A 124,264-nucleotide genomic window follows, 5' to 3' on the forward strand; every position below is an offset into this window, starting at 1 on the left:
TGTGTTGAGAGCTCATAAACCTGCACCCCGATGTTAGTGCTCCAGCCCAGAGTTAGGGTACAGTTCTTCACGTGATGTTCACCTCCCAGACCATATGCTCACCTTGGATCCAAGTTAGGTGCACAGTCCTGTCATACAGACCACTATAGGTGGTTCTGACTCGTAAGTGACCCGTGATTATTCGCATAGTCTTCACGTGATGGTAGCACTTAAGCGTATTTATTTACACCCAATCCTGTCGTACAGACCACTTTAGGTGGTTCCGACTCGTGTGCAGTATATTTGTTGGGATGTGGATTTAAGCCATGTAGGTCACGTTAGGTGACTCCGGCTAGATGGATGAGCTCTAGATTCAACCGTACAGGTCACGTTAGGTGACTCCGGCTGACATATCATTTGCATTGATTTATATCACTTGTCTTACATATTTTCATGCTGAGATATTTGACATGCATATTTTGTGAATTTTGCTATTCTGGGCATGGTTGTGGTATAGATATGTATTCTATTTTCTGGGAAATTATACAGATTTTACGGCGAGGGGTTACTATCTTTGATAATTGAAATGGTTTTGAAAATCTTTGTTTTTGCCCACTCACACTTTCTATTTTGCGCCCCTCCAGGTTCTAGTTACGAGCGCTTTTGATGGCTTGCGAGGAATGCACGGAAGCTCTAACAGATTATCACCATTGTAGGATTACCTTTGGTGTTGTATAATTAGTATTCGTCATGCTGGACTGCACTTAGGCTATTTATGCTCTGGTTGTGAATTCACACTTTCTTTTGTCTTGCACCTCATCTTATCTAGTGCTCTAGTTAGTTGGGTTTTTATTTATTCGCATTTCTTATATTAATATTGTTTCTGCACTGTGCACATGGCTACATCACCTTTACGTGACGGCCAGCATGTCCTGATTTAGGTCGGGGTGTGTCAAATTTCCTTTAATATTTTGGTCAATTATATTATGGGATAAAAGTTCGAGTGACTACGAGATCGTAAGACTTTACATAATGTTTTTTTTTTTTTTGAAACTCATATAAATTTATAGTGATTTTTAAGAGGAATAACGGTATCAAGCATGTGATTTAATAAAACATTGCCGAAGAAGGACACATAGAAGAGCGCAACTTAATTGGACAATAACTACAAGAACAAGTGGTGTAATTTGATTAGACATCAATTGAAAAAACAACTAAAAAATGGTGAAAGTTAAGAAATCATGTGGGTGGGAATGAGTGAGGAACTCTCTCTTTTTCTTCCTGATCTCCTCCTAGTTTTCGAATTATACAATAAAACTTTGATTTCCCTGGTTTCAAATAAAAAAAAAATGGTCAAGTCTGTATTCTCTGATTTCAAAAATAGAAATAAAACTTTAATTTCGAATTATAAAATCGGATTGAAAAAATAAATATGGCGCGCGCATCTGAGTAGCAGGGACAACATCCTTCATTCAAGCATATTTTCAAACACTTTTCCATGTAAGTTTAGAGAGGCGGATTCCTCAAATTTCCTAGGAATTTCAGATGATCAAAGGCCCCTCTTTGCTCTAGTGAAGATTCACCCATGCTCACATAGCAGACCACTTGGTGATACAACTCCTCGAGCACATCGAAACACAATGCAATCACGACGAGGTGTTTTGAAGTAGGACATGAGCGCATGAAGCTCTCTCTCCCAAGGTGTCCCAACAAGCAGCTACTCAACTAGCAATCAGGCAGCGTGCACTCCGCCTTGGCCCCTACGAAACCATTTTCAGCTTCTGCTTACTAACAACTTTATTCTCTTATTTTTTTTAAGTTTGTTTGTCAGAGGGATAATTTAATACAATCTGAATGGCATGGAGTGACATTTGAAATTGAGTGCGAGAAGAAAACACATTGTTGTATCTAACTTGTTAAGTTATCTTCCTATTTGACCAAAACTTCAAATTTCTTTATAAAAAAAAATAATGATTTAAAGAGTAGAATTGTTTAAAGAAATTATGATATTAAAGCCAAATTACCCCCCAAAATTTCCCCCTAAATCCACTCCAACCCAAGGGGAAAATTTGAGCTAAATGCTAAATGCTAAACCAAGGCCAAATTCCCCCCAAAATTTAGCCCAGAAATCGGAGTGGACTCCATCCAATATTTATCGGAATTTAAATTTTTTTAGATTAAAATGTTTATAAAATTAATTTACGATAGTCTACATATTAATTTTTTTTTTTAAATTTAATTTAACAAAAAAAAAAGCCTAAGTTCATTCTTTAATAATACCGAGCTAAAATTTTAGGCTAGAACGGTTGGAGCAGAAAAGTTGTTTCTGAGCTAAAAGCTAAATTTTTCGGATTAAAATATTTGGCTTTTAGCCCAACCATTGAAGATGGTTTTAGAAAGGTGCATCGTGCATGTGAAGAAGAAATCATCAATCAACAAATTTATTGACAAAATAGTCAACATGAAGACAAAATCAATAAGAGAGGAGATGAGACCACATTCAGGAAAAGGTCAAATGCATGAAAGGTAGTGAGGTGTAAAGGTCTAAAGGCATCTCTTTCTTTGTCTGCAATAAATTTGACAAAGGCCTGTAAAGTGATCAAAAACGATGTTCGCCTCCCGAATCCATACAATACAATTTATTGCCACTAAAAGCAACAACCACTCCAACAAAATCCACCTTTACAAATTTAATATTTTTGACTTGATAAAGCTCTTTGAAACCTAGTCAGTCGGATACCCGATTTGGTCTTTGTTCATAGTATTGACAGAGCCAGTTCTGGAAGATCACATGAAATAACTGTAATCCACGTGAATACAAACAATATACGCATGATTAGTTATGTGATATAATGGATTAATTAGACTGATTTACGTGGAACCAAGTATATTTTGTGGCTGAGCCACCTTGTAAGTGTGGGCGGGTCACGCCCCGATCCCGACATATGTCCAGTATCGACGTGCGACAGTGACTGTAAGAGGGTGCAAAGTAATACAAATAATATACACAATGGCATACTAAAACTGAAATTAACAACATTTACAAGGTGGCAGGATCTCAGTCACAAAATACAACTGTACAACAAAGCTAACGCCTATATGCTCCCAAAAGAAAGTCGCAAAGAAATACGAGGAAAGGTACAAAGGTAACCTAATCGCTCCAATTGATGAAATTTGACTGCTACCCCAATCCTTGTATCTACTCAGACCTATGTCCTATACAATCACCCATACACCGTGGGAATGGTGCACTGGGCAAAGCAACAACCCGGATAAGCTGTGAAGCTCATGCGAGTGATAATAATCCGACATATGTGATAATCATAAAACCAGTCCATCGATCATAGTTTATTAACGACAAATATAAATCAATTCTTTATAAAAACATAATCAAAATAAAAAAATAAACCACTGAAAATTCCAAAGGAATCACACAGACATCCATCGACCTTTCTAATCAACCACAAAGGTTCTCAGGCATATCAGTCATAAATGCACTGAAAACTAGGATTAAAGTGACTTAGTTTGGCTGGAGCCTACATCTTCTAAGCTTTCACATTTTAGACTGAATCTGAAGAATCAACGAACCAACTAAATAAAGGTTGCGATTTTGGACCACTCAATGAAATCCAACAAAAAACGTGTTCCAAACCACTCAACGAAATCTGAACGTAGACAGATAGAGCAAGGAAATGGACGACTCAATGGAACCCCAACAGAACCCGGTTCCAGAACACTCAATGGAACCGACCAGAATCCAAGGAACTCAGTTTCAAACGGCTAAACAAAATGAGACTTGACAATTTTGCCTCAACAACTCCCTATGCCAATGGCTTAATGATCCTTTACTAGCCCTCATGTTTCTCAAACAATTCAAATATGTATAACAAATCACAATTCACAAACATTTCGAATATGCAAGTCAAATCACATGTCATAAAATACATCGATGACATAATTTAAAATAACTATTTAATAAAAAAAACACATTTATAAATTCATGATGTTTCCACCAAGGATACTAACAGGGGAATTCTCAAGGTAATAACCATTACCACAAATATTAAAATCACTCACCTGGATTTCGCATAGAGAACGAGGCGTCTACGTACGTTTGTCGCCTATAATGAATCACAAGTCCCATCTCAGAATTCTAGCACATAATTTTACGTTGTACACGTCCTCTAGGACATTCTAGATGGATTCGGGATGCGTTGACAAAAAATTGAATGTCTGTCAACCGTCAACGGTAGGGTCAATAACCCTACGTAACTCGATCTGAAAGATACTAAAATTTCAATATGGTTCTGATAAGCTTATATTTATATATATTTTATATCAAATTCACTTGTCTTTTCTTAGTTAGTTCCTTATATTTTTGAGTTATTTACTTTGTTTTTGTGTTTTGTAGGATTTGTCAAGTAAAGAAAAGAAAAATAACACAAGTGGAATTTTAAGTAATAAATTCGTCAAAACTGCCTGTGCAGGTCAGCTGACTTTGGAAGCAAGTTGCGGACAGCTCAGAATGAATTAGGAATGAGCCTTATATGCTTGGAAAGCTATGGATATCTATTTTCTGGAGCATTTCGCAGATTGTTAATATCATGTTTCTAGAAAAAGTTATGGCCGTTCTAACACTGAAAGGTTCCCAAGAGACTGAGCAGTTTGTAACTGACAAGAAAGCATTGAAAGCAATAAATCTCATAAAACTAACAGCAAAACTGATGCAGCCAAGAACAAGCCAGCTAACACTTATTCAAATATCAGAGGAAATGAAAAATTAAGTGAGAGTAATGGACATAAAGGCTGCCCAAAGAGTTACAATTGTTTTAGCATTTCCTCTCACTTATTGTCATCACTAAATGGCTGTTAGTGGGGTGAGTTATGGAGAAAAAAACTGTAGCAGCAGAAAAGAAGAAAAGACTACAGGTTGCAGCAACAAAAAGGGAGAAAAAGTGTGGAAAAAAGAGAGAAAAAAAAGAAGGAAAGCAAGGAAAAAAGGCAAGGCTGCTGCGTTGGGGAATGAAGGAAAGGAAGGAGGAAATCTTGGCATTCTCTTCTCTCGGTTTTATCTTCTCAAACTTATGTCTTTCTTTTGGTTTAATTTGAGAATTATGTGTAACTAATTTTTAGTTGTTAGGGGCTGTTTTGCCCTAATATGATTGCAAGTTTATTATGACATTTCGTTTGAATTACTTTTACGAATGAATGAAAATTGGTTCACTACTTGTCTCATTGATGAATTCTTTATGTGTTTTCTACGGATGCATACTTAGTAAGCATATCTAGGATTCTAATGCTATGAATATGTGTGTGTCTGCCCTTGTCGAATGAGGACCTACATATGTTTTAGAGTAGTACTTGTTAATTGTGATTAACATGTGAACCAATTTCTAGGATTAGTAAGACAATGCTAGTACTTACGATGCCTTGTGATGACTCAAACTCTTTTCGTTCTTAATGATTTCTACTTGTTAAATCTATGAACACACCATTCGAGATTGCATGTTAGGGACTAAGTTAACTTGAAAACGTCATTCTCTTAACATACTACATAAGAAAGAGTAATAGGTTGAGTTCTAACATTGAGCCAACTTGAGCATCTTCATCCAAAAATGAAAGGAATTTGAATGAAACATAACATGTTTGCATGATTATTTGGTGGTGGATAGCAATTCCCCTAACTCGTTTTTCTTAAGTTGTGAACTACTTAAAAATCTGTCTCTGTCTTGTTTTTGTTCGATTTAATTTAAATATCAAATCAACTCCAAAAATTCCAAAAATTTGAGTGAGTATAGCTCTGTGTGTCTAGTATATGCATATAAAATTTCGTAGACTTTAGATAAGTGTAAGTCGGTCTAGTAATTATTTTTCGGTGGCTGGTCAGTAGGGACAACAACCCAGTTTTTGTGACATTCTAAGTAGTTAGATAAAACAATCTTCTACGGAAAAGACCCTTATTTTCATGTGCTACAATTGATAAATCTTATTTTTAATAAGGAAAATTAATAGGACATTTGTGTGCTACTTTGTGGTGTGCTTTTAATCTTATCAGGTTCGAAAACAACATATTAAAATTTCATGTTGATCCGACAGTTGGGTCTCCACCAATCGCAAATTTAAGTGGCGGTCCACCATGAAACTATGTTAAAATGGCTGAATTTCGCTAAACGACTGCCAAAAATAGAATCAGAGCATCAAAATTAGCCTAGGACAACATTTTGAATTTTTCGTCCCTAGACCACTGCCGTGCTCCGGCCACATACCGTAGTGCGCCACTGCATACGCTGCCATGTACCCCCACGCATAGTTGGGATTCAGTGGGAATATTCTATCCTCAAAAAGAATATTTCGTTAAAACAAATGGAATATTAAGGAATATAACTTGACACCGTTCGAGAATATTCCAGAGGCTACAAAATATTCACTTTCCCCTTTCTTTCTCCAGTCGCAGGCGCCATCCACCGTCTACCGTCCGTCGCCGTCCAAGTCGCCAGTTTCTGCAGATTTTTGTCGAATATCTGAGTTGATTTCAAATGCTCATAACTTCTTCGATTCTTAACCAAATTCGTCGATCTTTAAATGAAAATGAAGCTAAAAGAGAGTAGAACATTTCTATGCCTGTTGGAATAAAAGAAAAAAAAAGTCAGCCGAAGATCTCCTGAATCTCATCGGAAAAGTACAGCTCCAAAACATGTTCTTGAAATTACGTCTGTGCACTAAATTTCACAAAACCAACGTCGACATCACGTTTCCAGGGACGAGATGAAGGTTTTGATGGTGTTTGAAACTCGTTAGGAAATTAGGGTGGGATGGCAAAAATCATATTTTCAAAAAAGAAGATCTGAAAAAATATATATATATATATATATCTGGCCAGAAAAATGAAGTGTAAATGTAAATAACAATTAACGATTAAATGTAAATCTAGAGTTATGGATACGGTGTCGAATTTGGGAGTTAACCCCTTCACCTTTTATATTTATTTTTTTTACATTTTTCACACTTGTACATTAATTTTTATTAATTTTGCACTTAATTCATGAGAGTTTGGAGGGTTTTACAAATCCAAACGACGATAGAACCATCGTCCAACTGTAAATGATGCAATCACAAGCGTTTATATATATTTTTTTTTCACTTTTTTCACACATGTACATTAATTATTATGAAATTTTATTTATTTTGAACTCCTCATGAAAACATTGTTCGCAAGGGTTTGGAAGGTTTTAAAAATCATAATGACGATGTACCCATCGCCAAAGCGTAGAGGATGCGATATTAAACGTTTGCATATTTTTCACATTTTACACACTTGTAAATTTATTACTATGATTTTTTTTTTATGTGCTTTGGTATTTTGTAGGAAAAATTAAATTACGTTAAAAATTCATATGTACCCATCGCCAAAGCGTAGAGGATGCGATATTAAACGTTTGCATATTTTTCACATTTTACACACTTGTAAATTTATTACTATGATTTTTTTTTTATGTGCTTTGGTATTTTGTAGGAAAAATTAAATTACGTTAAAAATTCATAATGAGCAGTCAAAGTTGACCACCCTTAACCTTTGAGAGTTTGACACATCCCGGCCCCGGCGAGACCACTTCCTAGGCCCGACTCCACCATAGCACAATATTGTCCGCTTTGGGCCCCCAGCACACCCTCACGGTTTTGTTTCTGGGAACTCACACGAGAACTTCCCAGTGGGTCACCCATCATGGGAACGCTCTCGCGCTCTACTCGCTTAACTTCAGAGTTCCAATGGAAGCTGAAGCTAGTAAGCTCCCAAAAGGTCTCGTGCTAGGTAGGGATGAGAATATACATATAAGGATCACTCCCCTGGGTGATGTGGGATGTCACAGAGTTGTTGACCAAATGTAAGTATTTAATCTCACTTATGTGACATTAAACCGTATGACTAATGTCCTAAGGTTTTTTAGTAGTTTAAAAACACAAAACTAACCTTTTTCTTAATGGTTTGAAATGGTTGATTTGTTTTGATAAAAAAAAAAAAATGGTTGATCTGTAACTATTGTAGACCTGTTAAGAACTCGTTATTAAGGGGTGACCAGATAACGACCCCATTAGTTAACGTGTTGGCTTGAAACTCATTATTTTTGTGTTGTTTCATATCGGTTAACGAGTCATGCAAGAAATTGTCAAGTCTAATCCCCATACAATTTATGTTACTTTTTTTTCTCCTTACTTCTGAAACTACTTATCGAAAGAACTTTTTTTGTCAACAAAAAATGTGAAAAGACGATTTAATCCTCTATATTCTATAAAAATATTTGAAACAAAAAATGATGAGCATTAAAGTAATTTCACAAAAAAAAATTATTGTTATTTCTCTTCCCTCACCACTCACACGTGTCGTTTGTGGGACACTGCTATTATATTGTTAACACAAGATTAATTACTTGAACCGTTTCATACATGGCCTAATGGAAACTATTAAGCCATCTCCACCGAAAGGGCTAAATATAGCTCCGTCTAGAATTATAGCTCTGCAAAAAGTTATTATTAAATCAACAGTGTCAACCATAATCATATATATTATCTCCAACTAAATGGGCTAAACATAGCCCCTAAATAATTTATTAGTTTTAAGTTTATACTTTAAATTTATTAGTTAATTTAATTAAACTACATTTGGATGCTTTCAAATCTAACCTTTGAATTTGAATCAATTATTACAACTAAGGAACTTAACCCAAAAAAAAAAAAAGGCTAAGAAAGGGGCTACATTTGGCCAGCCTGATGCCCCTTTGGCCAAATAATGGTTTGGTAGGCTCCATAGAATTGTAGCCAGCCATCAATTGGTGATGAGTTTTTTGGCAAATCAGGCCATTTTTTGGCTTTTAGACCTTTATCCCTCCCCATTGGAGATGGCCTTAGACATGGGTAGAAAGAGCCAGAAGTAGGCTTTTTCACCTTTTCATTTATTTGCATTAATTTTGTTTAAATCAGCAAATTATTTGTTTTGGTTGAATGTGTATTTTTTTTTTTTATAATTGTATAGCATGATTTATTATTGAGTTTGATGTAGATTTAAATGTTATGAATATTACACATGTTGTAGCATATTAATATTAAACCTGAAATCATCGAGTATTGATCAACTAGGAAGCGTTGATAATCTTCTGAAGGGCCCCTGCTTCAATACCCTTGATGAGGCGCTAGAATCAACCTCACAACAAGTGATAGCTACACATGTGGCTATTTCCATGACTAATGAGAGATTTCCCTCTAACTTGGACGCAAATTACAATGCGACAAGTGGCAACACCATATTAAATGCATTCAATCCTACATTAGCCAAGTCAAAGAATCTCTTTCAACTTTGCCTCATCCATTCAAAAGGTTATTCACATTTACTATTCAATACTATATTATCACTAAACTCGTCCATGTGTAACTTTAACATACTTTTCTAACTTAAACATCATAGGCTCTTAGGCCAATACCACACCGGTGCCTCTCGTTACTTACTCTACCTTCCTCGCAAGTCACTTTGTCTGCCTACCTTTGACCGAAGCCCCCTCTCTAAATTACTCACATCACTCTTTACGTTGACTCAAAATTCATTCGAATTTGTGCATCAACAACATCATTTGGTCCTCTATTCATATTCCAAGAGAAATATCATAAAAGAAAAAAAAAAAAAAAAACATGCACAAAGGTAAGTATGCACAATTTTTATTTTTCTATCTATAAAGAAATTATCAGCATCGTCTGACACTAGCAATTTTCATCCAAAGTGGTGTTGGCCCGTTGGATCCTTTATGGGCCACTTGTCCACTTCTAGCCAACTTATGATTTGAAGTAAGCCCATTGAGCTTGGGCCCTGTGGACCGACAACTTCCGAGGAGGAAATGTTGAATCTTCTGGATCTATGTTTAATTAGTGCTCATTTAGAAGTGGTTTTAAAATAATACTAGTGATAGCGTTGCTGTCACATCCCAGCTTGGGCCTCCACCATATCCCGGGCCCGCTCCACCACTGTAGCACAATATTGTCCGTTTTGGGCCCCAACTATGCCCTCACGGTTTTGTTTCTGGGAACTCACACGAGAAATTCCCAATAGGTCACCCATCATGGGATTGCTCTCGCGCGCTACTCGTTTAACTTCGGAGTTCCGATGGAACCCGAAGCAAGTGAGCTCCCAAAAGGCCTCGTGCTAGGTAAAGATGAGAATATACATATAAGGCTTACAAGATCCATTCCCCTGGGCGATGTGGGATGTTACATATAGCTTCCCCCAACTGATCTATATCGGGGTAACTAGGCTTAGCTGAGCGACGCAGTTCTTTACGAGGTGGCATAGTTCTGACAGAAGACAACAAAACAATTAAAACACTCACAAATAATGCAAGACTGCCAAAATTAGGCTCTGATAGCCCGAGCCCCCACCACATCTAGGGCTCAACTCCGCCTAGCATGATATTGTTCGCTTTGGGCCCCGACCAAGTCCTCACGGTTTTGTTTTTGGGAACTCACACGAGAACTTCCCAGTGGGTCACCCATCATGGGATTGCACTAGCGCACTACTCGTTTAACTTCGGAGTTCCGATGGAACCCAAAGCCAGTAAGCTCCCAAAAGACCTTGTGCTAGGTAGAGATGGGAATATACATATAAGGCTTACAGGATTCACTCCCCTAGGCGATGTGGGATATTACAATCCACCCCCTTTAGGGGCCCGACGTCCTCGTCAGCACACATCCGGCCAGGGATTGGCTATGATACCAAATTGTCACATCCCGGCTCGGGCCCCCACGATATCCCAGACTCAACTCTGCCGTAGCACGATATTGTCTGCTTTGGACCCCGACCACACCCTCACGGTTTTGTTTTTGGGAACTCACACGAGAACTTCCCAGTGGGTCACCTATCATGGGATTGCTCTCGCGCGCTACTCACTTAACTTCGGAGTTCGGATAGAACCCGAAGCCAATGAGCTCCCAAAAGGCCTCGTGCTAGGTAGAGATGAGAATATACATATAAGGCTTACATGATCCACTCCCCTGGACAATGTGGGATGTTACAGTTGCCCCCGCATACCGCGTGTTTCCTGCAAGAACTAAATATTTGGTGTTTCTTCTCAAAACCACTTTTTGGAACCTAAAATTAATTTCACCAAAAGCACTTTCGGTTATTTTAAAAGCACTTCCAACCGGCTCTTATGTTTTAGGGATGAAGTATTAGCTTTAGACTCTATTTAGTAACTCGGCTTTATATATTATACTCATTTGTAATTATCCACAAATGTAGCAATCAATTATGTGATTACATTAAATTGACCACTGATGATTATCAATGCACATCCCTATAACATTTTTTGTTGCTTTCTTTTCTTTGTCATTCTCCTTACTTCATAACCTTAAATTAATCTGATGGTAGATTAATCAATATCCTTATATATCCCTGTTACATCCTAACAAAATAATAATCTCAATTACAAATAAAAGAAAAAAGGGTGTACACTGAAACCGTTCCACCTTTTTTCCCTTACCCTTCTCTCTCTCTCCCTCCCCCCCTTTCATCCCTTTTCTCCCTCATTTTCCCTTCCAGTTTGAACTTTTTGCAGTAGCAGCAATGCAAATGGAATTTGTGTTTACAATGGGAGTTTATTTAGAAATTATTAATTGTAGATTTTATAGAAAAAGAATTTGAAACAGAACTTGTAGCCCATAATGATCCAGGGAAAGCACTTAACCTTCAATTCGTTTCTAAAGAGGAGCATCTAGATGTTGAAGAGTTTGAAAAAAAATGATGGAAGAACGATACATGAGTGGTGTTCGACCCCTAAATTCCCCATGGGCCTTGCGGGCATGCCAGGAATTTAATCGAACAAGAAACTGGTGGGTGTGGGCGTGCCACTACTAGATGTCGCTAGTACACGAGATCTAAATGATTGAGATTGCGCCTGAGTTCGACTTCTAATCAAGAGATTGCGCCATTGAGTAGGAGTGACTCAAATCAAGGTTCTTTCTTTGCCTTAAAGATAAGGACTTTACTTATGTGGAGAAATATAACAACATGTAAATGATAAGGTTGATGGAAGTGTGAATGACAGAGGAAAGTACATGATTGGTATTGTAGATTGCTTGTAAATTAAATAACTGGAAATGAGTTGTACAAAAATGTAATTATTTAAAGTACAAAATATTATAAGTACAAAAGGATGCCAAATACAAGGTTCGAGCTTGTTCCTGACTGATCGGGCAAGTTGCTCTAGTTTTGTGGCAATTTCTGGTGGTTTGGGGAATGGTTTTGAAGGTTGTAAATAAAAATACAAAGGAGATCGATACTACCGAGTGAGCATTAGAGCTAAAAACAAGGAAAGTAAAGGGTGCTTGGCTAAAAGTAAATGTTTACAAGGAAATTGAGGAGCTGATTTGAGTAGAGTTGCTTGATTGATTGGTTGAGTGTCCATAATCCTTGTGCCTTTGCTTCTTTATATAGAGATCTGAGATAGCCCCTCTGTTTAGAACATTGAACTTGCATGATAGAACTCCATTGCCATCTTGCATATGAAATAATATTAAAAGAGGCCAACTCACATTTCCACCACATGTTTCCACCATATGCAATAAATTAATAATTAAAAGAAGAAAGCTGGCTTCTTTCACCACATGTCTTCTAGCCAAATGCCCGTATGTTGCCTTCCAATCCACTTGCAATAGGAAAGCATGCAATTATCTTGATTAAATAAAGCTCTTGGCACATCTCCACCACCCAAACAAAAGGGAAAAATAATATTTTAATGTCAAACCATCTCACTAGATGTAGCCAAATATCTTCCAAGTTAGCCCCCTTGCACAATAATCCTCCAAATGCCATATTTTGACCTTAGGCCCAAAGAAGTAAAAATGTGCACATTTTAGGTGCAAACAAGTGGTTCTAGCTATGTAACCTATGCTAAGGATAATTATGAGAACAAAAGGTCAATTGACGGAAATGTTCTACCTACTATTAAGGATCCAATCATCTGGAAAGTGAAATGCATGTATGACATTGAATGTTATGTTATATATTTTCTTTGGGTAGAAAATTTAGATGGAGAGGGAAGGCAAGAGAAGGGATGGATGGGAGAGAGATGGTATGGGAAGAAGGCGAAACCGTTTCATGTGCAAATGTTTTTTCTTTTATTTTAATCGACATTATTATTTTATTAGGGTGTAGCAATGATAATATATGGTTATTAATTAATTCACCATCAGATTAATCTAAGGGTTTTAAATGAAAGAATACCTCACAGGTCCTCAAAATGAGGTCCTTAGGTGAGCATTAATCCAGATTAAAACTGCACTTGATATAGATAATTGCTCTCATAAGGTCCTTATTTTGAGGATCTGTGAGGTCATTTTTATATGAACACTCATATTAGTCTTATGGAAGATTATGTTATCAATTTAAATAATTATTGTTGTACCTAGTCGGGTATGGGTGTGCTAGGCGGATGCCTCAACAAATCTAGGCGCCCTTTCTTAATTTTCAAATGACTAGACATTAATCGGAGCGGTGGCCAGCCACCTATCGCCTAGGCGGGACTTAGACGAGAATTTTTAGAACAGTGATATACACACACACACACAACCCATTCGGGCAAACTATAAAACAGACATTGAGAGAAAAAAAGAAAGAAGGAGAAAGAGGGAGAGAAGCAAACAGCCAAGAGAGAGATAGAAAGAGAAAAAGAATGGGAGAAGGGAAAAAGAGATAGAGGGAAGAAAATTTACATTGGGCAAATGCAAGAAAAGCCTAGTCAAGCATTCAGGCAAATTGTAAAAACATTTTTCTACACTCACCATCCAACCTCCGTGGTTTAATCTGTTTTGAGAACCCAAATCCAAACGTGGCTTCACTTTTCTACCTCTCACCCATTAAAAATGGTGGCTGACAGGTCATCGACAATTAATGGCAGAAAAATCAGAATATCTTGTTGCAGTTGTTGATGGTTTTCTAATTTCAACTTTTGGGTTCGGGCTAAATACATCCATTCAGACAGAAGGAAAATGCAAGAAAGGTAAAAGACCTTTGGGCGACTGCCTAGATTTTTGTGTTTTCTATTATTATTATTATTATAAATTTTTACACAGCCCATTTGGGCAACACAACATATGCCCAAGTCAGGCAAGAAATAAAGCAAGATAGAGGGGGAAAGGAAGAAAGATGGAGAAAGGAAAGGGAGAGATAGAGGAAGAAAAAGAACAAAAATTAAAAAAAAAAAAAAATTAAAAGAAGCAAACTGAATAGCCTGGTTGGGCATTTAAGACCATCTCCAACCGAAGGACGGTGAGCCCTCTGGCTCTCCAAAAAATTAATATTTTAATGAACAGTGCATGACCATATTTCTTACCATCTCCAACCGAGGGCCCAAGGGCCATAAAGCTCATTTTAGCCCTGTCACAAAAAAGGATCTCCAACCGTGGGCCAAATGGCTAAACATAATTTATTATTTAAAAACTACAAATTAAATTTAAAAACTACAACAACTTAAATTTATAGGGAAAAAATGAGAATTTTTAACTATTTTTTTTTTAAATTTTGGCCGAAAAAAATTCAAATTCAAATCCAACGGTTAGGTGACGTCAGCTATAGGATGATACATTTCCGCGCCACAAACAAATACCTACAACAGAAGCTTGTTGCACATCTTTGGGCCAAAACAAGCATGGAGTAGGCATTTAAGTTTTATGTTGTTAAATGTTTTTAAAAATGTTGTTTAAGTTTCATGTTGTTAAATGTTATTTTTTATGTTGTTTAATATTATTTAATGTTGTTTCATATTGTTTAATGTTGTTTCATTTACTTAATTTAATTTAATGTTGTTTAATGACTTAGGAAGTTATAGGAAAAAAAAAATAGAATTTAAAAAAAAATTAAAATTTTTGTAAAAACAAAAATGTAAAAAAATTGGCTAGTTGACATCAACTAGCTAGCCTTTGCAATTTGAATTGTGGCCCGGCCTGGGGCCGGCTGGCTGGTTCATTTGGGCTGGCCGGTTGGCCTTTTGTCCCTTTTTTGTCCAGTGGGGCCCACAAGCCCTTTGGCCTGGCTCTTTGTTGGAGACGATTTTTAGGTTATTTTCGGCCCTCTGGCCCTTTGGACCATTCGGTTGGAGATGGTCTAACACAAAAAGCCCCATCAGGCAACTAGAAAAAACAACCTGGTTTTTTTTTTTTTTTTTTTTTTTTTGAATGACTTTTTTTAAATCAAAAAGCAAGCAAAAGAAAGCCCACTCAAGCAAAAAGGCAAAAAGAGAAAGAAAAAGAAAAAAGAGAGAAAGAAGAAAGGAGAAAGGAGAAAAATCAAGGAAAAGAAAGAGGGAGCACTTCGGGCAAACGAGGAAACAACAATAAAAGCCCTATTCGGGCACACTGGGTGAAGACCCTTGATTGTCCAGATTTTATTTCTCTTAACACTTAAGCCTTTTTCTCTTTTTAAAGTTGAGTGCAGAAAAATCAAATCCAACATTTAAATTAGCCATACCATACCAGGTAGCTTGGGAGTTGTAGGAGGAGGCCATTCATGTGTCACCCCAAGCCCTGTCATTTTTGAAGTCTCGGCATGGACGACATACTTGTGTTGGCGGGGGAGAGTGTAAGAGCTCTCTTCTTCTTCGGGCTTCACATGAGATGCAAGTTTAAGCCCCCCGAGTGTTGGTGTTTTGCCTTTACTAGCCATAAGCTCCATTTTAGCTGTTATCGGTTTCGACAAGTTGGTTTGTTCTCCTACAACCAAATCCATTTTCATGGATGTTTCATTGATTAGGGCCATTTTTTGGCTTTCATCAATGTGTATGCTTTGTTCTTCCTTGATTGTAGTAGGATGAGTTTGTTTTGTATAGGGGATTTGACACATTTGATCTATCAACTTTCTCATAGTTTCTCCGAAAGTTGTGTAGCTTTCCATCATCCTTTCAAAACACTTGGTCACCTCTTCATTGTATTTGATGCCTACCACATGGAGTTTAGACAATTTCTCCTCTAATTTGCCCACATCCTTATTGTAAAGCTCTTCATCCGGATGTTCATTAGTTGGCATCTCATATATTGGCTCTATGTACTCATTGGTAGCACTTTGATACTCAAAGTCATTTGTTGACCTATCGTAGTTTTCATGAGTCATCAAAAGAATAATAACTTTCACCATGACCATAAGTTAGCCAATCTTCAGGATTATTATTGTATAGTTGGTAATCATTAGTTGGCCAACAATCATATTCCATAGGACTTGAGTACTCTCCACCCATGTACCCATAAGTTGGCAGCTCATAGGTTAGCTTGATGTGATTTTTGTCATAGCCATAGTTTGGGCAATTTTCAACACTGTCATCCTTTTCATACTCTGGAATGTAGTGGTCGAAAGCATGTTGAGAAAAACAATGAACATAAGGATTTTTCATGATCTAACTCCATATAAGTGTCCCACTGGGCGTGTCAATTTGTTCGCCCCCAAAATTTTCCATGGGCTTCACGAGCAAGATGGGAATTTACTCAAACAAAAAACTGGTGGGTATGGGCGTGCCACTACTAGATGCCGTTAGTAGACGGGATCTAAATGATTAAGATTGCGCCTGAGTTTGACTTCTAATCAAGAGATTGCACCATTGAGTGGGAATGGCTCAAATCAAGGTTATTTCTTTGCCTTAAAGATAAGGACTTTACTTATGTGGAGAAATATAACAACATCTAAATGACAAGGTTGATGGAAGTGTGAATGACAGAGGAAAGTAAATGACTGGTATTGTAGATTGCTTGTAAATTAAATGACTGGAAATAAGTTGTACAGAAATGTAATTATTTAAAGTATAAAGCATTATAAGTACAAAGGGATGCCACATACAAGGTTTGAGCTTGTTCCAGACGGATTGGGCAAGTAGAGCTAAAAAGGTTGTAAATAAAAATGCAAAGGAGATCAATACCGAGTGAGCAGTAGAGCTAAAAACAAGGAAAGTAAAGGGTGCTTGGCTAAAAGTATATGTCTACAAGGAAATTGAGGAGCTGATTTAAGTAGAGTTGCTTAATTGATTGGTTGAGTGTCCATAATCCTTGTGCCTCTGCTTCTTTATATAGAGATCTGAGATGACCCCTTTGTTGAGAACATTGAACTTGCCCAATAGAACTCCACTACCAGCGTGCATATGAAATAATATTAAAAGAGGCCAACTCACATTTCCACCACATGCAATAGATTAATAATTAAAAGAAGCAAGCTAGCTTCTTTCACCACATGTCCTCTACCCAAATGCCCGCATGTTGCCTTCCAATCCACTTGCAATGGGAACGCATGTAGTTGTCTTGATTAAATAAAGCTCTTGGCACACCTCCACCACCGGGAAAAGCAATATCTTAATGTCAAATCATCCCTCTTGATGTAGCCAATTATCTTCCAGGTTTGCCCTCTTGCACAATAATCCTCCAAATGCCATATTTTGACTTTAGGCCCAAATAAGTAAAATTGTGCACATTTTAGGTGCAAACAAGTGGTTCTAGCTATGTAACCTCTGCTAAGGATAATTATGAGAACAAAACGTCGATTGACAGAAATGTTCTGCCTACTGTTAAGGATCCAATCATCAGGAAAGTGAAATGCATGTATGACATTGAATGGCATGTTATATATTTTCTCTGGGTAGAAAATTTAGATGGAGAGGGAGGCGAGAGAAGGGATATAGGGGAGAGAGACGGTATGAGAAGAAGGCGAAACCGTTTCACGCGCAAATGTTGTTTCTTTTATTTTTAATCGATATTATTATTTTATTAGGGTGTAGCAAAGATAATATATGGTTATTAATTAATTCACCATCAAATTAATCTAAGGGTTTTAAATGAAAGAGGACCTCATAAGTTCTCAAAATGAGGTCCTTAGGTGAGCATTAATCCAGATTAAAACTGCACTTGATACAGATAATTGCTCTCATAAGGTCCTCATTTTGAGGATCTGTGAGGTCATTTTCATATGAACATTCGTATTAGTCTTATGGAAGATTAAGTTATCGATTTAAATAATTATTATTGCACCTAAACACAATAATTCTGCGAATTCATTGAAATAAAAAAAATTCAAAATTCGGTATGGAAAAAAAGTTCATGTGTTCAAGAAGAAGGGAATCCTTAATGATCGAGACCCCACAATCTCAAATTTTTGGTGCTTTGTAATTAACTAGGTTTGAATATTATTGATAAGAGATAGGATGAAATTGAATGTTTAAAGTTATTAGAGTTTTATACAATTGGATTTTGCAAATATAAGGGATTCGATATGACGTGAAACCTTCTTCTCTCTTCTTATATTTTTGTTTTATCAATTAGTATTTTGTTTCTATGTAACAAGAATTATTTAAATCTATTGTAAAATTAGTATTAAGCTCATATAAGAAAGACCTCACAAATCTTAAGACGATGACTTTAGATAGGCTTGGCAATTTCTGACACGACTTGTTAACCTGACACGAAACGACAAGAAATGAACAGGTTACCGGGTCAACATGATAACGAATCAGTTCATTATCAGGTAACCCGATACACTATAAGCAAAATATTAATTTAATAATTTTATACCACTAAAATACTATAATAATCATATATATAATTATAATATATATATATATATATATATATTAAACTAAATTTAGAAAATTTGGAAAAGGAGGTAATATATTTTTATATGATATAGTACTATTGTTTTGTTTATTTTCATAATTATTTTGGTAAACTTCTCATAATTTGAATGGTTTATAATGTTTGGTTTTTCTATACTTAGTTTATACATAAGAGAGTTCTGATGTGGATAACCTTACTGAAAACATCATTAGCATAACTCTTGAAGGCAATAAATCAAGCCAAAGTTCCAATACAATTTCCCCATAATGATCGATGAAAATTGAAGGAATTTATAAAAGAAATAACATGCAAGCTTTGAATTTCATTGGTAAGGTTTTAACTTCTAAGATAGGCTTCGCTACCTTGAAAGAAAAACTCATTCATTTTGCATATCCTTGCACATTTGATATTTTGTGGTAGACTAGTAGTGTGTTCGTGCTATTTTATTAGGCTCTTATTTTGGAGTGTAAATGTAGTACTTAACGACAAATATGTTTTTATGTTTTGAAGTAATATTTGCGTGGCAATGTGGTATGTGCAAATTTAAGGAAAAAAAAGTGTTTTTCTTAAAGGGTCATACTGAGTTAGGTCATTTTACCTGTTGGGTAAAGTGATCCGACCTGTTAAGGACTCGTTAAGATAAATGGTGTGACACGACACTGACCGATAAGATAACATGTGTTACACGAAAATAATACGAAACACGACAAACACGACCCGTTTGCCAAGCCTAACTTTAGAAGAGCAACTTTGTTAAGTCTGACATGAATTTAAAAAAAAAAAAAAGAAAAAAAAAAAAGGGACACTTTGAATGTCGTCCCTAACTACCAATGTTCTTTGACTGAAACCTTTGTGTTTTTTGGTTTTTTTATCGAAGTTCCTGACATTAATGTAATAATGTATTTCTATATAAGTTATTATATTTTTATATTAAAAAGGAAATTTGTAGTTATTTATATTAATGAAATTTAAATAAACCTAAAATTTATGGGATTAAAAATATTAAAGATGAATTATACTCTCTAATATATTGTGTGTGTATGTGTGTGTGTGTGTACACACGGGTACGTTCATAAAAATTAACCAAAAAATTATTGTACCAAAACATGAGTACGTTATTCAAAGACATAAAAAAAAAAATAATAATAAAAAATAAAAAAAAAGATATGAGACTTAATAACATTATTAAATTCCTTCTATTAAACTAGACATTGATACATTCTCAATTTAACGAAATAGAATGTATCTATATAAGTTTAAAAAATGGATATGAGAAAAGATTGAATGAATTTTATATAAAAAATGGGTGCATTTTATATTAAAAAAAAAGGGTACATTTTCATATAACAAATTGGTATATTTAAGAATGAGTACATATTTCTATTAATTAATAAAACACTCATTGTTAACCAAATCCCTATAAAATTATCAGTTTAACCATCTAATTAAAACATAACATGAATAAAAAATATGGGGTAGAAATGTAATTTCACACAACCAAATTTTGTTTTTTTTTTCTTTCAAAGCCTCACCTACATGTAATCTTAACATATCTTTAATTAAAAAATTAAAAAAAATAAAACAACAAAAAAAAAACTTCCAACTCCTACGTTCTCTATGACTCTATTACTCTCTCCTTATATTTCAAAAACAAAAATAAAAAATTTTGTCACACACTTTGTATATGCCCATATGCATATAAGATGAAAAAACTCTAAATCAGTTACTAATTTTTATTATAAAAATTATGTAACTTACATATAATTCATTAATATATTAATGCTAGAAACTTTGATCAAAATTTAAAAAAATATAAGGTCATATTCATTTTATTTATTTATTTTTTTTTTAAATTGAAAAAAAAAGGGAGAGAGACTCTTGGGCTCAGGTTCTTCTTCTTCTTCAGTTACACAAGGAAACCCTACCAAAGCTTTGCGTTTTATGCTTTATACTGGTTCTGGGTTGGTACAATTGCAGTGCCCTTTTGCTTGATTGTTTCGTAGCAAATCATGACGTCTCTGTCTCTTCCTCACTCGCTTCCTCGCTCGCCGCCGCTCCTCCATTCAAACCAACCAAGAATTCTCGCTCCCTCATTCAATCGATTCCCTCTCTTTCGATGCTCCGCCAATCTCAGAAACTCCAAAAATCACAAAAATTCCAGAGCCCCTGGTCGCTTCACTGCCCCTCGCCTCCCAGGTTTTTACTGATTCCATTTACTGTTGACTGACTCAAGTAAGAAATTTTTAGAAATTTGTTTACCTGTTTTGCTCTATGTTGAATTGTGAGTCTGAAATGATGCGTCCGGGACAGGAAATATGTTCCTTGGTGTTGTATGAATTGGATTTCCAAGTTTGAAATGCATGACTGTTAACTTTTTTAAATTTCTTAATTTTTCAAGCTTTAGTGAATTGGGTAGTGAAGGGTCTTCAAAACCATGCATAGTGGCTATAAGAAAGGCAGTCGCAGCGGTTGAAATTTCTACTTCTAGCGGGTTGAAGAGAGCGGATGAGTTGGTTTGTTGAAAGTGGCCGTATTCGGGAAAAGATAACCTTCACATCCTGTCTGCATTGCTGCATACTGACGCTTGAATACAGACAAAACATGCTAGTTGACTTATGTGTGTTCTTAAAGCAGTTATAATGGAATCACAACTTCAGGAATTGAGCACTTCTGGAGAAAAGAATAGGCGTTAGGAGTGCTTATATTAAAAACAATTCTGATCATAAGTGTTTCTCTTAGAAGCATGTCAGAATTTACTGCACATCCAGGCGATTCCAGGAAATACACTTGAAAGTGATTTGTGAAAACGCACTTTTGACTGTTACAAACACAGTCAAAAGTGCTTGTAGCCCTTCTGGAACACTACTATTCTTACCCTACATTGTGTATCTATAAGACTATAATAATGATAGCTCTTGAGGGTGGGAAAAACAAAAAAGCTAGCTTTTAAGGATGTTGTTTTATTTTTCTTCTAAAGTGCTATTGTATCTTACTGATTCTATGATGCCATATTTCCTATGGTCTCTCGGTTGTGCAAGTTTTCAATTTAGTTGTACTGACATGGGTTATTTTTATGATACCATTGCAGCAAAGTTAGAAGTGGAACATTTTGCGAGCATTTCTTCTTCGAGTACCCAAGAAACATCTTCAATTGGTGTCAACCCACAAATCTCAGTACCTCCCCCTCCCTCAAATGTGTAAGGATTTGTTTTCTTCACTTTCTCAGTTATTAATTTATTTTATAACTAATCATGTATTTTATGAGCTTTTTGGGCTGTTTCTTCTTTCGTCCATGTGCCCAAACGTTCATGACCATTTCATCTTTACACCTGTTTACCTTTTATGTTCTAGAGGGTCGCCTCTGTTTTGGATTGGAGTTGGTGTTGGGCTTTCAGCACTATTTTCATGGGTGAGAACATGGATTATTGCATGCTTTTTGCTTGATAAAATGAACTTTTATTAGACCATTTCACCTTTGCTGCGTGTTTGACAAGTTATATTTAATGACAGGTAGCTACGAGATTAAAGGTGCGTCTTTTCATTCTATAATTTATGGGTCTTATTTTTTTTTCTTTTTCAATTACTGGATTTTAATATCGCAGGGTGTGTATAAAAAGACAATATTTGAGTTGAGTGCCCTTAACATGTTTAATATTTGTGAAAGAACTTTTTTCAAATTGCCATCCTCAAATGTGTATGCGAATACATATGTTAAAAAGGATAAGTGTTTGTTTATTGTCTGACACAAAATCTAGCCTCACACTCTTTTGATATGTGAGTTTTGTTTTAATTTTAACTTGTCTTCAATATTCTTTCAGAATTATGCAATGCAACAAGCTTTTAAGACGTTGATGGGTCAAATGAATCCACAAGATAGCCAGTTCAACAATGCTGGATTTTCTCCGGGGTCACCTTTTCCGTTTCCATCAGCTCCAGGATCAGGGCCTTTTGGCTCACCTTTTCCACCTACTTCCCAACATTCGACAGTAGATGTATCTGCAACCAGAGTAGATGCAGCACCATCCGCAACAGCAGTACCAGCCTCATCAGCCACACAAGCCACACCTACCACGCCGACCACATCGGCCACACCTACCTCAGCAGCACCTACCTCAGCAGCACCAGCCTCATCAGCCACGCCGACCACATCGGCCACCCCCGCCACTGATGTCAAAAGTGACTCAGAACTAAATAAAAAGTCAAGATTTGGTAAGCCCATACGATACTCTCATTTATATTGCACAGAGAATTTATATGGTTCAATTTTCTCAATCTGAAATTTATTTTTAATCTACAAAGAAAATTGTCTCTGACCTAGAATATTTTATGTTATTAATAATCCTTATGGCCTTCAATGCATGTATCTTGTTTTTCCGTTGCTTCTTTTTCTTTAACTTTATCTTGGGATCCTAATACATGATCTAAATTCCCTTTTCAATTTTCCAATATATTGGTTATGGTAAATTTAAGTTGCTCAAATAGCCATGAAAGTAAAACAGGGAATTCACTTCTATAGTGGCTGGGACTTTATAATTTTTTTTCTAAATATATGTGGGCACTCTAAAGTATCATTTATTGATGGCTGCAAGAACGAGTGAAGATCTGTGTGGGCTATCTATATCTGAGGTATCATGTAATATACTGATTTTTGTTAGACATCTTGTTAGGAACGTTGAAATCTTTTGTTTTGGGCAATACATTAAATCATTCCTGAGGAATTATCGTACTTATAAAGATATATGCCTGGGGCCCTTTACCACAGTGGTGGAAAGGTTGTTGTGCTCTTGCATTACGGCGTGAGTTCGAATCCCGTCGGCTCTTAATCTAGCATTTAATCTAACTAAATCTATCGTTTGACCAAAAAAACAAAGTAGTCAAATTTGGAAAGAAAGGTAAGTTGCTAATGGTATGGGCAACACAACACTTGGTCCATCTGTTAAAGGCTCGGTTTTCATTGTTGGGGCTCTTGTAGTGGACGTTTGGATCACTGAACTGCATTGCATGGTGGCCCAGTGGGATCCCCTTTTGATTCTCCTCACAAGGGATTCCTATTGAGTCCGATCCCTATCCCTATTAATAAAGGAATTCAATCTATATATTCTCCTCACAAGCGATCATTATAATAAGGGGACTACATATATATGTATATATATTAATTTATGTGTAAAAAAAGATACATAGATAACTTAGATGAATAGTTATATTTCTTCTACCAATCTAAGGCGTGCAAGGCTTATCATTGTAATATGTTAGTAGTTGTGTTATTTTTCGTTTGTATGAATCCATGCTATGATGGTTCTCTCACACAGCTTGGAGTAATAAATGGAGGCCATTTGATTCTAACGGAGCTGATCTGATTTCAAGGCAGATTGCTGTTTATGGTTGGTTTAATGTCAAAAAGTATGATTGACAAACTATCAAGGCTAAATATGTGATTGCCGTGATGTTTGAACTCTCAAAATCTTTTTGAAAATGATCTTGTGGGCTTGAATTGCAACGGAAGCCTTAGATCTGTCAGAGGCAGTTACCTGCATACAGCTGTGGGGGCTGGTCATATGACCTATCTTATATTGACACGTAGGAATATTGTCAATACCTTAATCGTTTACTGTAGTGAATGGATTGAAAATTTCTATAACAAATGAAGGCCATCAATTCTTCGTCTGATTTTTTACAAGATACTCTTGTTTGGACATTGAAATATTTTCTTATGAAGGTTTCTTGTTAGATATTCTAAATTTATGTTCTACTCACAGCTTTTGTAGATGTTACTCCAGAAGAAACAGAGCAAAAGAGTCCTTTCGAAAGTGGCTTAAAAGATGTTTCTGAAGCAAGTTCATCTAAGGGTACCCAGAATGATGTGGAAGTGAGTATCTACTGTCACTGTTCCTCAAGATGTTGTGTTTTTAGTTAATCTTCAAATTTAACTATTTCCAAACTCCATGAAGGTTTCTCAAAATGGAGCTACTTTTAAGCAGGGGGCAGGTTCTTTCACCGGTTCCCAATCTACTGGTATGTAAGGAGTCATGTGAGACTTTTGCAGTCTCTAAGGATTCCAGCGAATGCTTTGCTTTAGATTTAATATCAAATATTTTTGGTAGCTTAGTTGTGACAAAAGCCATCTTTATCTAAAGACTTTTGAACTGCTTATGCTAAATTTCGCCTGCTCCACTTGGGATAATGGTTCTAGAGTTCTAGTTATGTAAAGATTCGTGCATGGATCTGATCAAGGATTGGGCTGGCCTGCCCTAAAAGCAAGGCCCAACCCTGGGAAATTAGGGCAGCCCCTTAAAAAAGAAAAGACCTAGAATGAGGCACTACTTTTATACATTTAATTGACTTATGTTGACACCAAAACTTGTTGTATATGGATAAATTGAAAAATAAATTGCTAATAAATCACCTCTCTCCGAAACTACTGCTTGAAAATGTGCCATTTGAATTAATTAGTCGCATAGGTCTGTTAAGGTAGTGCTTACTTAAATAGTTTATGCCAGCTGAGAGGATTACACGACTATGCTGTAAATGGATATGAAATAATCCTGATTGCATTACTGTGTAATCCTAATCAGTATGTCTTTAAGTGGCTATGATTTTCATTTTTGGAATCTAATCAGACAGTTTAAGTATGTTTTTATTTATTAATGGATAGGAAAAGAAAATCCTGCAATATCAGTGGAAGCCTTGGAGAAAATGTTGGAAGATCCCACAGTGCAGAAGATGGTTTATCCGTAATATACCTTCTTATCTTGTGTGCTTACTAGTTGTGTAAAATGATTTTGTTCTAGTGTCTTATCATGGTTGAATCTAGCTAATTAGCTACATATCACTTGCATACCTTTGTGAATTTCTGGAATGTCAATGGTATTTTGATTGGGTTGGAATAAGATTTTATCAAATTCTCAGCGTATGCAATTTAAATCCAGCTTGAACTGTTTACTTTTGGGGTATTAAATTCATTTGGACAAGGATAATTTTTCAAGCTTGTTAAAGGTAACCTCGTCATTTGGATGAGGATAACTTATTGACTATTTCAAGCTGAAAGTGTTTGGTCTGTTGTTCAGGAATACCAATTTTCAGTCAAAAATTTGACATTTTATAGGAAGATGGTTATCCTTTGGCAAATCCCTCACCTTGTTTAGTTCCATTATCAAATATCTTGTTCATTCCTTTCATTCATTTATTGGAATGTTTATGTGATTATAAAAGTTGATCTCAGAGTTTCCTTCTAAGTCTATATCATATGTTGTAATAAGCTTCCAGTTGTCGTACTCTTTGTTTAACATTTTTTAATTTTATTCTGTCTCATGAATGTGACTTAACATCAACTTACTCCTCTAGAGGAACTATAACATGTTTTTCTTGCTATTGGAATGAAGATTAATTTTATTTATACCCTTGTAGCTATTTACCAGAGGAGATGAGGAATCCTACCACTTTCAAATGTAAGTCCATCTTTCAGTAACACAGCTTTTCCTTAAGATCCTGGGTTATCAGTTATAGCCTTGATATGGCTTATAACCATAAATAATGTTTTCAATTTGATAGTTATTTGTTCACACCTGATAAGGCTAATTGCGGTCATCCGCCTGTTTGAAGCAATGTCTATGTTGCTCTTTGTCATAGCTGATCTTACTGCATAATATCTGGTTTTTTTTCATATTACGTAGAACCTTTTCCTTATTTTTATTTTTTAATACTCTTTTTTGTTGTGACCATGTGTTCTTTCATGGTGGAGGGTTGTTTTCTCCATTCCATTTCGTTTTTTGTTGGCCTAGAGTTCATTTTGTGTCTCTTAATCTGTAGCTTTTGATCATTAGTCTTATTCTGATGGTCATCATTTGATAGGGATGCTACAAAATCCAGAGTATCGCCAACAGCTAGAGGACATGCTGTAAGTTCTTTTTCTTGGCTCTATCTACGTTTGATATTGCTGGTAGCTTTTTATTCTTGTGTTTGTACTTAGATTCTGAGCATTTTTGCTTCATAAATTGATGTGGCAAAACAATATTTTTGGTCTCTGAAGTTTGACCCAAATTTTGATTTTCTTCTCATTTTCTCAATCCCGGCATTTTGTTAAAAAGGTGGATTAATGTTTTCTCTAACAGAATACAAAATTTATGGAACAAAATCGTTCTCCCATCTGCTACAGCTGTACTAACTTGCCTGAAATAAAGTCATAAGTCATCTAATTAAAGCCATAGGTTGCATGTGCATTGCCTGTTCTGACATCCTGTAATACTTTAAGTTCTCATGAAGCAGAAACTGAATCAAGTCGGCATTCCTGTAACAAACTTTGACCATAGTTGACATACCATTGCTTCAATATAAAAAAACCTGATTTAGTCAGTGATCTCAATTGCATGTATATCTGAACGACCATGCTTGTTAGTTGGTCATGTTAAAGGATGTATTGTTCATCAGAATTTTGAACCCTTGTGTCTGTGGAATTAATACTTGAGAAATAGTGTCCACTAAACTTTACGACAAACATTTTGTTACCAGAGAAGGCTGGAGCAGTGTGATGCTTATGCTAAACAAGATTTTCTAATCTTTATCCAATTTAATTTCTCTTATCTTTTTTATGCTTGATGTTTGTTTTAGAAATAATATGGGCGGAAGCAGTGAATGGGACAATCGTATGATGGATTCGTTGAAAAATTTTGATCTTAGCAGTCCTGAGGTTAAGCAGCAGTTTGGTAAGTGTGAAGTACCAAGTCTTGTTGGATTTCAGTCTTTTCTGATTAAATTCCAATTGCTCTAGCGAATGGCATTCATTTACAATTTTTATCTTCCGGCTACTTCATTTTCCTGATTAAATTTGATAATTCCATAAATCTGGAAGTTAGATCAGTTCCATCATGGCAGAAGGATGTGCTAGTGACTAGGTTGATTGGATAATTTTAGTATAGACCAAGTTTAAGATTGAGTAATTTACATCATTCTTGATCTTTTATTGTTTGTTCCATTATTATTATTTTATTTTTCCGTTTGAAACGTTCTCAGTTGTCAATTGTGTATGCTTTATTTGGCTTTCGATTGTTGTAAAACTTATTTGTTCGTTTTTCAAGCTGTTCTTCACTTTCAACACTATTCTTTCCTTGATAAGTTGATATTTATAAAATTCAAAACAATTTCCTTCTCATTTAACAAGAAACTATCTGGCTAAAAAAAACATGAAGGTAGACTTTTTTTTCTCCCATGGTGTGGGGAGTCTAGGTATAAAAGCTCAAGGAGAATAGATAAATTCATGCGGCATGTATTTTCTTTAATTCTTCTCTGTTTATATTTTGCAGACCAAATTGGGCTTTCACCTGAGGAAGTAATTTCAAAAATAATGGCCAATCCTGAAGTTGCTATGGCATTTCAAAACCCAAGAGTTCAAGCAGCAATCATGGATGTATGTATTTCCAATGTACTTGGATTTGATTTAGAATGTCTCTTTTCACCCCACATTTCTGTTTACCCACGTACTTTGTTCTTTTGTAAAACTATGTTCAAGAACGATGTTTAACGACAATACTGTTTTTTGCAAAATATGAAGATAAAAGATAATAGAATTATAGTGTTACTGGCCGCTGGTAGCCTCACTCTGGGGAAGGTCAGTCCGACTGGCCTCCCACTATGGGGTGGAGTCCTAACCGGTATCATGGTCAAAGTTAAGAAATAGACATTATGGGAATGATAAGGGTGGGAAGAGTAAATTAATACTTCTAAAGTTGGTAGAGGTGGAGAAACCTGGTGGGTGGGCAACTGGGAATGATGGGAGATAATAGCATCACTCTTATATGACACATACCGATTCTCTTAAATTTTATGTTTCTTTTGCAGTGTTCACAGAACCCACTGAGCATTGCAAAATATCAAAACGATAATGAGGTACGTTAGAACTTTTTTTACTTTCAATAATGATTTCTGATTTGCCTAATTATGTGGTTTCTAGTTGTGTTTATTTATTACCTTTTTAACGTATAATTTATCCTATCGGTAACTCACTATATGATTATTATTGAGTTTTTCCTTCTCTTCTTCAAAATGATTGTTTTAACACTCTAATTCATCTGTTTCTTATTTAGCTGGCATGAGAGTAACAATAAATTACTTTATTGTATTGGAGATGATGGCTACTGCTTGTAAAGTTCTGATTTGTATTCTTGCTTCGTTCTCATAACTTTAACTGGATAATATCTATCTAATGGAATGTAATTAAGAGCTTTTGGATAACTCGTGGAAGTACTTTATTAAGGCCTTTATTTAGATGAATAAATTCCTTCCAAGAGACATCAACGAGCACATACTGTTGGTTAATTTGTGAGATCCAAATTCAATAGGCAATATTTCAGTAACTCATATAAAACATTAGCAAAACCCGCCAAAGTATGCATACAGTGACCTAACAGCTGACGCAGAACAGTACAATTACTTAATATTACAATGGGATATTTTGACTTGGATCAAGCGATATTATTGGTTTGTATCTGTTTTTGTTGAGGATCGTTGGAAATGGTTTTCTCCCAGCATGCCTCAAGTTTAATTAAGTTTGATTGATCTTGTTTTGGGATACACAATGTACTTGAAGGGGCATTATGTGGCTTTACCAGGTTGGGATGTGGCATTGATTGCTGTTATGAGTATATTACGTATTTAATATAATATGACAGTTTGCTGTGTTCTGTTGTCTCAGGTTATGGATGTTTTCAATAAGATATCAGAACTCTTCCCTGGGGTGTCTGGTTCGCCTTAATTTCTGTTCATGGATGCTAGTTTCTCGAGTTAAACATGCTCACTAAGTAAGGGAATTAGAGCTTTACCAGTCCTGCGAAACTGAACATGCTTGTCGTTCTCATGCCCATGCATAGCGCGATAGGCTCAATTTGCTGCCCTGTTTGGAGATGAGTTGACACCCTTGTAGCGTATTGGACGAACTAAAAGCTTCATGTCCCATAATGTGAAAACGAAATGTATATTGGTGTCCGAGACCATCTGTCTAGCAGACTTTTTGTAATGTTGGTATTGGTAGCTTTGTTCAGAACTTTATGTAGGGAACTGTGACCAATTCGGAATAGAAAATGGTAGGTTTTACAAGGTTTATGACTGTACAACATGTGATGTTATGTTTAAGGATAATATTCCAATGGATTCTATTGGCTGTACATAGGAAAATTTGAATAAAATATGCATTCGTCTTATGCAAGTGATATCGAGGTAGAGAGAATCGAACGCATGACCTCGGTTGCTAAAATGAAAAGTCTCCTTCCATGAAAGGGCTTTTGGCAAGGTTGATCTTTCGAGGTTGGCATGGAGAATAGACAGTTTCGATTATCAAGCAATGTTGTAATTTAGATCAGGAAAAAAAAAAAAAATGAAAGGTAGAAAAAGAAGATTCGAATGAGAAGGTTGTTAGCATTCTTATATTGTATTTTGTTTGATTTCCAATATAATTTTGTCGAGTTGCTGGAACTCTGGAAATAACGGAATTCATCATGTTAAAATCTTAGCCATCCAAGTATCATAAACATATATCAACCTTGAACAAGGCTTCATGAATAAGAAAAATGTAGTCCATTCATAAATTCCAACAAGCTTTCATCAACACAACTCAACCTAAGTTAACAATACGACTCCAATTCAACCGATATTATCTAGACTAATAAAGAGATGATGGACTTAATCTCACAATAAGTTAACAAAAATTTAGTTTAAATTTACTTTTGTTGAGAATCATAAGTTCATAACACTTCTGACTGCTTACAAGTGATACGTAGTACCCTGGGCCTACACCTACCCTGTGTCGGTTTAAGTAAAAACCCTGCACTCTCCATCCGTCGGCCTCTCTCTCTCTCTGGAATTCTCTCCCGCCTCTCTCTCTCAACGTCGTAACCACCGGAATCCGCCATTCACAGCCACCAGAATCCTCCCATTCCTCTCAACCTCTCATCTGAACTCATCCTCTTCTTCTTCCACTGAAAGTTTGTATCGAAGCTCGAACTCAAACCCATCGCTCGCTGCTCTCACTTCCTGTCGCCGCTGTTGGACTTGGTCCGTCCGATCACTGAGGCAATCTTCAGACTTCATGGCTATTTTTCTTCTACTTTCCGTGATTCTTAAAATTTTAGGAACAAGATTTTGCCGGAATATCTTGCAACTGACTATGTGCCATTACTGTAAATTTTGCTGAAATATCTTAAAATTTTAGGAACAAGCATGGAAATTTTGATTCAATAATTGTACCCTTAGCCTTTTGTTAATCTGGATTATCATTTTTGTTGAATTAATCGTCTGTTCGAATTCTTTCTGCCCATATTCGGAGATTCTCGTTGCAATCCAATGCCTGTTGGATTGTCTTCTATTACATTTAGATGCAATTTCGATATTCTTATAACTGCTATTCTCATTTTTCCTTTGTTATTTCGCGAATAAATATTTTCATTCTCTTGTTTTGTTTCGATATTGATGACTGCTTTTTGCTTTTTTCAGGATCAACCTGCTAGAAATGAGGATATAATTCAATGAGACCAGACCGTACTTAAAGTTTCGGTATACGGTCAGTCTATTTAAGGTCCAAGTTTTCAGTTTCCGGTTCATCTTTATGGCCTACAAACTGTTTGGTACTGGTTCTTGGTTTGGGACCTAACCCAGTCAAACTGGAATGAACTTTTAATCGGTAGACAGGCCCTTTCAACCCCCAAGCATCCCTCATCCTTTTGAATTCTAAGTTCATTCTTCAATGGCTATAACTATAGTTTCAAATATGCAAACCCAACGGCTAATTTTGAGAAACGTAGCTCCCAGAACCCTCACAACCTTCACAAAACCAACTAAGTACTCACTCTTTCACTCTCATAGACCTCATTCTTTTGCTTATTGTCCGTCAAATGACCTGGAACTTGGTCTTAAAAGTATGCAATCCCAAGAACTCTGTAGTAGTACAAGCCAAGAACCGTTTTCGTCAGCGTCTCTATCAGATTCTCTTTTGGTGGAAAAGATTTTATTAGGTTTGAAGCAAGGCACCCTCACTTCCTTGCGCGGTTTTCAGTTAAACCCATTTCTTATTGCTGAAGTTCTTTCTCGCTGCCGCGAAAATTTGCAACTGGGTCTGAAGTTTGTTGATTTGATTCTGTTAAATAGCCCTAATTTTAAACATTCATCAGAGTCTTTGAGTGCAATGATTCACATGTTGGTGCGTGGTCGAAGGGTGTCAGATGCACAACCTCTGATTCTTAGAATGGTTAGAAAGAGTGGCATTTCGCGTGTTGGAGTGGCAGACTCTTTGGTTTCAACTTATAGCAGTTGCGGCTCAAGTTCTTTGGTCTTTGATCTGTTTGTTAGAACGTATGTGCAGGCTAAGAAGTTGAGAGAAGGATTTGAGGCGTTTCAGGTGTTTAGAAGAAAAGGATTTTGTGTTTCGATAAATGCTTGCAATAGTCTTCTTGGTGGGCTTGTGAAGGTCGGGTGGATTGATTTGGCATGGGTGGTATATGGGGAAGTTGTTAGCAGTGGGGTTCAGTTAAACGTTTATACACTAAATATAATGGTTAATGCCTTATGCAAAGCTCACAAAATTGAGAGCGTTAAATTCTTCTTATCAGATATGGAAGAGAAGGGGGTGTTTTCAGATATTGTGACGTATAATACACTAATCAATGCATATTGTCGCGAAGGGCTTCTAGAAGAAGCTTTTCAGTTAAAAAACTCTATGTCTTCTAAGGGGTTGAAACCTGAGCTTTTCACGTACAATGCTATCATGAATGGTTTGTGTAAAGTAGGAAATTATGCAAGAGCAAAGGAAATGTTGTATGAAATGTTGCAAGGTGGATTGAATCCTGATACTACTACTTATAATACAATGCTTTTTGAGAGCTGTAGAAAAGGTGATTTTTTAGAGGCTGAGGAAATTTTCCATGAAATGTCACAGAGAGGTGTTGTTCCTGATATAGTTAGTTTCAGTTCACTTATTGGGGTTTTTTCGAGGAACAAAAATATTGATCGTGCGTTGCTATATTTTAGAGATATGAAAAGGGCAGGCTTGGTTCCAGATAATGTGATCTACACTATTCTTATAGATGGATATTCTAGAAAGGGAATGATGTTAGAGGCTTTGAAGCTGCGTGATGAAATGCTTGAGCAAGGTTGCACTATTGATGTGGTAACGTTCAATACAATTTTAAATGGACTGTGTCGAGAGAAAATGCTTTCTGATGCAGATGAGCTTTTCAATGAAATGTTGGAAAGGGGTGTCATTCCTGATTTTTATACTTTCACAACGCTCATTCATGGCTATTGCAAGCACGGGAATATGACTAAATCTCTCAATCTGTTTGATGCAATGACTAATGGAAATATTAAGCCTGATATTGTCACATACAACACATTGTTTGATGGCTTCTGCAAACTAGGTGAAATGGATAAAGCTAAGGAGTTATGGGATGACATGGTTTCAAGAAGGATATTACCCAATCACATTTCATATGGCATCCTAATCAATGGATTTTGTAGCATGGGGAACGTGCATGAGGCGTTTAGGTTGTGGGACCAGATGATTGAAGAAGGCATCAAACCCACTCTAGTTACTTGTAACACTGTCATTAAAGGTTATTGCCGCTCTGGTGGCACAACAAAGGCGGATGAGTTCTTAGGCAAAATGATTTCAAAAGGAGTTGTTCCTGACAGTATTACTTACAACACTTTGATTAACGGATATGTAAAAGAAGAGAATCTGAACAAAGCATTTTCCTCAGTTCAGGAGATGGAAAAGCAAGGGATACTGTCGGATCAGTTTACATACAATATAATTCTAAATGGGTTCTGTAGGCAAGGTAGAATGCACGAAGCCGAGCTAGTATTGCGGAAGATGATTGAGAGAGGTGTAAAACCTGATAGATCCACTTATACGTCATTGATAAATGGACATGTGACCCAGGACAATTTGAAGGAGGCATTTCGGTTCCATGATGAGATGCTTCAAAGGGGATTTGTGCCAGATGATGAATTCTAGTTTGCTCTTCCAGCTGAAGGTTGGATATTCTCTTAAATCTCATTGCGCTCTTCATTTTAATTAGCTACCTCCAAAATGTTGTGACCTAATGATCTTATGTTTATATTTTACATACAGGGACTTGAATTCATTACTTTACATACCTTGTCTTGTATTTTGTTATTATAATGTGAGATTACAATTTCTTAAATAATGCATATACAGATCTATTCTGTCATACACCATATTGAATGTAGTGAGATGATGCTTACTCATCTTATATTTGTTTTCATCATCTTTTAAATAGCCATTATAGGATTTTTATGCTTTTCTACGTTTAGTACTTCAGCTGCAGTTACATGAGGGAATTTATTTATGAGAGGATTTCACTTTTGGATGGGATTTATAGTGAATATATCCTGTGAGTCATCATCATATATTACTTTGTCGTAAATCAATAGGAAATAATCAAAATTGAAATACCAAGCAATTCTAGTCACTATGATTTGAAGTTCCTATCGATTAATTATGTATCCTACTCTCCTGCTTTAACCTCATTGAATATAGCTATGAATCTATGACTGATTCATAACTATGTTTTGTTTTTTTTTTTTACTTCTCAATTTTACATTTTTGGAGTTTGTTCAGACAGTTTTTAATGTTTTTATTAATTAATTAATGAACAGGAAAAGAAAATTACTTAGTATCAGTGGCAGATTTGGATAATTAATATCAACATACTTCTTTCGAAGAACTTAATCACATGTTTTTCATGCTATTATAAAGAAGATTAATTCTATTCGTTTCCTTGTAGATATTTACTTGAGGAGATGAAGAAACCTTCTTCCTTCAAATGTAAGTCCATCTTTCCGTAGTACGTACAGTGATGGCTAGAAGACATATTGTAAGTTCCTTTTCTTCTTCTGCTGTATTTACATTAGCTGTTGTTGGAGCTTTCTGTTCTCACTTATTTAGTTAAAAATTGTGAGCATTTTGTGCTTTTTAGTTCGCAAAGCATAAATATCGTTGGTCTCTGAAGTTCGAAAATTTGATTTGTTGTCATCAATTAGGCTTGGTCCAGTCGTCTTTCACTTCCCCTTGGTGAAAAGTTCGAAGTGGAGGGAAAATTTCCCATCACCATAAAAGAAAGAAAAAGTAGAGCAAAAGTGTCCCCTTATCTGCTACAGCTGCAATTGCTTTATGAAAGGTGCCAACTTGGCCCGTAATAGAGTTAATTGCTTATAATCAAGTGTAGTTGGAAGCAAAATATAGCCTTCAATCTTTAGATTTCGTGGAAATGAAAAGGGCGGAAAGTCATGAATTTACATCTGTAGCATGTTATATTCTTCATCCTATCTTTTAGTGTCTATAGTGAATTTTCGAACTTCAGCAGGTAGTATATGTGACTCTTGCATGTACCCAGAATTACATTTGCTTTACTCATATACAGGCATTTTGATATGAACTGTTTATTTAAACCCAAATTAACTACTTAAACTACCTTTACAAACCAAATCCAATATGTAAATTTATCTTTACACCCAATTTAAAATATGTGGAGATTGAGGAGTGACTGTTATCTATGAATGGCAAAGGTCATACTAGCTCACGGGGTCTAGTCCTTTTTTCAGGGCATACCCTTTTTTTGGTTGTCTAGGACAACTCTATTCTCATTGGCAAGAATTTCAATCACAAGATTTTGTGATGAAGAAACAAGTAACTAAATGTTTAATTCTGTTGTCTTTAAAATTTCTTCAATTGCACTAGAAGCTTTCTTGGAATTCTTTGCCTCCTTGTAATACTTGTCAGTCATTACAGCTATTCTAAGGCATTAAATACTTTCTTCACGGTGGACATTTGTACCTCCACTACTCATCTCAAAATACTTGCAGTACATTTCTTCTAAATCCATATGTTGGTATTTGACAGTTTACTAACTCAATACCAAAATATGTGGGTGATAAGTTTACAAACTCTATCACACCTCTTTCACTTTGCACTCTCAAATAAAATTGGACAAAGAAAGAAATAGAGAAAGGAGGGAAGCAACAAGCTTTGGCAAAACACTTGGACTTTGATATATGAAAAGGTTTACAAATTGTTGGAATAAGAAAGCTTACAAGCTTCTTCACAATTGGAAGTGGGATTTGGATGGGATGATTTACAATGCTTGAGAACTTGGGTATTTATAGCAAACCAAATGATTAAACTAAGATTATTTATTACCACACAAAACACATTAATTGCACCTAATAATTTTATTCAACCATACCTAACATTGCCTAACTTTCAATGCCTAACTTTGACATTGATTTTCAACAATAGCAACCTGTTTTGATTTGAATTTCCAACACACCTCCTCAAATCAAAACGCCTTCATTCCTAGCATTTCACGCAGTAGCCGGAATGTTTCAATTGGCAATGGCTTTGTGAAGATGTCTGCCACTTGTTCCTTGGTGTGACAGTAGACAAGTTCAATTGTCTTTTGCTTCACATGGTCCCTTAGAAAATGGAACCTGGTATCAATGTGCTTGCTCCTTCCATGTTGAACAGGATTCTTTGCAAGTTTGATTGCAGACACGTTATCTACGTGAATCACAGTCGATTCCACTTGTGGATGACACACTGACTTCAACAGATTTCTTAACCAAATTGCCTCACACACGGTTGAGGCTACAACAACATACTCGGTTTCACATGATGACAAAGCAACAATTGATTGCTTCTTTGAAGTCCATGAGAAAGCTGTTGATCCTAGAAAAAACACATAGCCAGTTGTGTTTTTCCTTTCATCTTGGTCATCTCCCCAATCACTATCTGAATAACCAAATAATTTTGCATCTTCACCAAAATTATAAAATAGACCATAGTTTAGAGTACCTCTTATGTACCTCAAAATTCTCTTGGCGGCCAGCCAATGAGACTCCCTTGGTGTTTCCATGTATCGACTCACGAGTCCAACACCATAAACTATATCAGGTCTTGTGATTGTAAGGTACCTTAGGCTTCCAACGAGGCTTTTGTACACTGTTGAGTTTACAAACTCACCCTCTCCTCCTTTGGACAGCTTTAATCCAGTTACGACTGGAGTATTGACAGTGTTGCACTTGTCCATATTGAACTTCTTCAATATGTCTCTCATGTACCTTTGTTGTGAGATGTAGATACCATCACTTTCTTGCTTCACTTCTATGCCAAGAAAGTATGACATTAATCCATTGTCAGTCATCTCGAATTCACTGAACATGGATTGCTTGAACTCATGGAACATTGCCTCATTGTTTCCTGTAAACAATAAATCATCTACATAGAGACAAATAATTAAGAACTCCCCTTTTTCACCATTCTTCATGTAAACTGAATGCTCGTATGGACATTTCTGAAATCCATTTTGGTGAAGGTAGTTGTCGATCCTTGAGTTCCAAGCTCGTGGTGCTTGCTTGAGGCCGTACAAAGCCTTCTTCAAACGATACACCTTATCTTCTTCTCCTTGTACTTGGAAGTCTTCCGGTTGTTCCACGTACACTTCTTCCTCAAGTACTCCATTAAGGAAGGCTGACTTGACATCTAGTTGATAAATTTTCCATTTATGATGTGCGGCAAGAGAGATTAGCAATCTTACCGTGTCAAGTCTCGCAACTGGAGCATAGACTTCATCATAGTCCACTCCATACTTCTGTTTGTAGCCCTTTGCTACAAGCCTTGATTTGTATCGATCCACACTCCCATCTGCAGTGCGTTTGATCTTGTAAACCCACTTGACACCAATAGCCTTCTGATTTGGTGGGAGCTTTGTCAGCTCCCAAGTGTCATTCTTCTCGATGGCATGGATCTCTTCTTCCATGGCTTTCTTCCAACAATCTTCTTCCACAGCTTCATTGAATGAGAAAGGCTCGTGGTCTGCATACAAGCAGAAAAGGTTGGTTTCTTCTTCTTCTTCTTGTCCATAAATCTCTGTGAGACTCCTTAACCTCACTGGAGTTGAGGAGCTGCTTTCCTCACTAGATGTAGGACCACTCCTTGCAATTCTGTGCACTGGAGTTGTGATTGTTTGAGCAGGCTGTTGCTCAATCGGTGGTACAACTTCTGGTTCTTCAAAATCAGTGGAGACGATCTTCTCTTTACTGACTTCTTTGTTGTTCCACGTCCATGTCTCTTCCTCACTGAAGATGACATCTCTACTAACCACTAGTTTGCCAGTTAGTGGGTTGTAGAGCTTGTATGCCTTGGACTCTTCACTATAGCCCACAAACACACTTATCACCTCTATCATCAAGTTTCCTCCTCTTGGCTTCTGGAACATGAGCATATGCAACACACCCAAAAATTCTTAGGTGTGTAACATTCGGCTTGTATCCACTCCAAGCCTCTTGTGGTGTCATCCTCTTGACACTCTTTGTTGGACATCGATTCAACAAATAAATCGAACAAGCTACAGCTTCTGCCCATAACTCTTTTGGCAAATTCTTCTCCTTAAGCATGGACCTTGTCATGTCAAGGATGGTTCGATTCTTTCTTTCGGCTATCCCATTTTGCTGTGGGGTATAGGCAGCAGTAAGTTGATGCCTAATTCCTTGCTCCTTGCAGTATGCTTGGAAAGCATTGGAGGTGTACTCTCCACCTCTATCTGATCTCACAGCCACAAGCTTGTGGTTACTTTCTGCCTCTGTGAGTGCCTTGAACTCCTTGAAAATTTTTAGGGCAGCTAACTTCTCCTTGAGAAAATAGACCCAAGTCTTTCTACTGAAATCATCAATGAAGGTAATAAAATACCTATTACCTCCATAAGACATGGGATCCAATGGACCACATATATCTGTGTGCACAAACTGCAGTGGTGCCTTTGCTCTCCATGTATCACCAACAGGGAACGATAGTCGTGCTTGCTTGCCAAGCACACAACCTTCACATACTTGGCGTGTGGCTTCAATCTGGGGTAGACCACGAACCATTCCTCCACTTGACAGCAACTTTAGGCCATTGAAATTAAGATGGCCAAATCGAAGATGCCATTTCCATGACTCATCTTCCATTACACCGATGTTGCAGCTTCCAATCTTTGTGTTCAAATTCAACGGAAACATCCGGTTCTTTGACATTCGAACACGTGCAATAAGCTTTCTCCTTACATTCCTGAGAGTGAGAAGCATGTTCTCCATATGTATAATGTACCCTTTCTGGAGCAGTTGACCAATGCTCAGAATGTTGCTCTTCATACCTGGTATGTAGTAGGTATCGGAGATGTATTCTTCTCTTCCATCCTTCTGGATGATCTTGATTTTCCCTTTGCCTTCAACTGGCAACTTTGAGGAGTCACCAAGACTTACAGATCCATAGGCCCCTTCTTTGAGTTCGACAAAAAACTCCTTCTTTCCACACATGTGATTGCTTGCACCAGAGTCCAAATACCAAACATCTTGTTGGCTACTGGAATCATGGTGTGCTAGTAAGACTGTAAGTTCTTTATCAGTATTTCCACTTGATTCTGCCATGTTGACATGCTCACCATTTTTATGTGAACATTCATTGGCATAATGTCCATATTGCTTACAGTTGTGACACTGGATATGCGCCTTTCCTCGAGTAGATCTCCACTCCTGAGACTGACCTTGATTTTGTGCATAGCCTCGACCTCTTCCTCGGGCTCGTCCTCGGCTACGGTTGGATGAGCTCCCACGACGTGAGTTCCACTGCCCACGACCTTTATTTGGTTTGTCAATATTCAACTTTGACTCCAAAGCTTGCTCTAGCGTTGTGGGGCTTGCATTCTTCTGAATGCGTTGCTCGTGAACTAGGAGGGATCCTAGTAGCTCTTCTGCGCTCATCACCTCCAAATCCTTGGATTCCTCAATGGCAGTCACCACATGCTCAAACTTAGATGTGAGTGACCGGAGTATCTTCTCCACAACTCGTACTTCATCGAGTCTCTCGCAATTTCTCCTCATCTGATTTACTATCACAATGAGCCTTGAGTGATAGTCGGAGATGCTCTCTCCTTCATTCATATGAGCAGTTTCAAAATCTGCTCGAAGTGATTGTAACCTCACTTTCTTGACTCGATCTACTCCTTTGTAGATTGTACTGAGTGTATCCCATACTTGCTTGCTCGTTTTTGCTTCTGCAACCTTCTCGAACGTTGAATCTTCCAAACCCTGGTATAGAAGATACAGCGCCTTTTGGTCCTTCTTTCGTAAGTCCTTGAGAGTGTTCCTTTGATCCGCAGTATATAAGGCTTCTTGCTCGGCAGTGGGTACAACATACCCACTACTGACAACTTCCCATAGCTCCTGTGATCCAAACAATGCTTTGAATTGGATGCACCATCTTTCATAATTTTCTTTCTTCAATGTGGGAACTTGGAGTTGCACTAAGTTGGACGCCATAACTGCGGCACCTGCCAGAATGGTATTCTGGCTCTGATATCAATTGTTGGTATTTGACAGTTTACTAACTCAATACCAAAATATGTGGGTGATAAGTTTACAAACTCTATCACACCTCTTTCACTTTGCACTCTCAAATAAAATTGGACAAAGAAAGAAATAGAGAAAGCAGGGAAGCAACAAGCTTTGGCAAAACACTTGGACTTTGATATATGAAAAGGTTTACAAATTGTTGGAATAAGAAAGCTTACAAGCTTCTTCACAATTGGAAGTGGGATTTGGATGGGATCATTTACAATGCTTGAGAACTTGGGTATTTATAGCAAACCAAATAATTAAACTAAGATTATTTATTACCACACAAAACACATTAATTGCACCTAATAATTTTATTCAACCATACCTAACATTGCCTAACTTTCAATGCCTAACTTTGACATTGATTTTCAACAATAGCAACCTGTTTTGATTTGAATTTCCAACAGTATCTTCTATACCAGGGTTTGGAAGATTCAACGTTCGAGAAGGTTGCAGAAGCAAAAACGAGCAAGCAAGTATGGGATACACTCAGTACAATCTACAAAGGAGTAGATCGAGTCAAGAAAGTGAGGTTACAATCACTTCGAGCAGATTTTGAAACTGCTCATATGAATGAAGGGGAGAGCATCTCCGACTATCACTCAAGGCTCATTGTGATAGTAAATCAGATGAGGAGAAATGGCGAGAGACTCGATGAAGTACGAGTTGTGGAGAAGATACTCCGGTCACTCACATCTAAGTTTGAGCATGTGGTGACTGCCATTGAGGAATCCAAGGATTTGGAGGTGATGAGCGCAGAAGAGCTACTAGGATCCCTCCTAGTTCACGAGCAACGCATTCAGAAGAATGCAAGCCCCACAACGCTAGAGCAAGCTTTGGAGTCAAAGTTGAATATTGACAAACCAAATAAAGGTCGTGGGCAATGGAACTCACGTCGTGGGAGCTCATCCAACCGTAGCCGAGGACGAGCCCGAGGAAGAGGTCGAGGCTATGCACAAAATCAAGGTCAGTCTCAGGAGTGGAGATCTACTCGAGGAAAGGCGCATATCCAGTGTCACAACTGTAAGCAATATGGACATTATGCCAATGAATGTTCACATAAAAATGGTGAGCATGTCAACATGGCAGAATCAAGTGGAAATACTGATGAAGAACTTACAGTCTTACTAGCACACCATGATTCCAGTAGCCAACAAGATGTTTGGTATTTGGACTCTGGTGCAAGCAATCACATGTGTGGAAAGAAGGAGTTTTTTGCCGAACTCAAAGAAGGGACCTATGGAACTGTAAGTCTTGGTGACTCCTCAAAATTGCCAGTTGAAGGCAAAGGGAAGATCAAGATCATCCAGAAGGATGGAAAAGAAGAATACATCTCCGATACCTACTACATACCAGGTATGAAGAGCAACATTCTGAGCATTGGTCAACTGCTCCAGAAAGGGTACATTATACATATGGAGAACATGCTTCTCACTCTCAGGAATGCAAGGAGAAAGCTTATTGCACGTGTTCGAATGTCAAAGAACCGGATGTTTCCGTTGAATTTGAACACAAAGATTGGAAGCTGCAACATCGGTGTAATGGAAGATGAGTCATGGAAATGGCATCTTCGATTTGGCCATCTTAATTTCAATGGCCTAAAGTTGCTGTCAAGTGGAGGAATGGTTCGTGGTCTACCCCAGATTGAAGCCACACGCCAAGTATGTAAAGGTTGTGTGCTTGGCAAGCAAGCACGACTATCGTTCCCTGTTGGTGATACATGGAGAGCAAAGGCACCACTGCAGTTGGTGCACACAGATATATGTGGTCCATTGGATCCCATGTCTTATGGAGGTAATAGGTATTTTATTACCTTCATTGATGATTTCAGTAGAAAGACTTGGGTCTATTTTCTCAAGGAGAAGTCAGCTGCCCTAAAAATTTTCAAGGAGTTCAAGGCACTCACAGAGGCAGAAAGTAACCACAAGCTTGTGGCTGTGAGATCAGATAGAGGTGGAGAGTACACCTCCAATGCTTTCCAAGCATACTGCAAGGAGCAAGGAATTAGGCATCAACTTACTGCTGCCTATACCCCACAGCAAAATGGGATAGCCGAAAGAAAGAATCGAATCATCCTTGACATGACAAGGTTCATGCTTAAGGAGAAGAATTTGCCAAAAGAGTTATGGGCAGAAGCTGTAGCTTGTTCGATTTATTTGTTGAATCGATGTCCAACAAAGAATGTCAAGAGGATGACACCACAAGAGGCTTGGAGTGGATACAAGCCGAATGTTACACACCTAAGAATTTTTGGGTGTGTTGCATATGCTCAAGTTCCAGAAGCCAAGAGGAGGAAACTTGATGATAGAGGTGAGTAGTGTGTGTTTGTGGGCTATAGTGAAGAGTCCAAGGCATACAAGCTCTACAACCCACTAACTGGCAAACTAGTGGTTAGTAGAGATGTCATCTTTAGTGAGGAAGAGACATGGACGTGGAACAACAAAGAAGTCAGTAAAGAGAAGATCGTCTCCACTGATTTTGAAGAACCAGAAGTTGTACCACCGATTGAGCAACAGCCGGCTCAAACAATCACAACAACTCCAGTGCACAGAATTGCAAGGAGTGGTCCTACATCTAGTGAGGAAAGCAGCTCCTCAACTCCAGTGAGGTTAAGGAATCTCACAGAGATTTATGGACAAGAAGAAGAAACCAACCTTTTCTGCTTGTATGCAGACCACGAGCCTTTCTCATTCAATGAAGTTGTGGAAGAAGATTGTTGGAAGAAAGCCATGGAAGAAGAGATCCATGCCATCGAGAAGAATGACACTTGGGAGCTGACAAAGCTCCCACCAAATCAGAAGGCTATTGGTGTCAAGTGGGTTTACAAGATCAAACGCACTGCAGATGGGAGTGTGGATCGATACAAATCAAGACTTGTAGCAAAGGGCTACAAACAGAAGTATGGAGTGGACTATGATGAAGTCTATGCTCCAGTTGCGAGACTTGACACGGTAAGATTGCTAATCTCTCTTGCCGCACATCATAAATGGAAAATTTATCAACTAGATGTCAAGTCAGCCTTCCTTAATGGAGTACTTGAGGAAGAAGTGTACGTGGAACAACCGGAAGGCTTCCAAGTACAAGGAGAAGAAGATAAGGTGTATCGTTTGAAGAAGGCTTTGTACGGCCTCAAGCAAGCACCACGAGCTTGGAACTCAAGGATCGACAACTACCTTCACCAAAATGGATTTCAGAAATGTTCATACGAGCATTCAGTTTACATGAAGAATGGTGAAAAAGGGGAGTTCTTAATTATTTGTCTCTATGTAGATGATTTATTGTTTACAGGAAACAATGAGGCAATGTTCCATGAGTTCAAGCAATCCATGTTCAGTGAATTCGAGATAACTGACAATGGATTAATGTCATACTTTCTTGGCATAGAAGTGAAGCAAGAAAGTGATGGTATCTACATCTCTCAACAAAGGTACATGAGAGACATATTGAAGAAGTTCAATATGGACAAGTGCAACACTGTCAATACCCCAGTCGCAACTGGATTGAAGCTGTCCAAAGGAGGAGAGGGTGAGTTTGTAAACTCAACAGTGTACAAAAGCCTCGTTGGAAGCCTAAGGTACCTTACAATCACAAGACCTGATATAGTTTATGGTGTTGGACTCGTGAGTCGATACATGGAAACACCAAGGGAGTCTCATTGGCTGGCCGCCAAGAGAATTTTGAGGTACATAAGAGGTACTCTAAACTATGGTCTATTTTATAATTTTGGTGAAGATGCAAAATTATTTGGTTATTCAGATAATGATTGGGGAGGTGACCAAGATGAAAGGAAAAGCACAACTGGCTATGTGTTTTTTCTAGGATCAACAGCTTTCTCATGGACTTCAAAGAAGCAATCAATTGTTGCTTTGTCATCATGTGAAGCCGAGTATGTTGCTGTAGCCTCAACCGTGTATGAGGCAATTTGGTTAAGAAATCTGTTGAAGTCAGTGTGTCATCCACAAGTGGAATCGACTGTGATTCACGTAGATAACGTGTCTGCAATCAAACTTGCAAAGAATCCTGTTCAACATGGAAGGAGCAAGCACATTGATACCAGGTTCCATTTTCTAAGGGACCATGTGAAGCAAAAGACAATTGAACTTGTCTACTGTCACACCAAGGAACAAGTGGCAGACATCTTCACAAAGCCATTGCCAATTGAAACATTCCGGCTACTGCGTGAAATGCTAGGAATGAAGGCGTTTTGATTTGAGGAGGTGTGTTGGAAATTCAAATCAAAACAGGTTGCTATTGTTGAAAATCAATGTCAAAGTTAGGCAATGTTAGGTATGGTTGAATAAAATTATTAGGTGCAATTAATGTGTTTTGTGTGGTAATAAATAATCTTAGTTTAATTATTTGGTTTGCTATAAATACCCAAGTTCTCAAGCATTGTAAATCATCCCATCCAAATCCCACTTCCAATTGTGAAGAAGCTTGTAAGCTTTCTTATTCCAACAATTTGTAAACCTTTTCATATATCAAAGTCCAAGTGTTTTGCCAAAGCTTGTTGCTTCCCTCCTTTCTCTATTTCTTTCTTTGTCCAATTTTATTTGAGAGTGCAAAGTGAAAGAGGTGTGATAGAGTTTGTAAACTTATCACCCACATATTTTGGTATTGAGCTAGAGCAAAAGTGTCCCCTTATCTGCTACAGCTGCAATTGCTTTATGAAAGGTGCCAACTTGGCCCGTAATAGAGTTAATTGCTTATAATCAAGTGTAGTTGGAAGCAAAATATAGCCTTCAATCTTTAGATTTCGTGGAAATGAAAAGGGCGGAAAGTCATGAATTTACATCTGTAGCATGTTATATTCTTCATCCTATCTTTTAGTGTCTATAGTGAATTTTCGAACTTCAGCAGGTAGTATATGTGACTCTTGCATGTACCCAGAATTACATTTGCTTTACTCATATACAGGCATTTTGATATGAATTGTTTATTTAAACCCAAATTAACTACTTAAACTACCTTTACAAACCAAATCCAATATGTAAATTTATCTTTACACCCAATTTAAAATATGTGGAGATTGAGGAGTGACTGTTATCTATGAATGGCAAAGGTCATACTAGCTCACGGGGTCTAGTCCTTTTTTCAGGGCATACCCTTTTTTTGGTTGTCTAGGACAACTCTATTCTCATTGGCAAGAATTTCAATCACAAGATTTTGTGATGAAGAAACAAGTAACTAAATGTTTAATTCTGTTGTCTTTAAAATTTCTTCAATTGCACTAGAAGCTTTCTTGGAATTCTTTGCCTCCTTGTAATACTTGTCAGTCATTACAGCTATTCTAAGGCATTAAATACTTTCTTCACGGTGGACATTTGTACCTCCACTACTCATCTCAAAATACTTGCAGTACATTTCTTCTAAATCCATAAAGAGTCCTTTTGTGCTTCTGAAAGAAACTTTTTCAAGCGTTTGACGAGCCCATTGCTCTCCAGGAATGGAGGCACAAAGTGGAGGGTTTGATTATTGGATATGGGTTTATAGATAAATTTGGTTTTAGTTTTAATAAAATCCTGTCTCTAACGGTAATTGTACAATAGGACAGAAAAGACGATTCACATATATGGTTTAAGTTGGGTGTAGACTGTAGAGTGAGATGACATGGGTTCAAATAAAATTGGTTGCAGGGTTTACATGATTTTCCTAGATCAATATTCGCTTTCTGCGATTTCAGTTTCTTTTTTATGCTCTCCTTTTGTGTCATAAACAGTATGAATGGCTTTCCCACAGATTCCAGGAATGGAGCCAGATTCAGTCCAGTGAGATCAGAGAGTTGAAGCAGGTTGGATGACCACTCTAGCATATTCGAGAACCTCTGTTGCAGGGAAGACTGGAGAGGCTGGACTCACTGCCCAGTGCTGTAAGGTTATAATTCGTGAACTCCAACCTCATCTCGCTCTTTTGGATGACTAACGAGCCATCTCAAAAAAACAGAGACTAATTACACTGAGTGATGATTTTTGAGGAATACCAAAAGCAAAAGAAAAATTGCACATCTGAAAAATAAGGTGTGACTGGCCTGCCGAAGCCAGTACGAATGTGCCCTCATCAGTCATCAGTCATCACAGTGTGCTGCAAAAATGGCACCCTGCAATAATTTGGGAGGAAAGGCCGGGGGGTGCCATCTACAGGCTTTTGTAATGTTGGTATCGGCAGCTGTTTTCGGAATTTGATGTGACGGGTTGTGAAAAATTCCAAGTAATATCGATCGGTTTTACAAATCCATTGAGAACAAAAATTGTGAATCTTCAAGTTTTCTACTATTTATTTTCATCAAATCTCTTGTAAATTAGAGCAATGCTCAAAAAAATCCATTATATATGATCACTCTTATTATTATTATTCTTTGGCATCAGGTACATTGGCAAATAAATATGGAAAACAAAATCCATGGCAATTCTTTACCCGGTACCGCAATCGGTTGCCTTGAAGGATAATGTCCTTTCTTGCAGGTCAAATCCTACCAAGAAGTTCATTTGTGCCACATTCCCATAGGTCCCCACATCGTTGGTCGGGGAAAATGCAAGACACACAACATCTTCCCTAACCCTAACGAAAGTGTTGACGGATTTTAACTTCACGTCTGCACCACGGAAATGGACTGTAACAATGGGAGCGTCGATTTCCGGTTTAGTCTTGTAACAGAGCAGTAGAATGCCGGTTGGATCTCTCGTCACCTCCAGATGAATTGCCTTTCTAATTGCCGATTCGAAACTTTCATAAAGCTGTGTAGGCAAAGCTGTTATAGTAGTCCCGGAGTCTATGATCATGTTGCCCTTAAAACTTTGAGGACTGGAAACTTCAAGCTTAATATAGTCGTCTCCGACGCTGATGCCTTGAAGCTCAAGGTAGTAATAGGTTTGCGAACCGTTCGACAGGACAGGAGTTGAGACCACATCACGGCCTGAAACTTTACCACCAAAGTACATCTTGCTTGGGATTTCACTTTGACTACTTTGCTTGGAGTGCAAGTTTGAACGAAATTGTAGTTCGTAACTCGGCACCAAGCAGTAGGAGAAAGATTTCCTACCAACCACTTTTCCGATTTGGGATATAAGCGACACAGCTCCGCTTCCAAGTCCGACTATGCCTGTCTCAGTCCCGCTGAAGATTCCTCCGTTGTGGTGTCCACATCCAAATATGGTGTTGGGGATTGATACGGCGGCCTTGCCTGCAGTTCTGGAAGCCAATGTAACAGTGTCCACGGACAGATTTCCAGAGGTGTAGGAATTGTCCCCATACGTATAATTGTAATAGCAAAACTTATCGTTTGAGCAAGTGCCTTCACTTAGCAAATGGCATTGTTTGGACAAACAAGAAAGGGGCTCATATGTTGAAGAAGAATTGGGATCAAAGATGGGGATTTTTTGCTTGAAACAATCCTTACACGGCTTGCATTGCGTCCATGTAAGATCGCTGCCGGTGTCCACAATGCCAATCAAAGTTTTGGGCGGTGTCCCAATCGATATGTTCACCAAATACTCTCCTGCAACATAGATTAAATGGGCTTCCCCTGTAGGACTCGTAGCGCGTAGTCCTGAACCTTTTCTGCCGAAATGGTTGGTCACACGGTAATGCGAGCGTTGCAAGGCATTGCTTAAGCGTTGCCAATGAGACTCCGCCGGATTGTACAACGGAGATGATGGCGAATCGCGGTGGATCAGTTCGAGGCTGAAGCCGATTCCGTGGTGATGGTCATCATCTTCTGTGAGCGAGAGAAATGGGAGGAAAATAATGGCAAATGCAATGGTGAAAAGTGAGTGAATAGCTTCCATGAGAAAGATGAAGACAACACTTTGAACATATAACAAAAGAGTCTCTGCAATGGTATTTTATATAATTAGTGGCGGAACCAGAATGATTCTTTTCCAAATGAGAGTCTCAAAAGACTAAAAATATCAGAGCACATCTGGTAGGATTTGGTTATTAATTAAATCATGGTTGGACCTGAGAGATTCAAAACTGTTTCTAGAAAGTGGAATGGTTTGACTATATTTTCTATTGAGTAAGTTTGACAAAGCATCAAATTTAATGCTTTGTGGGAATTATTATTTGGATTTATAGTTTGTTTCCTCTTTTGTCTAATTCCTCGGTTTGAGTTATTTCTACCAGAAATTATGGGGTGGTATTTTATTGAATTTCACAAATAATTAGAGGTTGTTAATTAGGTACATAAGTTTTAGTGGTCAAGAAATTGATCTAGAGTAAATTTGCACAATAAAACAAACTATAATAAACCCTTATACAGCTACCAGAAACATTGTCATGCCCCTACAAAACGTCATCAATACAAATTTAGTACAAAAACAAGATAAACGCAACAAACTTAAAACACGATAGACACATCACGTTTGAGTTTTAAACGTACGTGCAAATGACGTACGTGCTGGTGTCCCCTTCTATTTGTTGGCACAAAATTCCAACAAACCTTCTTTCTTTGCACAAAAGATAAGATCCAGCAAACCTTCTAGTTTCTTGGTTGGTCTGTCTCAAGGACAGCTCAATTGACATATATATATATATATATATATATATATATATATATATGTTCTAAGTTAATTGCGCTTTGGAAAAGGTTTTTCTTTGTCGAAATGTTTTAAGTTAAACGATAGCAGTGTTAGAAAAATATAAACTTAATAAAAGGACATTATGTATTGGATTCTCGTGCTAAAACAAGGTCAACTTAGCTAATCTAATATAGCCATTATATTGATGGATCTGTGGCATGACAAGCACGAGAAGCAGCTAAGAAATACAACCAAAGGAACTACAGAGAGTACTTGTGGCTGTCGGGTCGAAACGTTTGGTTCAAACCAACGAAAGGAACTACGAAGAGCATTGGTCAACCGCTGTGATTGAGTTAGAGATCAAGGTTGTAGAAGGAAGATTTTGGTGATTGAGTTCAATACTAAGACCAAATATAAAAAATATAATAAATAAAAAATAATAATAAAAACAAAAACAAACAAAAAAAAAACAAAACAAAACAAGACAAAAAACAAGAGATATACGCAAAACAAATCATGAATTTTATTAGGCTTTAGGGTTTGGGGTTTAGTGATTAAGCCATTTTTACTGAAATCCTCAGCTGATGAATTGAACCAAAAAACGAATGATCGGATTAATGAGTAATGGTAAAAGTCAATGCTTTCGTAAAAAGTGCAACTGTGTAAGTTTCTTGTAGGCAAGATTTTTAAATTTTAATACTATTTGCAAATGATGAAGATTTAATTAGTTGATTAGAAACCCTAAAAACGTCTCTAATCAAATAAATCCTTATCATTAACTGGAAAATAAAATAGTTCTAGTGAAACTGCAGTTAGCTAATCTTCAACTTTTGAATTTAAATGAAAATGGTGAGTTAGCGAAGAGAATTAAAAATGGAAAGTAGAATATGAAAAAACAAATTATTATTCGATTAATTATTTATCACAAACCAATAACAATGAGAAGCCTAAAGTACATTAAATAGAAAATCACCAAATATAAAACACAGATTACAAGCAATAGGGACTTTTACTGCTGCTTGGTGCAGTCAGTTGGCTTGAAGGAAACAGTCCCCTCCTTAGTATCATATCCGACCAAGAAGTTCATCTGTGACAGGTTCCCAAAGATTGAAACACTTGGAGAAGAACCGAAAGCAAAGCACACAGCCTCCTCACTGACCCTAATAAAGGTGTTAGTCGGAGGCAACTTCAAATCGCCACCGCTGAAATGGACAGTGATGGTTGGTGGATTGAAATCATCAGAACTGGATTCACTAATCTTGTAGCAAAGATTCAAAGGAACGCCGGGGAGTCGCACATGTTCCAAACTACCAACGGCTTTATCAACTTCTGCTTCCAAATCCGAGTACACCGATGGTGGAAGTAAGGTCAATGTGGTGCCAGAATCGATAATAATGTTGCCTTCACCTGAGGAGAAAGCTGATGACGAAGAAGGAATTCTTGTGTTACCCACACTTATACCTTCCAAGGTCAAGAAGTAGAAGGTTTTAGGATCTTGGCCCTGGACTATAGGAGTGGACACAACTCCAGCGCCTGTAACGACAGCGTTACTACCAAAATTTAACTTGCTTGTGGTTTCGGAACCCAATGGGACCAAGCAATGGGAGAATTTTCCACCAATAGAAGAACCCAATTGGGTAATTAGGGACTCTGAGCCACCTCCAAGGCCTACTATGCCGGACGCGCTACCTCTACCAGCGGTAAATTTATTGTCAAACCCACATCCAATTAGGGTTTCTGGGAATGCTATATTTCTGCCAGTGGTAGATTCTAGGGTTAGGGTTTCTCTGGCAAAATCTCCATAGCTGTATGATTGGTCTCCATAGGTGACTTCGTATTGGCAGTTACTAGAACTCTCACTAGAGCAAGTACCATTTAGAGAGTTACATTGGCTTGAAGAGCAAGAAAGGGCTTTGTAGGTTGAGGATTTTTTGGGTTCAAAAAGAGGATCTTTTTGTTTGTAACAACTTACGCAAGGGTTGCATTGGGTCCAAATTAGATCACTACCTGTGTCAACAATTCCTTTGATTGGAAAAGGCGGTGTTCCGATAGATAACTCCAAGAGGTACTCGCCATTGTCGCTGATGATAGTGGCCTCAGCTTGGTTAAGACTAGCCTGCTGAGAGAGTGAAGAAGCTGTTGGGTTAAAGTGATTGATTCGGTTAATGGAACGCCGAAAGGCGTTGCGCAGGCGCTCAGCTGGGGTTAGTGAATGGTTGTAGAAGGGAGATTTTGGTGAGTCACGGTGAATGAGGTCCACACTGAAGCCACCATTGAGAGCTGAGACGAAAGAGAAACTAGAGGCACAAAGAATAAAAAGCCATGTTGTTGTTGACAATGAAACGAAGGCGAGAGAATGATAAGCTGCCATGGCTAGAAAAGATTAGTATGTGAGGAAGACATTGGGATTATGGTGTGTATTTATAGGTAGAGAGGAGCCTAAACTATGTGATTCAAAGAGGAAATCCGGGATTTGCTCTTACGACAACCATGAATTTGATATCCAATTGTACGATCATTTGTTGCCTAGATTGACGTTTGTTTCCTTTTTCTTGGATTCTCAGTGATTCTTCCATCAACATATGAATATAGCAAGATTCTCTCTACTTCAAATCTCCTTCTGCTCCGATCCTTTCTTATTTGAATGTGTTGACTTTCTTTGTAGAAAGAAAGAAAAAAGGGAAAAGTGAAAGAGTAGGAGAATCAAGACCCGAAGATATAGAGGGAATGGAATTCTAATCCTATATAAATATTCAAGTTGACTTATCAAATGATTAATTAACGAGTAGGGGATTTTGCATGGATTTGTCCCAAGATTACTGTTTGCTTCGTGATGAGTCAATGCGTGTGTAAGTTTCTCTTTATTATATTACTGGTAATTAGCCTGATTTTGAAGATTAGGGGAAATGATTAAATATCCTTATTTTATTTTTTTCACCTTTATATAGGAAAAGATAATTTTGCGTGGATTAGTCATAAATTATGAATGGATCAATCGATCGGCCCAATGCAATAGTCAACGCGTATGGGATTCTGCATGAATAATTATAGAAAATTGTTATTAGTATTTCAAAAATCTCATTCTACATTCTAAAATTTCTATATTAGGAAAGAAAAATACAGGAGTATAGAATGAGATTTTTGGAGTGTCAATAACACTTCCCTAATTATATTTCTGATCAATGTGTTCCTTATAATTTAAAAAAAAAGAAATAAAAACTGCTTTACTAAATTTATGAAGTAGGATTCTCTCTCCTTTAAGATCTCATTTGGTATTGTTTTTTTTCACTCAAAATTGCTTCACTTTAAGAAGTAAAAAAGTGTTTGGTAGAAGTAAAATATCCTACTTATTTTAAAAACAATGACGTACATACAACTTTTAAAATTGTATGTTGCTTTTAAAAGCTTCTTTGATAAAAAACATAATTGAGCCTTTACTTAATATTTTTAATTGTTGTGATACCTTCATTAATTTTTTTAAAATGACATAATTTGCCTTCCACATACATTTTATCCCTTAGAAAATAAAGTTATTGCTACGACCGAGCACTACAAATACTAACCTTATAACACCTATGCCATTACCACCACCATTGTTGCCACCACCGCAACTACCATCAGTGCCATCACAACTGCCACTACCACCATTGTCACCACCATTGTTGCCGTCACCGCCACCATCACCACCATAACTGCAACCGCCACCATTGCCACCACCGCGACCAGTAGCATTACCATCGCCCCTACCACCATTGTTACTTCTACACCCCAACCACCATATCTACTATTAGCACCACCACCATACCTCGACCACAACCACAACTGCCACTATTGACGCTACCATCGCCCCTAACACCATTGTTACCTTTACACCCCAACCACCACATCCCACTATTAACACCACCACCATACCTCCACATTGCTACTACCATCACCACCACCGCAACCAACACCACCATTACCACCATTTTTCCCACAATTGTTATCATCTCCTCTCTCCTACTACTATTGTCATTGTATACAATTATATTACTTTTATATATTAAAATTTACCAAATGCTTCTACACTGTTTTTCTTATTCACAACACTTTTAAAATACAGTTAACCAAACACTCATCTGTTTTATTTTATAGCTGATTATTCTTAAAGCACAGCAAAAGTAATTTTTTTGAAAAAGCACAGCAATGCCTAACTGGCCTTAATAAATCCTTTATCCTCTGCTCCCTTCCATTCTCACTTTCCATTTTGTCTTTCTCTCTTTATAAAGAAGTCAACACAAGATGTTGACGTGGCTTAATTATGACCGATTAAATAAGAGGGGACAGGAAGGGAGAGAATCTTACTCCCAAGTTTCCAGAGGTGGAGTAAGGCAGATCGAAATATGCGTCCGTCAAAAATCCAACCATGAACTCAATAACTCCAATCAAATTGAGCTGCTTAAACAAACCAGTGCTACCACATACTGTTGTACCCAGTAAGGTAGGCAAAGTCTGCAAACTTCGCTGAGATCGACCATTCCGTAAGTAATCACCCTTCTAAGAGGAAACAATATCTAATCCTATATATTCTCTTAGATTCTCCCAATTTGATACAAATTCCATATTCTGAAGGGTCTCTCACTCGACTAGTATAAACACCCTCATCTAGGGCATAACTTTAGTAACACAATCTACACATACTCTTTGCTTTTTATCTTGCCCACTACTTAGGTCTTAATATTGCTTACTAACTTAACCTTTGGAGGCCATTTGGCCAGTATCACATCGATGCCCAAGGTCCGATTATGGTTGTTTGGTTTCTTCTAGGTGGTTAGACTTGCGTAGTTCCTCTGTCAATGGTGATGTGAGAATTTGGTTCCAACAGTCTTTAAATTAAATTCAATAGACCTAATATTAGCAGCCGCCCCAACCCTGGCGATGATAACCCTTCCCCTCTTCTATATCTCCACGTCCCTTTATCTTCCTCCATCCAAGTAGATTAAATCACATTTTTGGGGCTATATTCATTTGATGTATCAATTTTGTTAAGGTATTTGTTAATAAAAAATAAAAATATATTATGAAGCATCAACCTGCAGCCGCACTAGCCTACTCGTACCATCGAATCATCCACACTACACCACCATTGTTCTTCCACTGCACATCTGCACCATTCGCAAGACCCACGAGATCCCAACCCACAATCTGCTTGACTCAAACCCACTTGCCCATTCCCCACCACCACCGCGATTTGACCCACCACCAATCACTAGACTATCACCATCTGTAACCCGCTTGAAAGTCACGGAAGTCGCCGCTGCACCCCCAGACCAGGATCCTATCTTCATGAAATAGCAGCAGCACAACCTGATGCCAAACTCGGTTTACCGCCACGAGTTCCGTACCATTTTCGTAATTTCGTAGAATTTTTTGGTTGTTTGTACACGTGGCACAAATTTGACATCATATCAGTAAATATGGGGACCTATAGTGGGCAACCCATCATTTCATTTAATAGTCAAATTAACAGATTAGCTAATGGAGCTATGACATTGTAACAAGTTTGTGAGTTTATGTAGAGAAAATTGTAGCATCTTAACTTTAACCCAATTGAAGCAAATGTCCTTTAACCCATGAAAACATATAGTTATGGTCCATTTTGTCAACTTCTTCAGAATTCCTTTCAACATGACTCGTTTTGACGGATATGACGAAGTTGACAAAAGAGACCATAGAAGTACGTTTTGATGAGTTATAGGACCATTGCTCTAATTGGATTAAAGTTGAGGGATAATTACTCCAATTGGATTCAAGTTAAGGGTCATTGCTCCAATTCAATTAAAATTGAGGGTCCATTGCTACTATTTTTCTCATTTGGTTTTCCATATTTGTCCCTTGATTGAGCCTCATGTGCGTGACACGTGACTCATTTTAACTGAAGTTCTAACGGAATTGACAAAAAAGACCATAATTGCACATGTTAATGAGTTAAAGGGACCAATGGTCACAGATTTTTAGTTGAGGACCTTTAATACAGTTGGGATAAAGTTGAGAGACCATTGCTACAATTTCCTTATTTATGTATGACATCATAATGTTCAAAATATGAGGTATGAATTTGTTATGTGGGCTAAAGTTAATTTGATAAAATATAATTTAATTACAAAGTTGATTATTATTTAGTCAGACTGACCAGATTATTAGTTTATGATCGGTTTGGTAAGGTTGTCATAATCTGGAGTCTCGACCAAATGCTACCTGGGAAAAGTTGTTTATGAAGGAAAATTAGCTTTGCCAACAGGTATCATAACTTTCACAATTACTAGTAGGAAGACAATTACTCGTAGGAAGTATTTTTGCTCACCATACACTTAATCATCTGCCACGTATCATTTCACCTAATTCTAATTAACTTTCACATTAAATGTTTTTTTTTCAATTTTGTAAAAAATTAACCAAAGTTAAGTAAAATAACACAAGTCAGATAATTAGGTGTATTGTGAATATACAACATAGTTTATGATGGCGAACAAAAATGCTTTCAATAACCATATGAAGTCTTGGTCATCAAGGAGAACTTTCTCAATTAACTTCTCTTTTTTTACCATGCCTTAGCTAATCAAGTTTAAAGTAATCGTTTTCAAAACTTGCTATTATATTTGTTTATAGGAAGCGGATTAATGAAGGTTTCTAGTACATAAGTTACTTTCGTAATAATTTTTCGGAAAATGATAGGGAAACTAAATTTTGTCGTAAAATCAAGTATAAAATTGAATATGTTGATGCATTTTTTATTTTGTTTTGGATTGAGTAAATGTGTAGGTTGAATATACTACGAGTCCCGACCCAGCCTTCACAGACAAGTTGGTCGTGATGTACACTATAAGGATATAACCGCAAGAGGAAGAAGTGCAAGATGACTATTTTGAAAACTAGATCCGCGTTAGCATCAATTGATTCCATAATTTTATGTCGAACCTTCTAAAACTAAACCTAGGGTTAAATCCTAGGAACTTAAAAAGAAAGGTCTAGTCATGTAGTCAGTCTGCAAGCCAAACGAACAAGGATGGGTGATATGAACACAGAATCAATATTACATAGTACTTCGCTTTCATTCGCCATGAAGAAACAACATTTTCCAAACATACATCTGCAGTCCCGAAAGAAGGGGAAGACACTGAATTCATAGCCCTCCCCACAACAATTACAACAATTTCATCATAAACTCACCTCCTCACCTTGCTCGCGAGCAATGGAAGCTGAGAGAATCCCGAGATCGCGATTTAGGAATGTCAATGCAGATTCACACTCAGAGATTATTCTTGTGACAGATGAGGGCTCGCCAGCAACTGAGTCAGATGATCCAACAGCAAGAGCTGCATATGAGTCTCTAAGATTCCTCAAGTTCCCCAGGAACTGCAATAAATGAAAGAATTATAAGAAGAAAACGCCTTGTTACAAAATTCATGGTCATACGAATAGTAATTTGATCTACAATGCTCACTGCCCAATTAATCTGATCTACGCTCCAAATTATACCTACAGCATGTCAGCAACACAAAAGGAATGGGGGGAAGTAATACCATGTTTGGGAGCAAGAGAGAATGGGAGGAGAGAATTCTACCAGACTATTTTAGTTATGGTTTTCACCTACTGTTCGGTTGAAGAACATGGATTTTCCTTGTCTGAGGAAAGGAGAAGGGAAGCAGAGAAATCCAGGAATATTTCCCTTTGCATAATGTACAAACATTTTGGCACTAATTTTGTAAGTTTTTTTAAGATCACAAGGTAAAAATAAATAACCAGACATTCAGTCTTCCCATTTTTTTCCCTATGTTGGAGGGTAATGCTTTATCGAGCTCAAGAAGAATGCTTTCCTAGCTCAAGGATAAACTGCCTTTCCCACTTCTTTCCTTCACATTTTTCTCCTCCAAAACAGAACATAAAAGGTGAAGTTGACCAAGCGAGCACTGAGTACATGCTACAAGAAAACTGCTACTTTTTACTTAATTTTCCATGCTAACTTAACGGGGCACTATGGACGTTTGAACCAGGGATAGTCTGTGTAAACAAGTGGGGGATTAGCCATCACAGCATTTCCATATGGACAGCAAACACCAGGCACAAATGTGAAGGGAGAGAAGAGAAGGGACAACATTAAATTTAGAAGATCAAGGTTTCAGAATAAAAAGGCCAATGAAAAATGTGGGAATATGCAAAAGAACGTCCAATTGTTCACTCCGGCCAGCTTCAACTAAGGCCCATCTTGCGTGCCCCACTGTGCATCCCCATGAAACCTCTGTAGAGAACAAGCCAAATGTGGCATGTAGCTTTGAACAATTTCAATCCAGACCCCTTCCAACCAACCCCAGATACATATGTTCATCACCTTAAATAAATGAAAACACCTGTCCTTGTGACATTCAATAGTAAACGAAATTTAGTATAGGTTGAATATTGATGAACTACAGTAGAGAGATACTTCACCGGTACATAATTACATATAACAAGGAAATATGTCACTTTCTAGACAGGTAGTAACACCTGTTGAATAAGTGGAAAATGAGTTCTCCATGAGGTCTTAATACGATATAAAAACCATCACTACACTAGCGGTATATGAACTAGTGAATTAGCATTCAGACTAATGTGCTAGGAAAAAATGTACGGACTAGCAAAAGAGATACCTTCAAAAGCATCTTGTATGCCTCCAACAATCGATTGGCAGCCGGCCCAAATCCATGGAGCTGGGGTACCTCCATCATATGTGTCCATGGACGTATTTCCTACAAAAGGCGCAACATTTCAAGGTTGCAGATAAGCATAGATACCTCATACACATGCACACAAAGCAAATCAAATAACAGAAAGGTATTTTGGATTCAGGCACATCAATAAATGTCAACATTCAAACCGGAGTAGTAGCTAAAAAGTGAACTTCAATATAAGCAAGGAGCTGGAACGGAAGCATAAATTTCTCCCACGCCAACCAAGCCAGATATGTGAATATGGAATCCACAAAAAGCATATAGTTCATCATGGTGCACATTTACCACCCGCGCCTCACTTTATAGCAGATATAAAATTCGAAGTAACATGCCAAAATACTTAAAAGTGGTACAACAAACAGGAAAAGAAAAGAAGAAAAGGGACATCAGATTGTCAGAAGGCGGAGTATAAAAGGACAGAACAGCTCCAACCTTAGTGTAAATCGTATTGAATGATTTTGCAGTTTCCAGAAAAGACTCCAAATGTGCACGCAATCTTGATTCCACCTCTGCATAATCCTCATCTGGGTTGTAAGCATGCTACATGCAATAGCACATAGAGTGAGAAAAAGAAGAAATTAACCGGGACGAGGGGAACTTTATAAATACATAAGATGTAGATTGACAACCCAAATTCGAGGGAGAACTCATTGCCAGAAGAAATATAGTTTACTTATACGCATTGGAAAGATTATAAAAAAACAGAAAGAAAAAATCCAAAATGCATACAACAATAAAGGAATGTTAATATACCGTACTAAATTATATATATATATATATATATATATATATATATATTTAAGAACAACCCTACGAACATATAAATGAATCTTTCAGCAATCTTTGGCACTAGAGAGGGTATTACTATGCATCTGTTCTCTGCATATCAGCATAGGATAGGTGAAGCTCAAAGAGAAATGGAAAAGTAAGGAGGTGGTGTCTTTAGGTGTCAGAGGCAGTCAGAGAAACTGAGAACTTTCATAAACACAATGATAGAGGGTAATGACAGTAGAATGGCTGTAAAAGAGAAGCAGTGGTATACTATTTTTATTTTATTTTAAAGAAGAGGTTATTTTCTGGTTTAAGTTGGAAGATTTAGTTATTATGCTGAAATAAACAATTGGCATAATTATATAGCACAAAGAGAGCTAGGTGAAGCTGATCAAATAGCTGAATAGTTCCAGGATACAAATCATAAGAAAATATAAGCAACTTTTGTAAAAGGCAAGAAGGTCTAAGTAAAGGAATAGAACCTTTGAAGCCAAATCGTCAACCTTCTGTTGAAGACTTAAGAATATCTTTGATTGTTCTGAAAGTTTTTTCTCCAGTTCGGAAACATCAGGCCTGCAAATGAACTTTGATTAAACAACAGGATATTATTGTATCTAATGGAATAAGTGGTTCAAATTTACATGATGCGATCATCTCAATTAAGCATTTTATCCTAATTAATTGGGTTGGTTTTCAAAGAGGTTTCTTCTTTTTGACAATAAAATTTCAGGGAACCGGTTATTCTTTTTAATTCAGGGGAGTATAAACAAAAATGAGGGCTTTTCTTTTTTTGTTAAACAGTACAAGGATAGATTTTCAATGAAGCAATTATGTTTCATTGTGTTACTTCATGGGCGGTGTTGAAAAATAGATAGCCTTACAATGGATATATGGACTGAATCTGAACATCTGCAGGGAACAATTTGCACTCCTCGGAGAATATTTGAGCTTGTTTTTCAGCTATGGAATCAATTAGTTGTATGTCCTTTGCTACCTGCTCGTCGGTACTGCAGAAATTACAGGTCTCAGCCTAAAATGATTTTCGAAATCAGAAAAAAAATCACATGTTGTAGAAGATGTAAAAGTTATTGTATCAAACAATAACACCTTGCCAAGCCATGTAATACTTAGTATCATCCTACCTCCATTCTTGATTATCAGCATAAATACTCGCCTCCACAAGATCTACAATTAGATGAAGCATTTCAGTGCGATCTTCATAGCTTCCTCGCCCCTACAACAAAATTTCTTTGCATTCAACAAAAGTGGAGAAAACTCACATAGTAAAGAGTTGCTAACCAAAGCACTTCAAATAAACAGCAATGAAAAAAGATCGACAATATTTAAGGCGTATCAATTACTAAATTTTACTTAATGGAAACTCAAGAGAAATATGAATATATTGATTCGACTCGTGATGCAACCGTCATAAAGATTGGTTGCCTGAGAAACCAACTAAACAATGACTTCCAAATGGGATATGAAATAAAAGGACAACACAAGTAAAAGTGCACTCAATTTGTAAAGCTTGCTAAAGAAAAAAAGAAATTTCCCATATTGGCAGAAAAAATACTCCTAAATCAACACAAATCCACAACTAACTTGGATGGCTTCGGTGTCGATAGTGGTAGTAATACCCAAAAACTTTGCAATCTCTGCCAAATCTGCAAAACAAAAGAATATGTGTTATGAGAAACAATAAAAGAGAATATTGTTGCATCAATGACCGAAACCAGGGAAACATAGCAGGTGCATCATATATAATATCACATACTCAGAAACTTGGAATTTGGAAAGGAAAAAACAATCAACGCCAGATAGCTTTAGAAGAAGGATTAAACAAAAAGGAAGCACCAAGAGAAGGATGATCCCCAAAGTTATCTTAAAAAGTCCATAAGGAGAGAATTTGGGTGCATACATTACCAAGTTGGATAATTAATAAACTCCCAAGCACAAGCGATATCCTACCCGTGCTTGCTTCGTTAAGGTGACACTGAGTTGAGATTGTGCAATAATAGCTGCAGCAAGCATCCATCTTTTATATAGTAGGATTGATATGTATTCTTATCTTCGTACACTAAATAGTCTTATTCTAGATTTGAGAGATTGGCGATTTTGCCATATCAGTTTGGCATGGCCATGTAGAACATATATGTAGTGCTGATACCAAAAGGTTGTTTTCTGTTAGTGTTCGGAAACTACTGCAGAAGTTCTTTGAAGTCTAATTTTTGTCAATTTTCATTATCATCACAAAAATTTAAGAAGTCTGCAGACGAGTTAAACAAAAATCGCGGCCCACATTTTCGTTTATAATTAACATTACAACACATTAATAAACTTTAGATCAACCATAAGATAAAATTCAAAACCAATAAAAGTCTACATTTTCATCAAATTCTCAACAAATTCAGCACGACCCAATTCTACATTCTACAAAAGACGACTTACACTGGATTCGAGCGGTCTCTTCGTTGGCGTCCCCTTGAAGATTTTGTTGAGAGAATGGCGACTTGTCCCCCAGCAAGCTGAAATCACACCACACAATCAGGCAATCAAAATTGTTACACAGTGAGAACCAGAAAAGGTCAAAGAAGTAGAGGTAACGACATGTGTGGTGTACCGGAAGAAGAGCCACTCGAGAAGGGCGTAGCGCTCCATGCCGGCGAAGAGGAGGGACTGAGCAGCCGCAGTGGCTCTAGGATAATTCAGCAGCGCCAGCTTCCTCTGTATCTCTTCCATTTGTCTTGCTGCCATTTTCGAACTCGAACACTAAATCAAACACTTGGACTGAGATCCGAAATCGTCACAAAAACTGAAAAATGTTTTGGTGAATTTTGAGGTTTTAGTTGGGGCGTTTGAATCAATCAACAATTTGAGATGTTGGCTTTTGATTTGATAAATTACTTTTGAATTTTGTTTAAGGGGCTTTTAGATCTAGGTCCAAAAAGTTTTTAAGAGTGAGTCCAATTATCTAATTACATATTTTTATTTCTTTTATACTCATTTAATATTTTTTTAAAATATTGAAAATCAATTAAAATCTTCTAATATTATGTATTTTTCAACTCCAAAAAATCTAATTAATATCTTACAACAAAAAAAAAACTAATATACTAACATAAATTATCTACAAACCATTGTACCTTAACTCAAGTAACAAATATATGAATATATATTATACCTGTAAGCGAGATACGAAACCTAACTAAAAGGTAGGAAAAAACATAATACACCTACAAGCAAGACACATGAATTTGTGACACGTTGATTATAAAAAAGAATATGTCATATAGATACATAAAAATAATTAACCTGTGATATAGGTTGATTATAAAAATTAAAAATAAAATTTATAAATGGGGTTTAAAGCAGGAGGAAGAACAAGAAATTAAAAAAAAAATCAAAGAGATAATTAGGAAGAAATTTGATTTTTATAATAAATCTTATCATTGAATAGATAATTATTGATAATTAAATAATTAAATTTAAGGAATTGGACTTATTTTAATTAATTGGACTATTCTTACTATTGACTAAAAAAATTGAACTTGTATCAAATTTTTCCTTTGTTTGTTTAATTAGCGAATGATGGGACTCTTCTTTTGCCACGGAATTCTCAAAACCAAAATGATTGGGCCAAGATAAACAAACTGAAAACATAATCATGAGGCCCAAAGCCCAATCTACTAAATCCACATGGGGAACGATTTCTAGACACTCAAGTTTTACATACTTTGTTAAGGCTCGTTTGGATGTACTTTTAAAATTACTGAAAGCGCTTTTAAAAAAAATGTTTTTTGGTCTCAAAAGCACTTAAAGTGCTTCCTTGAAGAAGCATATAACTTGTGCTTCTTTCAAGAAGCACTTTAAGTGTTTTTTCAGAATTTACTTGCATTTTTACTAAAAATTGGTTCCAAAAAATATTTTCACCAAAGACGTTTTGTCACATCCCCGCCCGGGGTGGACCACTTCCCGAGCCTACTCCACTACCGTAGCACGATATTGTCCGCTTTGGGCTTACCATTGCATTTTTACTAAAAATTGGTTCCAAAAAATATTTTCACCAAAGACGTTTTGTCACATCCCCGCCCGAGGCGGACCACTTCCCGGGCCCACTCCACTACCGTAGCACGATATTGTCCGCTTTGGGCTTACCATTCCCTCACGGTTTTGTTTTTGGGAACTCACGAGCAACTTCCCAGTGGGTCACCCATCAGGGATTGCTCTAGCCCCCTTCTCGCTTAACTTCAGAGTTCCTACGAAACCCGAAGCCAGTGAACTCCCAAAAGGCCTCGTGCTAGGTAGAGATAGGAATATACATATAAGGATCACCCCCTAGGTGATGTGGGATGTTACAATCCACCCCCCTTAGGGGACCGACGTCCTCGTCGGCACACACGCGACCAGGGTTAGGCTCTGATACCAAATTGTAACATCCCACATCGCCCAGGGGTGATCCTTATATGTATATTCCCATCTCTACCTAGCACGAGGCTTTTTGGGAACTCACGAGCAACTTCCCAGTGGGTCACCCATCATGGGATTGCTCTAGCCCCCTTCTCGCTTAACTTCGGAGTTCCTACGGAACCCGAAGCCAGTGAGCTCCCAAAAGGCCTCGTGCTAGGTAGAGATGAAAATATATATATAAGGATCACCCCCTGGGTGATGGGAAATTGCTCTAGCCCCCTTCTCGCTTAACTTCGAAGTTCCTACGGAACCCGAAGCCAGTGAGCTCCCAAAAGGCCTCGTGCTAGGTAGAGATGAGAATATACATATAAGGATCACCCCCTGGGCGATGTGGGATGTTACAATCCACCCCCCTTAGGGGACCGACGTCCTCGTCGGCACACACGCGACCAGGGTTAGGCTCTGATACCAAATTGTAACATCCCACATCGCCCAGGGGGTGATCCTTATATGTATATTCCCATCTCTACCTAGCACGAGGCTTTTTGGGAATTCACGAGCAACTTCCCAGTGGGTCACCCATCATGGGATTGCTCTAGCCCCCTTCTCGCTTAACTTCGGAGTTCCTACGGAACCCAAAGCCAGTGAGCTCCCAAAAGGCCTCGTGCTAGGTAGAGATGAGAATATATATATAAGGATCACCCCTGGGCGATGGGAAGTTGCTCTAGCCCCCTTCTCGCTTAACTTCGGAATTCCTACGGAACCCGAAGCCAGTGAGCTCCCAAAAGGCATCGTGCTAGGTAGAGATGAGAATATACATATAAGAATCACCCCCTGGGAGATGTGGGATGTTACAATCCACCCCCCTTAGGGGCCCGATGTCCTCGTCGGCACACACACTACCAGGGTTAGGCTCTGATACCAAATTGTCACATCCCGGTCCGGGGCGGACCATTTCCCGGGCCCACTCCACTATCGTAGCACGATATTGTCCGCTTTGGGCTTACCATTCCCTCACGGTTTTGTTTTTGGGAACTCACGAACAACTTCTCAGTGGGTCACCCATCATGGGATTGCTCTAGCCCCCTTCTCGCTTAACTTCGGAGTTCCAACGGAACCCGAAGCCAGTGAGCTCCCAAAAGGCCTCGTGCTAGGTAGAGATGAGAATATACATATAAGGATCACCCCCTGGGCGATGTGGGATGTTACACGTTTTCAGTCATTTCAAAAGCACATCCAAACGAACTCTTAATTTATGTGTCTCGGTTCTTTAAGGGCTAATTTGATAATGTTGTACGTACTTTTAAAACAATGTTTCTGGCGTACTGTGAGAATAAACAGCTAAAGTTGTTAAATGTTTGGTAAATCTTTTTTCGTAAAAGTGCTTTTAGTAAAAAAAAAAAAAAAAAAAAAAAAAAAAAAAAAAAGAAGCAATTTCTGAGTGTTTGGTAAACTTTCATATAAATTGCTTTGAATATGTTAAATGACTAAAAATGATATAGTATTTAATGTAATATAATAATTGTCAAAAATAATAATGTAGCGGTAAAGATTGTAATTTTGTAAAACATGTGGCGGTATACTTTGTCATTTTAAAAGTTCATTAAATGAGCACTAATTACTAAGTTTTGAAAAGAAAAAAAAAATTTAGAAACATGGTAGACTTTGTTTCTGCTTTTTTATTTATATTTATCTACTTTCATTGACAGCAATTTAAAAAAACAAAAACACTTTTTTTATATTTTACCAAACACATTTAATATTCCAAATTTTCTAATAAGCTACTTGTTTTTTAAAGCACTACAATCCCAAACCAACCTTAAATCAAGTGCTATTCACACACCTATCTTTTATTTCCCCATATGCCCTTATTAATTTTTTTTGTCACTGATCTTCTTCAATTTATTCGATTTGAAAGCTGAGAATTGAGACATGTATGTATGAATTAAAAATAAGTGTGACGATAGCATTACTATTGATTTGTTCAACACAAAAGTTCAAAATAAATGGAAGTATGCGTGGTTAGAAAATAAATGTGTGAATATCACTTTTCATTTAATATGAAGAAATGAAAGTAATTTTTGCACTTCTTTTTCATGCATGCACTCATTTATTTATATTTTTGAACTTTTGAATTGAATAAATTAAAACAAACTTAACAGGCAAAAAACAAGAAACTGAGTGAAAAAATAAAAGGAATAAAAAACAATTCATGTATGCACTAGTTAATAGGGAGGATTCCCCATAAGGACCAAAACTTTGGTCAATTGCCTCTAAGGATATTTTTTTTATGCAAAATGACTATAAGGAACAAAGATTTTTCTTTGAACTCTTCTACCATTATTTCCTCATCATAGTGGGTTCTATAATGATGTTTACATTTTGTTTTGTTTGAGGTTCAAACTCATAATGCATGTCAGTGGAAATTAGTCTTCATTTGGTATTTAGGATCTCTTCTCTCAGGATTTCATTAGTTACATATCAATTGTTACAATTCTAAGACAAATTTTATATTGTTGTTGACACACCCCGACCGAGATCAGGGAGTGCTGGCCGTCACACGAAGGTGACGTAACCATGTGCACGTGCGAAAGCTAAAAGAGTAGTAATATGAAAAGTACGAATAATTAAAAACTAGCATACAAAGTATTAAAAAAAGTGCTAGCGTAAGTGAAACACAAATTTAGAGCAAGTCTACAGCAGTCCAAAAGAAAAGATGCGACAATAGTACACCCGAAGGTGACCCTACGCTGGTGAGTGTCTGTCAGAAATGCCGGAAAAGCCCTCTGGGAAACCACTGAAATTGCTAATCAACTAGAACCTGGAAGGGCGCAAAACAAAAGCGTGAGTGGGCAAAAACAAAGCTTTTCGAAAACCATTTAGTAAACATACATTCTAACCCCTCGCCGTAAAACCTGTATACTTCCCAGAAAATAACATATATACGTATGTATAGATAAGCCAAACATGGTCAAAGGTATGCCAATCATGCTCAAGAATATGCCATGTCGGAACCTCATAATGAAATGCAAGTGCTCGGGTATAGATCGTAATCATAACATATAATCTGGCAGCCGGAGTCACCTAACGTGACCTGTACGGCTGCATATAAAGCTCAAATCTCAAACTCAATAACTGAACCTGCCCACGAGTCGGAACCACCTAAAGTGGTCTGTACGACAGGCCTGGGTGTAACATATATATACGCTCTAGTGCTACGATCACGTGAAGGCTGTGCGAATAATCGCGGGTCACCTACGAGTTGGAACCACCTAAAGTGGTCTGTACGACAGGACTGTGCACCTAATTTGGATCCAAGCTGAGCGTGTGGTGCGGGAGGTGAACATCACGTGAAGGATTGCGCCCTACTCTGGGCGGGAGCACTAACACCGGGGGTGCAGGTTATGAGCTCTCTAAGCATCTCAAACCACTACTGAAATATAAACATGAATAACACTTACCTGGCACTTACCTGTGCGTCCACAGCACCCAATATGTATATGTACGTGTATGCAACTAATAACGCGGCTAAGGGTGCAAAATCAATAATAATAATATGCATGGCATAAGACAAATAACCTTTTTTACTCAATTTCTGGGAAAATAATTGTATATAGGTATATACGGAAAACAAAAACCCACTCACTGGTATGTGGAAGGGTCGTAGCCCCCCTGCCTCGAGTGACCACGCTCGTCCTCGGGTTACGTACCACCTATATGCGAAACAACTATAAAAACGTCAATTTTAAAGCACATAATCAACTTCTCGTAATAACTTCTCATACATTGCTCAAATTGGACAAATAAATATACCAACGTGCTCTACACAACCTCAGGATCACACCCATATTTTTAGAAAAATTTTCCTCCGCCGCACGCGCCCCCACGGGCCGGCCACGCGCATGCACGTGCCTGACACGCTGACGGCGTCAACTGACGCCGTGAGGAATATTTCGTTAGTTCTAACGGATTCCGTCAACGGCGTCAGGAATATTCCGTCACCTTCTCCGGCGACGTCGCCGGCGCCGGAAACTGGAAAATTTTTCTAACTTCGTTTTCTCACTCGTTTCTCAACCATTTTCCACGATTCTTACACCAAATTGAAGCCTAGAACTAGTAGAACAACGATATACTACTTTTAAAGGCTAAAAACCACGCGATCTTACCTGCACAAACTAACCAAAACCGGCCAACTTCGAACCAGGCGATTCCGACGTCCAAATTCTTCCAACGAAGCACTCTGAGGCTCCTTGGGACCTCACCAAGTCACCTATGAGCTTCAAAATCCCAAAAATGTGCTAGATTAAATTTGCATGAATAGTACTCAAATCGGAGCTTGTGAAATCGACGTGAAAACGTCGGAGTTCTTACCTGAAAATGGTACGATCGTGCTCCTCTCACCCTCACGAGCTCGAATATGGGTTTAGTTCCCTCGATCCGCTAAGGTTTGATGGGTTTGGTGTGGTGTCCGTACGTTCGAAGGAAGAAGAAGAAGGAATAGGAGCACGGGGAGAGACAGGGAAAAGACAGAGGGAGAGGGAGAGTGACAGTGTGTGTGTGTGTGGCCCAACACATGCCAACACCACATAAACAACCAAACAACATAACGAAAACAAACTAGGGGCAAAAGGGTCATTTCGCACGTACGTTTTAGATAATTTCGGGACGGGATGTCACAGTTGTTGTATTGTGCTAATTCTAAATATTTCAAGCTGATGTTGCTCCATATCAATATCTTTTATTGGCTCAATAGTAATCTCTCTTTCTTCTATGAAATTTGGCTTTATTTTTTACCCTTTTTTTTTTCAATAATAATTTGTGTAAATTTGATAAAAAGAGTATCAATTGGATTTTATAGGGTGACTAATTATAAGCTGTTGCCATTTGGTTTTCAACAAGTGCAAGGATGCACTGGGGCACTTCACAAGTAGTGCCACCACAATCACAATCTACCAACAAAAGGTACAAATCACCAGCAAAGAGAGGCAAGCCATAGAAGCTTCAGTACGAAGGGAGTTTATAGTTTGGATGTCATTGCACAAATGGAAGAAGTAACCATTTTTTTTTTTTTTTAATTTGAATCGTTGGATATTGATTGTGCAGTTGAATATTTTTTTTTTTGAATAAACGATATTATCTATACTAAGGGGTGAGGGAGTGGGCTAACCCTCATAATGGGCTAGCAACAATGTGGTTCAAATTCGTCTTTGGCGAAAATCGAACGTAAGATCTTTCACTTACAAGTGAAGAGGCATATTACTAGATCGTAGTATTAAGTAGTTGCAGTTGAACATTTAAATATTGTGTTTAAGTTAGAGCCTAGTGGAGTCACCATCGAGGTGGGTGGGGCAGTGGGGCACTTAAGTTTAATCATGATTTCAAATCTTTGTTGGGTCTTAGATGGTAAATTAAGGAGGCTATATAAACTTGGCATTCGTGTCGTGTTTTTCGCGTTTGTGTCGTTTTTGTGACATACCCGATAGTTTAACAGGTCATGTTGCGTAACACTTATTAAAGTAAACCGGTAATATGACCTGACTCGAAATTGACTAGTTAATATTATCAGGTAATATGACCTGACCCGTTACCAATTAAAGAAAATATACTTTAAATCAATAAATAATGAAAATCTAAAAAATGAATTCGGTAAGTAGAATAAAGTGTAAACGACAATTTACGGTTAAATTAAAATATGAGGTTTATGGATTATGGCGTCGGATTTCGGAGTTAACCCCTTCACTAAAGTTGTAAAACTTGTCATTACACGAGTGATTGTGTTGTTGTTGTTGTTTTTTTTTTTTTTTTTGTTTAACACATTTTCCTACAATAATTATTATTAAATTTGGCACTCAAATAAAATATACTATTCATGAGATTTGGAGAGTTTCAAAAATCTAAACAATATGTAATTATCGTCTAAGAGTAAAGGATCCAATGACGAGCATTTATATATTATTTCACATTTTTCAGACTTGTACATCAATGATTACAAATTTTATTTATTTTGAACTCCTTTAAAAAATACTATTCATGATGGTTTGTATGGTTTTAAACATTCAAATGACGATGTACGCATCCTAAAAACGTAGAGGATGCATCACGAGTGTTTGCAAATTTTCTTCACATTTTTTGCACAAGTAAATTAATTATTAGAATTTTTTTCAATGTGTTTGATATTTTTAAATTACTTGATATTTTTAATTTTAATGTGCTTTATAGTTTTTTAATCCCACTCTTTACCTATAGTATACCACATAGATAAATAAATAAAACTTAAATCTTTTAAATTTATACATAATAATACAATAATATATATTTAATAAACAATATATACGAGTACACTATGACTCTTGTATTTTATAGTAAGTGTTTTTAGTAGTTTAAAAAATTAAAATCATCAAAATAAATTTTCTCTTAACGTGTCGAAACGTGTTACCCGCATGTCACTCGTGTAAACCTATTAAGGACCCGTTATTAATGGGTTCTTATCGTTTGATCCGATAACGACTTGATTAGTTATCGTGTTGATCCGAAACCTATTATTTTCGTATCGTTTATGTGTCTTGTTAACAGATCGTGTAATAAATTGACAAGTCTAAGGCCATATGTGAAAGTAAATAATTAGTTTTACGACACATTAAATATTGTGTTTAAAACTGATAGTAGAGTACATATGACAGTTGATGAACGAGGAATGCAAATAAGAAAAGGCAAGTGAAAAGGGAGGGGAAATTTGAGAATATAACCATTTTGAGAACCATTTAATGAAATATGGCCTATATTTTTTAATTCTTACAAACCTAACCAAAATTGAAGTTAAAAAGACTTAATTACCCGTATGTCAAAAGTCTCTCTTCTTCTCCTACCTCGGGTGTTTGTTTCTTTACTCTTCATCTCTATTCCTATTGTTGAAACACTACCACCACACTTCTCTTTACTCAGATGCAATTGAACCAAGTGTAAAACGCAGAATTGCTGGTACTTTTTGTGTTGATCTTAAATTTGTTGTTAGGTTTCTTGGGTAGCAGTGGAACATCGGAGTACATCTATCTCTATCTCAAACGCCCACTCTTTGTAACCGACCTTCCGTGCTGGGTTTCTCGAATGTCTCTCTTATTTTGCTTTTAATTATTTGACATTTACATTCCACTGGTCGGTCAAGAGTTAAACGCCGCCTCTTACATCCAACAAAATATCTTACGCATATACCAAACTGAAAGGGAATTACAAAATCTACAACCAGAGGATTAGAAAAATCTCGTGTCCTCCTCAAATCTCCAAACCCTGCGTATTTATATGTACTTGCGGAATCACTGTCCTTCTCTCTCTCTCTCTCTCTCTCTCCACAACGGCACAACCACAACCAATTGCCACAACACCAAATGCTTACCTTGAATCTCAGTTGTCCTTCTTCCCCTGTCATTTTCTCCAAATCCCTTCATCAACTCCCCCCTATTAATGCCTCCTCCTCCCCATCCTCGTCACTTCTCACCAGAATCCAAACGCACTCATATGCTCTGCCCCAAGAACCCACCTCTTTGAAACCCCAAACATCCTCCAATTTCTCCAAATTCTCAAGCTTTACCAGAATCCATGGCTACCCATTTGGAATTTCTTCAAAAGAAACAAAACCCATGTGCCAGATTCGAGATTTGAGCTCAAAGATCAGCCATTTGAGCAAAACCTGTGGATTCCCATCTGGGTTTGGAACGAAACCCAAATCCCAAATCCCCAAAGCTGCTTCTGAATCTAATACAGGAGGAGAAACGGAAGCCGCAGTCTCAAAGCCCAAGGTCACCACCGTCCAGCTCGCGCTTATTTTTGGGCTCTGGTACTTCCAAAACATTGTCTTCAACATCTACAACAAGAAGGTACTGAATGTCTTTCCATTTCCATGGCTTCTCGCATCTTTTCAGCTCTTTGCTGGGTCTGTTTGGATGTTCATTCTCTGGTCTTTGAAGCTCCAACCCCGCCCGAAAATTTCAAAACCTTTCATCGTTGCACTCCTTGGACCTGCATTGTTCCACACTATAGGTCACATTTCAGCATGTGTCTCGTTCTCTAAGGTGGCTGTTTCTTTCACCCATGTAATCAAATCCTCGGAGCCTGTTTTCTCAGTAGTGTTTTCATCGTTCCTCGGAGATTCGTACCCGTTACAGGTCTGGCTCTCAATTCTCCCTATTGTAATGGGTTGTGCTCTAGCTGCTATCACTGAGGTGTCATTCAATGTGCAAGGCCTTTGGGGTGCTTTGATTAGCAATGTCGGGTTTGTGTTGAGGAACATTTACTCGAAACGTAGTTTACAGAACTTCAAGGAAGTAGATGGGTTGAATTTGTATGGTTGGATCAGTATAATTTCGTTCTTCTATCTGTTTCCCACCGCTATTTTCGTTGAAGGGTCTCAATGGGTTCAAGGATATCACAATGCTCTTGCAGCTGTGGGAAAACCATCCACATTGTACATATGGGTGTTGTTATCCGGAGTGTTTTACCATCTCTATAACCAATCGTCGTATCAAGCACTTGACGAAATTAGTCCCTTGACCTTTTCAGTTGGGAACACAATGAAGAGGGTGGTGGTAATCGTATCGACTGTGTTAGTGTTCAGAAATCCAGTCAGACCTCTTAATGCACTTGGCTCCGCCGTTGCAATATTTGGGACTTTCTTGTATTCGCAGGCAACAGCTAAAAAGAAAAAGGGAGGTGAAAAGAAGGATTGAATATAATTTTACTTGGTCTGGTAAAATTTGTGATTTTGCTTTGGTTTATTATACAGCTATCAAGTTTTAATTATGGCTCAGGTTTTGATATCATCATTCCTTCCCCTTGATTTCATACTTGCATCCATGTGTGTTATTGTTGAATGTATGCTAGGATTGATGAGGCCTTTATTCTACCTGCTTGTTGGGCTTGAGGTTTTTGTTCGAAATTCGAATGATTTAGTTTTGGTGTTTATTTGAGCCTAGAGAGACCTAGGAAGTTGATTGCAGAGCTTTGCCTTTTGGTTAAGCTTACACGTATGGAGAAGGCCGTTTTATAGTGAAGTTTCAGGTGCATGTTGTCTGGTTTTATAGTTACGCGGCACCTGAGACTATGAAGGTTTGGGGAACATGGATTACTTGTAAGATAGTAGTTTATAGTGGCACGATGAAAACCTACGCTTTAGTAAAATTTTAAGTAAAGCAAAGAAACAAGGCTGGCTATAGATGAACCCAAAATTCCAAGGAAGATATGGAGCCCCAAATTCATCTTTCACATTGGGTAGACCAAATTCACATGTTGTCATTTGCATGTTCGATGAACTTTACTTTTCTTCTTGTTCTTTTGCTTCTAGTTCTGAGACCGTAAGCGCTGCTTCATCTTTTTAGTTGCAACGTTTAAACTTGTTTGTCCATTTTTCTGTCATATGCAATGCAACGACCACACTATTTTGTTACGTTCCACCGCTGATCGTTGTAGAGGTATGTTGATACTGCTACCTTGATCTCTTGCTACTCTTGATTCAAGAGTAGAAAGATTTGCATAGAGTTTCATCTGCATTCAAAATAATGTAGAAAGATTTGCTGAAAGTCGAAAATATTCGCCTCTTGATTATGCTTACGTTAACCTCCCCAAGTATAATTCGTTGATTGCCAGGATGCGATTGTTTATGTATGAAGCACTTATTCGTCTCACTAGAGGAGGAGAAACTAGCAACTTTTACCAAAGTAATCTCATAAAACCTAAATGGTCAACAATCAAAAGGCCTTGATTAATAGCATTGGTCAGTTGTTCATGTTGATATCAGGATATTGCAAAAGTGTAAGGTTTCCAACCTAGTTGGGAATTTGGCTACCAAAAGATACACTAGATAGATCGAGATATCTTATACGGGCCTGTTTGGTATTTTATTTACCAAGTTTTTTTCAACTCAAAAAATTGTTTTTGAGCCACCGAGCACCAACTGAGATATGGAACTTGGCTCCCATTGAAGTAGAGGTATCAAACCGGCACGGCACGAGCACGGTGCCGGTACTGTATTGCGGTACTGTAGGGACGACAAAACTAAACAAAAACCAGCAGCGGGGTCTTATTGCTGCCTTAGCAAACACAAGAAATTCACTTCAACAAAAAATGGGGATACGTACGTTTCGTCTACAAACTCAATTCATGTCTGACTGGTGATGAATGGCTCCCCACTATTCCCTCTCTCTCTCTCTCTCTCTCTCACGTACACACATCTGGTTGTTGAATAAACCAAATCAAAATGTGTTAGTCTATTATTTGTATGTTTTCAACTTTTTGTTTTCGTCACTTTGTAAATTCATGTCATTTCGTCTCAATCACGCTACAAAAAAATGTACACTAATAAGCAAATTACAAGCTGAGACAATTGGTGCCAATAAAACCAAACTTTCTATTGTTTAAGTGGAAATGTATTGACTTGACTTAGTGAGAGCGTACAATGATGAGGTGCAAATTTGAGATGCAAAAGTCCAATTTACGGACTTATTTTTAATGTTGTGTCACAAGCTTCATAAGTTCCACTACTAAAGTGATCATGCAACGATATTGTCCCCTAAGGCCATCTCCAAGGTTTGGCCACATTTTAAGGAACAGCGCAAAGCTATAATTTTTCATCTTCAATGGTGCGGGGATTATATTTTGTTCCTATCAATATATTATTACTTCTACCATTCCTATAACCAATCGTTGTATCAAGCACTTGACGAAATTAGCCCCTTGACCTTTTCAGTTGGGAATACAATGAAGAGGGTGGTGGTAATCGTATCGACTGTGTTAGTGTTCAGAAATCCAGTTAAACCTCTTTATGCACTTGGATCCGCTTGCGTCCGTGTGTGATATTGGTGAATGTATGCCAGGATTGCTGAGGCCTTTATTCTACCTGTTCACTTGTTACCTGCTTGTTGGGTGTGAAGTTTTGTTCGAAATTCGAATGATTTAGTTTTGATATTTGTTTAAGCCTAGAGAGACCTAGGAAGTTGAGTGCAGATTTTTCCTTTTGGTTTTAACCTTTCACATATGGAGAAGGTCATTTCATAGTTACACAGCGCTTGAGAGTCTGCGACTATGAAGGTTTGGGAGAACATGGATTACTGGTACCGTAGGGGTTTACCGTTCTTATCCTTCTTGAGCTTCCTTAATTACCTTGTAAGAAGCTACAACGTGTAGAATATTGGCAACCGATGAGTTGTATGTACACCCTGATTCATCTAAAAGCTGATATTTTATTTTGTAGCGACACGATGAAATCCTACACTTTAGTAAAATACTAAGTAAAGCAAAGAAACAAGGCTGGCTAGCCCCAAATTTATCTTTCACTTCGAGTAGACCAAATTCACATGTTATCGAGTTTCTGTCACGTTAATCTCTGTTTGTCATTTTCATGCTCGATGAACTTTACTTCACTTCTTTTTCTTTTGCTTCTAGTTCTGAGATTGTAAGCGCTGCTTCATCATTTCAGTTGCTACGTTTAAACTTGTATGTCCATTGTTTTGTCATATGCAATGACCATACTATTTTGTTACGTTCCACTTCTGATCTTCGTAGAGGTGTATCGATACCACTTCCTTGATCTCTTGCAACTCTTGAACATGCTTGCCTGCGGCATCCTCTTTTATCAGGTTCACAAGTTAAAAACCATAGTTTGGTCAGGTATGGGGATTGACAACCTTGAAAGCAAATAAGCTGACCGGAATAACTTCAGACCGTTTAGGCACAATGTTTATTGCTTCAACTATGTAGTTCCTACCCCTGCAGGACCAAGAAAAATTAATGTCTAAATCTGTGATGTTGTTCTTGGCGTGTGGCGGGTGTGTACCATTCATTTTTTTTTCTTCTGCAACAGAAATCAGGAACAAAGGCACATTTTAAATAACTTGCATTCAAAATAAACCTCAAAATCTCCAGCATAATATTGAAGGAGCAACAATACATTCAGGTTAACCTCCCCAAAGTATAATTCATCAATTGCCATGATGCGATTGTTTATGTATGAAGAACTTATTCGTCACACCGGAGGAGAAACTAGCAACTTTTACCAAAGTAATCTCATAAAACCTAAAATGGTCAACAATTAAAATGCATCGATTAATAGCATTGGTATAGTTGTTCATGTCGAGGTCAAGATATTGCAACCGTGTAAGGTTTCCAACCTAGTTGGGAATTTGACTGCCAAAAGATACGCCAGATAGATCGAAATATCTTATACGGACCTGTTTGGTATTTGAGTACCAAAGTTTTTTCAACTCAAAAAACTGTTTTTGCGCCACCGAGCACCGACTGAGATATGGAACTTGGCTCCCGTTGAAGTAGAGGTGTCAAACCGGAACGGCACGACCACGGTGCCGGTACTGTAGGGACGACAAAACTTAATAAAAACCAGCGGCGGGGTCTTATTGCTGCCTTAGCAAAGACAAGAAATTCACTTCAAAACATGGGGATATATATATGTTTCGTGTTTTACTCTATTATTTGCATGTTTTCACTTTTTTGTTTTTGTCACTTTTCAATTCGTATGTCATTTCGTCTCAATTACGTTACAAAAAATATGTACATTAATATGCAAATTACAAGCTGAGACAATAGGTGCTAATAAAACCAAAATTTCTACTGTTTAAGTGGGAATGTATTGACTTGGCTTAATGAGAGCGTACAATTAAGAGGTGCAAATTTGAGATGCAAAAGTCAAATTTACGAACTTGGTTTTAGTGACGTGTCACAAGATTCTTATGCTCCACTACTAAAGTGGTCATGCAACAACGATATTGTCCCCTAAGGCCATCTCCAATGGTTTGCCCATACTTTAAGGAATAGTGCAAAGCTATAATTTTTCAACTTCAATGGTTTCGGGATTACATTTTGTTCTCCTTAATGTTTTATTGCTTTTTAGCATAAATATTATGTTACAACACTCACACATCAACTATTATTTGTTGTTTAAATTACTAATTTATACCTATTTAAATATAATTTTTGGAACATATTTATTTTATAAAGAAAAAGTATATCAAAAATATCTATCTTTAGAGATAAATATTTCGAATATGACAGGTGTAAAATTGAGAACTATAGCAAAATACTTTTGGTTTAAAAATCTGTTTTTACGTTTTCAAAGTAGAAAAAAATCTTGGCCTTTGGATTTAAACAGCCATGTCATCATGCGGACAAAAAGCCACGACTGCATGATAAAACATGCAAACCGCACCACATGATTGCTGCCATATCACTTCATGGGCCTGAATTTTTATGTGTAGATTTTTTTGCCCTCCATTGGAATTGAATTTCGGAAAGAAAAAAAAAAAAAAGGGGGCAAATTTTGGGTTTTAGCTCTTTATTGGTGATGATCTAAAACCTAGGCCTGTTACTCTTGGTGGTATTAAGCATAATGAACATCAAGTGAGTAGATATTTTTTTATTTACTAGGAACACGAGTTGTTACATCAAATGTCATACTATAATTGGAGAGATTATTTTTCAATGTTTATCAACTTGTATTATAACACGTGGTGTATCGACTTGTGTTCTAAGTAAATTGAAAATTTTCTCCACATTCACTTATGACAATACCTAATGATTTGTGTTTAAAACTTATATGTCGTAAAACTGTGTGAATGCTCACATAATTTGACAGAAGATGAAAGAATGAAATGTCAACATTGTAGGCTTAGTAGTAAAAGTTTGGTTTTCATTATTTTCGAACGTACATTTTCTTCATACATTTAAAAAGGTGCCAAATCGAAGCCTCTATATATAGAGATGTGTTAGTAACTTGCACATCATAAGATCAAAAGTAGAAAATGAATACTATTCTCTCTCTTCTGTTTACTTGCTTTCCTTGTGTGATAGAATTACGAAAATAAAAAATATGATACATTACTTTTCTTTCATTTCAATCTCTAGCAAATTTCTCTATCACTCTTGCTTATTGGTAACATTATGAATAATTTTTGCGTTATGTGATGAATATGGAACATCGATCACAATTCGAACTTAAAAGTACAAGTATGCCAATTTCAAAATTTAAGATGTCATTCCAATATCCCGCGGTTCTTGCCTTCTGGGTACAATTCAGATTCCAGATTCCTAGATAGAAATTTATAGGTTTTTTTCTTAATTTTCCCTTAAATTAAAATGGATTGATTGACCACTTACTACTACAGTATAGTGGTATTATTATTTAATTATAAGTGAAAGAGTTTACGATTAATTCTCGTAAAAAAACAGAATCAGATTATTACTAATCAATTTTGAAGTTTAGTCCACCCTCCGATTTGTGTAGATAATATTGTTTCTTACAAAAAAAAAAAAAAAAAAAAAAGGTTGATTGATTCTCTCTGCCCTTCTCCCTTGCTCGTTCTCTGTCATCGACTACCCTCACCTCAGCGACCAACCCACTTCAACCAGGTTCTCCAAGGTATAATTTTTCCTATTAAAATTGGTTTCAAATTTCTTGGTCTTAGGCTTTTATCCTTAATCCTTAATGTGGTATGCCTTATGACTTATGGCTTTTGAATGAATTACGTTGTTCATAGAGCACAAGAGGTGGTTAGTTTGGAAAATACTAGGTTTATGTTTGATGTTTTTGTTTGCTTGTTTATCTTTTTGTTAGATATATCTTTCCTTGGACTCTCAAGAGTTTGAATATATTTTCCATTTGTTGGCAACGTTATGTTGGAGCTCAAAATGGTCTTAAAATCTCATAGTTGAAGAAAACCTGTTCACCATTGTTCTTCATTGTTTTGCTCATCAACTTCAATGGCCATTGCTTGCGGAAATATTTGAGATTGCAGCCCCATTCCAACTTTTCGCCTTTAATTGTTTGCCCTACACACCCTTATTTTTTATGATAGCTTCAGATTATGAATGCTCCTCAATTACTGGCTTCTGATGACGATCCATTGTTGTTCTCCGATGGACTAATGCCTCCGCATTTTTTCGATATGGTTAGGGATGTGGATGTGGTTGAGGTTAAAATGACTCTTGATATTCATATGTTTTTAGCTTCACTTGTGGTCGCTGGTCAGTCTGAATATTTTCAATCTATTCTCCTCATGTTTTTGGAGTTTACAGACAAGCTTTAGATGACTCTGGTGATTCATGGCCAACATTCCATACAATTTACTTCCGTTCCACACCCCTGGGATTTGGGGGCTTCAGTTGCAGAAGTTGGTTGACAATAATATTATAAAAATACTGTCTTTGTAAACACGTATATATTCTAGTTTGGCCACTCGCTGTTCGGAATACTTTTTCTTATAATCCTGAAGTTATTAGTCTATTGGCAAATTTTTTATATGTCTCGTTAGTTCATCGTATGTTTTGTAACTGGTTTACTTGTGTTTCACTTTCACCCTTTCGGATACTTCTAAACAGTTTTATTTTACCTACTAGGTAAAAAAGTTCTCCTTTTGCTCATCCTTTGCAATAGAATTTTGTTTCTTGAGCCAATGCATGTTTTGTGAAGTTATTTTTGAAGCTGTTAGCAACTTGTCATAACCTTCAAAATTTCTGACTTAGTTTTCAGCGCAAGATGTTTTTTGTGTTTTGCGCTGTTAGGTATCTTTTCATTAAGAGCGTGATCTGTTTCGTTCATAAGTTCCTTTTTGTTAAGTTCCAGTTGCTAAATCTGGAATCTGGAATTTGAAGGTTGGAGATGCATGTGTATTTGAACTTCTGTAGTGCTGCAGCACAAAACTGGTATTCAGAGTCCAGATTCTCAGAGGTGACATCCCATCTGAACTTCTAGGCAATCTCAAGGGTGATACTGTAGATGCACCGATTATTATTGATTAGTATATTCAATATTCCCTGCCTCTTTCATCAATGCACTCAGTTTCCCAAATACATTATCGTCAGGAGCTAGTATGATTTGAATTTGTCTAACTCCAGCAGATCCTGTTAAGGATGCTAGATCTGTATGCTATTGAGTCCCTTATGTTGTTTCAGTCTAGGCGTTATGGTGTAATCTGACATGATATTTTATATTTAAGAATCTATTTTATGCACATTTGGATACGTTTGAAAGAATGTTATTTAGTAAACTAGGTTTCGATAACTGTCCACTTTAACAAGTTCATACCGTTCCTATCACAATTCTTGGTTTGAAGGACTACGTTGTCCCCAAGGGATTCTTGAATCTGACGTAACTGAAAGAGGATGACACCGATTTATTAAACCTCTAAGTTGTCTTTGTTTAGTCCTTACTTATGTTTAATAATTTAGGAGACTCTGTAGTTCCGTCATTTGATTTAAGATTGTATCTTTTCATTCTATTTTTTCATTTCTTCTTTCTCTCAGATGTTGAGCAGTTGCTGGGAAAAAAAGAAAGAGCTATTACCGCTCATTAGCTATTTGATTGCTTCTCCAGCCAACAGTAGACAAGAATGTTCAGGCTTTCAAACCTTGGTTAAATATATTGAGTAGGATGTCAAAAAGAAAAAGAAAATCTCAATCTGTTGAACAGTAGTTGAACTCCTGTAAATTGCGGTAGTTTATGGCATAAAACCAGTTTATAATGTTTGGGGCTAGCTCAAGCGATGAGGGGATAGGAAAAATGATTAGGAACTTGGGATTAGGATAGATGATGAATTCGACCTGGACAAAAATAACCCGGTTCTTACAGTTATGTTTTTGTTGTTTATATGCTTCTGTAATTTGAACTTTGAAGCATGTGTGAAAGAATACATAAAGATAAAAAGAACACAACAAAAACAGAAGGCTGAAAGATGGTTAGAACCCATCTACAAAAATTTCTAACGTTCTTCCTGACGTCTTACCTTCTACTATGTTACAGGTAATCTCTTTATCTTCCCAGTCTGAGTAACAAGCATATACTCATTGCTTAAATCTATGTTTTCATATCCTTGACTCTCTTTGAAATCCTACACATCTTTAAGCTCTTCCCAAAGTTAACATGATATGAAATGCCACACATCTATGAGCTTTTCCTGAACTTACCATTTATAAAAAAACAGGCGAATTTGAAGCTAAGAGGAGGTTTGTAAGGAGGATTGTGTGACTTGCGTCTTAGTCCTGTTCCTCTCAAACTGATTATAAGCAGTCCTTGTTCGTAGGAATAGTAATAAGCTTGAAGCTAACCCTACTATTGAAATACAGCCCCACCATATGAATGTCTGCCTATAGCATGAGCTTCCCATGCACAATGTTGCTTCCTTAAACAAGCTCACCGGGGTTGTTGAGCTTCCATCATTGGAATCATACACCAAAGCTGCAAGAAGGCCGTATAGGAGTGAGCCAATTGGGATATTGGTGATGAGGATGTTGTGGTTTACGCCAGCACTGTTTGGACCGAAAAGCTCTGATGTAACAGACACAGCTGCGGAGAACACAAAGCCGGAGCTTATCCCAATCAAGCCTGTTCCAGCACGCAGCATTGCCTCACTGCCTGATGTGGCAAGCAGAATGAAGGCAATTGGTGTTGGCATCAGAGCAACTAGTAGCCATCCAGTCCTTGCAAAATAAACCTTGCTGCATTAGCAAGATGCAGGTTAGATTTTAATGCATCTGGTTTTTTTTCTCATTCTCCAATTGATAAAAGCATTAGTTTTTTAGATACATACTGGCGCAGGAAATCTGGTGCAGCTGAGAGCAAACGGCCGAAGAAGGAGCATGAAGAATACAGTGTGACAAGAGAACTAGTCAGGGAACTGTATCCAAGTGATTGTGAAATCTGGCCAAGATTGTTGCTGTAGACCAACCCAATAGTTCCCCCACAAAAGTATGCAGCATAGTATAGCCAAAAATCCCACCGACGTACAAGCAGCCTAGCTGAGTGCTCTTCACCTAGCACTGTCAACCTATCTTTTTCCATCACCTTCCCAAAACATGCGAAACACCCAAAAAAGCGTTCCTTGTCTACCAGCCCATACGAATTGGAGTTCGTGGAATTTGTGGCATTTGTGGCCTTCGTGGCATTAGCATTTTCACTTACATCAATGAGTTCCTTATGAAGCTCAAAATCATCAGTGTCAACCAGATTGAAGGTTGACGAGTTTTCAGAACGGAGGCTTGAGGGGAAGTTCCTACGAGCCCACTCACGCGCGTATGCCGTGCCAGGCAGACACAGAGGTAGGATTAGGAGACAAATCGCACCAACTAAGAGTATCCGAGCTCTTGACACATCAGAGGATAGTGAATTAAGGAGGAGGAGATATAGGCCTGTGACCACAGCTAGGATGTTTAGGCAAAGAAAAATCATGGAGTCATGACGAGTGGCCTCAGCAGGAAGTGATTGAACTTTGGGCTGACGGAGCACAGGGATGAGTGCTAAGCCGGATGTGAAGAGAGGAACTAGAGCATTAAGGAAGAGGTAGATGGTATCGTCGCTCGGGTTTATTGCATTGGCAGTGAGGGTGTAGAGGGCGGCACTTACCCCATTGAAACTGACTGTGAGAGACAACGCAAGTGCCCGGTTGGCTTGGAAGTGTCTGATGCATAGAACATAGCAGACTGTGTTGAACCAGCAGATGCTGCATCCAGCCAACAAGCATAGAAGGAATACCTGCCAAGCCAAAATACTTAACATTAATCATCTGGTTAGTTGTTTTTCGATCCTCAATCTTCCCTTGGTTTTTATTTTGTTCTCAATTGTTTTTTGCTACTTTTTCATTAATAGGTTCTTATGAAGTGATGATCACTTGGCCTAACATGTATTGTGTCCTTATTCTTAATTCTTTGAAGCTTTTTGTCTTATTTATTCAAAGAAATAAACCTTGCTAGAGATTTGCAGCATAAGTAGTTAAGAGCGTTTATTCTTGCATTTGAAGCCATGTGTACTATTCAAATCAATATTAGTTCTTTGGAATGATAAAAAAACACAAACCAACCTACCTTAGTTTAACAGAGTAAGAAGTTGATCTATGGAAGGTTAAGAGCGTTTATTCCCGCACCTGACGTCACATGCACTAATACTTCGTGATTGGGTATTTAGAAAAAGAAACATAAACAAACCTACCTAAGTTTAAGAAAACAAATAGTTTATTTATGAAAGGTTAAATTAGTGTATGGTCATTTTTTTATTCTGTTTTTTATTTTTTACCACAGTAAATTAATTTTTTTACAGAGCTCAGTATTGTCTAGGTAAAGATGGATGACTCCCATGACCTCATAAACGAAGGGGATATTTGATATAAAATTATAAATCTCGGGAAAAGAAAATGGATTTACTCTACATTATCCTTTTTTCTGTCTATTTTTGGATCTTCGTCACTGACTTGTATGTTTCTGGTGTTAATATAATATTAGCTTTACTATAACATTAAATTTGTCCTTTTGAGAACTGACATATTTAGGTCCACAACCTTTTTATTTTCGTTTTTTGAATTATGATTATATAATTATCAAGGGGCGGAAATTTTGGCATAGCTACATAATGCATCAACAAGAATAATGTGGTGTTATACACGTCATTAACGAGAATTAAATTTAGAACATCTCACTTTTAAGTAGCGAAAAATATTACTAAATCGAAGTACTAGATGATCTACAACTTTTATTTTGATGGTATTTTTTTTCTCTGTGCTGAAACAAAACCAAAACAAAAAAGAGAGGGAAAAAATTCATCATCTCCTGGTTTCTAGTTTTTTTGGGGGCTTAGGGTTTCTAGTTTATGCAACATTAAATGTTTTGGATTTTTCTTTTGAAAAGTGGTAGATGGAGTCCTAACCTACACATCAGCCTGATGCTTTTGTGGTTGTGGTAGTTATTGTGTGGAGCCGTGGAGGTTAGGAGTTCACCAATTTAAGGGCAAACTTCCCCTTGACTTTGCCAAGAAAATACAACAACTAAACAAGAAAAGAAAAACAAGAAAAAGAAAACCTACTCCAACAAAATTAGAAATGAAATATTAAACAAGGGTAGCGATTTTCACTCCCGTTTTCTCTTCTTGAACTCGTTTTTATGTTTATATCTATAGATTCTTTGTTGATTTAAACAAAGAAAATGAAAATGCGAGAATTACAGAATTTCGATAAAAGAATTAAAAGAAAGAAAGATGAGAAGTGACTAACCATGACATAAGGCAGAGAGATGAGTCTTTGAATGACAAACCATTGGAGGCCATAACCAAACAAACCCATGAAGGCAGCCATGAACATAACAACCCACAAGGGAAAATACATGAGAGAAACCCCAGAACACCAACCCAATGCCTTCCCCATATCCGAGGCCACCGATAGATAGTTGAGCTGCACCTGAGAAATCCCCAGCACAGATTTCAGGTCAGAAGAATAGGATGCGAAATCAAAGTTCGTCCCTGTGAACGCCTGTATCCATGTCGCCGCCACGAGTATCATCCATTTTCTCGATTGCCCAACCATTCTTTCTCGGACCCCGAAATCTTTGATTTCTAATTCAAATTGTTCTTTGAATCAGAAACCAAATCCGCGTAAGATGTAGAAAAAACAAAATGGGTTTGTGGGGTTTGAGGGAGAAAGAAGGGGTTTTGGAGGTAGGTTTTGTTCTGGGTTAGGATTGGATTGGTTTGATGTTTTGTTATGGTGGTGTAACTATATTTGGCAACTGCTATGTTTGTACATGTTGGTGGTGTTTGTTGGCGCCCTCTTTTATATGCATCAGTTTCTCTTTGTACAATATATCTATATATATTTCTCTTTGTACAATATATCTATATATATATGTATATGTGCATGTGTGTGTATATATGTAAAGAATCAGATAACGCAGTAATATTTCTGTGAAAGGAAAGGGTTATTTGGATATTTGTTACGTGCTGGTGGGTGAAAATTGCTTGTGCGTTAAGATATTGATTTGTTGAGCCTTGTTTTGAGGAGTTTATATTATATGTAAAAGGTGGTTAGTAGTTCAAACTTGCAAGCATATTATTGCTGGGACTGGGACTGGGAGCCTGGGATATTTATTAGTTAATTTAATATGATTTTTGCTCAAAAAGTCTTTGACTTTTGCTCGGGGAGTTTTTTCTTAGACCGTGTTGAAATCCCCCGAAAGAATATTTACCAATATATCTTGTCAAACGATATGTTTTGTTAGATTAGGTGTTAGATTAGTCATTGATGGGTTCGAACTCACGTCATCATGCAAGGACCCAATACCTGTCTTCCAAATTTGCTTAGGGATCTTAAACTCCTCTGTTTTATTGGTTATGGACATCAATATATTCTAAAATGATTTATAAAGGATCTTATGGTTGAATTACTCCTTTTCCTTTTGAATTTATAAAGGGAAGCTTATGACCTGGATCGTTGGACTCAAGATTTTCAAGTATTTTGATGCAAGAATTTGATCTCCAATGTATGATACTCTTAACGCATCTGCCATCCAAGACGAAAAGCCCGGTTTCGAAGTTCAAATGGTGGTATCCGATGAGCCACTGCATTGAACACTTGGAGGAATAATACCAAGAAGCAAAATGGCAAGATTTAGTTGTATTTCGTCGAATTTTCTATTATTTATTGATGTGGCACATATAAGGTTCTACAAGTCTAATTATGTGACATATACCGACCGAATAGCCATGAAACTAAGTGTAGAGATGTGCGTCACTAAAGAGGTGATAGAGCCATGTGTGATAATTAAAAATTGGCTTATTTGTACTATTGGTTCATGAACTTTACCCCTTGTTTAATTTTAGTCAATGAACTCTCATATTAGTTTCTTTAGTTCTCGAACTTAACATTGTGTTGTATCATTGATCATTTTCACTAACGCCTTTTTTCCCGTTAAATCTAGCGGTATATTAGGGACTTCAATTTAAAAATTAAAAACAATAATAGAAGCTAAAAAACAAATGAAAATTTATAAATAATATCTAAAACTTAAAACAAAGTGCATTTTGAACTATAAAAATACAAAATAGAAATGGTTGGACTTAAACAATTTGTAAATATTAGGCAATGTGATTTCAAAGTTGGTAGGAGATTAAACTATGGCTAGACTTAAGCAACTAACAAATCACATAATAAACTTCGAAAAAAAAAAATCCAATGAATTTTCATACACAATTTATTTATTTATTTTTTAATTTTTATGGTCCTTTTCCTCTCTCATTTTTAATGATGTGAGATGAAGTTCCTAATATAACCCTAAATTTAACGGAAAAATAGGCGGCATTAGCAAAAATAACCAATAGTATAACACATTATTAAGTTCGAAGACTAGAAAAACTAGTATAAGAGTTGAGGGACTAAAATTAAACTAGAGGTAAAGTTTAGGGATCACTGCTACAACTAAGCCTTAAAAATTTATGTGTGACAATAAGAACCAACAAGTTCAATTTATTAAAAAAACTTACGATTATCCTGCAAGGAAAAGTTCAACTACAACAAAACTTACAAGTTATTACAACTAGAGAAAGATAAAAGTAAATAACCCCACTCTGTAGAAAAGAGCAAAAAATAAAGTGTGAGTGAACCAATAATGATTTATCTAGTCATAATCATTTCTCTATTCCAACATTTGAAAAGAAGTACCACTTAACCGTTAATCATCATTGGTTTAAATTTAAGACAAGAAAAACAAACAAGGTTAACCGACTCTAGATATGAACTTATTTTTCATAATTTTTTTTTTTTTCGCAAAAGAGTAGTGCTATTCATATACACATTTTTACATTTTATATGCCTTTGATAATTTTTATCAATTGAAATTCTTATATTCGTTCGATCCGACAATCGAAAATTAAGAATAGTGTGAGAAGTAAAATCGGTTTGTGTTATGCTTTAATTGCAACGTTGAAAGAAATGTTAACATCCATCCCTTCGCCCTTCGTTCTTTGGCGTTGATTACAGAAATTATATTAAAAAATAAAATAAAAAAATAATAAAAAAAAAGAGAAATCAGGACAAAAGAATCAAACACTACCTCAGTATAACCATTTGTCCTTCACGGAGACGACGACCAGCCGCAGCCGCCGGCGCTTCCGCAACCGCACAATTGTACTGAATAACAATATTCTTCTTCTTCTTCTCTCCGCCGTCAGTCAGTCTCAGCAGCCCCTCTTCACTGGAAAGCTCGAAAGACAGGAAAAAGAGAAGATGGAGATAGAGTTGGAGCCGAGGGTGAAACCTCTGGAATACAAAGTCAAGGCAATGTCACGTGAGTCGCCGTCCCAGAAGGCCGGTCACGTGCTCGACGCCGACCTCCGCTCCCACTGGTCCACCGCCACCAACACCAAGGAGTGGATTCTTCTCGAACTCAACGTACCTCCTCTACTTCTCCCTCCCCTTCAATTCTAACCCTAACCCTAATTTAAATTATTTAATATATTTTGTTGTTCACTTAATTTTGATTTAGTTTAAGTTAATTTTGATTTAGTTTAAGTTTTGTCTTCTGGGTTTTGGTAGGAACCTTGCTTGCTATCGCACATACGAATTTACAACAAGTCTGTGCTGGAATGGGAGATTTCTGTTGGCTTACGCTACAAGGTCAGTGTGCTGCTTGGTTTGTTTTTGGTTTTTTGGTTTTATGGCATGGGAAAGTTCCCTTCTTTGTCTAATTTGACCTGTGACATTGTTTGGGGCTCAAATTTTGTTTCATTGATATCCGCTTTAGCTATGTGATGTCTAATGTAAGCAGTGAGTAATTGCACATGAACTTCGCATCGTTTGATTGATATGATTTAGGAATACTGGGAAGTGTGAACTACTGATAGAGCAGTCATAATCAGTTAGCGTGTTTTTGGTGCATTCGGTGCCAAGTTGTTCACTTCTGTTGCTCTTATTCTGTTTCATTTTTGAACAGCCAGAAACGTTTGTAAAAGTTCGCCCACGTTGTGAAGCACCGCGACGCGACATGATATATCCAATGAACTATACTCCCTGCCGCTACGTGCGAATTTCTTGTTTGAGGGGAAATCCTATATCTATTTTCTTCATACAGGTATGATATGGGAATTATTTCTGCTACACTATTGGTTAAATCTCCCTTAGAAGATTAATAATCCCAATGAATTTGTTTTGCGATAAATTTCATTTTATCAAGCTCTGAGTTATTGCCCCCAATGCCACAACACCTCTTCTACAAAATAATGTCCATACCCAACCTTGGTACCGACCACTTTTCACCCTTAAGAACAAGGGTCATATGGTTCTGAACAATAATACATCAAAATTCGATAGCTCCTGCACATAAATTTCTTTTGCTTGCGTACTCAGAACATAGAGAATTTCTCTCGTGGTTAGTTTCTTTTTAAAATTTGACTCCTTGTTCAATGCTATTGTGCAGCCGACCCCTTAGTGGGATAAGGCTTCTTTGTTGTTGTTTTTTTTTGTTGTTTTTGTTCAATACTATTGTGCAGCCGACCCCACTTAGTGGGATAAGGCTTCTTTGTTGTTCTTCTTGTTGTTTTTGTTCAATGCTATTGTGATTCAACATGATTCTTTAGTAAAATATGAGTCTTCTCTTAATAAAAAGGCTTTGTACATGGAGAAATTTCACCTCAATCTCTTAAAAGTCCTATCTTTTCCACGGTTTTGAATATATATATATATATATATTTGTGGATTTATTTCCTGCGTAAAACGATCCCATAATTTGATATCAATCACATCTTGCCTCAGACTTTTTGGCACTGAAATTTCTAATATTTCTACCTTTTCAGCTTATTGGGGTTTCAGTGGCTGGCCTGGAGCCAGAGTTTCAACATGTGGTTAACCACCTGTTGCCATCTATTATATCTCACAAACAAGATGCTCAGGATATGCATCTTCAGGTGGATCCAACTGTGCTATCTATAATGCTTACTGTCTACCATGTTCTTGTATTTTCAAATCTTTCTGTCTTCTGATGCCCACTAGTTTGTAGTTGCTTAAAGACATGACAAGTCGGTTGGTTGTGTTCCTTCCCCAACTTGAGGTATATACACGTTTGTCTCAAATTAGTATATATTTTATTTTCCTTCTATGTTAGTCCCTATCTTTCTTACTGTTTTTCCCCTTATCTTCTTTGTTTTTTTTATTCTCTTTTTTTTTATTGCATTGATGGCCTTTTTTAATGCAATAATTTTTTTTTTTGCAAATTGTGCAGGCAGACCTTAGCAGTTTTGTGGATTCTGCTGAGTCTAACTTACGCTTTCTTGCTATGCTTGCTGGTCCTTTCTATCCAATACTTAATCTTGGGAATGAAAGGCATGTACCTCCTTAACATCTTTCACGCATGCTATTTCAAAGTTTGCATAGTCATTATAGATGATGTGTATACTCTAGCTGTTATTGTTTTTTCAATTCAATTGCTTGAATTTTTCTGAGCACAAAATGATTATTTAGAATGTTTTAACTTAAAAAAATTCCTTGGGTATGCTCTATCTAGAGCATTCACTTTTCAGAAATTAATGTGTAGAAAGGTTCTTAAGGGATAATTTATGTTTGATAAGAAAAGGTTCATAAGGGACAATTGATTACATGTTTGAAAATTGGTTATTGGAAGTAGGCTTCCAAGTGGGCATTCTGTGTGAAGGTTGTTTAGGGAAGATAGGCTGGGATTTTATGGGCAAGAAGTGTAAGAAGTTTAGGTTTGTAAGTGTAAGGATATCAAATGATGTCATTAGAGGATTATTGTTTGGAGGTTTAACAGGTAACCAAAGGAATTTATGGGGTGCTGTTATTGTGCTAAAATTAAGCCTGCCAGTAGTAGTCCACTAGTGTAGTCCAAGAGCTTTTGTTTGAGATTTTTGGGTTGATACCGTGAATGAGAGGATTGGGGTTTGTTAATTATGATAAGTCTTAGAAAATGGTTTTGAAGGTCTAGCACTGAATTTGAAAGAGTTCCCCAAATAAGTGCGTGTTGACGGCTTCTTGAATTTGCTATGCATGTATTAGTTCGGAAGGTTAAATGCTGCTCTAGCATTACCAGAGTGGAGATTGTTTTGCTGGTGAAATGCCAATCTATCTTCGACCTGGTTTGGTACTGAGGTGATTCTGAAAAAAGCTGCTATCAAAAAAAGCTGGGAGCTGTTTTTGTGTTTGGTAAACACTTAGCTTCAGCTTTTTTTCATAGTTTTGGATGAAAAAAAAGCCAAAAACAAGAAGCTGCAAAACCTAGCTTTGAAAAACCGGCTTTTTTTCACATCTGTTTTACATAAAAGTTTACCAAACACTCTAATACTGCTTTTTTTTTTCAAAAGCACTTTTACAAAAAAGTTTACCAAACACTCTGCTGCTTTATTTCACAGCTGCTTATTCTCACAGCACAGCAGAAACGGTTTTTTTTCAAAGCACAGCAATACCAAACCAGCCCTTCATATGCTGGGACTACCTTGAGTTTGGTCCCTTAGTTCATGTAGTGGTCTAAACCTTTTCTATGTTAAGTTATTAACTTAACTCTTAAAGTGAGCTAACATTATTGGAAATCATGCATTACTTTAATCCCTCCAATAATGCATTTCTTTAATCCTAAGAATTAGCAGACCTCATAAGGTGCAATAACTAAGCACTTTACCCCTTTTTTCTGTTCCAATACCTAGTAAGGCATATGCTCATCATAATTGATTTACAATGGTGCAACAAGTCTTGTCTTACTATATGAGTGATCTAAAAGCTGCACTAAACCATTGCACATCAGTTGCCTATATCGACAAAGACCAGTTTTCGGAACTACGCATGTGAAACATGCCATTAAGTTTTCGGTTAGCCATGAATTTGATTTTGTTCTATAAAGTTGGCCTTTCAGTCATCATTGCTCCTGTAGATCTCTCATTTTTGCACGCTTTCACATTTTGGTCTCTTAGCTATGCCAATGTACTAAAAGTTGTTTGTATTGATAATGTAGGACAGCTGCAAAGTCTTTGGGCAATATCTCAGATTCTGAAGTTTCTAAAAATAGCCAGCCGTCATCATCCCTAACCGTGTCTTCTAATTTTGAGGTTGCTTTTGTTTTTTTTCTTATATCATTTTTCTCATTTCCTTTTTTGTTTGACTAGACATGCATAACTTAGTGGGATAAGGCTTTTTTGTTGTTGTTTTAGACATGCATAACTATCCTCAAATGTTCCCCCTCTGGACTGTGGGAAGGGGTGGCATGCCTCTACATATTCGATTTGTTTGACTTACAACTTTATTGGAATCATTTCATATATATATATATATATATTCATATGTATAGGTAATATTGAGTAAAATTTTTTGGACTCTTGAGTTTTGTACTGTCCAAATACAGCGGACAAGAAAAAACAATATCTTGTGATTTTATGTGTTCCTTCATGTAAATTATACATAAAGTAACTCAATAATATGCTTTTACTTTTGTTTCATAAATTATGTTAAATAGGTTTTTAATATCTTAATCTCTTTTACAGTGTTATATTTTTACTTATATTTATCACCGAATTTCTTGTTGTTCTTGATCCTTTTTTTCTTTCTGTTTCTTGCCATTGCCTGCTGCATTATATTCTGGAACTTCTCATTATTTGTTTTCTTAGATAACTGTATAAGCCCTCTTGCCCCTTTTATCGTATGCAGCCACGGAGATCACGCAGCACTTTACCTTTTGTCCTATCGACATCCAGTTCTATAGTATTCAGGGCAGATGCAATTTTTCTGCTGTTGAGAAAGGCATATAAAGATTCTGATCTAGGAATCGTTTGCAGAATGGTAATGCATCGGTCTCTGCACTTTTGCCTTTTGGCGGTCATTGACAAGCTTTCGATTTTACTACATCTGCTTTTCATCTCAGGCTGCAAGAATTTTACATAAGCTTATAGAGCCTGTTCCAGCACATGAAGGATCGGCATCTCCTCGTGAAGTGACATCTGAAGATGAAGCAGCAAAGTCTGAAATAACTAATCCTGCTCCTTTAGTTGATTACTCAAACTTGTTTGGGGAAGAATTCCAGTTGCCGGATGATCATTGGGACTCAAGCTCTCTTAACATCTTGGATATAGGAGCAGTGGAGGAAGGGATTTTACATGTTCTTTATGCGTGTGCGTCACAGGTTGATTACAGCAATTGGAACATAATACTCAATACGCATATTCCGCTATTCTGATGTCTGATTTGTTTTGCTGCTATTTGGATCCATCTGCTTACAATTTAATCTGTGGTATTTTTCAGCCTCTTCTCTGCAGCAAATTAGCTGATAGAACTTCTGACTTCTGGTCTGCGTTACCCCTAGTTCAAGCGTTACTTCCAGGTTGATTATCACACCTAATCGCTCTTCCTTGCATTGTCATGTCATGTCAAATGTTTTAAAAGGCTCACCTTAGGGCGTGCCTAGGCGTCCTCTGAGGCTTGGCGTGAGGGTTGCCGCCTCTGTTTTGAGGGAGTGGGTGGAAGGTGTCGCCGGAGCCGCCTAGGCGCGCTTCAGGGCTTTTTTTTTATTTTTTAATGTTTTTTTTACTCCCAAACCTAAATTTTGGGTAGGTTTTATCTGCCTCATACCTCTTCCTTGCACTATTGTCTCTCTGCCTTTTTTTCTATTTTTTATTTTTTTATATAATGGATGTGTGCGCTGTCTGTGTGCATTGTTATATGTGTGCTCATTGTGCTTTTCATCCTCTATTTATATATATATATATAATATATAATATAATATATGTATATATATGTGTGTATATATATTTATAATATGTGTGTGCCTAGGGTGATTATTGATTAATAATCTTCTTTTTTTTTTTTAATATAATATGTGTACGCACAGTGTATATATGAAAAAATTTAGGTCCCGTGACGCCTAGGCTGGGCTATCCCTCGGATGCCTCACCCACACCTCAGCTTTTAATACATTGCTGTCATACAGAAGTTCTTAAAATTTATTGTTCCACTCTCATCCTTAAAATTTGGTTGATGGTGGTTTAAGTTTGGTTGTAATGTTTTTTGGGCAAAAAGTTTAATTGTAATTTCTTTTTTGTACTTGGCTGTTTTAACTTTATAGTTTGAAAAGTTAATTCAGACTTAAATTGAGAATGTAAGAGGTATGGGACCAAATAGAAACAGTAGTCAATTGAAAAGTTGAGCTGTATATGAAGTTATGAACATGATGTGATTCCTAACAGTATATTTGTTGTTTTTCGTATAGCCAATAGTTCAGCATATGTAAAATGTCGTATCCATTATTTACTCAATTATCTTGGAGCGTTTGATCAACTTGTTTCACATGTTCTTTGCATTTAACAGCACTTCGTCCCTCTGTTAGCCGTCCTTCTGACATTGTTGATGACAGTTTCTCTCCATGGAAACAACCAATTGTGCAACAAGCCCTCTCTCAGGTTAGCATTAATGTTAATGCAAATTATTCATTTCAGCTGGTATTTATGATTTTGGTTTTTTGTCTGTGTGATCATAATAAATCTGATCATGGCGTTATTATTGCAGATCGTAGCAACATCGTCCTCATCATTATACCGTCCACTTCTTCATGCCTGTGCCGGCTATTTATCTTCATATTCACCATCACATGTTAGTCACTCTGTTCATTCTTATTATCCTGCTCAGAATACTATCCTCTCTTTATATGATATGTAAGAAATAAGAATGAGATAATTTTTCTATACATTTAAGAAATGACCGTTTAGATGATTTCATCAACTACAATTTCGTTGATTGAATGACAGTCTTTTGATGCGCAAAAAGATGATATTGTTTTGCTCAAATTGTATCGATGTAAAAATTTGAAGTTACATGTGAGAGTGTCAGATATTTCATTGATACTTACTCTCATATTAGTACATAACCCATAAATATAAGTTCTAATATGCACAAACTAATACAATATAGTTTGAAGCATTATTTGTCAACAAATCTATTGTTCTCATCTGGGAACAATCTGTGTTGACCTATTTTGTTTTGCAGGCTAAGGCTGCATGTGTTTTAATTGATCTGTGTTGTGGTGTGCTAGCACCTTGGCTAGGTCAAGTTGTTGCAAAGGTTTGTGAGAGGCAGATTTCTTTTGTGTAACTTTCTATAGTGTGGTTGAATTTTCCCTTCTTTTCAAACTTTTTCTCTTTGGTGTGAATTCTAAGCATCCAATTTTCACTTCAATACAGGTTGATCTGGCTGTAGAGCTTCTAGAAGACCTTTTGGGTGTAATTCAGGTATCCTTGTCAGTTATGTGAGCTAGAAATGTTAATGGTATAATGTTCTTATAAATCAAACTTTGTATAACTGCCAGTGCCAACTGGGCAGCTGTTAAAGTCTCCTTGTTTTTGTACATAGTTGGGATTAAATGGTTCCTGGGTTCAAAATTCAAATATATAATAGAACTTCATCCATGATAGAGTACTAGGTTTACATAACTATGAATGTTAAACACTGCTGTTGCTTTTGTTTTAGGGTGCTCGCCATTCCCTGCCTTGTGCTCGTGCTGCCTTAAAATACTTTGTTCTGGCTCTCTCTGGTCATTTGGATGATATGCTAGGAAAGTATAAGGTATAGCAATGTGTTTTTGTTTTCTTTTCATCATGATTGGTGGTTTAAATTTGATCTGTTTGTGGAGTTAAAAGAATATTTCTAATAGCTTCTTTATGCTGTACTTTCAATGTTTTCAGGAAGTCAAGCACAGGATACTCTTTCTTGTGGAGATGCTAGAGCCTTTCCTTGATCCTGCTGTAGGCAGATTGAAGGGGAAAATAGCCTTTGGAGATCTATCTTCTGCATATCCAGAAAAGCAGGAAGAGAATTGTGTTATTGCCCTCAATGTTATTCGTACGGCAGTGCAGAAACCAGCAGTTCTCCCTTCATTGGAATCTGAATGGAGGCGTGGAACAGTTGCTCCTAGGTAATAATACATGTGTCTGTCATAAGGTTTTTACTTTTTATTTTATTTTATTTTTTTATTTTTAACTTTTTATAATTACTTGGGTTAAATGGGACTGGGGGATATTTTTAATTTTTAACGCTATTATGACTTGTTGGCTTTACCTACTGAACTCTCATTTTAATTCGAATTCAGCTTGCCCAAATGTATATGAATTTCCATATGGCTCTGAGGAAAAAAAATAACGGATCTTCTATTTATGGTTATCACAGTTCAAGCTTCTATTTACTGTTATCAGACCTCGAATATACAAGTTAATGTTATCCTGTTGTTTCATGCATATCACTTTTCATTTAGTGAAATCTGTAGTGTCTCAAATTAACATTATTGTTTTTTCCCCTGCAAACAAATTTTATTGCGATATATTGGATTTGGTGATCGACATACAATTCTTGATGCAGTGTGTTACTCTCGGTATTGGAACCTCACATGCAGTTACCTCCTGAAATCGATCTTCGTACATCTCCTGCCTCCAAACCACTGCAACCTGAATTTTCATCTAGTTTATCCCATTCTTCAGTTTCTCACCATGGGGTAGCATCTTCAAAATCAAACAGCCACGATGAATTTGATGGGAAGACAGATGTTTCTGATACAGCCGTAAAAATTGACATTTCAGAAGACGTCAATCTTCTTTTTTCTCCTCCAGAACTGCACAACATTGTACTGACAAATATATCCAGTGGTCCCAATGACAACAGCTCTGTCTCTAAGCATGGGGATGGTGGATCTGAACCAAAACATGTTGGGAAAAATTTTCCACACCAGTTTCAAACTGACTTAAAACTAGATTCTGGTTTCTCAGCGGAATATTTCAACTTGCAGGCCGATTATTTTCAACTTATAAGCTATCAAGACTGCGAGCTCAGGGCTTCTGAATTCCGTCGTTTGGCCTTAGACTTGCATTCACAGAACGAGATTACTGTTGAGAGTCATGATGCTGCTATAGATGCTTTGCTCTTGGCAGCAGAGTGCTATGTCAATCCATTTTTTATGATGTCTTTCAGAGGCAGTCCAAAGTTAATGAAGGAAATAAACACTAATGGGACTAGGACTCCACAAAATCATGAAACGGGGATGCAAATGCTCGCTGAAAAGTCTAAGAGTGAATTAGAAACCATAGCTCTTCTTGAAAGGAAAAGAGACAAAACTGTTCTTCAAATTCTGCTTGAGGCTGCAGAGTTAGACAGGAAATATCGAGAACAAGTTTCAGATGCAGGAATTAGTCCGTACTGCACTGCAGGATTTGATGAACAAGTCATTATGGTGTCTGCCCTTGATGTACAATCTGCAGATGCCATCACCTTGGTTCGACAAAATCAAGCTTTGTTGTGCTGCTTTCTGGTCCAACGATTGCAAAGGGAGCAGCACTCAATGCATGAAATTCTTATGCAGTGCATGATATTTTTGTTGAATTCTGCTACCAAGCTATGCTGTGCTCCAGAACATGTGATTGACATTGCATTAGGATCTGCTGAGCACTTAAATGGGATGCTCAGATCCCTGTATTACCAGTTCAAAGATGGCAATCTGCAGTTGGAGCCGGAAACAATACATGGGATACAACGACGGTGGATACTTCTTCAAAGATTGGTAATTTCTTCAAGTGGTGGTGATGAGGAAGCAGACTTTGCAATCAATAAAAGTTGTTTTCGTTATGGAAATCTGATTCCACCTTCAGCCTGGATGCAGAGGATATCTACGTTTTCCAGATCCACATCCCCTCTTGTTCGATTTCTTGGTTGGATGGCAGTATCTCGTAATGCAAGACAGTACATGAATGATCAGCTTTTTCTTGCTTCGGATCTACCACAGCTGACGTACTTATTATCTGTATTTTCAGATGAACTTTCTTTAGTGGATAATGTTGTCAATCGAAAATATGAAGAATCAGGAGGCAACATTGTTTCTGCATCCATTAAAGGATTTAAAATTGATGATCAGCAACATCGGGACCAATCTTTTCGTGTCATCTATCCTGACCTCTCTAAGTTCTTTCCCAATATGAAAAAGCAATTTGAAGCTTTTGGAGAAACCATTTTGGAGGCTGTTGCACTGCAGTTGAGGTCCCTTTCTTCGAGTATGGTGCCTGATATTTTGTGTTGGTTCTCTGAGTTGTGTTCATGGCCATTTCTTTATACAGAGCAGCTTTCTGCACGAAACAGTTATGACAATTTGAAAGGTTATGTTTCAAAGAATGCCAAAGCAATCATCCTTTATACACTTGAAGCCATCATAACTGAGCACATGGAGGCAATGGTGCCTGAGATACCTAGAGTGGTGCAAGTGCTGGCATCCCTTTGTAGGGCATCTTACTGCGAAGTATCATTTCTGGATTCTGTATTGCGTTTGTTGAAACCAATTATCTCGTATTCTTTATGTAAGGTGTGCGATGAGGAAAGGTCATTGGTTGACGATTCATGTGTTAATTTTGAGTCATTATGCTTTGATGAGCTTTTCAATGACATCAAGCAGGCAGCAAATGAAGATAATTCTACGGAAAAAGTGTACAACAGAGGATTGACAATTTTCATTTTGGCGTCTGTCTTTCCTGATTTATCAGGTCAGAGTAGGAGGGAAATGCTGCAGTCCCTGATTTTTTGGGCCGATTTTACTGCCTTTGAGCCAACTTCTTCTTTCCACAATTACCTTTGTGCATTCCAGAGTGTTCTGGAGAGTTGCAAACTTCTGTTAGTTCAGACTTTACGATTCTTTGGTGTCATCCCACTGGAGCTGCCCACTGATGTATCAAATGGTAGTAGTTTGGAGTCACATTCGTGGTTCGTCAATGATGTCTACCCGAGCGCTGGTCAAGAGAAGGTTTCCGAGAAGTTGAATGGTAATAATGTTGATGCTGATATTGTGAACAAAAGGGTCTATCATTTATTTCCCACGGAGATAGAAGAATTCTCAAAACACTTGGAGGTTCTCATTGTTAAGCTTTACTCAACGACTGAGCTGTGTTGGAATCTTCATCATCAACTATCTAAGAAGATTACTATTATATCAACAGAGTGTCTTATGTACTCAAGATGCTTGGCATCAATTGCAAAAAGAGTCAACAACGCTCAAGAAAATGACTCTGAAATTTCTTTCCCATCTACTTCAGCTGACCAGTTCCTTGATCATTGGAGGTATGGCTTAGAAGTAATTTCTGAGACCATCCTGACCCTTCAGAAAAACAGCTGCTGGGAAGTTGCATCTGTCATGCTTGATTGCCTACTTGCTGTGCCCCATAAGTTTGCCCTTAATAGTGAGATTGGCTCCATCTGTTCTGCAATAAAGAACAGTTCTTGCGATGCACCGAAAATTGCTTGGCGATTGCAAAGTGATAAATGGTTATTGATTATGCTTACTAGAGGTGTCCATTCCCTTAAGGAATGTGAGGTTCCTCTTGTTGATTTGTTCTGTACAATGCTGGGTCATCCTGAACCTGAGCAACGATCTATAGCGCTTAAGCTCTTGGGAAAGCTTGCTGGCCAAGATTTGAGTGGGGCAAGTGACCTTCAGTCTTCCATGCTCTACAAAAATTTAGTTTCACCTGGTTTAGTTACATCTGTTCCCGAGTCAATAATCTCTCATTTGGTTTCAAGTACGTGGGATCTGGTGGTTGTGCTGGCATCATCTGATGCATCATTACTTGTAAGGACTCGTGCGATGGCACTTCTTGTAGATTATATCCCATTTGCTGAGCGACGTCTATTACAGTCATTTCTCGCGGCAACTGATAGTATTCATGGTTTGGGAGAGCTTTCCCGTTCTAGTTGTGAGGGCCCATCGCTGAGGCTTTCATTAGCACTGATTGCTGGTGCTTGTCTATACTGTCCAGATGAAGATATCTCTCTGATTCCTCAAAATGTTTGGAAGAATATTGAGACTCTAGCATTGTCAAAAACTGGTATCCACGTGCCATAATCTCTCTACTTTTTTTAATATCATCCCGGAGGTGTTTGGAGTGATTTTTTTGTCTTTCGTTTTTATATTATGTATTTTATTTAATTTTTATCTTTAATTTCCTATTGCTCCTTCATTAGATGGCAGGTCTGGGGGTGTCGAGAAAAGGGCTTGCCAAGTCTTGTGTAGATTAAGAAATGAAGGGGATGCAGCTAAAGAGGTAGGTAATAGGAAAGTCTTGTTTATTGTTGTCACAGAAACATCTCAAAAACTTGGACTACCTGACCAACATTTTCCTTGGACATGGTTTTGTTTTATCAGTGATTTAAAATTATATTCATTTATTGATTGAACCTCATTTTACATGTAAGGTCCTGAGAGAAGTGTTATCTTCAAGCTCTTCAAAACAATTTGACCCAGATTTTGAAAGTACTCGTGAGTCTGTTCTTCAGGTAAGGAACATTTTAGAGATGATATGGTAAAATATAATTGACTTGCGCATGGTGATTGTTTGATGTTATTGTAATTTTGTTTGTATTGAAAAATCTTTGTTTGATCCCGTCCTCCAGAAAAGCTTAATCTAATAGGACACATACTTAATCTAATAAGACGCATAAAGGATCCTGTAAAGGTTCTTCTTGAATAGTCATAAATATTTAATGTTTCAAGTACATCCAGAAATTTTACATCATAACCAAAATGCTGTACTATTCATTTATGGTTGTTGGAATTTAATAAAGCTAGGATTGCTTGTTAGAGGTCCTTGTCTTTCTTATCAAACAGAGCTGCAATGGGGTTGTATTCTGGTTTCAATACAAATGCATAGTATTTCATATTTATATGTGTTGGTGGTATACTTGATCTTGTAGGATGTGTTGTTTTACTGATTTTTACTATAAATGTTTTGCTTTTTTTATCAATTTTAGGTCTGACTATCTTTGTTCTTGCAACCACTTTGAGCTTTAAAATCCTAAGCATATACTTTCAAACAGCAGTTGTATCTGTTATGGGTATCTACCTATCCATACATCTCAAATGCTATCTGATAGGCATCCATCTGATATTTACTAAACATATTTGGTAATGCTGGAGCACTTGAAACACATATGGGTTATTTCTGTCCTCAAATTAAGAAAAATAGAGCTTAGAATAAGAGGCTCAGTTGACCTACAGCCTTTCCATCTTGTGCAAGCTAATAATAATTATCTCTTTACTTTGATAATGCTGGAGCACTTGAAACACATATGGGTTATTTTTGTCCTCAAATTAAGAAAAATAGGGCTTGGAATAAGAGGCTCAGTTGACCTACAGCCTTTCCATCTTGTGAAAGCTAATAATAATTGTAATTTATCACAGGTCCTTGCCAGTTTAACTTCAGCAACATCGTACTTCGACATTTTCTCAAACAAAATTGACCAAGAGGTCATGGTGAGCCTTTATTAGAATAGATGCCCTTGTTATGTTGCAAACTTATAGATGTGGTTACATTATCTGTATATGTCGTAGGAACTAGAGGAGGCTGAATTGGAATTGGATATTCTTCAGAAAGAGCATGCATTACAAGAATCACCTAACGATTCTAAAGATGCACACCGGATTCCTTCTTTAAGCTGTAATCCTTTCATTCCCTAGATTTTCCGTTACTTTTTATTGCCTGTTTGAGAACTGTCAAGCTCAATTTTTTTTCTTTGGAAATAGTTAACTTTCTGTTTTTCAGCTCCTCTGAAAGATGATGCACGGCTTCAGCAAATCAAGGATTGCATTCATTCCTTGTAAGTGATACGAATATTCTTGGTATGTTAGTTATTAGTAAAACTCACCGGAATGAGCAAGCGTCACAACTTTTATTTTTGTCCAAAACATCAGCGATATATCTAGATTTGAGGCATACCAGCACAGAAATGGAAGGATTCCAAAATCTGAATTTGGGCCAGATCCGTGATATTATGTTTCATCTTAGATTTGTTTTTCCTCATCTTTTTTTTCCCTTTTCTTGAGAAACCCAACTACCAGCCAACAAACATGCACCAACAAATGAGCATATGACATACCCAAGTCTAGTTACCACTTACAACTCGTGCACTGCTGAGATCCTCTTTAACCTCTATAGAAGCACTATGAAGTGTACAGAAAATGGTTACTTTTGAGTTGCTATTGGCTGGTAACAGACTAGTTTGCTCATTCAGGAGTCTTCGAGTTTACCTTTTATGCTCAGATTTTCAGTGCCTTCTTTTTCTTGTTATTAACCTTTAGTAAAACTAACTGTCAAGTACTTCTACAAGGCCTTTTTGCCGAAACAAATGAGGCTCTTCTCCTAACAAAGGATCCACTAGCTCAAAGTTTGGTTGTCAAGATATTCTGAGTCAGTTTTTGAAATTCTTCAACAGGTGCCATTTGACCTAATCTTTGAGGCACCCAACTTTGATGGACGATGAGCACCAAATTTTAGAACAATCAAATCTGTTACACATAACAGCTAGGAAATCAGAAATAATCTTATACCGATTCTTCAACTATCGTCCCTTGGTTTTGGGAAGGTTTTCAGTTTCTTTGGCTGGGTGCTTGTTAGACTTCAAATTCATTTTTTATGGTCTTACTTTGCTATCAGAGAAAAGTCCAAGCTACGTGAAGACATAGTCGCCCGCAGGCAGAAAAAACTTCTCATGAGACGTGACCGGCAGAAGTATTTGGAGGAGGCAGCTTTACGAGAAGCTGAGCTACTTCAAGAACTTGACAGGTGTTGCTTCCTGTCATCTTGTGTTATGTTGTAGTTATTGCATATTCGCTGGTACTACAACTAACATATGGACTAAATGTACCAGGGAGAGAGCAGCTGAAGTTGAAAAGGATATCGAGAGGCAGAGATTGCTAGAAATTGAGCGTGCAAAAACGAGGGAGCTGCGACAAAACCTCGAGATGGAGAAAGAAAGGCAAACACAGGTAATGCCCTAGCACTATTCAGTACTATGTTGACATGTGATAAAAACCCTTTCATTACTATCTTGATCTGTGAAATTTCAGTCAACATTTTTTTGGCTCTTTTGATATGTGATAAAAATCCTTTCAGTAAAATTGGCATCAGAAATGCTGTTACTCTTTGGGCTGTGTGTTGGATAATTGGCAGACCGGTAAATTCATGTGAAAAATTTGTTAGACCATTGTTCATGGTGGTCCTTGACTCTTAGTTTTATGTTGGCTTGAAAGTATCCTTTGTATTCTTATTACTTGTCTCATTAATTTGACCAAAGGACCATGAGGGCCAGGACTTAGACCTATAACTTTTTCTGCTATACCTATACCCGATTAAATTATTAACTGATATACATTGGGTGATCATGCTTTCCCCTCCACTCCATATATTTACTGATCTATACACTGGAGTTTTCTATTAGTGCTTGCATTCCTCCATTTTTTCCCACCTTTACCTATCTTTACATGTTAGATGTGTCTACTTAGAGTCCTTTGGACAGGACGTTTTTTGGGTTTTAAGTCTCAAACTTTGGGTTCGGCCGAGTCTGATACTTAAACGTAATGCTGAAGCTTTAAAGCGCCATCCTAATCCTGTCAATAAATGAAATCATCGTTGAATGAAATTGAGTATTACGTATGATTCTCTCCACATCTGTCATTCAAGAAAGAATAGACGCCCTGCAGGGAGAATCTTTGGACCTATTTGTGCATATGTATATAGCTGTGTATGTAGGCATGAACAAACTCGAGAATGAATTGAGTAAGATCTTTCGAAAGCATCCCTTGGAAATAAATGACTCAAATGAGAATCCATCCACTCTGTTTTTTCTCTTAGGTTTCAAATTCTATTTTTAGAGAGCTGATAATTTGGCATCACTGGAAGTATCTGGTCATTCCAGTTTTCTGCCATTTGCAAGTCCTCTGATAAACATCATTTTTTGATAAATTCGTTAACATGGTGAGGGAACGGTCTTATGATTCAAGTTTATTATATTGATTAAAAGGTGGAAGCACAATATTTGAAAGTAATAGGCCTTTTACTGAAGCAGTATCTATAGCCTCTTGTTTGTGGGCTTTAGATATGTTTACATATAGTACTTTGGCTAAAAAAGGTTACATGCTAATATCTCGACACTTTCCATTTGGCAGAGAGAGCTTCAGCGTGAACTAGAACAGGCTGAAGCAGGAGTACGACCATCACGACGCGACTTCTCCTCTACTTACAGCAGGTGAGACTTCTATGCCATTTGTGGGACTGGTTTATGATCCTAAACTTTCATCCATGAATAGCTAGTGTATGTTAAAATATTTATTTAGCCAATATAAAGGTGGAGGGCATGCCACTGAAAGTTTGAATAAAATATGAATTTTCTTTGTATTTTCTGTGTAGCTATCCTAAGTTGCATCTGTGTGGTGAATATCGGACATGGTTACTTTCTTTAATTTCTATAATTACCTGCAATTAGTTTTTGAACTGGCATGTGTTCATTTGTGCTGTTTTCCTTGGTTTATTGTTGTGCACGCATGTTTTGCTGCATCTTTTTTATATTCTGCATTTACTTTCAATTTAGACTCAGTTTGGTATTATTCATTTGCAGTCGGCCCCGAGATAGGTATCGTGAAAGAGAAAATGGAAGAGCGGGTAGTGACGGTAGCACAAGATCAAGTACCGGAAACTTGCAGCTCGAAACTTCAACTACCAGTTCTTCCATGGGGACCATGCCAACTGTGGTTCTGTCTGGGTCCCGGCAATTTTCAAGCCAGCCTACGATTTTACAATCACGTGATCGTCTGGATGATGGCGGCAGTGGTTATGAAGAAAATCTGGATGGAAGCAAGGACTCTGGTGACACGGGTAGTGTTGGAGATCCGGACTCGGTATCAGCATTTGACGGACAACCTGGTGGATATGGGTCAGGTCAGAGGCATGGTTCTAGGGGGAGCAAATCCAGGCAGGTAGTGGAGCGGAGGGAACGCGATGGTAGACGAGAAGGAAAATGGGAAAGGAAACATTTATGACTAACGGTTTCAGAATGAGTAAAATTGGGTTCTAGGCTACGATGCTTGAGCTTATGTACAGAAAGACGTGCAGTGTACTAGGTCGTACCTGTGATCTCCCTCAGGGAAAAACCATTATAAAGAGATTCTGAACACAGATTTTGAAGGGATGCTCTCGATCGGAGTCCCGACATGGTTGCTTGATGTGGTGGTAAAACGGTAAAATTCTGATGATGCCTTGTGTAACATTCTTGTACCTTAATTTGAAGACATGTATTTTGTGTTTAGTGTCTTGCATACTTCGACAGAAATCATCTCAGCTCAGAATATGGCAAAATATTTCCTTTTTATAATTTAGAGACGCAGATGGCTACTTGGATGTGCTCTCTCGTATGCACTTGAGTTCGATTTCACACACATCCCTGCCACTTTAGCAGTGGCTCCTCAATCCATGAATTAACGAGCGATCGTTTGCTCCCATGAACACGAGAAAGACCTGAAAAGCTCACTTAGGGTTGTAATATCCCCTACAGACGGCTATCCAATTTGATTCGAAGCAGTCCTCTTCGGCGTTGATGTCTGTCACTTACCCCTTTCGCAACCATTTTCAAAAGGACATGGCGAAATACAAGTTCAAATGCAAACGGTAAGCCCTCTTTTGCTGCCGGAAAGCCTTGAATTTGTTTGGGACATCCAACCATACACTCCCCTCTCTCATTTCTTGTAACAGCTCGCACTGCCCTCGTCGCTCCACCCTCCTTGAACCACCCCACCGACGTTAACTTTGTATACACTCGGAGGAGGAGGCAACCATTTGGTAGCTGACATAATAGGAACAGGAATTGTAGGGTGCGTTTCATTCATCACCTTGAAATCTCCCAGCAGTCTCTCTGCCTTAGCCAACAGTCATCACCTTCGAATTTGCGTTATTGAAAAAAAGAGTCATTCCTCTCTGTCAGAGAGCCCAACACACATGCAGATAAATCCAATTCCTCCCCAGTAGAAGCCTGTACTACCGCATGCCGAAGCTCCGTGCAGGAAAGCCGTCCACCACTCCTGACGTTGCTCCAAGATTTTGCAATAAAAAGTGTGTTTTTATTCAAAGGAAAGTTGTACATATCGACTCGGAGGTTGATCATAAGGTTATGGCTACATGAGGACTAAGAAACAATTGAATCTCACACAAACGTTGGGAAGAGATCACTCCACGGTGTTTAAGGATCAAATGCCATTAGTTAGCATTGGCAAACCAGATGAAGCATTCCTCCATGCTGCATTATTGACAACATTTCCTAACACTGTTAAGTTTCACATATATCGTGATAATGAAATTGGACTAAATCAAATTATGAATACCAGTTGGCAGTCGCCACTAATGTTGATCTAATGGCTGCTGGGGACCAATCAGGATGCATTGCTTTGAGTAGAGCCACAATGCCTGAGACTTGAGGAGTCGACAGCGATGTTCCTGAGTACATGGCATATATATCCCCCAGCCGCGTAGATGCCAAGAGGAGAAAATGCAGCTAAGATGCATTTTGAAGGTTTATGTGAAGGTGATGGCAAATGCCTACACGGTATATGCCGTTGCTCTCCTCCTCCTCCTCAATATAATCAGAAAGAAAGAGAGTTTCATGTTGGAGAAATTTTAAGGTGATAACCGGAATTCGACATGGTGGTATATGGAATGGACTCGCGATGTTAAGCCATTTGGGAGAATTAATATGTCAGTCAAAATAAAGGGCAGTATATGTTGCAGTTTTATCAACAAGGAAATGCGAGGCCAATAAAATCCCCAACTCTTCGTTCGTTGCAACTTGTTTAGGCTAACATGATTTAAACAAAGAAAAATATTAAGGAGACTCTTAAAAGTGGAAATCTTTATGGACTCTCTGCCATTTCATAGTTTTGACACAATGTTTTATAATGTTAACTATGAGGTGTTACCGTGTCAGAAAGTTAATAGAAAGTCATATTTTGAAAGAGTCTCCTTAACATTTCTCTTAAACAAAATCAGGCAACTCTATAATTCATGTTTTCATAAAAGTTGTAGACAAACAACGAGCACATTAAAAGTGAATTATTGCAATGAAAAACGCTTGTTGTACCTAACAATTTCTTATTCTCCCAATCTCCCCCACTTGCTTTTTTAAAAATATTTACAATTTGACATGTAACTAAAATTTAAAATAATGGACTTAATTTGGGATGTAAAAATGCCCGACCCCTAGAAGATGTAACAAAATCACAGAACTTAATATCAAGCTCAGCTCTTGTAAAACTGAGAAGCCTGACTAACATATATGCACACTGCAATCCTTGCATTATTGAACCCGAGAGTTATGAGGAAGCATGTGAAGTCTAGACTTTTATGTTTGGTTTTCCTTGTTAATATTGTAATTCCACACATGCTTCAATTAGTTTTTAGAATATTTTCTTAAGGGCTTTTGCTGTTGGGAATAACCGAATAAGTGTTCAAGGCTATGGCACATCACCTCAAAATTTTATTCATGCACATGCATTTCATATTTAACTTATTGATGCATTTCGACTAGTGAGCTTATCTCGTCAGAATTTCTCGCTGCTGTCCAGCTAGTTGGGCACACAATTTAAGACAGCCTATATGGGCTGATTGACACCTTTTATACGAGATTGAGTTTTTCACCATTGATCTGCTCAAATTGCTTGTACATTTGACAAGCGTCTCTTTGTACCTTGTTTGTAGCAATCAATGGTTTTGTTTTAATAGGGTTAGAAGATTTCATTTCCTCTTCAGAGAGAAAGTTTACAATTTTTAGAGGGTTGGATTTTCATCTCCATCTCAGATCTCCCTAGAAGCATCAAGTATTTTTTCTGGGTCATATTCTTCTTGGAATATTTATTAGTCTATCTTTAAAAATGCTTGTTTAAATTTTCTTATATGCTCATTTGTTTTGGTTGGGAAATTTTACAGTTTCAAAGAGTGTTTTTAAAACCTTGGGTTGCCTCTTGTGTTCTTCATTAGAAACTCTAGCCACAAAACCGTGATCATGCATTATACACACAATCATTGCATAATAGGGTTGCATTGTTCTTCATGGTTTGACATTAAATTTGTGGTCAAATTTTTCAAGTTTCAAATCTGCTTATTGACTAGTTTTTGGATTCTCGTAAGTTTTTTCTTTTAACTGCTTGACTGAAGAAATTGACTAGTCATTGAATCCAGATTGCACACTATCACAACATGTGCATTTTTTGGTGTCGATCTCGGTGACTCAAGATGAAGAGTTCAGGAGGAGCTGCCATCTTGTGAAGATTAGAAACGACTCCATTTCGGTGCCACAAGGTGAAGAGTTTAGGAAGAGCTGCCACTTTGTGAAGACTGAAGAAATCCTCATCTCGTGTAAGGCAAGGTTGCACATAGGTATAAGCTGCTATGTAGATTAGGATCTAGGAATTGAGCTTGTGTGGATACTTTGCATGAATCTTGTTTACACTAGTGGATTGGACTCAGTGGAGAGTCCACGATTTTTTAACCCAGAGGTGGATTTTTTTGGCCAAAAACTTATGGCGTTCTTTTCTCTTAAACTTGCTCACATATCTATTTATTGGTATATGTTTCATGCATCCTGAGTTGTTAATTAATATGTTTTTGTGACTATATTTACATTGCATATTATGAGCGATGAACTGAATTGTTATTGAATAGAATATCTTGTAGTGAACTAAGTTTGATTCGTAGATTTGCATTTGGTTAACTGATGAATCTATACTTAGTTGACTGAAAAGCTTGACTAGTCAATCTAGCATACCTTAATTCATAATTGCTTTGTTATTGTTGTTTGCATAATGAACTGATATGTAAATGTTTAAGTTTAGGATTTGGTGTTGTGAAACTGATATGGGCAAACTTTGATTTGTTAGATGTACTAGTTAACCAGGATCTATTCTTGCAATTGTACTTTCTATCATTGACTAACTTGTAACTAGTTGACCAGCTCATTTGGCTAGTATACTGTGCAAAATTAAGTTGTTTATTTGTAGAATATTCCGCCTGGTACCAATTTCAATTGGTATCAAATCCTTGCTCTAGATATACATATAATGATCTCTGGGACTTATTGGTATTGGGTGGAATCTCATTATGGATTGTGACTGATTTACTGGTTCATCTAACTCTTCATCCTTATTCGATGTAAGGAATTACGCTGCTTAGAGTAAGAAGTTTCAAATCTTCTTGGATGCTCAAGGTTTGATTGCCCTTGATTATCTTACTCTTGATATAAAAGATGTAGATTGGAAAAAAGGGAAAGATGTTGCTTTCCAAATGGTTCGAAAAGCTAAAGTTGATGTGAGATTAAAAGATCTATCTCTTGAAGAGGATTTGACTTTGCTTGTCAAAAAATTTAGAAGGATTCTCGAGAACAAAGGAAGAGATGTCAAAAGGATTGGAGACTTTTCCAAACATCCAAAGTTTCAATCACAAGAAAAGAAGTATTTTGACAATAAGAAGGCAAAACTTTTCAATCTTAGAGACATCATCTTCGAGTGAGCTTGGACCGTGCTTCACTTGTGGTGGAGTTGATCATCGTGCTGATGTATGTGCCTATAGCTTTGAAAGACTAGTTTACAGTGGATATAAAGCTGACACACAACCTTCAAGTGATTGTGAGAGTAATCACTCTCAATAATCTGAACAATCATCTGATAATGATTGTTGCACTTGTTGCTTCGGTGGAAGAAGGCCAACTTAGTGTTGATGAACTTGTATCAAAGAATGACTCACTTTTTGATGAGACTTGTGTTGCTAAAGTGGATAATGTTGAGCTGTCCAGAAAAGTCTCTGAGCCACATAAAGAAAATGAGTCACTCCGACTTGTCAGAATGGAACTAGGTGAAAATGTTTTTTTCTCTTGGGGCTCAAGTTATGTTTCTAAATGAAAGGGGCCCTGCTTATGATGACAGAAAAGAAAATGATGAAATTGTTGCTGCCATTGAAGCTCAATTTCAGGACTTACAGAAATCTCAAGAAAACATGCTAAATCAAGTCCATGTATTAACGACCAACAATGTAATGTAACATGAGACTAACTTGACGCAGTTAATTGAATTGAATGAAGCTAACAACATGGTCACTCAACTGACTATTAGAGCTGAAAAGGTTGAAAAAAAAATGATGAGTGTTGGGAAGCCATATGTTGATAAAAATGGTATTGGTTCTATTTAAAGTACTTCAACCTTCGTGGTTACCAAGACAAAGTGTAAAGGAATAAAAGCTTTTGGCAACTGAAGTCAATCCTAGTCCAATGAGAAGATTATTTCCTATATGTCATCGTTGTGATGAAGTGGGTCATATTCAACCAAAGTGTTGGCTGCTTCAAAATGGAAAGAATGACACCTTGAAAGGTCAGTTTGATCGAATGGTCATTGAAGCTAACACAATTTCACAACTTGTTCAATCATCTAGTTCGAATCATGTGAAGTAAGCTCTAAATGGATCAAGAAAGTTTGTGTGATAAATGTTGTGTGATATTCAACGCAATTTTAGTTACCAAACTGAATGTGTGGCATTTTGACAGTGAATGTTCTTGTCATATAACCAGAGACAAAGATGTTTTCTTGTCTTCCCAAGGTCCAAAGACAAATGCTACATCCTTGATGCTTCTAAAATTGGTAAATCTTCAATGTTTGACCAAACAATTGATGAAACGAGTGTGTTGTTTCATAGACAACTTGGTGATGTGAACATCAAGGATTTACAAAGATTATCCAAGAAAAAGGTTGTTAGGGGGCTATGTTTGTGGATCATGGTTTTTGGGGAAACAAACTAAGGTGTCCATTAAGGAATTGTCTAACATTGGAACATCCATGCCTCTTCAAGTAATACATATGAATTTCGTTGGTCTAATTTTGCCTCCATCTTTCAATGGGAATAATTTATGTCTGCTAATTGTGGATGACTACTTTATGTTCACCTGGGTGTGCGTTTTGAGAGAGAAATCTAACACTTGACATCAAATTTCTCATTGAGTACAAAGTTTCGCTGAATGAATCTATGTTTGGTCCTTCTGCTCTAGTCAGAAGCAAGCTTGATCATGTGTGGTTTGTTTCTCAATCTGAGTTAAAGTACATCAAAGTTGCGTTAACTGTTAAGAAATGGATCTCATTTGTGCATGAAAAGCTAAATCATCTTGAAAGAAATGTTGGCTGGTCCTTTGCCAATCATTCATTCATATTACTGGCACTAAATGAATATACATCAACAAATTTGTTGGGGTTAGGAAATGTAATCAGAAATATGGCCAGACTTGTTATTCAAGATTACTCTCAACTTAAAGGTGTTGACACTGATGAAAGCTTCGCTTTTGTGCTCAACTTGAATATGTAAGTTTCTTTTGTGCCATTACATTCAAGTTGAAGTTCAAAATGTTCAAAATCTAATGGTCACCTCAATGAAGAAGTCAAAATTAATTTACCAAATGATGTTGAGGATTATGGTAATTCCAATGGTATAAGAGACTCCAAGTGCTCGATGTCTATGAGATTTATGATTTTAGGGATCCCGCAATCTCTTGTTTTTGTGTCAACATGTGTGCTATTGACATTTCGAAGAACCCTGTCCAACAATCAAGAACCAAACATATTGACATGCGACATCACTTCATTAGAGATCTACATAATTTTTACTTTAATCTTTGTGCCAACAGAAAAACAGTTAGTTGTCTTTAAATTAAATTGGTTGAATAACTAAGATTCCAAATTCTTCTAGTATGTCCAGCTTCTATGCATGTTTCTGCCTTGTCAGTTGACTCATCAGATAATTGTATTTCTCTCTTTGTATGCATCTCTTAACTGTCATACATTGTTAGAATTTTGTTGATTAACCTTGGATAATTTTTCCACTGTGATGTCAAATGCTCTTCTTCTTACTTTAGATAGCCTCTGAAAATCATTTTTCTTACCTCACAAAAGCTTGGGTTGATTTGAGGGTTAAATTCACTTTGGTCTTGATTAAGTTGTAGTGACTTTACTTACTCTATAATATGGACCATGTGTCATTTCTCTTCTTCTTCTTGTCCTCTCCCCAAATCAAAACAAAAATTCAAATGGAAGAGTGTTGTATGAGAGGAGTGTCTTAAAAAAGAAATCACATATCATCAAAAATGGGAAAAATCTCATCAATTTGGCCTTTCCATGCAATGTCATGAAATTGTGCTTTAAGATCCCCTCTGCAGGTCATGGATTTGAAATTCTAAAAATCAAATGGTGTCTCATAAATATTCACCTTCATTCAATTGACCTTGACATATCTCAAATTGGTGCCTCACTCAAAGTTCCACACCAAAGTTCACTTTCTTTCAAGACTTGTGTCTTACTTTTTGCGAGTCTTGTCCTTTATTCATATTATGAAGAAAGTATTGTTTCTTAAGCTTAATAGATTAATAAAAGTTTGGTTAGCCTTTGAATTAATCTTGGGCCAAGTGGCATGGAGCTATGATTTCAAGAAAGCTATCACCTCTTCCTATACATTGACACATCATTGTTGCATTATGAGCTTGTGTTAATCTATGCTTTACTGTCCATGTATGTCTTTGAAGATTTGTCATTTGAGATGCACTGCACGTTTATTTCTCAAGTTCTTGAATTGCTAATCATACCTTAGAAGTATAGATATTCAAACTACTTTGTGTTTCAATTCCATTGTGGATTGTCTCGTTAGCTATAATTTATTGGTGCTGAGAGTATGCATATCTTCCTTGATCTCAAATTTTCGTTGCGTGTTGTCCAAATTGTTTGGGTACATTGTTGTGTGCTCTTGCACAAAACCATTTTTAAATGGACATGTTTCCTTATCTGTCGAGTAACTAGTTCTTGTCAAAAGAGTGAAAAATTTAAGGGTTACTTAGGTCATTTGGGATTGTTAATTTGCAAGGAATGCTCTTATCTATTTTTGATATGGAATCATCTCAGTCATATCTTTGAGGCTTTCACCATATGACTATCTTGTCATCACTTATGCTGACACCACTAAGTTTGAGTATCTCCTAAGGGCACATATGTATTATTCTACCACTTTGTGTTGATATTATGCTTTATTCTCTATCTTCACATTTGGCTATAACGGGGGAGTCATGTTGCCTTATGAAAGGACTCATTGTGGGGGAGTATAGTATTTTGTTCAGAGCTCATATTGTAGGGGAGTAGGATTTTTTTTTGTGTACTGTGTGTACTAAATTCATTACCTAACTCCATTCTTTTGTGCTTCTCTCATGTCAAGTTGCAATTCTCTACTCCATATCCACCATTCTTTTGAGTTACCTATAGATGTAGTCTTTTTTGTAGAACCTTGTAGGTTGTATGCTTTAAATTCTGCACCTCCAATATTACTGTGACTACTGTCCATGAATTGAAAGAAGATGTCTTGGATTAGTGTGGGTTGGTTGACTATGTCTCTGACTCTGCTGCTTTTGGTAACGAGTTCCATTCTGGGGAGTTACGAAGCTTCATTCTTCCCTTGCATTTTATCTTGAAAGTTGTCGGAGTATTTCTTATGAAGGTGTTGGTTTTTAGAAAAGTACTATTTTTGGGGCAGTAGTTCTTCTTTTTGGACTTTGTGCTAAGTTGCATAACTTGTGCTATACTTGAGATTATTTGTATGATCTATGCTTACTTGTTGCCAATTAATTATTACTACACTTTACTTGGGCAAACTCATATGATCTATTACTATTTATTATCTGTTGTGCTTTTGCTATCCTTGCATTGTGTATTTGTTGAAAATTTGGATCTTGCGTGCGATATTCCGCATTGTCTTTATCTTACTATGACAAAATGGGGGAGAAAAATTTTAGTTGTGTTCTTACTTTGCAAGCTTTTTACCCATGATAAATTTCTCTTGTTCTTGTCAAGAGTTGTTGTTCTGCAGGATTCCTTCCTTGGCTCTTTTCTTGAGTGTGGGCAAGTGAAATTAGTTTTAGGCTTGGGGTATTTTGTCAAGGAAAGTCAAAGGGGAAGATTGTGAAGTCTAGACTTTTATGTTTGGCTTTCCTTGTCAATATTGCAATTGTACCACAAATGCTCCAATTAGTCTTTAGAATATTTCCTTAAAGGCTTTTGTTGCTAGGAATAAGTGTTCGAGGCTGAGGCACATCACCTCAAATATTTGTTCATGCATATGCATTTCATGTTTAACTTACGATGCATTTCGACTATTAACCTTGTCTCATCATAATTTCTCACTTCTGTTCAGCTAGTAGGGCACGTAATTTAAGACAACCCACATTAGCTGACTAACACATTTTCTACGGGATTGAGCTTTTCACCATTGATCTACTCAGATTGCTTGTATATTTGACAATTGTCTCTTTGTACCTTGTTTGCAGCAATAAAATGTTTTGTTTTAATAGGGTTAGAGGATTTCATTTACTCTTTGGAGAGAAAGTTTACAATTTTTAAATGATAAAAAAAAAACATTAGTCTACGTTTAAAATCAAGTTTTGACACATACTCACCAAGAAATGGTGTTTGGTGCATTTTACTTTTTTTATTGTCCTGATTTTTGTATGATATGTACAGAAAATCCAAAAGGGTTGTTTTATTCACACTCCACACATTGTTGAATACACTCCACATACTTAATACACCAAACATTTACTTTTTCAACATATCTTAGTATACCCTACATACGTTCCTATAATACCCTCAAAACCCCACACTCTCTACATACACCCCACACATCCTACACCCCACTTATCCACATCCTAGGTACAGCCTCAGTGTCCCATGGAGAAGCAGCGCCTTACGATTGATCCTATTTAAGTATACAAAAATTTGGTAAAATTGGATAACTAGCCAAAAATTGGTACCCGTCAATCAGAACCCTCACAGATTATCTTAGAATAACATTCATTTTGTGATCAGGTGTTTTATTTGAATGGGTGGTTCTTACTGCCTTAGCAAGTTTCTTCCTACTAGTCGTTGCAGTTTATCAGGTCCATTACTATGATACAAAGGAAAAAGAAAATCAAATTAAGATTAGAAGATTTTTACAAGATTATAAAGCTCACAAACCAAGCAGGTATTCCTACGCAGATATTAAGAGGATCACAAACCAATTCCAGGAGAAGTTAGACCAAGGAGCCTATGGAACTGTTTTTAAATGAAAGCTTTCTTCTGAATGCTTTGTTGCTGTAAAAGTTCTCAATAGTTCCAATGGAAATGGGGAAGATTTCGTAAATGAAGTTGGAACGATGGGACGTATTTAGACTTGGCATTCGTGTCGTTTTCATGTCATGCCCAATAGCTTAACGGGTCGTGCCGTGTAATACCCGTTACAGTTAACGGGTAGTGTGACCCAACCCGAAATCAACCCGTTAATATTTTCAGGTAGTATGACCCGACTTGTTACCCGTTAAGAAAAATATATTTTAAATTAATAAAAATGAAAATGAAAAACATAATTTGATCCAAAAAAATGTTAAACATAATACTAAATTTCGGAGTTGACCCCTTAATAAAAGTTGTAAAGCTTTTCATTACAAGTGATTATATTTTTCACACTTCTACAATAATTTTTATTAATTTTATTAATTTTTCACTCAAATAAATAACATTGTTCATGAGATTTGGAGGGTTTTAAAAATCTAAACGACCATGTAACCTTGCCAATGGAACTCAAAGCTTACATGTTATTCCTTTTACAAAATCCTCAATTTTCATAGATCATCATGACATAAGATTTTGTGGTATCCACTTCTGTAAATATTTTAAATTGACGATCAATTTAGTTCATTGTATTCATATAGGATCAAGGAGTGTAGCTGTAAAAAATCATCATCAAAATCAGAGTTAAAATAACTGTTAAATCGTGATTTTTCGTTTATAACCGTCGAAAAGTTTTGTCTTGTTACTTGATCTCTGAATGTTTGTTTTTTGCAATTTTTGGTGTATGCGATCTCGAAGCATATATAAACAAGTTTGACAGTTGGATCATTGAAATTAGTTTCATAGGATGCATATCCCATCAAAACGATACATTAACTAACACTTATAGTTTATTTATACTTTCATAAGTATAACATAAGATTTTGTGGTATCCACTGGTGTAAATATTTTAAATTGAAGATTAAATTCATTCATTGTATTCATATAAGGTCAAGGAGTGTAGCTGTAAAAAATCATCAAAATCGGAGTTAAAATAACCGTTAAATAGTGATTTTTCGTTTATAACCGTCGAAAAGTTTTGTCTCATTACTTGATCTCTAAATGTTTGTTTTTTGCAATTTGGCGTATGCGATTCCGAAGCATATATAAACTAGTTTGACGGTTGGATCGTTGAAATTAGTTTCGTAGGATGCGTATCCTATCAAAACGATAGATTCACTAACACTTAAGAGTTTATTTAAACTTTCATCAAGTATAACATAAGATTTTGTGGTATCCACTAGTGTAAATATTTTAAATTGAAGATCGAATTCATTCATTGTATTCATATAGGGTCAAGGAGTGTAGCTATAAAAAATCATCAAAATCAGAGTTAAAATAACCGTTAAATCGTGATTTTTCGTTTATGACCGTCAAAAAGTTTTGTCTCGTTACTTGATCTTTGAATGTTTGTTTTTTGCAAATTTTGGCGTATGCGATCTCGAAACATATATAAACTAGTTTGACGGTTGGATCATTGAAATTAGTTTCATAAGATGCCTATCCCATCAAAACGATACATTAACTAACACTTAAAGAGTTTCTTTGGTTTAAATATTAGGCGGGAAATGGATGAAACTCTTGAAATATTAGGCGGGAAATTAATTATTATAATTTTTTTTATGTGTTTGGTATTTTTAAACTACTTGATATTTTTATTTTTAATGTGCTTTATGATTTTTAACCTCAATCTTTGCCTATAATATACTATAAAAATAAATAAATAAATAAAACTTAAATTTTAAAATTTATATAGAATAATAATAGAATAATAATTAATAAACAATATATACATATTCATTATATCTATTGCATTTTATAGTATGTTTTTTTTAGTAGTTTAAAAAATTAAAATCATCAAAATAGCATTTTTCTTATCGTGTCGAAACAGGTTACCCGCGTGTCACTTTCGTGTAAACCTATTAAGGAACTGTTATTAACGAGTTATTATTGTGTGACCCAATAATGACCCGATTAATTATCGTGTTGATTCTAAACCCGTTATTTACGTGTCGCTTACGTGTCATGTTAACGGGTCGTGTAAGAAATTGCCAGGTCTAGACGTATCCACCATGTCAAAGTGGTTCGCTTGGTTGGTTTCTGTGCTGATGGATTTAACAGAGCTCTTGTTTATGAGTTCTTCGCCAATGGTTCACTGCATGATTTCATTTCATCGACAGACAATAACAATCGTTTTCTCGGTTGGGACAAGTTGCAAGATATTGCTCTAGCTGTAGCCAAGGGAGTTCAATATCTTCATCAGGGATGTGATCAACGAATCCTCCATTTCGACATCAAACCTCATAATGTATTGTTAGACGATAATTTCACTCCAAAAATTTTTGATTTCGGTATGGCCAAGTTGTGTTCTAAGGATCAAAGCATAGTCTCCATGACTACAGCTAGAGGGACAATGGGATACATTGCACCTGAAGTGTTCTCCAGGAACTTTGGAAATGTGTCCTATAAATCGGACGTCTACAGTTTTGGGATGCTGCTACTTGAGATGGTAGAGGGAAGGAAGAACATTGATTCAACCTCCGAAAACACAAATGAAATTTACTATCCAGAATGGATCTATAATCTTCTAGAAGTAGGAGACGACCTACAAATCCATCTCGGGGAGGAAGGAGATGGTAAAGCTCCAAAGAAACTTGCAATTGTAGGGCTCTAGTGCATCCAGTGGCACCCAGCGGGTCGTCCTTCCATGAACGAGGTTGTTCAGATGTTGGAAGGAGGAGAAAACTTAACCATGCCTCCCAATCCTTTTGCTTCTACAGGTCCTACACGAACAAATGCAACTACGCCTGCGAGAAATCTAAACATTCAGTTAGAAGCTATTGCTGAATTAGAGTAACATATCTACTTCGATATATAGATAGTTATGTGTGCACACACTTACGTATGTAACTAAGAACTATTGAGAAGTGTAACCATTGTACACCTAATTAAAGTACATTCAAGGTGTGTTGGATTGCTTAGTTTTTCACTTGAAACCAATGGCTGGCCAAAATGCATCACTTTTCTACAAAACTTCGATGCAAAAATCATTACTCAAGTTTTTACACAACAGTTCTTATCTAGCTTCCATAGACATTGTTGTCATGCTTGCTTAGTTATTGATGCGAAATATATTAAGCACACAAATTAAACCCTCTTCTGACAATTGTAGCAAAGTATGTAAGTAAGGATCGTTCAAAACCGGGGATTAGGAGGGATTGCTAAACTCTTGAAAACTGACCTAAGAACTCCAAAACAAAGTTAAAAACACTAATTTGGACTCAAAGAATGAAAAACCAAAGTTAAAACACTAAAACAAAACAAAAACTCAAAACAGCAACTAGAAGACTCAAAACTGCCTAAAAACCACTTTTTGGGCAGTTTTGAGCACCTACACTAATTTGGACGAAATTGGTTGAAAACTTGACTCAAAACACTTAAAAACATGAACCAAAACAATTTCTAACTAAATTGAGACTTCAAAGTAAAGGGGGATTTGATTTGGACGAAATTAAAGTTGAGAAAACAGATTGCAAAGTAAAACTGATTTTGAAACGTTTTTGGGGTTTTTAATGGATGAAGAACTAGTTAGGGGTTCTTTCTCCACACATGACAAGTATGCAAATGACTCGATTTCCAGTTATTCCTTCATAGAATTATGAATGACAATGCCCCAAATTAACCATGACATCACTAGTTAATTCTCAAGTTTTCCTTGTGTTATTGAATTGGATGACATCATACGACAACCCAAAGCATTCTTCAAAAGTTCCTTACATGACATCATAATAAAGATACAATCAAAGATCATTACGTTCAATGAAAACTATAAGCATTGACAAAGCACTTGTGACTATGACATCATGACACTTATGCTAGGAATTGAACTTAACGCGATTGTGACTAGCAACCTTCACTACTTGTGAATATAAGTGTGTGACAATTATGTGAAACAAACTTATATTCTAGCATCATATTCATGCAAGCCAATTAAGTGTCGACCCCTAATTAACAAACACAAATACGTTATTACTCGCACAGTTAAGCCAATTGCATTCACGATTCAAGAACTCATAACTGGAATTTATCAAATCAACTTGCACACATAGTTATGGCTTCGAAATCACCCCTAACCAATAGGGGTTTAGCCACTCATGTTCATAGCAAAATGAAAGGAAAATAAATTAAACATTGAAATCATAAAACGAATTACACCTAGAATGCACCAACGACGAAGCTTGAGCATCCAAGAGTCTTTCCTTCTTTCTCCTTGCTACGGCACAAAGGTGGATGGGATGGTTGGGATGTGTTTTTGGATCAGGGATTATGGAATTGGATGGAGGATAGGCACGGCAAGGTGTAGTGTTTGGCTGGAATTGTGTTTTTAGGATTTTAGGATGTGTAGAGTGGTGTGGCTAGATGAATGGACGAAAATTGGGTGAATGAGTGATCCCCCAAGTGCCTTGATGCAAAGCCTTATTTATAAGGCTTGGAAAGGTTTTTGAACTTAGTTGAAACCAAAAGGTTTTTTGTACCAGAAATTCTATACATGAAACACTTAAAGGATATATGTGTGTAGCTTGGACAAGGTAGGAGACAAGATAGGACGGCTAGTGACAAGCTAGGACGGCTAGGAGACAAGCTAGGACGGCTAGTGACAAGCTAGGACGGCTAGGAGACAAGGTAGGACGGCTAGGAGACAAGCTAGAAATTAGGCACCATGTGTGAATAGATAAAGCCTTCTAGAAATAAGGTTTTTTAGGCCCCCTTGCAGCTCCCTAACTGAATTCAAGCCTTCAAATTCGTCCATCCTCATGCCTCCATGCTTGCACTATCCAATCTTGGCCCAAAAATGCTCTAGAATGCTCCAAATTGCTTCTTTTTGCATACTTTGACACTAAAACCTGAAATTGCACGAAAATGACTTTAAACACTTAAACTAACTAAGGAAAAACAACATAAATGCATGAGAACAAGCCAATTAAGTCGCATAAAAATGCTCCTATCAGTTATGATCCTTGAAAGTTTCTAGGTTCTCAGATCCAATTCAAACTATCTGTTTTGCCAAATTTTTCTTTATTCAACATTTTAAAATGTTGAGAGAGCGATAATTGCGTGATGTGGTGGATTTGGAATGATGAAATATCAGCAAGAATCCCTTCTTTTTTTTCTTGTTTTTTTAAATTAATTAATTAATTAATTTTTTTTAATTTTTTTTTACGCAATAAATCACTTTAGAATGAGTTATGGGCACGATTGTTTGGATTCTTTAAGAATGTGTTTGTTTGCATTCATTAGTCTTCACTGGACTAAACAGGATTAAAGATTAGTTCAGTACCATGTTTGTTACTCACACGGATTAGCTTTAATGTTACTAGCCGGATACGGGTCGACTAAGGGCCTCACTAGAAGTTCTTAGCGAGACCCCTGCAAAACCACGGAATGCTAAGACCTTCGTCTTCTCGCGTCTGTTCCTGCACTTCGCATCCTCTCTCTCCCTTCCTCTATCTCTTTGCACCGACAACCCAGACTCGGATCAATGTCGGCACCACCCACTCCTCTTCGCCGAGGTGACAGAACACTCCTTGGGTTGTGGATCAATTAGAAAAGGGAAAGTTTATTTGATTATCGCGATCGATTGAGGGCTGGGGTCGCGGACGGCAGCCCGAACGATGGGACCTTCGAAGGCTGGGTTTGAAGACTGAGTTCAAAGACCGACGGCCCAAAGGCTGGGGTCGACCACGGCTGCACGAAGGTGACGAAGATGGATCTGTAGCGCCATCAATTGGATTTGTTGATTTGTGGTTGTAGCGACGGCGTCGTTCAATTTGGGGCGCAATACAATTTCTGGGCTCACATTTTAGAACCTCAGACAACGATGGACAAAAAGAATACAATACAATTTTTTACCCAAATTTTTTTTTTTATTGGGTGGCTTTATGAGAAATTTATTATTATGCTTTAATTCTGAGAAATTGTTTGGTTTTGGTTTGCATTAGAACGGCAGAGAAAAGTGGATTTAGTTAATTTCAATTTTCCTTCTATAAAGAATCTAGGTTGGTCAGTTTATGATATCGTATTATCGAATTCATTTGTTGTGATTGTTCAAATAGGTTTATTTTTTATTGATTTTCGTTATCCTACTTCTTAATCCGACATTGCATCAAACACTTCACTAAGCTAGTTTAACTTAATCTAGTCTAAGCCAATCTAGCTTAGTCCCTAAAATTAGTTCATTCCAAGATAATTCGATGCAACAAACACATCCTAAATCTCACTGGACTGAACTGCCTTAGATAAGTGTCCTAGCCCGTGTTTGGTGCAAATAAGAATAGCCTTTAATGATACTAAGTCGACTCGCATCGACTAAAAGCTTCACTAACTGTTATTAGTGAGATCCCCAAAAACTAGAGGATTGCTAGTCCCGTCTCTAGTGCTTGCGTCGTCTGTAAGCATGCGATGCCGATCTCCATCATCCTGCAAACCCAGTCATAAAATCTTGTCTTCTCCTTCATACATGAGCTACAATCCCTTCTCCAGTCATCAAATCAGAAACTCGCCAATCAATGTCCCACAAACCCAACCCCCTCTTGTTTCAGCGATGAATTCATCCAGTTAAGCTTCCAATAAGTTTAATCCACCATAAACAACAATTCAATTCAAAGATTAAAGCTTATAACTCCCAATTACAGAAAATATCAAAATCTGCGATAAACCCAGAAATCTATTACCTTGGGTTGCAGTGCTCTTCTCCAGAATTTTGTAGGAAAAAACGAAATCAAATTTGGAGTTGTAAAACATCAATTATAGTAGAAATTTGATATGAGATTTCGAATTTGCAGTGCTTTCTCTGCTTTGAGGAACAAGAAGAAAGGTCTTTTGGTCCAAATCAGGAGCAAAATGCACAGATCCTCCTTTGAGGAAGAAAACAGGGAGAAATGCATGGGGGAGAAAAAGAGAGAGGAGGGAGATGGTCAGCTGGATAAAAAAAGGGAAGAAAATGAGGGAGAGGGGAGTGAGAGAGTGGGAAGGAAGAAGAATAAAATGATAGAAGTTTTGAGAGGTGATGAGATTTTCAAAAAAAAAAAAAAGATAAATTAATAATATAATATCATTTATACGAATTAAACAAATATAATATTAAAATTTATTAATTATTTTGTTTCTTAATCTGATGTTTCACTAAGTCAGTCCAGTTTAGTATAGTCTAAGTCATTCCAGCTTAGTCCCTGAAACTAGTTCAGTCCAAGATAATCCGGTGTGTATTACCAACTAAAGATTAATCTAGTCACATCTCTTAATGTTGAAATAAATCTCAAGTTTAATACCTACTTCCACCAAAATGTTGGTTACACATTAATTTTATGAGGAAATAAATAAACTACTAGAAGGGAAATTATTGGCAAGCGTGAGTGGTTTTATCTATTTTACTATAACATGTTTTGTGAGGTTGAATTCTGTAACACTATTTTTTACCTGGAAACTATATATACGTATCACTTATCTTGTTGTATAGCATGTCATCCCCATCCAAGTTTTCTCTTCGCATTTAGTATGGAATACCAAAACTTGCCTAACAAAGCCAATTCATTCATAAGCAAAACTAATTATTCGGCCGAACTTTACTTCGAATGTTAGTGAGATGAAACAACATGAATCATAAATTAAACACAATAGTTTGGGATGTAGTTGGACGTGCGTGGGTGCTTGATGAATCAAGAAATTTCATGGATCTGGGATACCCAACAGTCAACACGCACACAATATAAGTTAGGAATGAAGACTGTCGTATCAGTTGGCTATACCAAAAGATTTTTTGGCATCTGGAGGATTATTCTTTCATTGAAATTTCCAAAGATGAGAATGAGGTGTAAAAGTTGAACTAATCAAATTTCAACAAGTTTGGAAAATCAACTATTTTTATATATAAGAGGATCCTGATTGATGTGTTACTTTGATTTGAAGTTATGGAGTGAGACATTTATTTAAAATTAGCAAAAAAATGTAACAACTAGAAAAAGGGTTGTCTAAATGGTGGGGTAGTCATTGACACATGACCTAAAATAGAGGAAAAATCATATGGTTTACTTTTTAAGTCTTTAAGGAACAAGAGTGACAGGTTCCAAGTTGGAATAATGAATTTTTCACACAATTAGAACAAAGAAGGAAGTCTTACTTTGTAAGCGATAGAGATTCTAGCATATGACTTACGACACCCCACACTTTTTCTACGTGAGTGGGCCTTGGTGATATAAAATTACAAGGGGGATTTGTGTGTGTGGCCGATCTAGAGGTCATACACTAGTTTAAGATTTCCTCAGTTATGTAACTCCATGAGTCCCATAAATTCATATTGGTTTGAACCAGTTCAATGACACTTCAACATCTGACAATGTTGTAAGAGGTTTGGGGCGACAGCCAAATATCACCATAGTCTGAGATAACTTAATTAAACACAAATGAAAGAAAATTTTCATATTTAAACAAATACAACAATTTCACACAAAGTCACTCCTACCAGCTGCACAAACACCCGGAACAAAGGAAATAGACAATACTGCGTATCATGCTAAATCCTTTATTGTATACAAGACAAGTAGGGCATTCGTCGATATGATTCCCAGTAGCAAATAAGCAAACCAAAACCATAGCAATAAATCAATAAGAACCGCGCTGTGCGTTGCAAGAACGGATCTACAAGAAGCAATTTGGTTGAGATCCTATTTGAGTTTTTCACACGTTTACCTATAAAAGCTTCAATCATAAATATGGAAATTAATGATCAGTGAAAAAAGGCAGCACATACATGATATGAGCAAAAAATGACGGACAAGGATTGTCTACCCTCCACTTCCGATGCTTTTTCCGTGCACTCTTGTTTTGTGTGATCCCTGTTAAGTCACATCAATATTTTATATTGTTTTTTTTTATAAAGATAATAAGACAAAAAATGAATAGTAATAAAAAATATTGACGTGGTTTAACCGTGACCACACAAACAGGAGGACATGGGGAGGACACTGGAAGTGGAAGGCAGACAATCCTTGTCCAAAAATGACGCACATTCAGACAGACTAAATGGAATTCAAATTTATCCATCAGTGTCTAAAAGAACATGTCATGAAGAACACCAATAATCTAAGCAAAGCGATTCAAACAAAAATTATGTACAGTATCATTATTCATGACTACTAAACAAAGGAAATGTTTTTCAATATCAGTCCTCACTCTGCAAAAGAGTACGAGACGGTATATAGAGTTAAATGTAACCCGATTGTGGTTGCGGGTTACGTTCTTACAAATATAGTTTGGTTGTAGAATTCATACCACATGTAGAAATATGATTCCTTAAATTAATCAGTTGTTTACAACATATAGGGTTAAAAGTAACCTGCTTTTCACTTACTGTTTTTTGTTTGCTTGTCTCGTATTTTATTTTACTTTTTTACTAGTGTGACAAAATGTATGTCAAAATGACGAGAAATCAAACTATTCTATTTCTGTAAAAATACCCAAATATCAATGAAACAACCGAAGACTCATATATAACTAAAACATTGCTTTTATACTACAAGGTATTTGTGTCGATTGAAATGACTTTTTGGCTACATATGATTTTTTTTTTTTTTTTTTTTTTTTTTTTTATAAAAACTGATATTTTTTTTAATTTACAGGTAGATTTTTTGCTATTTTGATAAATACTTGCGTACACAAATCGACCCGTAATTTTATAAATATCAGTTTTTATAAAAATAAAATATCATATGTAGCCAAAAAGTCGTTTCAATCGACACAAATTCCTTTTGTGTGAAATGGTTGTATTTGTTTAAATACGAAAATTTTCTTTCATCTGTGTTTAAGTTATTTCAGACTATGGTGATATTTGGCTATCCCCCCAAACCTCTTACAACATTAGTCAGACGTTGAAGTGTCATTGAATTGTTTCAAACCAATATGAATTTATGGGACGCATGGAGTTACGTAACAGAGGAAATCTTAATCTGGTGTATGACCTCTAGAACTGATATTTTAAACCAATATGATTTTTTTTTTTTTTTTTTTTTATAAAAACTGATATTTTTTTTAATTTACAGGTAGATTTTTTGCTATTTTGATAAATACTTGCGTACACAAATCGACCCGTAATTTTATAAATATCAGTTTTTATAAAAATAAAATATCATATGTAGCCAAAAAGTCGTTTCAATCGACACAAATTCCTTTTGTGTGAAATGGTTGTATTTGTTTAAATATGAAAATTTTCTTTCATATCTTAAACCAATATGATTTTTTTTTTATTTATAAAAACTAATATTTTTTTTTAATTTACAGGTAGATTTTTTGCTATTTTGATAAATACTTGCGTACACAAATCGACCCGTAATTTTATAAATATCAGTTTTTATAAAAATAAAATATCATATGTAGCCAAAAAGTCGTTTCAATCGACACAAATTCCTTTTGTGTGAAATGGTTGTATTTGTTTAAATATGAAAATTTTCTTTCATCTGTGTTTAAGTTATTTCAGACTATGGTGATATTTGGCTATCCCCCCAAACCTCTTACAACATTAGTCAGACGTTGAAGTGTCATTGAATTGTTTCAAACCAATATGAATTTATGGGACGCATGGAGTTACGTAACAGAGGAAATCTTAATCTGGTGTATGACCTCTAAATCTTAACCAAGGCCCACTCTAGTAGAAAAAAAGTGTGAGGTGTCGTAAGTCATACGCAAGAATCTCTATCGCTTACAAAGTAAGACTTCTCTCTTTGTCCTAATTGTGTGAAAATTGCATTATTCCAATTTAAAACTTTCCACTCTTGTTCCTTAAAGACTTAAAAAGTAAATTGTATGATTTTTCCTCTATTTAAGGTCATGTGTCAATGAGTACCCCCAACATTTAGACAAACCTTTTTCTAATTGTTACATTTTTTTGCTAATTTTAAATGAATGTCTTACTCCATAACTTCAAAACGTTCTTCAAATCAACGTAACACATCAATCAGGATCCCCACAAATATAAATAGTTGATTTTTCAAACTTGTTGAAATTTGATTAGTTCAACTTTCTCATCTTTGGAAATTTCTATGGAAGAATAATCCTCCGGATGCCAAAAAATCAACTTATATTGTATGCGTGTTGACCATTGGGTATCCCAGATCCAAGAAGTTTCTTGATTCACCAAGCACCCATGCACGTCCAACTACATCCCAAACTATTGTGTTTTGATTATGATTCATATTGTTTCATCTGACTAACATTCGAAGTATTATATGAGCTCATACATAACAGTTTTATCTCATATACAGACATATACTAGAGAAAACTCATTATAGCATGGCTCATACATAAAAGTAACCGTAAATAATATTACATGCATACATCTCTATTTAAAAAAACAAATGCATTGTACTTTAGTGTTTGCAGTTAAAATTTCGTGATAGATGCAACAACAAAGTATTCTACCACATCAAGTGAAAAGGACATGTGGTGCAATTTGTTAGTATTCAAGCAGAATCTTTAGGCCATCATATAGGCCACATAGGTTTATGCAAAGGGCTGATTCCCAAGGATACTCTACACTTTGTAAGAAAACAAATGATCTAGTTTTCAAAAAAAAAAAAAAAAAAAAAAGCAGACTTTTCACTATAAACCTATGTTCCGTTTTTACCCTTGAGGTCATCTGTAAGATTAACATAGAACCCAAGAGCCAGCAATTCTCTCTCATTCATCTAGAAGAAGCAACCAATTTGAAGTTATCGAAAGCGCTTGTTGAAAGAGCTGCAATCTATCTTTCTTTTTACTATTTTTTTTTTGGTGATTGAACCCATTCATAAATAAGCAACTAGATGCAGAGAAAAATGTAGCTTTCCCTAATGGACGCCATTTACCTCAATAGTGACATTTCAAGATCAGATTACAGGAAACCTCGATGATAAGTATAGACCTTCTCACTAGTAACCCGATTGTGGTTGCGGGTTACGTTCTTACAAATATAGT

At 36.9% G+C, this 124,264-nt stretch overlaps 6 protein-coding genes, 1 long non-coding RNA gene and 4 pseudogenes across 15 annotated transcripts; 6 read left to right on the top strand and 5 right to left on the bottom strand.

The window, feature by feature from the left end:
- Positions 1 to 15,407: 15,407 nt before the first annotated feature.
- On the bottom strand, positions 15,408 to 16,397 carry LOC148695501 (uncharacterized; annotated as a pseudogene).
- Positions 16,398 to 20,433: 4,036 nt separating this feature from the next.
- Positions 20,434 to 29,786, top strand: LOC137735187 (protein TIC 40, chloroplastic). The gene is made up of 14 exons (XM_068474583.2): positions 20,434 to 20,793; positions 21,686 to 21,794; positions 21,949 to 22,006; positions 22,108 to 22,125; positions 22,416 to 22,806; positions 24,354 to 24,463; positions 24,546 to 24,609; positions 25,250 to 25,328; positions 26,002 to 26,042; positions 26,446 to 26,491; positions 27,202 to 27,296; positions 27,894 to 27,997; positions 28,429 to 28,476; positions 29,282 to 29,786. Exons 1-14 carry the CDS (start codon positions 20,607 to 20,609, stop codon positions 29,339 to 29,341), a joined length of 1,410 nt encoding a protein of 469 aa, XP_068330684.2. The 5' UTR covers positions 20,434 to 20,606; the 3' UTR covers positions 29,342 to 29,786.
- A 608-nt stretch (positions 29,787 to 30,394) lies between these two features.
- On the top strand, positions 30,395 to 46,383 carry LOC137734897 (uncharacterized). Of its 4 annotated transcripts, XM_088697770.1 has the most exons (5): positions 30,395 to 30,654; positions 31,075 to 31,147; positions 31,329 to 33,611; positions 34,386 to 34,475; positions 45,772 to 46,383. In XM_088697770.1, exon 3 carries the CDS (start codon positions 31,349 to 31,351, stop codon positions 33,590 to 33,592), a length of 2,244 nt encoding a protein of 747 aa, XP_088553896.1. In that variant the 5' UTR covers positions 30,395 to 30,654; positions 31,075 to 31,147; positions 31,329 to 31,348; the 3' UTR covers positions 33,593 to 33,611; positions 34,386 to 34,475; positions 45,772 to 46,383. The 4 variants fall into 4 exon arrangements, with proteins under 4 accessions (XP_088553896.1, XP_088553892.1, XP_088553895.1 ...); XM_088697766.1 differs by having other exon boundaries at positions 30,395 to 30,673; positions 31,075 to 33,611; XM_088697769.1 differs by having other exon boundaries at positions 30,395 to 30,673; positions 31,075 to 33,611; positions 34,386 to 34,426.
- LOC137734182 (aspartic proteinase CDR1 pseudogene) lies at positions 46,361 to 47,892 on the bottom strand (annotated as a pseudogene). Its single transcript, XR_015964600.1, has one exon. The product of XR_015964600.1 is annotated as an aspartic proteinase CDR1 pseudogene (transcript).
- A 1,621-nt stretch (positions 47,893 to 49,513) lies between these two features.
- Positions 49,514 to 50,919, bottom strand: LOC137734183 (aspartic proteinase CDR1 pseudogene; annotated as a pseudogene).
- A 4,679-nt stretch (positions 50,920 to 55,598) lies between these two features.
- Positions 55,599 to 60,996, bottom strand: LOC137734779 (AUGMIN subunit 7). Its single transcript, XM_068474065.2, has 9 exons — positions 60,687 to 60,996; positions 60,515 to 60,591; positions 59,669 to 59,730; positions 59,209 to 59,300; positions 58,948 to 59,073; positions 58,549 to 58,639; positions 57,728 to 57,835; positions 57,215 to 57,313; positions 55,599 to 55,943 (listed from the first exon to the last, which is right to left on the bottom strand). Exons 1-9 carry the CDS (start codon positions 60,818 to 60,820, stop codon positions 55,746 to 55,748), a joined length of 987 nt encoding a protein of 328 aa, XP_068330166.2. The 5' UTR covers positions 60,821 to 60,996; the 3' UTR covers positions 55,599 to 55,745.
- Positions 60,997 to 69,437: 8,441 nt separating this feature from the next.
- LOC137735154 (xylulose 5-phosphate/phosphate translocator, chloroplastic) lies at positions 69,438 to 71,286 on the top strand. Its single transcript, XM_068474545.2, has one exon. It carries the CDS (start codon positions 69,856 to 69,858, stop codon positions 71,191 to 71,193), a length of 1,338 nt encoding a protein of 445 aa, XP_068330646.2. The 5' UTR covers positions 69,438 to 69,855; the 3' UTR covers positions 71,194 to 71,286.
- A 7,902-nt stretch (positions 71,287 to 79,188) lies between these two features.
- On the bottom strand, positions 79,189 to 83,082 carry LOC137735679 (protein NUCLEAR FUSION DEFECTIVE 4-like). The gene is made up of 3 exons (XM_088696229.1): positions 82,504 to 83,082; positions 80,056 to 80,996; positions 79,189 to 79,963 (listed from the first exon to the last, which is right to left on the bottom strand). Exons 1-3 carry the CDS (start codon positions 82,810 to 82,812, stop codon positions 79,462 to 79,464), a joined length of 1,752 nt encoding a protein of 583 aa, XP_088552355.1. The 5' UTR covers positions 82,813 to 83,082; the 3' UTR covers positions 79,189 to 79,461.
- Positions 80,893 to 84,081, top strand: LOC148695502 (uncharacterized). The gene is made up of 2 exons (XR_015963867.1): positions 80,893 to 81,030; positions 83,695 to 84,081. It is a non-coding gene; the product is annotated as an uncharacterized LOC148695502 (long non-coding RNA).
- A 1,243-nt stretch (positions 84,082 to 85,324) lies between these two features.
- LOC137733614 (uncharacterized) lies at positions 85,325 to 102,458 on the top strand. Of its 5 annotated transcripts, none has more exons than XM_088697773.1 (26): positions 85,325 to 85,671; positions 85,816 to 85,896; positions 86,213 to 86,350; positions 87,072 to 87,182; positions 87,275 to 87,325; positions 87,497 to 87,597; positions 89,242 to 89,330; positions 89,926 to 90,057; positions 90,140 to 90,397; positions 90,517 to 90,595; positions 91,579 to 91,670; positions 91,777 to 91,860; positions 92,254 to 92,328; positions 92,448 to 92,495; positions 92,734 to 92,829; positions 92,949 to 93,178; positions 93,619 to 97,115; positions 97,252 to 97,331; positions 97,483 to 97,563; positions 98,468 to 98,539; positions 98,618 to 98,723; positions 98,829 to 98,883; positions 99,720 to 99,848; positions 99,934 to 100,051; positions 101,231 to 101,310; positions 101,680 to 102,458. In XM_088697773.1, the coding sequence occupies exons 6-26, from the start codon at positions 87,591 to 87,593 to the stop codon at positions 102,098 to 102,100; spliced, it is 5,829 nt and encodes a 1,942-aa protein (XP_088553899.1). In that variant the 5' UTR covers positions 85,325 to 85,671; positions 85,816 to 85,896; positions 86,213 to 86,350; positions 87,072 to 87,182; positions 87,275 to 87,325; positions 87,497 to 87,590; the 3' UTR covers positions 102,101 to 102,458. The 5 variants fall into 5 exon arrangements, with proteins under 5 accessions (XP_088553899.1, XP_068328848.2, XP_088553900.1 ...); XM_068472747.2 differs by having other exon boundaries at positions 85,327 to 85,671; positions 89,237 to 89,330; XM_088697774.1 differs by lacking the exon at positions 85,325 to 85,671 and having other exon boundaries at positions 85,863 to 85,896; positions 87,285 to 87,325; positions 89,237 to 89,330; positions 90,140 to 90,386.
- A 4,310-nt stretch (positions 102,459 to 106,768) lies between these two features.
- On the top strand, positions 106,769 to 115,131 carry LOC137734184 (rust resistance kinase Lr10 pseudogene; annotated as a pseudogene).
- The last annotated feature ends 9,133 nt before the right edge of the window (positions 115,132 to 124,264 follow it).

Source organism: Pyrus communis, chromosome 7 (assembly GCF_041283825.1).
Source record: "Pyrus communis isolate YQ-2024b chromosome 7, ASM4128382v1, whole genome shotgun sequence".
NCBI lineage: Eukaryota > Viridiplantae > Streptophyta > Magnoliopsida > Rosales > Rosaceae > Pyrus > Pyrus communis.

What these genes read in the sequence shown, in the direction of transcription:
- LOC137735187 (XM_068474583.2), top strand. Translation starts at nt 20,607, where the DNA reads ATGACGTCTCTGTCTCTTCCTCACTCGCTTCCTCGCTCGCCGCCGCTC. An exon ending in CCTCCCCCTCCCTCAAATGT is followed by an intron (nt 21,795 to 21,948) that starts GTAAGGATTTGT and finishes TTTATGTTCTAG; the next exon opens with AGGGTCGCCTCTGTTTTGGA. An exon ending in GAATCCTACCACTTTCAAAT is followed by an intron (nt 26,043 to 26,445) that starts GTAAGTCCATCT and finishes ATCATTTGATAG; the next exon opens with GGATGCTACAAAATCCAGAG.
- LOC137734897 (XM_088697766.1), top strand. Translation starts at nt 31,325, where the DNA reads ATGGCTATAACTATAGTTTCAAATATGCAAACCCAACGGCTAATTTTG.
- LOC137734779 (XM_068474065.2), bottom strand. Translation starts at nt 60,820, where the DNA reads ATGGCAGCAAGACAAATGGAAGAGATACAGAGGAAGCTGGCGCTGCTG. An exon ending in TTGACGATTTGGCTTCAAAG is followed by an intron (nt 57,836 to 58,548) that starts GTTCTATTCCTT and finishes TATTGCATGTAG; the next exon opens with CATGCTTACAACCCAGATGA. An exon ending in TCAATACGATTTACACTAAG is followed by an intron (nt 57,314 to 57,727) that starts GTTGGAGCTGTT and finishes CGCCTTTTGTAG; the next exon opens with GAAATACGTCCATGGACACA.
- LOC137735154 (XM_068474545.2), top strand. Translation starts at nt 69,856, where the DNA reads ATGCTTACCTTGAATCTCAGTTGTCCTTCTTCCCCTGTCATTTTCTCC.
- LOC137735679 (XM_088696229.1), bottom strand. Translation starts at nt 82,812, where the DNA reads ATGGTTGGGCAATCGAGAAAATGGATGATACTCGTGGCGGCGACATGG. An exon ending in TCTCTCTGCCTTATGTCATG is followed by an intron (nt 80,997 to 82,503) that starts GTTAGTCACTTC and finishes TTGGCTTGGCAG; the next exon opens with GTATTCCTTCTATGCTTGTT. An exon ending in GCACCAGATTTCCTGCGCCA is followed by an intron (nt 79,964 to 80,055) that starts GTATGTATCTAA and finishes TTGCTAATGCAG; the next exon opens with CAAGGTTTATTTTGCAAGGA.
- LOC137733614 (XM_068472747.2), top strand. Translation starts at nt 85,507, where the DNA reads ATGGAGATAGAGTTGGAGCCGAGGGTGAAACCTCTGGAATACAAAGTC. An exon ending in CTTAATCTTGGGAATGAAAG is followed by an intron (nt 87,598 to 89,236) that starts GCATGTACCTCC and finishes TTGATAATGTAG; the next exon opens with GACAGCTGCAAAGTCTTTGG. An exon ending in CTCGTGAGTCTGTTCTTCAG is followed by an intron (nt 97,564 to 98,467) that starts GTAAGGAACATT and finishes AATTTATCACAG; the next exon opens with GTCCTTGCCAGTTTAACTTC.